Genomic DNA, 144179 nt, shown 5'->3' with positions numbered 1-144179 from the left:
TGATTGTAAAATTTGCCAGCCATTCACGTCATAAAATTTTTTTTACTATGCTATTAACATGGCAGTTAAACAGTAGGTCCGTCAAAATTCTGTTACATTTGGTCGAGAACAATTGGCCTGTAATTTATTTCCAGACTTAGAATATGCTGCTTGTTGTAAAATAGCATGGTTGCTGCGCATAGGCAAGTCTTCAGAACTACAGCTAAAAATGTAATCATTGTCTTTAACATGCAAGTTTCAGTGTAGATTTATGTAGACAAAAATGTACTTATGAGTATGCTTATGAATCAGTAGTTGGTAAGTACAGAAATATCAATTTACCGAGTTACACGCAGTGGAAAACTCTTACTGAATATGTAGATGTATCCATTAGCCTCAGACACAGTCAAGTCCCCAGTCGAAGGCCACATCAGTCACTAGACAATCTCTTTGTATTCCACACTCATTTGCCAGATGTTGTTTTGAACTATAACACAACATGACAAGATACAGTACAGTGGTTAGTACAGTATTTACATATTGATAACATCCAGATTAGCTCCTGATTAGGCCATAGAGAATTTGAGGGGGGTCAGACAATAAACTCACTCAAGACAAACTCTCTAATGTAGTCCATACGGCTTGGTTATACAGTTCATTCCATTCACATTTAGATATGTTGTCATTACTAGCTCTTTTTCAGTGGACACACACAGCAAAACATACATGTATAGTACGCACAGTCCTCTATGTATCACTTCCATGCTCCTCACAGTACAGGTTTCAACAGCTGCAAGTTTCGGCATTACTTCCATACTCCTTTCAGTGCAGGGTTGAACAACTGGCATTTTCGGACATTCCATGCTCCTCTCAGTGCAGGATTGAACAACTGGCATTTTCGGACTCGTCTATACTCCTCTCAGTGCAGGGTTGAACAACTGGCATTTTGGGACACTTCCATACCCCTCTCAGTGCAGGGTTGAACAACTGGCATTTTCCGACACTTCCATGCTCCTCTCAGTGCAGGGTTGAACAACTGGCATTTTGGGACACTTCCATTCTCCTCTCAGTGTAGGGTTGAGCAACTGCCATTTTGGGACACTTCCGTGCTCCTCTCAGTGCAGGGTTGAACAACTGGCATTTTCGGACACTTCCATACCCCTCTCAGTGCAGGGTTGAACAACTGGCATTTTCCGACACATCCATGTTCCTCTCAGTGTAGGGTTGAACAACTGGCATTTTCGGACACTTTCATGCCCCTCTCAGTGTAGGGTTGAACAACTCGCATTTTGGAACACTTCCATACTGCTCTCAGTGCAGTGTTGAACATCTGGCATTTTCGGACCACTTCCATGCTCCTCTCAGTGTAGAGTTGAACAACTGGCATTTTCGGACATTCCATGCTCCTCTCAGTGCAGGGTTGAACAACTGGCATTTTCGGACATTCCATGCCCCTCTCAGTACAGTGTTGAACAACCGGCATTGTCGGACACTTCCATGCCCCTCTCAGTGCAGGGCTGAACAACCGGCCTTATTGTACACACTTTCAATTGTTATTGTAATTATTATTAGTCCAATGTCCGACAGTGTTCACAGAAACATTAACTGGTACATCTGTACTCAATGCCATGCAGTCTCTGCAACTGTATTGCTGAAATATCGCCAATACGGTGTTGTCCGTAATGGAATCCATCGCACTTTTAATATTGAGCTTTGACTTTCATTTACAAATGGCCGTTCTCTGAATTTCAAATGAAGTACACTTCAAAATCTGTATCTCTTTTCATTGTATTGTCGGCTGAGATCAGTTGGCTTTCTCACATTGTTTGGTACAGACTCTAGGGTTAAAGCTACATGTAAATGTACACCTATGCTCCATGTCTGCAATATGTGTCTTTACAACAACAAAGAAAGTCTCAGTGATATAAAAATTTTCCTGCATATGCATGTATATCTTATTGCTCTTAACAATTATGAATATATAGTAAATAGGTATTTAAGCTGGACACATGTAAATCAAATGAAGACTGGTGACGCCAAAAATTCTTTAAGATAATCACTTTCAAACACTTAAAATCAATTCTAGGCTTGATCTACATGTATATGATTGCTGAAACAAATTTTTTGTAGTCACCATTAAACATTTACGTATCTTGAATCATATCAAAAAAAAAATCATTTTTTGTGTACAAGGATGAAGGCGACCGAAGGATTTAATCTCCACTCTTGGCATTGCTCATTTTGATCCTACGGTTTGAGAACACATACACAACAAACGGCCCTCAAAATACTTGTGTAGTTACATATCCATGTATTGCATGATGTCATTATTATGATGTCACACATAAGCTGTTTTGAAAAACTTCAGCCTATGTTAAAACCTTTTTGACCTCTAATGCACTTTTTCCAGTGGAATTTATAATACAGTTCTTATGAAAATGACACAAAAATGATTGTTTGTGTCACTAAAGCACTTTCTTTGACAAGCCCACTAGTGACAAGCTACTGTTGTCAGCTTCGTTTACCCCTATGTTGGATGCGCTGAATGTGGGACTTGTATGAAGCTACAAGTTTTTGTGGATTGTTAATACCTTTCAAAGTGGCTAAACTTGAATATAGATGCTTCCAGTAGTATGGCTGACCTCTGCATATGAAAAAGTAGAAAGAATATATGCCTATATATAAATTACACATACGCGTATATATGCTGGTGCGTTTGAGAGGAGTTTGGAGTGCCGTTCACTTGCAATTTTATGATCTAGCTTTGATAGGATCTGTTTGCATTTTGAATTTACATTACTTGCATGACTGTGCTCTTGTGTAAATTGTGTAGTTTGTGAAGAAGCGTGTTTGTAGTTATATTCTACGTCCATGATTTTGAACGGCCCGGATAGCACAGTTGATAGAGCGTCCGCTTCGGGACCGGTAGATCCAGGATCAATCCTTGATCGAGTCACACCTAAGACTTTGAACGCTTGACGTTCAGCATGAAGGGGATAGTGCAACGACTGGTTGATCCGTATCAGTATAATGGCTCGGGCGGGGCGGCTTACTTGCCTTCGTCGTCATATGACTGAAAAATTGTTGGGTACGACGTTAAACCCCAAGCACTCACTCACTCCATGATTTTGTCAGGAATTTTGTCAGAGGTATTAGCACTAGAGCTTTCGTGGTGTTCATCTGGCATAGATACTGTATGTCCAGCACGTCTGAGATCTGGTGTGCTTTACGGTATTGAACTCTATGAGCTTCCTTTCTTTCCATTGAAAGTTATGCCAAACCATCCCTGGTCACCCCATGTGTTATCAGTGATTATCTGTTTTGAATTAGCTTAGTCAAGGTGACGTTCAGCACATTTTGTCAACTTTACGAATTGATGCCTGTCTTGGATAACTTTTCTGTTTTTTGTTCATTGGTTGAATAGTCTAGACTTTCACTGTGTAAGAACTGTTCAATCATTTTCATTAAAAAGACTGACACCTTACAATTTAGTTGTGAATTGAATATCGATTCATCGATGTCCCAAAACTTTCGATCAGTGACACTATCTGTTAGGATTAAAGGATTGTGTCTTTCATGCACTGGAGTGTATTTTTTAAGTATGAAAGGAACCCGAGTTTAGCATCTTCTGAGACTATATTGCTAGGAATGTGGTTATTGACAAAATCTGTGTATTTTTGGATAAGTGACTGTCGAATACATGGAGGCCAGGCTCGCATTATAGTTTTGAAGCCGGTTCTGATGAACAGTTTTAATGTGGATGTTTCCTTTATGTGACGCCTTTTAAGTATGGAAATTGCATAAACTGGTGTTTTTATTGAGGGATCTTTGTCATGTTGTATGTTTGGTTTAATGGGTTGGGGTCAGTCAGACTGCATGGTCGATATTAAAAAAAAAACCAAGACCGTCATTAAATTGATGTAGGCCTACTTCTTGTCTGTGTTCCCAGGATTTATTGTGACATGGAATATTTAAGAAAACGATAGGCAGAGTAGAGGCATGAACTTGCGATTCGTCAGAGTTACTCATTCTGATTACAATGGCCTTACCCCTATTATTTTGGTCACAAATAGTCAAAAGACCGACAGGAAAACTGCAGTCCACGCTGAAAAAGTAGTACTGAGTCTGAAATTTGTTCCAGAGTTTTCTCTGCGTTTCGCCAGTTTGAACCATATAATGGGTGTTCGTCCATTTTTTTAATGCAACCTTGTAATGCATGTCAACAAGATTTACACGTGTTTGATTTTGTTCAGCTGTTGTACACTCACACAGATGTTTCGCTTTTGGTGTATCTTCACTATGAATTGAACTTATTCTGTTAAAAGACATTTTTTATTTGGTTTGCAGATGCGTTTCGTTTTGTTCACTTTCTGTCAATTTCATTTCTGTCGGATAAGTTAAGTCTTTTGCGCTGTTGTGTAGCATCTTCTTGGTGATATTTGTCATGAGTTTTCTGTGGATGAATTTCCCAGGTATTGAGATCAGTAGAAAATATCTCACATTTGATTTTCCATTTACAGTCTAAATGGGCATGGTATGTGCGTCCTGAATTTGTAGTTATTGGTCGTGCTTTGTTATATTTCTTAAAGTACCTGTAACAAGGAGTACACGTAGGATTATCACCATTATTACTGTACCATTGTTGGCTTTTGCTAGTATGGTAATTTTAACAGACATTTTCATTTATTAAATTATGGCCACAACCAGACCAATCTAATAACTCTTCATTCTCGTCAAGAGAGGTGAGAAGTAAGTCCCAATCTGCTCTACATTGTTGTGGCTTACCAGAACACTGGACATGTAAACTTACCACAGGTATGTTTTCGTTTGGCTGATTGGGTTTATACATGTAATTTTCATCCAGTAACATTCTGTGGTAGAGGTACGTGTACCTTTGTGTAAGAGGTGTTTTCAGTTTTATCCCTATTGTTTGCAATATTATATGCATTCAGCTTTTCAAGACTGTACTCAGTTTCATCACGTTGGAAGTAATTACAACTGGAATCTTCTGGTCTGAAGTTGTTACATTTAAACTTTTTAATTATGGTCTTATTGATATCCCTTAGGCAAGAGACTTAAGCAGATTTTATTTTACCCTAGGACTTGAAGTCAATCTTGGTTTAGTATTTAAATACATATCAAGGGACTTGTCGTAGGATAGGTTGTACTGCTTATAATTTCGAGCTTTTGTTGTTGGACTACACCTAGTATTAGATGTCCATGTGTTTTTAACTTTGTGACACTCTGTAACTGTGCTGGGATTTTGTTGTCTTTTAATGTTTTTTACCATGAACGTGTCACTATTGATTGTTTACAAATTCAAGTTATCTACCATCTGCACATTTGAGATGTGGTTTGAAGTTTATCTTTTGATAAAGCATATGTACTGCTGATTAATGTTGACTGATATAGTAGCGTAATGTCAATTTCTGATAACATGAAACTTGTTCCAACGGACACAGCCTGGACAGCAGGGGATTGTTGGACAGCGTATAAATATCTTCGGTCGAAAGGGCATGCCAGATCTGAATTTGTCAGCTGTGGAATAAATACATGTATATCGATCGTTAGTCCAGCAGTTCCTGTGTTGTTCAGTTTCAGAAAGGTCTCAAGGATATTAAATCTTACTTGATATTATAGAGAAGATATCCCCTTTTGTATAAATGGTTGAGACATAAGGCTTTATCCCAAACCTCTCAGCGACCAGCATATGACAATCAGAAGACCATCCCCACGTTGCTATCCACTTCGAAGCCAAGGACATCCCCCAACAGAAGACACCATGCCATTTCATTTAAAACGGGATATGTTTAATGGACATGCTGACGGACAGTATTGGTTCCAAAAATATGTTCGGTGCTGCACGCTAAATAAATGGACAGACGAAATAGCACAGGCTGCATTTCCCATGTTTATCGACGGTGCCGAAGAAACATGGTACAAGAGTATTCCTGCGTCACAGATCGACATACTGGGCAAACTAAAAACCGAATTTCTTAAACGGTTCAGACGAGAGCAAGTATTTGACTTAACGATGTTGTCACGAAAACAAGGATGTGGCGAACCAGTTACTTCATACATACAGAAAATGAGAGAAATGGCCTTACACGCCAATCTGCCAGAACACTTATTAGTGCCAATCATTACAAACGGCTTAAGAGACAGTTTAAAGCGCACTGTAATGCCACAAAACCCCCAAAGCATGGATGAACTTTCACAAGTTGCAAGGAGTGCTGAGCGTACAGAGACAGCATTAGGTACCCCCCGAAGCCGAAGTAAACTCAACTTCGGCAACCTAGATGCAAGACATCACAGCTCGCCTAGATCAGCTCACTGCTTTAGTCATGGCAACTGCAACGAAGAGCGACCATCAGCGTGACCAGTGCAGACCACCACAGCATCGAAACTACGGCCAGCAACGACCATACAACAGTCCCAAACCACATGGACCATCGCATAATAATAGGAGCAACAGGGATCAATCACAGCAAAAGTGCTACAAATGTGGTGAGTCTTGGAAACCAAATCATTCATCTTTTTGTCGTGCTAAAAACTTGCTAAAACGTGCTAAAAACTTACTTGCAACAAATGTGACAAAATAGGTCACTTTGCCAGGTTATGTTTTTCTGGTAAAGACAATTCCAGATAGTGGTGTTCGCTCGTCCAAAGAAATAACACCTCCATGGGCGGGCATACTGTAGTTAACGGAAATGACAGGGGAAAACGAAAATCAGGTATAAATGAAACTGCTGTTAATGTAATAACAACAATGGGCCGAAATACAATTTCAATACAAGTAAATAATCACAAGTTCCAAAGCTTGGTGGATACCGGCGCCTCAGTATCCGTAGTCTCAGAGAAAATGCTGTTCAAACTTTTCCTCCAAAATGTGGAATAGTTTTATATGCTTTAAGTATTTTATCTTTAGCAAATTTATTTCTTCTGGGAGGTTTCTGCCTACTAGATGTAGGAACAAATTAGGCCACAGGGCACAGATTGTGAATCCTTTTATTCCTGCTACTCCACACACATTACCGCAGAGGATAATATGGGGCACATTTTCCAGACATGCATTTGTGATTGCAGTGTGTTTTCGAACATGTTGGATCATGACACATAGCTATCTCTAGTGTATTCAGTTGTATTCCACTTCTAGCAAGCCCCTTCTTAAATAGATTCAACAAAATTGCATGAATTCCTTGCCTAAAGAATCTGCATATACTACTTTATTTTGTTGTGGAAAGTAGGTGAAAAATACAAAATGATCACCGGTTTGATCGTGTGTTGTTTTGCCACACGAATCATATTTTACCAAAAAGCTATAAATTAATCTCGCATTTGGGGAGGAAGATTTTGACTTCAGCTCAACTAATGATTGACTGACTTCAGTTGGGAAAGTGTCAGTCGCCAAATGAACATAGGAACATACTGCATCGTTACATTGTGTATTTATTCCGCCTGTTCTGTGGCTAATTAAGAAATTTGACATCCAAGATTCACCCGTGGGTGTAGCCAGATCCTCAACATAGACTGACCGAGTGTGCATGCTAATAAATTTTTCTCTGGTGAATTTTAAAAGAATGTTTGCAAATTCATTTAACTTTGCTTCCGACAGAGGTGCTTGTGTATTAATTTTCCGAAAAGAACTGCATGTTATCCAAGCCTTGTCAGTTTTCTATAGATTGCCTTGTACATTATTTTTAATTTTATACAGATACCTGATATCAGAAGTACCAGCAACACTAAGTAATTAATATAAAAATTATTATATATTTAGGTCCTTGTGTGAACTTGAAATTAATATTTATAAACTGTTAATGAAAAGCTTTTTATTTGATTACATATGGATACAGTACAAGTTGGTTTTACTTGATAAAGGCGCACTTAGTACTAGATAGAATTTATTAAGTTACATGTGCTCACAAAGCAGAAAGAGGGAGGTTAGTTTGAATTCAACTCGTGTTATGATATTATTGGCTGCTTTCAGGGTGACATTATGATTTCTAAATAAAATTGCATTATCGGTAAAAATAACATTGTCTTGTCTTTATGTCTGATTTATTCATTCTGATGCATGCTTCAGGAGTTTGTTGTATAAAGCAACCAAATGACGCATACACTTGCTTGTGAGTGTGGAAATATAGTTAATGTCCAGCGGACGTTCGCCGGCTGTTGGAAGTAAATTTTATTTCTGATTCTGATGGTGAATTTTGCTCACTCACTGAGCAAAATATGTCCTTTGTAAATATTTGTTGATAAGTTTCGATGGGGAAAATGGACACATTAAAACCATATGTAGCGGGTAATGATATAGTTGCGATATCTAGTGGCAGGGGGAGATAACCCCGCATGAGCAGCCCGTTTCAATGTAATCACGTGATTAAGGCCCTGTTTTTCGAGGTGGAGTGCAAGTTTCGCTTGATTGCTTCAGACTGACTGAAAGGTTGTTTATACGACGTCAAACCCCAGTCATACATACATATTTACACACCTGGGTTCGGTGAAGGTCTACGTAAAGTTGTGTTCAAGGAACGTAACTCTGAAAGACATTTATTAATGTAGATTAGAGCGAGGCAACTTTAGAATGCTTGACCGGAAGTCACTGGGCTAAAACATCGGCTGCTTTTCGTTGTGTTGACAGTTTGATGATGGCCACCTTACACAACAGAATACTTGGATTGAGATGAAAGGCATATTATGTTAGCAAGAACTATTTATTTCAGGTATTTTAAATTTTGCTCCGCTTGAATGCAGTTTTAACACAATTTTTTTACCTAGTTTACTGACTTTTGGCTGTCCATCGAAAAAACCTGACACGACTTACTCCTCATACTACCTTTACATTTGAGCTCGTGGTTATCCGATAGGTTTATGGGGCTATGTATATACAGAAACATAAACATAGCCCCAGAGAGCCACATTTCCAAATATTTTCTACCATTGACAGAAAATATGCATAAAATAGAGGAGTTATTAAGAAATATGTAATTTGCCTTAAAAATGAACAAATTCTGCTCACTCTTGTTGACATATTTTGCTTCATTCTTTTTTAAACCATACTCTTTGCTTTGTAATACCTTTTCATTTATCTTTTGTAAGGCATTGCTTAACTTTTACAGGTACAAGGTGCAGGGATCTGTTATGCGCTCAGTCTTAAATTTGAATTAGTACAATTTAGTCATCATATTATGAATTATTTATATTTAATTGCCTAGGTACTGAGTGCTGCAGTATTGCCCCGAGGGCAACTTTATGTAAGCAATATGAATATAAACAATTCATAACAGTTTTATAAATTGACAGATTGACCCCAAAAATTTGACTGACTGACTGTATGATGGAATGACATACTTACGGAAGTGCTGGATAGCAGCTAAAAGTGCCGTGATCTATATGATATGATAGTTTAATGGTTTAACAAAAAGTGCTTTCTATATTTGCAGACATTTGAATATGGTGATCGGTGTTGGTGGGTATACCTGCTCTATGCGCACACTGACATCTGGACAAACAGCTACAGCTTTACGACCATTCCTGTTTGCTGTTCACCCAGACCTCTTTGGACAGCATCCAAGAAAACGGGTATTACAAAATAAGTATTTAGAGATTTTCAGGTACAGTTAAACTTTGTACCTGTGAATCAAGAATATCTTAACAGCAAATCCCATTCTGCTTAAAGATAGACCTCATCTGTATCATTTTATTTCACACACATGTTATTTACATATTTATTATTTGTTCCAATAATGGGAAATTTTCTCCAACTGACTGATTTCAGACTTTTGGGTTTAAAACTGTAAAAACCAAAGGCAACAGATTTCATCAGAACAGATGATTATTAATGTAATCTGGAGGTAGGGTAAGGCTTTTTCAGAATTTCTGGAGAAATTTCGGACTTTTTGCTGACCATCAATTCCCATAGCTGAATACTATTCTTTGGATGTTGAACTGGTACATGTAGATAATTGATGTAGCTATATTGGCCTGAAGTGGTGAGATGTAGGTTTAAAAAAAAACTTTGATGTATAGTATTCTTTTAAGCGTTTTTTCAGATTTTGTGCTCAAATACAGGAGCTTGTCCTGCAAATGTTTTTTTCATACCTGTGTGAACGGTTGGAAATTGTAACACATCAGTTCTGAAATCTTTCCATCATCAATGAGTTCCAAGATTCAGTGAGTGTAACACTGCAAGTTGAGTCACGCTATGTATATGTATTGTGTTCTGTTCTTACAATGTACCGCATCACTACCCAATCCTTTATTATTTTACGCTTTCTCTTGGACATGACAGGCAGTGAATGAAGATTCCTTGAAGAAGCTGAATGAGTATGTGACAGCCCTTCAGGCAGGAAGACCGGTTAAGCCAGTGGAGGTTACGTTCCATGTCAGAGCCTCTTCCGAGGAGGATGAAACAGACCAAAGTCTCAGCAGTTCTGGTAAGAAATACAAGAGAAAAGAGCAAGAATGACATATAATTGTCATGAAGGTGTATATATTTTCACATGTTGGGAAGCTATTTAACAACTGTGAGAAAAAAGTACACAAATAGAAATTTAAACTCATACTGTACAGTTCCTCTATGGACACTAATTTTAGCCACATACAATATACATTGTATTAAGTTTTTTTTTTTTGATATAGCACTATAGAATTGGGAATAAAGCATAAAGTACATAAACCACACGCATTCTACATGGTAAATTGAATAATAACATAATTAGCACAACTTTGAAGAGATTTTCTATATGTCATGCAAACAGTATTGTTCTTCAGATACTTGACATATTTACAATGGTTATTTCTCATTTTAGCTTTGCGTGAAATTCGTCTGTCTTTGAAGTCCCATGACTTGACTTTGGTTGTTAAGGATATCCTAAAGAGCTGTAACCTTCCACTGGATTATGTAAATGAGGTTCAATCTGACCTATCGGACTCAAGCTTTTCTCGACCAATTAAATGGCATCACACATATTACACGTATACTGGAAAGGTGAACCCAGAACAAGCGATTCGCAAAGCTCCAGGTCAGACTTTAAGGTAGGCTAACAATTAAAGGTCAGTCAGGTGTTTATGATACTTGAATTGGTTCTTTTCATGATTGTGTGGAATATTTGCATGTTACCTGTGTTTTGTGGAATTGTGGAAGTGTGGAATTTTTGTGTCGTATCTAGTGAAGGGCAATTGTTTACTCGAATGACTGTCATATAATTAATATAAATGAATGGTGTTAAACACCAGTCAAATAAACAAGTGGGCTTCGCCAGTAGTGTGGAGAGTGGGTAGTGCGGAAGTATGTGGGTAGTGCGGAAGTAAACTGCCGGCAGGACCTTGACACCATTTTATTGATAATCATAAGGACGTCACACATAGAAACTAATACAGTGTAACATGATTGTAGATGTGGCGCAGCAATAATTTTTGGATGTAACAATAGATTGAGGTCCTGCTTTACACTAGTGCAGTGTAATATGTGGGATTCTGTTCAACCTTCAGAACATGGCTACGGGTGAATGCTGAGAGAGCTCGGGATGGTCAGAGGGCCACTAAGCCTGTAAAGGAAGAGGTAGACAGAGTATGCAGTGAACTTAAAGAGAAGATTGGCTTGGCTGAAATTCGCTGGGCCAGCCCATGGGGTTTTAGGTTTTTTAGAGGCTGCCTCCGAAGTTTTGAGCAGATTTACAAAGAACACCCTGAAAGGATTAATTCCATGCTCAGAGGTTAATTTGAACATTTAATGTTTTTGTGTTTCTCCTCTTATACTTTTCATTTTCTCCCAATGTGTGACAAAAAAAAAATGAAAAAAGAAAAGAGATGGTATAAATTAAATTGAATTTTCTTGTTTGATGTGTGGAACTTGATATCTTAAAACAAAGCAGATCATTTATTTCTCTAATAAAATGGCTCGCATTTATTAAAACCCATTGAGTAAGCTGGTAAACTTTATGCGTAAGAATTTTGTCCTTCTGCCCATATATTTTCAGGAAGTACTTGTACATGTATTTGAATTGAAGCTTATATTTCTACAGGTAGAACGTTGGTGTTTAGTAATTCAACAGGTTATTGTCTCCATGGTGATGTCTTCCTTAGCAGTGAAGATGTACCCACAGACTGGATGAAGGTTAGCCTACTTACCAGTTTCAAAAGATGATTTCAACATTGCTCTTATTCATGCAGCTCATGTCCACATGGATGAACCTTTCAAACTTCTTTTATGGCTTGCCCTCTCCAAACTGTGACACTGTCTCATAATGTGTGTATGTTACATATTATGTACACTCTACCCCAGTGAATTTTTAAATGACTATGATAATGTACATTGTAGTTGAAATGTTCATTTTATGTGGATAATTTTCCTTAGAAATGTCCTTTATATTTTTTTAATTGAATCAAAGCCTTTTTTTAAATGGTTACGTTCGTCAGATCAAACAGTTTGGTTTTTTGTAGGGCCGTCTTTAAAATAATGCAGGAATTATTAATAAAACATGTAGTATATACACATTTTGCAGTTGCAAAAATATGAAGGAAATCAACAATACAAAGTATGTGTTAATATCAACTGTAATCACAATTTATTTTTCATTTTTTTTTTCATCTGGAACAAGTTATTGTTTTGACTGACGCTTCTATTTAACCCCTCAGTTGATTGCATCTGTTCCTGCCTATGACACAGTATTAAGCAGATTGCCTTATATGGAGGATCAGCTGTCAGAGCTACTGAGTAACATCCAGCTGATACGACGACGACATCAGCAGAGAACTGGTGACTGCTCCTCATTACGAGGTCATGCTCAACAGACTGATCAACTCACTGCGCAGAGCCCAGGATAATGTCACCGCCAAGTTCTTTGCTGAGGATTTATCTCATTTAGAGCTTATCATTGACAGGTAACATACCAGTACGAAAAAAGGTTGTAGATTTCGAGCTTATGGTTGACAGGTAGAAAAAAAAAGGTGGCAGATTTCAAGCTCATCGTTGACAGGTAGAAAAAAAGGTGGTAGATTTAGAACTTATCGTTGCCAGGTACAAAAAAGGTGTTAGATTTTGAGCGTAAGGTACAAAAAAAGGTGGTAGATTTAGAAACTTACCATTGCCAGGTACAAAAGAGTTGGTAAATTTTGAGCTTATTGTTCAAAGGGGAAAAAAAAAGGTGGTAGATTTAAAACTAATCGTTAACCGATACAAAAAAAATACTTGAATTTTGAATTTACATGTAGTTCAGGCACAAGTTAAGATTTGGCAAGGAGTTACGAATGGCATGGAAAAGTTTAGGATTCTCTGGATAACTAATATATTAAAAGAAAGTGAATGCCCAGGTTGATGATAATCTTTCGTTGTCGTTGAACTCATGCCCATACAAACAGGATTAGTTTCTATTTTCAGGCTAACCCTGGATACCCACAACTGTGTTACTATTGATTGGTTGTATGCATTAAGATATTCTTTTTGTCATCATGATGCAGAAGAGTAATTTTTAAGTTGATTGTTTTAGAGAAATATGTAAATTAGATTATACCACATTTTCACAACCTATTCGCAAGGGGTTCAGCTTGCTGCATGATCTCTTAACTCTACAACATTGCCCTGACCTATACGAGCATAAAAGCCCATAAAGCATTATATATTATAGCAGTTTGTGCTTTACTTTTGTTTTGTATAGTGAAGAAGGTCCCCTGACACTGACTCCCATGGGCCAGTTCATTGTGCCAGCCTCACAGCCTGCCAGCCTGGTAATAGACTTCATATCCAGCAACAAAACAGAAGCTGCTTATATACTGTCTGCATTACCAGCGTAAGTCAACAGGTTCATTTTACTGTGAATAAACTAAAATTTCCTTTTTCACTAAAGTACACGTTTTGCAAGATTTTGAGAGCTCTGTTGAGGTATTTTGAGGTTTTTTTTGGAACGTGAGATAATAAAAAATGTATGTTTCAGCACTGAAAGTAATAATTTGCTACATATAGAAGCCTCTAAAAATCCAATTTTGGGGGGCAAAATTTTAGATCATTTAGCTTTCACTGCCTTGTTTAGTTACTGTGGACAGGTTTAAGATGAAGGTATGAAAAGAACTTTGATTGATTTATTTATTTATTTATTTAATTGGTGTTTTATGCCATACTCAAGAATATTTCACTTATAAGACGGCGTTATGGTGGGTGAAAAGCGTCCAGAGCCTGGGGGAAACCCACTGCCATCCGCAGGTTGCTGACAGACCTTCCAACTTATGGCCGGAGAGGAAGCCAGCATCAGCTGGACTTGAACTCACAGCGACCGCATTGGTGAGAGACTTATGGATCATTACGCTTCGCTAGCGCGCTGACCAACTAAGCCACAGAGACCCCAAAAGAACTTTGACATAGAATTTATAGATTTGCCCGCTCTCATTGCTTATGAGACCTTAATATTGAGAAGCGGGTGAGCAGTTTGCTGCAAGAGGTCTGGTTTCCTCCACTTAAAATACTGATTCTTGAGTGTGGCGTTAACAAACAATCAAATGCATAAAAATCCTAGCACCAAATAGAATAATGAGGGATTTGAAGATAGACACATTACATTTCACAGTTACTGCAACTGCTTAAGTGGCCTAATTTTAAGGGAGCATCTGCCTCAAAGTCGGGAGACCCCTATATGAAACCCTGGTCGGGTCATACCAATGACTTTAAAAATGATACTTGCCACTGCCTCGCTTGGCACTCAGCTCTGAGAGGCTAGAGCAGTGATACATGACTTGTCGGCCCGGTGTCAGTATAACTTGACTGGGTGGGGTGTCATGTCTGACACAGCATGATACTTCAATGGCAGCAGCACTTAGGCGGCATGAACACATTTTCTCCTTGTTGTCAAACCCCAAGCATACATACATACATGCATACAAAAGTTACCATATCCCATATAATGGTTGGCATAACGTACTAATAAAAATTAGTTAATGAATTAATGACAATATTGTCTACTTATAAACCAAATTATTCAATGTTCATTGAGTTTAGTATCCCTCTCTGTTTGTAGGAGTCTTGAAAAGGAATCATCAGCAGTGAATGAATGTTTGGCTGAGTTGGAGCTGCAGTCTTTACTGAAGGATGAAAATATCACAGCCTTACAGATGGTGGATTGTTGTGAACGGCTTCTTGAACATTATCTTGAATTTGGCCATGGGCTCAGGGATGCCTGTTTAAAGATTTCCCATTACTACTCTGTGTTACAAGATGGCCAAATACTGATTCCATGGGACTGGAAATTAGAATCAGACTTCAGTTGAAAGTGTTACATGTACATAGAAAGAGGCTGATTTGTCATGTGTTAAACGATGTAAAATTTCGTCCAAAGCAGATGAATTCTGTAAAGCAATACCTTTGGTAGTGGAAGTCACTTTTTTCCAATGGGATATAACCCTACCTTCCAGTCAGTAGAACTCTCAGAATGGGGCAAATTGTTTAAATAGGTTATTTACCATTTGTTGCTATGTGAGTGGTGCTTAATGCCATATGCAAAAGTACCCTGAATGACCTTAAATTTCATCCATGTCTAACTTGCCCATTCTTACTGATTCTGCGAGTTCTGTAGAGTTTTATTGAGAAAGGTGTTTTGATCTTTGCTTGGAACATGGGATGATATTGTACTGGAAATTTGTAAGTTTCAGCACCAAAAGCAATATTTTATGACATTTATTTGCCTATAAAAAAGCACTTTTGTGGCTGAAATATTAGGTCATTTATGGGATATGTTCCTTACATGACAGGGGTCAGGTTTATAGGGGAAAGAAATGAGGCAGACCTCTTAACTTAAAGCTGGACTGGCATTGTGTGTGCATGATTATTTATACACAGACATAATTGTGGCAATAAAATTTTATTGATTATTTGTAATTATTATTTGTAATAATTATTTATTATTATTATTTGAAACAGAATAGTGAAGGAATATGTATTTTTACTAGAATAAAATATGGTGACTGGCTTACAAGCTGTTACATATAGATACATATTCTCCTGTACAATTTAGAACGTTGTATAATGAAGTGTTGAAATAATTTTTGATATTTAATGAACACTTGGTCTGTAAGACTAGGCACAGAAATCAGCTATGCAAGCTCCTATGAACTCATATACATGTATATAGATCATGTATCAGCAAAAATGCTTTTGTTGATAGACCGCATCATACAGTATACACCCTGCCCCAACCCTGCAAAAATTAACTCTTCCTTTTATAAATTGGTAACACCTGAAAAATATCTGTGACCATGTATTCAGTTGACTTTGATATATTTATATCTATTTTTTCTTTTTTTTTTTGAGAAAATTTTTACAACACATTGATAAGCGTGAATTTACTATGTTCTGTCTTTACAAAGCTCAGTAGTGACAAATAAAATGAAAGATGATAGGTACATGTTCTGATAATTTTGTAAGTATTGGGCTGTTACAAACTTTCAGTGATCTGAGAGACACCTGGATCAGGGGCCTGTTTTACTAAGGTATCACAAGATGAGCCTGGCTGAGGATCTCAGTAATGAAGCTCACTTATTTGTAAACTATGAATATTAAATCACATGTTGATTCCATGTATTCTGTGTTCATCATTTTTGTTTCAAAACTTCAGACTTGGCTTGGCCTCATTTGGTGCCCAACATGCTGCTAATTGATGTAATGGCCAGCCCAGTGTCATTATAAGACTACTGATGGATGTTATGCCTGATATCTTCAACATGGTATTCCAGTGCAGCAAAAATGGTCAACATTGAGACAATATGTTACCAGGAAACAAATTGAAAGCATCATTAAGTACCAAGCAAAAGAATATAATTATTGAAGAAACACATCCCTTGAATAGCAAAGAAAGATAATGTAACATCTACAGTATTGAGAGCTGCCATCACGTTGAATGGGTGACTGTATCCCACTGGAGTGACCAAGGACTATATAGTCAATGGTCTTGCACTACTTGATCCTTTCCGTGAAAACAGTTTTTTAATGTATAAAACCAATCTCAAGCATTGTCTCAGCCAAAACTATAAATATTATTCTCAAGGCTTCATGGTGTGACCATTTGTGTTCTACAAATGTGTGCATATCTCCTGGAGGGTTGATCAGTGGTCTGCCACAGGTTGGTGGTTTACGCAGACAGGTTTTCTTTGTTTTCTCCACCTCTAAATACTGATTACCGCCATAATATAAGTAAAAAAAATTCTTGTATGGCATTAAATAAGTTATATGATAAATATAAGGCTTCGACCATGTCTTGGGGTTCAGAATTTGGAGAAAAGAAAAAGATTGACGGGAAGAGAAATGCTGAGCTGTTGTAATTTCGGGACTTCAAAGCTGTGATATATGTCAGAGTAATGCTGCAGGTACATCCGAATATTTCTGAAGGTGTAAGATTTAGATCTGTCAGCGGTGATCAAGATGTATAATGCAAGATCGAAGAATGAAAATTAAAATGTACATGTATGTATTGTACAATATGCAGCTTTTTCATGTGTGTGTGGTGGGGGGGAGGGGCGGGGGAGGGAATTTTGTACTGATTTGAATTGATTGTAAATCTAATTTCTTTAAATGTTTTACCGCTTCCTCATACAGTGTGAATTTTATACTACCCATGTATTGATCGCGCGTGGACAAATCATTTCTCACGTGACCTAAGCACATGACTTGTTTTCAATAGCAGACGGCCTGACTGAAAAAGAAAGGGACGTTTGCAAAAAGTCTGTTGTAGCAAAGATGATGTTCACTACTTTATTAGTGCTTGGCCTTCTGGCAACTTCCTCTTACGTTTTCGCGGCAAGCAAACCAAATTTTGTGATTATGCTTATGGATGATGTGAGTATATTTCTAAAGATGCGAATTTCGTTGTAACTTGTGGCGTAAGGCGCTCTCAATGCAACTACTGAGTCATATGCTTTTCCTATTGTCATGCAGTTTGGGATATATGGTCTCATTGTGCTATTTTAACGTTTTGGCATTCATCATTGTCACTCTGAATGTCTGAATTTCAAATAGCTCACCCGTTCCATTTAGAAGGACTGGCAACAACTCTTGTTTGCGGAACGAGATACGTTCATTTTATTAGTTGCTGGGTTAATGATAGCAATTACATCCCGCTAGGGCTATACCAGTGAATTTAATTTTTAAGCAGAAAGCAGAGATAATAAGGTACTATGTACTTACAGTACTGTACAAAGCTGCAGGGTACAGCCTGGCATGTCAGTGCATCATTAGATCTATTCAGCCACGTAGACCTTAGTCCGAATTTTAGAACTTGCAGTACAGAGGCACAGGAGATAATGTGATAAGCATAACTGCAGTAAGGCTTATCAGAATATCTGCTGCAAGTTCTGGTCAGAAAATTCAGTGCCACATACATGTCGGCTGTTTGGACTAAGTGAAGTGAAAAGAATCCACCTTGAATGCACTTATAATTCATTCCTCACTTTTTCCTTAATTCAGATACACATAAAAGAAAGTGCTGCTCATTGCTGCCCTGTAGCAGGTGGCCATTTTGGCGACCTGTAGCTAGACTGTGGTTGAAATCACATTTAATTAGTAGCTAGGCTTCTACACTACAGCCTGAAACCTGGAAACTGTGGTATTCTTCATGCCTTTTGTCCCTGTGTCCATCAACCTGCAGATGGTCTTGGGTTTCCCTCGGACTCTGCTCGGTTTCCTTCCACCATAATTCTGGCTGCGGAAGTATAGGCGAAAATATTCTTGAGTACGGTCTAAAACACCAATCAAAATAAATAAATAAATAAATCTTACCCCTGTGCATTGTTTCTGCAATAATAGCTGCACACTTTGGCATGATACCAGCCCTTGTCAAACAGTACTGACTTTCCAATGAACTTACAACAATTAATAAGATTACACATATCAGTCATTGCACACAAAATCTGTTCCATCACATAACATCTATTCAGATTCATGGATTTCCAGCATCTGAACCAAAATAACTTTAAAAAAAAAAAAAAATGACAAATAAGCTTGTGATTTTGTATTACCCGTTTCTCTGTCTGAGGCCAGCTTATCAGCTTCCCTTGTTTTCTCATTTAGCATCTGTTTTATAATCATTAAATAATTAATTGAACAATTCAGATGAGTTAAACCCAACAGTACTTTCAGCAATGTAATAAGATATAGCACTTATTGAATTGCACATTTCTAGTTTGTAGACTTGAGCATAACAATTAACTTATTGCATTTTTGTGATAATAATTGCCTGTTATAGTATCAAGAAAAAACATACAGAATTATGAACAAATGCTGAAAATACAGTGGTTGTTTGAAGACTAAAACATCATGACACTGAGTAAGCTGTATAACCTGGGTTATGTCAGCTTGCTCGAGTTATTTTTCCTTGTTTTTTAGTATTCAGATATAGTTGTATCAGGTACCTCTGAACTTTAAGTGACCTAAATTGTTCACAAACAGTACATTGTGATCACTCATGACATATGCTTTTGTGTTATCACTGACCTTTGATGTGGGGTCATATTGACTGTCAATCAATAAAAGTAAAGTACCTTTACAAGTGTTAATGAAAATTTAGAGGTAATTTTGTCACAGATGGAATCAAGCTGCTCATATTGATTTTACAATGTATGTGAGATATACTTACTTCTGTAAACATCAAGATTGCAATTTCACATCTGTATAATATCTGCATATAGTCACCCAACCTCTTCATTAACCAGTTATTAACAGTGTGTAATGCATTATATAAAAATAATTTTCAGTGTTCGTGTTTCTTACATATACATATCCATCAGTTTCGCTGATGTATTAGGATTACCACAGCAAATGAAGCTGTTTGCAATAACTACACTTGAATTTTTAGTAATTTTTGTTTTTATATGTTTTAATAATTTAGCTGCAGGTCTGCCGAAAATGTGATAAAACTTATTCCCTGTTCCAGTGGTATAATATGCCAAGGGGATTATAAATGTTGTCACACTGTCTTGTCTTTCTGTCCTTCTGTTCATGTGGAGATGCCTTAGTCAGAACAGAAACCAAACTCACATTAAACTAGGAACTTTAAATTTAGTATATGTATTTGATTGTGGATGGACTATTTAAACAGGGATGTTTCGTGTTGCTGTTTTTAAAAATTCTTTTCCTATATATTAGAATATAAATTAACCAGGTCACTTCACTCATCACATTCTACATCCATGGTGTCATACAACAACAGGTATAGTGATACCAAAGACTTCTCAGAATGTATTAAAGGCAGAGACAGCATGTGTGTGATGAATGATGTGTGCCTCTGGTCCTATTATGTTGTGAGGACTCACACTGAGATTACGAGTGTCACACTAACTTCTCATTTTTTTTTTTTGCAGATGGGATGGGGAGACCTCGGGGTGTTTGGGGAGCCCAGTAAGGAGACACCTAATCTGGATCAGATGGCAGCATTTGGAATGCTCTTTCCAGATTTTTATTCTGCAAATCCACTGTGTTCACCGTGTAAGTATATAGCTTATATATGTACATTTCTTATAAAAGATTCCAGACATCATAATCTCACATAAATCCCACTTTTGATATGGTTACAAGGTTTATGTTTTAGTTGTGGAGCGATTGAGGCTTTATGTCAGGAGGTCTATCAGGTACCTAGGGAAGGGCAGTCATCTACTCTGGTTCCCTGCCATTCCCCCATAAGTGTGACTGCTGTTACATTTGTATAAGGCAGATATTCAGTGTTAGTTGTCTTGCCCCAATTTACGTAAATTTTTGTGGTTGCCATAGTAACCATATTGTAAATATCTACAATACTATAAACAGAAATATATTTGTTAGGGTGTATATTGGGTTCAGCTGAAATCTTTGTTCACTGTTTTCTGTTGACAGCACGTGCAGCATTGCTGAGTGGCAGACTGCCAATAAGGAATGGTTTTTACTCAGATAATGCCCATGCCAGGAATGGTAAGTGCAAAAGAAATAAATATAAAGCTGGCTTCAAACCATTATAATGATAACAACTTGTTTCAGGGAAATCTGAAAATTTTAAGTTTAAAACCTCAAGCTGTGTTCGATTTACCAACAAGGGTTATAGAACACACCGCTTGGCATAGATACTGTTTTTTATTTGTTTTTTTTTTTGTTATTTATGGAGACTTCCTTATTTGACCATTATTGTATGGCATGTATAAATTTATCATAAAGACTTATTTTTTGAAAGTTGAACAATTTTGAGAGGGAGTGGGTTCTCCAGTGATTGGTACTTGCCTTTCAATCACCCTGTACAGGGTTAATTATTTATTATTATTATTATTATTAAGTTTTATTGCAGACTCAAGTCCATAGGATACAAATAATGAATAATATTTAGATCACATATAATAACAGTTTATAGCCAGACCGTATAGTAATACAGAGTGTGATTCCACTTATTACTGAATATTACTGAATGAACACGGACGTGTGGGGTCCACACAGAAGCTATCATTTGAAATTATAGATTCCCTGCTCCCATTACTTTTTGTTGCTTTGATGATAATAAATGATTGAAGACACTCCTGTGGTTGTTTATACAATCTGATGTTTTGTTTCCACAGATATGGCGTGAATATTGATTCATCACATGTGGGAAAGTTCATAAGTAACTTGCCAAAGGTCTGAGAGTTTATCCCAGGCATACTGGTTTCCTCATCCCCTAACACTGTTCACCATCCTATATGTGAAGAAAAATTTTTGAGTATGGCATTAACCAACAGTCAAATAAATGAAATCAATAAACAGTGGTGAGATTTCATGTAAGTAACCCTAATAAAGATGGCTTCACAATGTTTTGTGATGACTACAATACCTCGCAGGTCCAGTTATTCCTCTCCCAAGTGTTAACACATCTCCACACCTTATTGTCTTCCAGCCTACACTCCACAAGTGATAGTTGGGGGCATCAACGACACTGAAATTCTTTTCCCTGAGCTGCTTCAGAAGGCAGGCTACAGGAATAAAATCATTGGAAAATGGTTCGTATTTACATACATACATGTGTATGTAGCAGTTTGTAGCAGCTACAAGTAAAATGTTGACAGCATGGATTTGGAATCAAGCCATAATCATTCATGCAGTGATAGCGTGTTTCTCATTTTGCTCAAATTTCAAAAACCTAATCTCAAATCATTTAGATTTTGTACTATCTAGAACATTTGTGATTTTATCAGATTGTATAAGTTTGGTGAACATCAGACCCAAATACCTGCGTTTGAGGATTGTGTCGTGGCGCTATACATGCGCCTGATAAGTGCAGTGCTATTGATAGAAGAATATTAAAGAATATCAGAAGTATTGATAAGTTCACAGCAAACTGAAATTTAGTGAAACATTTCAAACAAATCTGATTCATGTTGTATGGAAAATGCAATAAAGCAGGTAATGAAAACTCTGTAACCAGCAAACTGGTTTACTCTCCTGTGGTTTGTGGGAAGGTGAGCCAGCAACCTGCGGATGCTCATGGGTTTACTCCCACCATAAAGTTGGATGCTGCTGTTTTAGTGAAACAATCTTGAGTATGGCTTAAAAAACTAATCAGACAATTAAATACATAAATAAAAAAAATCAATCTGTAACCAACACCTTAATAGTCCAGATTGAAAATAACCGTGTGCTACAGTCTTGGGAATTGTTACATGTACTTTGTTGTGCAGGCATTTGGGCCATCGCCCACAGTATCACCCACTGAAGCATGGCTTTGATGAATGGTTCGGGGCCCCTAACTGTCACTTTGGTCCATACAATGACAAGAACACACCCAACATCCCGGTGTACAGAGACGCTGAAATGGCTGGAAGGTGAGATAACCCTTTTATAATTCCTCCTGATAAGCTGATATTATCAAGTTTCTTTGCCAATCATTTTGAACAGTTCTGTAGGTATTTCCAGAGGGTTTTCATCTGTTTTGTATAGAACAAGCTAATTTTTTAAAGGTGTATTACAAGATTAAAGAACATTTGTAAAGAATTCTATGTCTTTAGCACTGTTCTTTCCTGAATTGTTTTCATATGCCTTTCTGAAGAGTTCTGTATGTTTTACCTGATATGTTGCTTCTAATTTTTAGGACGGATATTAGTGGTGCTATAAGTGAAGATTGAATTACATTTTTCTCTTAGATTTGAGAAAAAATAAAGATATGAGTATGTTGTTCTTTCGATAGATTAACCATGTGAGAAAAGAGAGGCTAAATATCCCTGCTACAATTACATGTATAGAAAAGACCAGAACAGGTGTCCCAAAAATTAGGAGAATTAGGGTAATTACTGACAAGTCATTGTAGAGAGCAGCTGCTTGATGTGGCTTAGTGATATTACTGAGATAGTGATATTACTGAGATAGTGATATTACTGAGATAGTGATATTACTGAGATAGTGATGTAACTTCAACATGCGCGTAGTACAGACAGTACATTGTTGGTTAATTTTGAAGTTTCTCTCATCCCAGAAATTGTTAATAATAGTCTGCATGTATTTATTTATAAACATGCCTCAGTTATTGCTGGCCACAAACACTGGCTGTGATGCCACCTTATACTCCCAATCTGCTTATCAGATTGTATATGTATGATGAAACCTGAAGCTCTTGTTTCTCCCATGTTACAGATATTATGAAGAGTTTCAGATAGATCAAAAGACTGGGGAATCTAATCTAACGCAGATGTACATTGAGGTAAGATTGGGGAGATGTTTAAATATATCCAGAAGCTTGATTTTCTGTACGTGAAAATAAGATTTGTGATCTAAGTAAGTTTCAGCATGAAAAGTAATATTTTATGACATTCATTTGCCTGTAAAAATGCACTGTGAAATGTTAAGTCTCTTAATGTATATTGTTAGATCACAGTTACTTAAATAGTTTGTCTCTTGAAAATATTTGTGTTTTCCTCTTTCTGTTGAGGAAATGATAATTTTACACATGAAATGTTGTACCAATTGCCTTACAGGAAGCTTTGACCTTCATCGAGAAGAATGCGCTGAGCGATACCCCTTTTTTGCTTTACTGGGCTGTTGATGCCACTCATGATCCACTGTATGCCTCGAAAAAATTCCTTGGCACCAGTAATAGGGGTTTGTAAGTATGCTTTCATTACGTGCAAAGATCTTCTTCAGTCCATCCATGTGAAGATTTTGGTATGATAACATGATATCAGTAGAGTTATGCCCCTTTGTGTCACACTAAAATTCATCACACCATCTTGAAATAATTTAACATTGGTCTTTGTAAGTGATTATAGAACTTGGTAACAGAAGCTAGACTTTTTAGTCCTGTAAACTTTTTTTGTATTTCTTTAGTGGTGATTGAAAAGCAATACACACCAGTCGCCTACATTAAGAAATCTACTTTAATTACAGAATCAGACTGGTAAAATTAAGAGAATTTGCGTGCCACATAATTTCAGAATTATTGAAAATCATTTAATATTAGAGCTCAGAATGACAGACAAAATTAAAATCTTTCAGACAAATAAACAAAACTACATTTCGCTCCAGTTCTTATCTGTTGTTGTTATACAAGGTATGGGGATGCTGTACGAGAACTGGATTATGGGGTTGGACAAATCTTACAGAAACTGGCAGAGTTAGGAATTGACAGTAATACCCTGGCTTTTTTCTCGTCTGACAATGGAGCTGCCACATATGCTAAGACTGGGGGTGAGTACATGTGTTTGATACTCTAGTAGTAATACTACTGCCATCAGGGCAGCCTACATAGGGATATATGCAAGTGATAATTAATGATTATGCATTGTATTTGCACATTTTCAGGCTACTGTACATTTATGACATTTTATTTTTGTGGAAACTTCATGGTGGAGTCATCTACCTGGTACTAAATTGGCCTTGACAGAAGTTCATAAAAAGAGACAATTAGTTTTCAAATTATGATCATTTTCACGAGAGACAAAATGTACTGAACTTCTCCCTAAATACTAATGTATGGTGAGCTGCATATGATGTCTTTGGTAAATAGGGAAAAGTCTTAGTTCAAAGCTTTGTAAAAAGATGTTCATGAAGTATTCATATTTATAAAATCAAACCTACCTGTAAAAATAAAAGCCCCAAATGATTGTGTGTATGGAAATTCCTCAAACATGAGAGATGCTAATTCAATCCCAGTCTTGGACAGGCAATTTTGAGGATTTCTGTGTGAAACTTTGGTGAGATGGATCGATTGACAGTTATTGTATGACTGATACGGAACTAACAAAAAAAATGAATGGTTGCTTTTATGTGTCTATGGTAGGAGGAAGTAATGGACCATTCTTGTGTGGAAAGGAGACAACATTTGAGGGAGGAATGCGTGAGCCGGCCATTGCTATGTGGCCAGGGAAGATCAGACCTGGAACGGTGGGTGTGAACAGTGGCTAATACTTAGACGAGACAAGTACTGTGACTGATATTGTAGCAAGGCAGATGTACTGTGGTAGATACATGTCTGTACCAAGGAGTACTGTTGGCTAATACCATAACAAGACAAAAGTAATGTGGATTACACTGTTACAAGGCAGTAGTACTGTTGATACTGTAGCAAGGCAGTAGTACTGTTGATACTGCAACAAGGAAGTACTATTGTGGTTTATACTGTGACTAGGTAGTACTGTGGTTGTAACAAGGAAGTAGTGTCTTCCATGATGTAATAAGGCACAAGTACTGTGGTTGTTTTAGTCTCCACAAGTCAAATGGAAATGTAGAAAATCTAAACTGGATTTAAATCAAGGATGAATGATTTCCTGGTAGGGGAATACTCAAACGCTGAAACAATTCCCCTCAACTTTTATCTCCAACACCAACCAGTGTTTGCTATTTAACTTTTTCATAGACATATTTTAAATTCCTAACTGTTGTTATTAATCGGTTGTGTTGCTTTGACTACCCCAGGTTTCCCGTCAGTTAGGAAACCTGATGGACCTGTTCACTACATTGTTAGAACTGGCCGGGATCCCTAAACCTGATGACAGAATAATTGACGGCATCAGCCTCACTGGAGCCTTCTTCAACAATAGTAACACAGACAGGTATAAAGGAATTTGATCAGACGGTATGACCCTGATTGGCCATGGCCGAAAAGTGCCTGTGACAAATTAAAGTTAAAATGTAGATATATATATATTTACATACACACATGTATCTTATGACATTTTGTGACTGTTTAATCCTAAATATGACAAAATGCAAATTGGGCGTCTTGAAGTATGAATGGGAAGCTCAAGGATGAGCTACACAGACAGACCAAATGACTGTAGAATACATCATTTTCTTATGTGACGTTACGGTGAGTGTGTAGTACATATATGTTTTATGAGTACACATACACCGATAATTGTGACGTACTGAAGGAAAGAATAAATAAGTTCACAGTTTTGGACTGTCTTGATACAGGCGGGAAGGAGTTTCACGAGTTACCCATTCTGTATTGGCTTTGGACAATGAATATCTGCAATTCCAGATTCACTAAGTGAGCAACAGCTCAGTTATCAGTATAAACTTGCTGGCAGGGTATGATTTACTTAGCTACTGTAAAACTGATTGCTATTGTATAAGTGAAAAAGTCTTGAAGCTAAAGAGTTCAACGAAGATTATTGAAATAATTAAATAAGTCTACTTGAGCATTTTACATGTCGCATGTCATTTTACATTGCCAGTTATTTTAGGATTTACATACATTTCAGGCCAATCTTTTTTTACCGTGGGAATACCCTGATGGCAGTACGTGTTGGGAATTACAAAGCTCACTTGTGGACTTGGACCAACTCGCTTACAGAGTTTAACAGTGTAAGTCTCATTAGCCCTTGTTTGATGGCTGCATAGGGATGACCGAGTAGTAGAGCCACATGGTTGAATTTAACCTAAGGCTTAGAAATCAACAATCTCGGTTCTTCCCTGGCTTTCCACTAATCTTAATTAGACCCTCACTTGATGGCTGCATATAAATGAGGGAGTGATAGTGCTCCACGGTTCAATCCTGAACAGCGTCAGTCCCAGTGTTACTGGGTGGGTGTCATGTCTACTATCTTCTGCATGGCATTGAAGAACTGCTCTGTAAGTCCATGTTTATTGACGCTGGAACCAAACTGCTAAAAGGGACACCATGAAGTGACCGAAAATAATGTTGAAAGTGATGTGAAATGCCAAGTTGACTAATAAATGAAATTCATCTCTTGAGAACAAAATTTGAATCAGTATACAAACTGATCAATTCTTATTGAACAAAGGCGCTATTAACCATACGTACTGACCTTGGATATAAATACTGCTCAGAGAGGGCGTTAGTTCATCTGATTGCTCATTTGATTCATCTGAATTAAGGATTAAAATGATTTTCTCTCTCATTCGGGATTATTTTCCATGGTGTTTAAGGAAGAAAAGTACTTGTCACGATATTGATAAGCCTCTTCAGAGAATGTCAGGGGCCTCATTTGGTTAACACACTAGCACAGCTTAATGACCCAGAAGTCTCTCACCAATGTACTTGCTGTGAGTTCAAGTCCAGCTCATGCTGGCTTCCTCTCCGGCCACACGTGGGAAGGTCTGTGAGCAACCTGCTGATGGCCGTGCGTTTCCCCCGGGCTCTACCCGGTTTCCACCCACCATAATGCTGGCCACCGTGGTATAAGTGAAATATTCTTGAGTACGGCATAAAACACCAATCAAATAAATAAATAAATAAAGGAATGTGTGCACAATTCACATGAGTGCAAGATCTTTGAAGTGGTGCATGAAATTAATGAACTATCAGCAGAATAAGGTTTAGAATTAGAATCCAACTACCATTTTTTGGGGCTTTGGTGGGAGTCTCCAATTTTCTTCACCCATAAACCTGATCACTCCCATATAAGTGAAAAGTGTTCGAGCACAGTTGATCCAATGCGGCTGCTGTGAGTTCAAGTCCAGCTCGTGTTGGCTTCCTCTCCAGCCGTGGGAAGGTCTGTCAGCAACCTGCGGATGGTTGTGGGTTTCCCTCGGGCCCTGCCCGGTTTCCACCCACCATAATGCTGGCCGCCGTCTTATAAACACATTCTTGAATACGGCGTAAAACACCAGTCAAATAAATAAATAAATTAATGTTGATCAAATAAGATAATTAAAGGGTTAAAGATACATTAAATAAAGAGTTATTAAAGGATTTCATTTTGGGGGTAAAAATGGCTTCAGAGTACAGTTCTCTTAAGGTGCCAGTAGTCAGTCCAGAAATTAAGTAGCTTGTAGTGGTGATGTCAACGATGATCCCTGTTTAAAAAAAAAACCTCTGTTGGGGACAGACGAAACAGGTCTGCCCGAATGCGGGTAGGGGTGTGGGGAACAGACCAAATGGTGTCTGGTGTAGGTGCATGGATGGGGCGCTAAGCTGGCCCCATGTCACCTTGCCCACACTGTAGCGATACGGTTCAAAGCACTTGGGGCGCTTCGGGGTGTTCATGGAGTTCCGAGTAAGGTCAACAATGACGTAATTCTGAAAAAATCGGACTTTTGACGGAAAATATGCATAATATAGAGGTGTAATTAACAAGTATAAAAATGCCCCCAAAATAAATTTTTTAACAAAAATTCAAGGGCATATGTTTTTCCATTTGGCATAGAAACATAATCTTTGTTTTATAGTTCCTTTTCATGTATCCTTTAAGTTTTTGTGTATGTTTCTTTTTTCAGGGTGTGAACTTCTGCCCAGGCCAGGAGATAGAGAATGTCACAACACATGACCAAGTGGACAACACTGCACAGCCTCTTCTGTTCCATGTGGCCAGAGACCCTGGGGAGAAATACCTGATTAGGTGTGTATATTCATAAATACTGAAATGGGTTGGGATGTTTAGGTAAATACACGCTCAGATGGGCATGCATTGTTCATTACAGGATGGGTACGTGTTGTTCAATACTGGATGGGTTGGTGTTGTTCAGCTCTGGATATGTGTTGTTCAATACTGGATGTGTATGTGTTGTTCAGCGCTGGATGGGTATGTGTTGTTCAGTTCTTCATGGGTATGTGTTATTCAGTACTGAATGGGTATGTGTTGTGTAGTACTGGATGGGTATGTGTTGTTCAGTTATTGATGGGTATGTGTTGGTGAGTACTGGATGGGTATGTGTTGTTTAGTACTGACTGAAGGATACGTGTTGTTGAGTGTTGGAGCAGAAGGATAAATGTTGTTGAGTGTTGGAGCAGAAGGATACATGTTGTTGAGTGTTGGAGCAGAAGGATACATGTTGTTGAGTGTTGGAGCAGAAGGATAAATGTTGTTGAGTGTTGGAGCAGAAGGATACATGTTGTTGAGTGTTGGAGCAGAAGGATACATGTTGTTGAGTGTTGGAGCAGAAGGATACATGTTTTTGAGTGTTGGAGCAAAAAAATTGATGTTTTTGAGTTCTGGAGCATAACGATACATGTTGTTGAGCATTGGAGCGGAAAGATACATGTTGAGTACTGTAGCAGGATACATTATTGAGTCTTGGAGCATATATGTTGTTTACTGCTGGAGAAGGAGGATACATGTTGTTGAGTGCTGGAGTACAAGGATACATGTTGTTTAGTGCTGGAGCACAAGGATACATGTTGTTTAGTGCTGGAGCAGGAGGATACACGTTGTTTAGTGCTGGAGCAGAAGGATACGTTGTTTAGTGCTGGAGCAGAAGCATACATGTTGTTTAGTGCTGGAGCAGAAGGATACATGTTGTTTAGTACTCGAGCAGAGGGATACATGTTGTTTAGTGCTGGAGCAGAGGGATAAATGTTGTTGAGTGTTGGAGCAGAAGGCTGCAAGTTGCTTAGTGCTGGAGCATTTGGGTACATATTGTTCAGCACTGAGGCAGATGGGTACATGTATTATATATTGTTCTATTTATGATGTACAAGTTCTGCCAAATTTGCATATACATTCATTGTATCTCGTCATATTTTCCCCCAGGCCTTCTAGTGAGGAGTATAAGCAGGTGATGCCAGGTATCCAGCAGATAGTGAACTCACACATGGAGTACCTGGTACCTGGGCAACCATCACTGAACTACTGTGACCCAGCTGTACAGGTAATTTTGAATAAATAATACAGATAATTTGTTCATCTATTTATTTATTTAATTGGTGTTTTAAACCGTGCTCAAAAATATTTCACTTATATGGCCAGGATTCGGATGTGAGGTAACTGGGCAAAGTCCAGGGTAAGCCCATGACCGATAATTTATTTCAGCCTAATTTTTCCGCTACATATTAACCTGACCACGGTCATGTAAATGAAAAATTATGCAGTATGGTGTTAAAACCCCTTCAAATAAATACATATACATGTACATACATACATCACTCACCTCTTCCAATCCAATAGACAGATTTGTCTCCCTCCAAGGGCATTGTAATGAAGGAGAGGTGTATCTGACAACATTTTCTTGCTTGAAAAAAACCTGATACCTTTCCCAGCCCAGTTTCCCCAATCAGTAAACCTGAGCACCACATACATGTATGAGTTGATATATTCTTGGGAAGGCATAAAACACCAGTCACACTGATAAATTGGGCCTTAGCTGTATGCTGAAGTTCGTGCTTAGATCAAAGTACTGACAGAACATCATTATTTTTGCAATATTGGGAACCGAAACCCATCGAAGTACATATTCAGAAGATCAGCCAAATCCTTGTCTGAAAACTGGTTTTCTGTATTCTATATACCATTGGCGGCCTCTGTGGTTAGTGTGTCAGCATGGCACAATCATACAGGAGCATCTCACCAATGCAGTCACTGTGAGTTCAAGTCCATAGCATGCTGGCTTCCTCTGCAGTCATACATGAGAGGGCCTGCAGCAACCTGCAGATGGTCGTGGGGTTTCAACCACCATAACGCTGGCCTTGGACGAATTTATAAATGAAATATTCTTGAGTACGGTGTAAAACACCAATAAAATAAACAAAGACGTATACATCATCTCATGTTATAGATAAGTCCTGCTGTGTCACAAAACAATGACATCACTTCACAAGGGACATCACTCTGTTATCATAATGGAGTATCTCGAATGTGTGTATTAGAACATTGCATTGCCAGTATTGTGATCCTATATGGTAAATATTGTGATGTTTCTGTTTGTCAGAACTGGGCACCTCCAGGTTGTTTGAAGCTGAACAAATGTCTGCCTGCTCCTCCATCAAAAATGACGAAGTGTGTGTGGGAGCATTGATGAGACGACTGCCAATCAGAACAAGCTTTCACTGTCACTGCTGACAGTGTGTCTTAATGACGCACACACATGTACCAGAAAGGTCCAAAAGTGAAATCAGATTATACCGACTGAAAACCTTCAAAGGCAGATTTATTGGGATTTAAATTATATAAACATATAAAGTGATCAAATTTTGTCTAGTTTTAAAATGGCTTAAGCTGACACACTCCACACTATCCCATACTCTGAAATTTCGCCCATGAAAAAAAAAAAACAAACAAAAAAAAACAAAAAAAACCTACATTTATAAAGCAAACACGAATATTCCCAAGTATTTATTTTCTATTCATTCAAAACTTTCATTGGGATAAATCTTCAGCAGCGTTGTTGTATTGATAGTGTATGCAGTTAATTATGTGTTTATATAAATATGTATATGTGCATGCATGTATATCATAAATGTATTCTTGGAAAAGTCAGTAATGTGTTTGTGATACTCTCTGAAGTTTTCCAACCAATGCTGTTGTATACCCCTAGCTTGTGATGTATTCCAGGGATGTTTTTGGCAAGAAATAAATCATATGTACAGTGTTGCCTAGATACCATGACAACTTAATGTCGACGACATTTGGCAAATACAAGATTGTGCCTGTGCCTTACTGAAATTTGTCTGTTTGATGCTAGTATTAGTCGAGCTTATTGAGAAGAACAAAATAGAACATTATTAAACAGTACCTATGATCTTTCCATTTACATTATCAGTGTTGATGTCATTTGTATTTATATGCGAGTATATTGTGTGAATTATGTCAAACTTCACGTGCTGTACATAACATCTTTGTCTGTGATAAAAATGTAATTCTGCCTTAGAATATTGCTGGGAAATTTTTGGTCAAAGTGGTGGAAAGAAAATGAAATGTTCATTACAGACACTGTTATGTACCAAACTGATGCTTGTTTAGCCTTTCCTTTTACATGAAGGCTTTACAACTGGATGTATTCTGATGTCATTCATCATTGAAGATGCTAACTTGCTGGTAAATTGATTTTGAACCACTTAATTGTGTAAAAGTAAACTAAGAACATGTTTCCAATTAAGGCTCAAATATATTCACTAGGTAGCTCACCCTGGATGACTATTTACTTTTTTATATTTCGAAAAGCGAAGAGTCATCCAGGGCTACAAGGTAACCAAACCAGGATGCCTACTGTAATAAATTTCCATCATTCTAACCCGCAAAATTACCCACTTCAAGAAAAACAAGAGAAAATATATGAGCATTTTCATTTTAATCTACATAAAATTTTTATTGAAAATTTTTGAAACAATTTGTATGGCTGGGTATGTTTGTTTATTGTTGCTGTAAAGTTCTTAATTATACACCGAGTGAAGAAAATTTAGAAGTAAATGTACCTGTATGTTACACCTTGCATCAAGATATATTTTTTTGTAAATTGTTAAAAAAAAAAGTATAATGTACATTTCATTTTAAGCTCACAGCTATATATTGGGTTCAGATGTGACACAATTTTATTGTGCTGTCACATATTTTGGGAGGAAAGGGAAAGAATTTAAGATAAAATATAGTGGGGGTTCTTCTTTCATAATTTCTTTGTATTATTTGAAAATAAAGGAAATTAACACAAAATTTGTTTTAATTGTTTGAAATTTGAATTTTTAATTGTCAATTGAAATTGACTTGAAGAATGATGTACATTGTACATGTATTTTCAGAGTCGGAGTATAATTAAGCTGACAGAACAGATCCACAAGATACCAAATGGTTTGTAACTTTTCTGCTAAAGCTAATAGCTCTATTTGGCATTTTTACTCTGACAAGGCCATCATTTAATACAGCTTTTGTTGCTATGGATAATATGCTATGTCAATGAGACTAATACTATAACAAGGTAGATACTCTGAAAAAATGAGTAAATTTTGAAAACACACACAATCAACTTCAGAATAACCATAAAAAGGCATGGATTCATTTGACAGATGACAGCAACCAGACAAAACTTGACAAAAAACTTGTACAAAATTTTATGAAAGTTGATACAGGGCAAAAGAGAAAGGTCTTATACATTAAAGTTTGGGCAGTGTGATGTGTTAGAGTTTTTAAGAAAACTTGTATGATAAACAGGACATACATAAATGCTAACATAAATAAAATTTCACCCACACAAGTGCATTTTCGGGGGTAAATAAATGTAACAAAATATTTTTGGTGCTAGGACTTACAGTAGAATATCATCCCATGATCCAAGTGAATCCCAAATCACCTTTCTAAAATCAATATAACTCTCACAATCACGAAAAATGGGCAAGTTAATCATAGGCGAATTTTATGGTCATTTAGGGCATGTGAGAAACCCAGGTATGTATAACTACACAGTCCACCCCATCCTAGTGATGCTCACATTCTCTGCAAAGTATAAATGAATGCACATTAATCAACCTGAAGCCTTATACAATCTAACATGTAAAATTCACAACAAGGCTTTTCACACAGTTGATTAGCAAAGATGTTTCACTGATACTTGGGTCTTTTTCTGAAATGTTTCATGGGTATCATGATTGGACCTTTGTGTTGTTTCTCTTTCACCTGTGTTTTTGCAAAAGGAAATTTAGTTTCTTTTGAAACATGACCTTCAACAAAACTAGTATTAAGTTCCTGAATTATGCTGGTGAACATTTCTCTCAGGCTTTCCTGATATGTCGCTGTTGGAAATGAATCCAGGTAAGATACACGACTGTCATGCACAGTGCAATACCCAGCCTGTGTTAACATGTTTATGACATGGACTGGGTCAATGTCGCCAGTATGGCTTGACAAGGACTGGACAGAAGCCAACATCTCTGCTGCTGACATGGGCTTAGACCTACAAGTATTCACAGCCTGCGTGCTACCAGACATAGAGGTGGTGTTAACTTCAGCTGATTCTTTAGATATGTTTCCATGATCTGCTGATACTCTGTCATCCTCCATTGGTGCTTCCGTAGTATTTTTCTCTTCTGTGGTAGGCCCACGTAAGCCCACGTGGCCCTTGGGAAGTATTGTATTGGCTTCAAGCCATTTAGTTACTCTCTCCCAACTGACCACCTCTGGGCCATTCTGTGAACTCAAGAATATTACTCTCCTGTTCAGACGCTGTGCTTTTTTCCTAACATCTTCCAGAAGTTCTTGTAACACGTAACAGCCAGGTTTGTGTTGACTAGACACTTCCTTTGTTTCACACACTCCTGATGCCCTGGGCATGAAATTCTTATGGTGTCTTAAAGTGTTGACCTTCTTCTCATATAGTACTGAACCAATGACATGAATCACATGATTTAGGGGCACTGGTCTGACACAATTCTCTTCATTTCTACGTTTGAAGACAACTTTTTCAACATCAGAATCACTTCTGTAGCTGTAGGTCCTCAAGCTACGCTTTCTAGGATTTCTTACAGACACTGCTTGTGACCTGTCAATCAAAGACTCCAGTAATGATTTAGGAGAGGCTACGTACATCAAAGATAACATAGGGGCCAGAGCATTCCTCAAGCCCTTCTCCGTCTTGGGCTGGTGATTTTTCATTTTCTGCAGATGAGCAATGACACGAACAGTTAATTCATCAAGGTTGTCATCAGTCTCCATTTCCCTGTCACTTCTCTCTAACAAATGTTGATTAGGGTTGCAGACATCTATCTTTTTACTCCATGAAGAACTGTATTGTAATTCAAATTTAGATACAGCTGCTTCTAAGGCATCATTATCTGGGAATACATACTTCACTTTGCCTTCATAATCAATATCTACAACACTTGATTTCTTGAGTAAACTGATAATAGAGTCTGCATTTGCTAAGTCTACTTTAAATATGCAAGCATTTACTAAAGCTGATATTAAGTCTCCATATGATTGTGTCTGAGATTTGTACAGCTTCTTCCATTTCTTCATCTGGTTGTGTATACTTTTGAAAGGCTCAGTGTATGATTGAGCCATTAAAACCTCTCTCCTCTGTTTTCTTGCCATGGCCACAACAGATTTAGATACTTTTTCCAGCAATTCATTAACAGTGACGGACGCCAGGGACATTTCTGACATCACTGTCTGCCTCATAAGAATATTCCCTTTCCACTTTTCGTACACATTCCTCAGAGTCTTGGCGATATCACTGAAGAAAATCACCTTGCATAGTGGAGACACATTATTCTTTAGCCCTTCAATTGTTTTTGGCCTGGAGTCCTTGGCACAGGCTTTCCGTTGTCTCTCCAAAAGCTCAATTGCTTTCCACAGAATCACAGCATGGCTCTTTGCTGTATTAGATACAACTGTTGACCCATGACTTGATTCCATTTTTATATTTTACTTGCAAAGTCGTGGCAAATGTCGCTAATATGAAGAGCTCTTCCACACTTGCTGACTTTTCAAGGCCTACAGGAAGACGACGGAACACCCATGAACGAAGGATTCACTTAATTAGGCCCTATTACACGTACTCAAATAAATATCTGTGCAAATCAGGACATGAGCAGGATTCCACACCAGCTTGCAGTTTTGTGGCTGTAACAAACGTCCTCTTTCCGTTTAACTGCCAATGCGTTGTTGTCCTTGCAGTGGACTGTTTAAACTGGTTCTCTTTATACTCGTTTGGCAAAGACGTGCAACAAACGTTTTCAACGTGTGAAAGGCGTCAACAAACGTCAGTTCTTGTTATTGTGGCAACACTGGTGGCGCTGATGGCTGACTTCCGGGTAAAATGCTAGACCAATCACAACAAGCTTTACGGACACATTGCGTGAGACGTCTGTTCGGATTGGCCTATTACAGGCCATGGTACGAATTTCAAAGCTACCACAGTCTCAGAGGAGTTTTACCTGTAAACCTGTAAGTAAAGGACCGTAAGTAAAGGTCGTCTTTTTTGTTTGAAAAATGATCTCAGTTAAGAAAAAAAAAACTTTGGATGGCATTGTTTTGGAAGCCACGTGTAAATTATGCCATCGATGTGGTTCACTTGACCAAGTGAAAACTCGATACACACTCGTTTGAAGTTGCAACAACAACGGTCCTGTAGCAACATTTGTACCTTGTGTGGCTCGTAGTTGGAACACCTCGGGGCTATAACAGTGCTGTGCTCGAATCTAGTTTAAATAAGTGTGGTTTCACGAGAGCGTAGTTGAGCTTATAACCATAACATTCAGGAACAGACGACCACTTAGCCCTGGATGCATTAAAAAAGCGAACATAATCATCCAGGGCTATCACTTAGTCTACCGGCGCCTGCCCTTGTTGTGTGACATCTTCCCCTGTTATGTGACGTCTTCCCCCTGTTATGTGACGTCTTCCCTGTTGTAGCAGTACTATACCGTCCAAAGTTTTTAACAACAACGAGGTACATATTAGAGCTAGGATACATGCTACAAGGGTGGGCGCCTGTGCTTAGTCATTACTCGCATATACTGATAGATGTCCACACAGTGGCTTCTGTCACAGACCATCCTTTCGATCGTAAGGACAAGACTGTAAACAAAGCATTAACGATTTTAGAAGTAAAGCATTTGAGGCCTTCATTGACCTCACCATAAATTAGCTGCACAAATGAACTAAAAAAAGTTCTTTTTTATGCCTTTCTGGGTTGAATTAAGGAGATTAAAGCTGTGCTTTCAAAAATACAGACGGCAATGGGAATATAATAGTTTTCCGGAGAATTTCAATGCTAAAACTCGGCAATATTTCAAACCTAAAGTAGGTTAGGTCACATGACATTTCAGACTGACTGTCGATGGCATTGCATTCAGTACCTCCAAAGTTCTAGCAGTCAATATGACCACAAGGTAGCGAGTTAATTAATTTCATCTGTGAAGATAGTATATTAAGAGGATAGCATTTGAGATTTCAGTGGAAAATGACATAGACATGAATGGAGGAAGTGAGTAAGATTAATATGAATTCAAAGGAGATGGGAGTTTGAAATCTATGCCATGTTTTTGAGAGGCGGCAAAGGGCTCAGTGTTTCAATGAACATCAGAATTTTAAACTAACACACCGTGTCTGTGTGCACTGTGTAGCTGACCGCTCTCAAATCTGGTCTTTATATCCGCCCTGTCTGTCAGCCTAGTCTTTAGACTCACCCCTACTAGTAGTGTAATTGTAATCATAGATATTTAGATTCTGACAACACATTGGGTTTAATTTAAACATGAATGTTGTACAGGTGTTTTATGTTTTGTTTCAGTGCCGAATAGGGTGAAGTTGTGATAATGGAAGCCAAGAGAGTTTTGAAAACATTGAACCAGCCAAATCACCAACCAGTGAGCCATACGGCCAGTCATTCTGCAATCAGAAAACCGATGAATGCTGAAAATGCTGATGATGATGGAGACAGGCCTAAAGCCAAACTAGTTGTGTATGTAATTATATAGAAGTGTTAAGAGGCAAGACTCCGTCAAGTCTTTGTTGATATATACACAAATGTCAAAAAGGAGGAAATGAATTATTGAACTGACTGACAACATCCTTAGTGCGAGATTGCTCTGACGTTACACTTTGCAAAAATTTGTTCAATCAAGGATGGCCCCAAACCAGCATCCGAGCATGTACCGTTTACAGTGAACATAAAGTCTGCCACTGTATATACACAGAAAAAATGATACAGGTCACAGTTATCACAGAAAATATTTTTAAAAATTCTGTAAAGTTTTGAAAGCTGAGAAGATTAAGTTCAGTATTGGGGATATGGCACTGACAGACAGTTCACTCCGAGGAGCTATGTTTTAGAAGCCCTTATGAACTCACTAGCGCTGAAAGTGTCACATGATAATTGTCTGTCACATCAAAAAACCTATTAGCTCTCGATTGTCATTGTTTGTTTCTTATAGTGGATAGACAGTTATTGATGTAATAAATTGGATTTAGTGGTTAGTTTACGTGTTAAGAATCACAAATTTGGACCACACACTTATGAACAGGGAACTGAGAACGGCTGCCCGTTTCACAGTGCATACATGTTAGGCAGGATACTGTTGTAACTTGTCAGGGTGAGCTGGCGAGACTATTGCCTCGAGAGAGTAATTGCTTGAAGGAAAATATCGTGACTTTGCATTATTTTTCCTAAGCAAGGTCAAATTTATTATGAAAATATCTTCCGAAATTTCTAGATGAAAGAGTCTGTTATCAATCAGAAGGTCTTGTTATGTTTGGTAATTCCCTGAAGTCTATACAGCAAGCTAGGCCAAATGCTTACACCCATGCAGGACGAGGACGAGCATGGCCCCTAAAACATGACGCTTGTGCCCAAGAACATCGCCCTCGCCATGCGCCAAACTAAAAGAAACATCAGCTCTTTTAACACGGAACAGAGCTGACACTCTGTGTTTGGATATCAGGCATTTTTGTTTGTATTTTCTCATTGTCACATTGTTTAATACCGATGGTATGGAAGAGCTCCTAGGTTTTGTGACGTCACTCTAGATAGCTATATAAACATGGCAAAATGGGGTCACCAAAGGAGTGGACAGGTACTTATGATTGTTTGCTATATTTTTTTGTTGATAAGCGGTGTAGAATTTTAAATATTTTTAGAACATTTCTGGAATACTATTTTATTAACTAATTTTGCTTTAATGGCTGACTTTATGTTCACTTTAAAAACCTGAGGCAGTTGCTGTGGCAGTTACAGTGTTTGAGACAAAAATTACCCATCATATTCATCTGCAATTTTACGTACTAGGGTCTTCTGTGGCCAAGTGGTTAGCATGCCAGTACTGCTCATTGACTCAAGTGCCTCTCACCAATGCAGTCGCTGTGAGTTCAAGTCCAGCTCATGCTGACTTCCTCCCTGTCCACATGTGGGAAGGCCAGCAACCTGCGACCAGCAACCTGTGGATGGTCGTGGGTTTCTCCGGGCTCTGCCCGATTTTCACCCACCATAATGCTGGCCGCCATCATATAAGTGAAATATTCTTGAGTACGGTGTAAAACACCTATGAAATACTGGTACATATATAATTAAATAAATTTTCTTCTGTCTATTCCAAGAGGCACCTCCGTGGCTCAGTTGGTTAGTGCGCTAGTGCAGCATAATGACCCAGGAGTCTCTCACCAATGCGGTCGTTGTGAGTTCAAGTCCAGCTCATGCTGGCTTCCTCTCCGGCCGTAAGTGGGAAGGTCTATCAGCAACCTGTGGATGGTAGTGGGTTTTCCCCGGGCTATGCTCAGTTTCCACCCACCATAATGCTGGCCACCGTCGTATAAGTGAAATATTCTTGAGTACAGCATAAAACACCAATCAAATAAATAAATGAATAAATAAATTCTGTCTATTCCATGTGGGTTATTTACCCATCTCTACCTTCTAATCCCCTGTCAACATACATATATCAATATGTCCATCCTAACCCCCCTGACCCATCCACATGAAGTCTTCAATGTTCAGACACCTCACTGAACCTCTTCCCTCCTCCGCTTCTCCACCCTGCAACTCTGACCATAAGCCACAGCACCTATGAATGCAAGCTTTGAACAGTACGCTTACACTTTGCCACTAAGAACATTCCTTGTCAACAAATGTATTGCCTAGACCACTCATCCACCCTTAAAGCTCATAGCTGTATGAGCGCCATTGTGTTAATAAAAAGCACCTGCATGTGTTCATGAACCATTTATTTCTGTATACCAATGAATCAATACCTGCTCATGTAACGTTTTTTTTTAGGTTTTTTTTTTTTTGGAAGGTTTTTTGGTTTTTGTTAGTCTTAAACTAAAACATTATCTCTTGAAGCGAGCACAGTCCTGACTATTAAAGCAGGGAATAAAGAACTAAAGTATTTGTGCTATTGTGACATTCTGTCCTTATATATATGCATTGTACAGTATCATCAATTTAACTGCCTTTGCCTCATCAGATAGAATTCTGGCTCCTGAAAATTATGATTACATTACATTGTCAAAATATTTCAACCTTGAGATCATAGAAAGTTTCAATTCCACATGTACATTGTATACATTGTAACTATGGAATATACATTGTTCTGATCTCTGTTTACAGGAAGCATTGGTCCCTTCAAGACTTTGATATAGGGAAACCTCTTGGAAAAGGCAAATTTGGAAATGTCTACCTGGCTCGAGAGAAAACCACAAAATATATTGTTGCTCTTAAGGTATATTTACTACCTGTATTGTAGCTTAATTATGAAAAAGTTTTGGGATCACAGTTCCCTTACCATAATGATATCTTAAAATAGCCTGTGATATTTTCAGAGAGTTTAACATAACCAGTGAATAAATGCCATGCAACTGTTGTTGGATAATTGTCAAGTGGTCACATATATGTTGACAAATCATTGAAAAACATACATGGGAAGGTCTTGCAGCAACCTGTGGATGGTCATGGGGTTTTCCGGGCTCTGTCCGATTTTCTCTCACCATAATGCTGATCACCTTTGTATCAGTGAAATATTCTTGAGTACGGTGTAAAACACCAATCAAATGAATAAAATAAATAAATCGTAAAAAATGTTTGTTGGGGGTAACTCGACCGACTCTCAAAGAAAAGTTCACTACTCTAAAGTTTTTATTGGGCTTTTGATGGAATTAAATTTTTCTTTTTTTCTGTCTGTGTTAATTTTTTTAACTTTCACCAATGCTATCGCTGTGTGTTCAAATCCAGCTCATTCTGGTTTCCTTTCCAGCTGTATGTGGGAAGGTCAGTCAGCAGCGTACGGATGGTCATAGGTTTCCACAGGGTTCTTGCCTCCCACCATGCTGGTCGCTGTGGTTTAAGTGAAATATTCTTGAGTACGGTGTGAAACACCAATCAAATAAATAGATAATTTCTTTAAAAACCCTAACTTTTCTCATTAGCCAGAATGAAAAAAGAAAAGTTCCAAAAAAGAATTTCTTAAGGATGGCCAAACTTTTGAAATATGACCTACAGAAAAAAAAACTACACCCCTGACTGCTGTAAGTATATATATTTATGTTTCTGTGTTTATTTATGACAGGTGTTATTTAAGTCCCAGTTACAGAAAGCAGGTGTGGAACATCAACTCCGCAGAGAAATAGAAATACAGTCCCATCTTAGGTAAATTTATAAATAATAATATTTAAAACAAGATGTTTGTTTCTTGAAAAATTTTACTCTAACTTAAATGAAAGAAACAAATAAACATAATGGTTTTGATTAGAGTTTGCTTTGTACTATACATCTGTTCTATTGCATAGATTGCAGGTTTATAAATTACGTGTACATAAGATTCTTTAACAAGTTTACAAACTTGAGCTGTAAATCTTGTTGTCTGTGAACAGTGTTTTTACTGTTCCAGTTTTTCAATTTAATAAATTATGAACACATTTAATGCAATGATTTAACATTGCTGTGTTTGCAGACATGATCACATATTAAAACTGCACGGCTACTTTCACGACACAAAGAGAGTGTTCCTGATCCTAGAGTTTGCAGGTAGAGGGGAACTGTACAAAGAATTACAGAAAAGTGGTAGATTTGATGACCGCAGGACGGCCACAGTAAGTCTCTACGTTTTGTACCAAGTTGACATTTTAATCTTCCGCTCGAATTTAATGCTTAATTCCTCAACCCTGTAACATGTTATCATGTCGTTCATTTAGGCATAGTCAGGACTGCATTACTCTGCCTAGATTGACAGAATTTACTCTTTGTGAAGGCCGGAAGTTGACCAGCTGCCCATTATGGTTTTATGTCTTGATTGCAAGTACACCTCTCCCTTATTTTAAGATGTCGGTAGTAGCTGACAAATCTACCTACCTTGTTATAAGTGAAACATGTTATAAAGTTTGGTAGCTACAAATAGCCAGGAATGCATGTAATATCTATTTATTATTGTACGCAAGACACAAAACTGAGGGATTTTCAATACAAAATATTACATAGGATAATACCAACAAGATCATATCTCTATGAAATAGGCGGTAAAGATGACAATGTTTTGTGAAATATGTAAAATCACCAAAGAAACATTTACACATATTTTTCTGGAATGCCCGACTGAAGAATGGATAAATAGTTCCAAACTAAACCTTATCTTAACAGGGGAAAAATTATCTTAGGATGGGGAAAGTGCTAATCTCCCCTTAATATATTAACAATACTGGCAAAGAAATTTATTTTTAATTGTAAAAAAAAAAAACCCAGGCCCTTCATATCACCAGCTTTCTTAATAATTGCAAGAATACTATAAAGTTGAAAAATATATTACAAAAATCTCAGGGAAGAGAGACAGTTTAAGGACAAAAAGAAAAAATTTTATTATTATTATCAACACACTTTGATTAAAACCATTATGAATGCATGAGATGAATAAGGTTGGAGTTGTTAAAAAATAGAAGCATAATTGTATTAGATATATTATTAAGATATCACAGATATCGTCTTCCGATTGGTGAGAAAAGAAAAAAAAGCTTCTGAATATAAAGAAAATCTGAAGGTTTTCTTCACTGAAAAGTTTGAAAGTACATGTATGTACAGAACTTTGGTCAGTAGGGGGAACGGGGAAAGATAAAGATTTTAAAGAAAAATAAAGCAAAAACCTCTTTCAAAATCCCAGTAAAAACAAGGCTGTTTTTTTTACATTAATTATTATTTTTATTTTAATGATGGCTTGATTGAACATATTTGTATATATTTCTTTTTAGTACATAGCAGAACTGGCACAGGCTTTAATATATTGTCACGCCAAGAAAGTCATACACAGGGATATCAAGCCAGAAAATCTGCTTCTGGGACTGGCAGGTGAACTAAAGATAGCTGATTTTGGTTGGTCAGTCCATGCACCTTCTGCAAGGTATGTTTCATTGTCACAACTTGCAGGTTTATGTAGTTTGATCTGTAAAGGAATAGATGTGTTGTGTATGAATAACAACAGTGTTTGTTTTCTGGTTACGTTTCAGTGTTTATTCTAACATCTTTGTGAAACAAGAACAACAAAACTGAGCAAAGTTTGTATTTCAGTTAATGATATTAATCATATGTCACTGATAGTTTACATAAGAGTTGAGTTGAAAAGTTGAAAACTGACAACCATTGTATAACTGAAGTGAAGTTTTTGAGTATTGCATTACAAGGCAATCCAATAATTAAAGAAGTATTTTTTGTACAGTACATGTATGCCTAACTATGTAAGGTGACAGTGTACAGCAAGATTAGTGGATGTCATGTAGAAAGTGGTTAAATATCAGAATTGTCATTTGTGCTGTACCCAGAAATAGCAAATACCAAATGACAATAATACTCTTGATGTATAAAGAGGTCATAAAACAGGATGTCCAGTTTTGTATTCTAGTATTAACTATATATGTCTGACAGCAACCTGCTGATGGTCGTGGGTTTCCCTGTGCTCTACCCAGTTTCGTCCCACCATAATGCTGGCCGCAGTGGTGAAATATTCTTGAGTATGGCATAAAACATCAATCAAATAAATAAATAAATTAAATATATATGCTGTTCATTAGAGTGAATATGCGTGGATACATTAGGGAATTGAATTTATTTATAGCTGAAAGACACATTAACTGATGCTGAGTAAACCTGCATGTATATGCTATATTCACATAGCAAATAAGGAAATCCTATGAATATGACTCAGTTGTGCACTTGTAGCTTGACATTCTACCCAGAAAAGGGTAATATCATTTGGCCTATAGATTAGGAGTTAACAACCTAAAATTTGGCCCCAAAGGTGCAAAAACATTTTTAGAAGCAAACAAGTAATTCATATTGTTACTTTTTGTGCTGAATTTCACATTTTCCAGAAGGATATCATTCTACCTTTCAAACAAACATCAGAACATCTTTTCAAGATCAGTACATCTCTCGGAATCAAATAACATGTACTGCTTAGTCTTGGATGTACTTTTGGGACATGTACTATGCTTGACAAGGTGTGGCTCTTGTAGGGATAATAGAGAATCTCCATTATACAGGAATACTGAATTTCATATTACTTTCATCTTTTTTTTTTACAGGAGAGCAACGATGTGTGGGACACTAGATTATCTTCCCCCAGAGATGATAGAGGGGCGCCATCATGACGAGAAGGTAGATTTGTGGACAGTGGGCATCCTTTGCTACGAGTTTCTGGTAGGGAAACCACCGTTTGAAGCAGAGGGAAACACAGAGACATACAGACGAATCACCAAAGTTGATCTGCATTTTCCCTCTCATGTATCCAACGGTGCCAGGGATTTGATTTCAAAGGTAGGTTTAATATTCATGAAAAAAAGCTGTGAAATGAAGAAAATGGTGCAAACAAATTTTGTAAAAATTTTCAACATATGTTGGGCATATTTAGTGTCCTTAAATTACCTCTGTATTTTAGGCATATTTTCAGAATTTACGTCAACAGCCTTTACCAGCTATGTGAGACCAGTTTAGCATCTTTTGGTGTTCTATCTTGAAGGCATGGGACATTGCTTATTGAAGTATAAATGTGTGTGTCTCTTAGCCACTAGTCACACAAGGTGTGAGTTCAGTTTCTAGATTGTTCAAGGGGCTTTGGTGAAAGTAAGTGATCGAAGGCTTTTCTGAGACCATTTGATCAGGCTTACATTAGTTAGAGGTATGGAGTAAAACAGCAGTCAAATAAAAAATAAATAAACAAGCAAAAAGCTAAGTCACCTGTGTTCTGACAATACAGTGGGCAAGTCTGTACATCACACAAACAGTCAGCGCAAAAGTGAAAATTCTTGAGCATGGCATTAAGCAAGAATCATGTCAATAAAATGCTTTCTTTCCCTCACAGCTTCTGCGTCATGACCCCATGAAGAGACTGCCATTAACTCATGTTCTGACTCACCCCTGGATTCTGGAGAATGCTAAGGAGACGTCACTTCCCAAATCAGCCACATCCCGCACTAACTCTGCCAATTAGACAAACAAAATATATGATAATGCTGCTGGATATCTCATTTGTGCTACAAAATGAAAAATGCCACTTTCTCTCTTTTCTCCTGATCAAAATTGGGCTGTATTCCTATGTGAGATAACATAATCTTGCAGGAAACTGCATTTCCATCTGACAGTCTGATATGTATTGCTGATGATGTAAGATTTGTCTTCCCCGTAGGTCGCTAGGGGTGATTAGTTATACCAGGATGTTTAACTAACGACGATCAGAAGGTTTTGTTGGCATAGGCCCTACTGTCCATACGCGTACATTATAGTGTATAACTTCTAGACAGTTCTCTGTAGTTGAATTTGATAAACATGCGTCATACCTGTATACATAACAAACGATCATCTGAAGAATTCTCTCTAGACTGAATACCAGTAGCCAGTTATGATTAATCCCATTATAGAGCTACTCTTAAATCAACACTTAACAAGGTTATCAGGCAACATGGACCGCATGGGAATGGATCCACAAAGCCATTTCTAAATTAAATTGGAATTTAAAATTCGATTTTATGCCTTATTTTTGGTCCATAGAAATTGGGACCACCTCGTACATGTTGTCTAAACACTGATGTGCCCACATTTCCGACTGCAGTTTCAAAATTAAAATACCGTGACGAGGTTTTAAATTTTGACGCATGTAATTCAGAAATAGCTAAATAGAACCTGTCCATGCACTGAAGCTTAATTTATACAAAATTAACGGATTTCTCTTCATTCATGTTCACTATATGCTGACCTATTATACCTATCTTTCTCCATTAACCTGATTGGCCATTATTCTCTTGCAATACACCAGTACTATATTTATATACTATTATATCACTTTGTCCAGAAATCCTCATTGCGCAAAAGCGGTAATGAGCAATATATATACTACATAGCTTTGACCCGAGTTACTTTAGCTGAGAGACGTTCCCCATTGATATAAATGGTCATTCGCATTCTACTGCATTTTTAGTCAAGAAGTGTTTTTAGTTGTTTTCTTTCATACTCAGAAATGCATTGTATTCCCGAAGATAACCCTTTAGATAACCCTTTCATGAAAGCGAAGACTTTTCCCTGGGTGCATCGCCCGATATCAAATAACTTTTTATCACTTTTATTAGTATACTTTCCTGAAATTTTCGTGGCTTCTTCGAAAATATGAAAATCGTATCTATTAGATAGTGTATGTTTTTTAACATGTAAGGTATATATATACATTATTGTGCCTTAGTCAAATCACTGACGATATATACATATACACATATATTGTCGTTTTATTTACTATATATCGTTTCAAATATTCCCTCTGGACAGATATGTATGGTATTCTTATGGATTTTTAAGGAGAATGACACAATCTCAGAAATAACTTGTGAAAATGACCTTTGTGAAAGCAATCTAAGTTTATATTCTTGTGTACATCGTAAATAGGGAGAAATACAGCGACTGTCCTATGATGCCTCTTGAATGGCATTCTTTCAGATGTCGGAAATTGCGCACTCAAATTAATTTTGCTCTATGCACATGAGTGTGCAAACGTTCAAGAACACCACTCCAAATTTCAAGTAATAAACCGGTTTCAAAATGTATGAAATTGATTTGATTGTTTTTTTTTTGGTACGTGAACAGAAATGGAGTGCCCAGTGAAAAGCCAGATCTTTGGCAGATTGCTGACGAACTTTTCGTCGTGTGATGACATGCACATTAGCACATATTGGTGGAAGGCAAGCGCTTCGTCAAACGCCATTCATATTGCAGAAACGTCCACAGGCGATCGTCTTCAACCGCTTATTGCCGCCAATGCCTAGTGTTTTTGAAAACTTTAGTTTACATTTTAACAGTTCTATTCAACGCATACACGTTTAGCTGGGCAACAAAGTCCCTTTTCGGCTTTTTTAACTTTCGGTTACACGCACTTACACGCATAGGCTTCCTGATCCCGTATTAACCTCCATATCAATTTAGAAGCTTAGTATGTCGTGTCCTACCGTGACGTGTTTTCGAATTTTAAAAGATGCAGGTTGAACAAATCTGGTATGTCGTATATCTACATATTAAGACAATTCCTGATATTGCCTTGTCGATTCGTGATCTTGGCTGTGTCGTGTTAAATCATGGTTATTGATAGCATGATTTATTGTCACGACCAATCAAGAAATGTAAAGGATTTTCTATACGACTTCAGTGACGAGCAAGAATGACCAAGATTTCTCAAGAATATGACCACCACATTGGCAAGAGACTAATATAATATAGCTAGACACGAGGAGAGAACAATGGTGCTAAGAAGTATTGTCAAGAAATACGGTGAAGACAATTTTTTGCCGGACTCTTACGAATTGACGTCGTAATGCAGTCGTGTTTGCATTCGTGTTTACATTCGTGTTCTTTCGTATTGATTCGTGAGCGTTCGTAATGAATTCGTGTTCTATTTTTCTTTTCGGCGGCAATTTAATAAACTTCAGAAATTTCGTAACTGGAAGTATGTTTGCAATGATTCGTAAATATTCGTAAAGGCTTTGCAAATATTCTGTAGGTTTCAATCCTAAAGGTAACTTAATCATTCTGGAAGCATCGCCATGTTGTAACGGTTCTCAAAATCAGCCGATCTAGGCAGAATAGATGCGATACAGTTTTCAATGAGCGTGTGACTGCTCAAAGGGCCACACGAATGTCCTTGGCCTCTTATTGTCGACATACAGTCAAGACGACTCTGTAAGAGTGCGTAAGAGCAAGGAATCTTTACAGTTGCTTGGGCAACATATGGCTATGTGTTTCGTTCGTTGAACAGCCAAACCAGTTTGGTCAGTCAAATCTCCAACCAATCTCCACAAACAGTGAGAGGGAGTGAATTTTGATGAAAACACCATTGGCTGAACAACGTGCCTGGTAGATCTTTTCCATCTCTAAATGTACCCAAATTTTAGTGGAAGTTCCATTACGTAATTGAGAACGTTCCAGCCATTGCTTTCTTGTTTTTCGTGGTTATGGGGAAGGGCATGACCTCTTCATGGTATTCTGCACTCACATGGCATTGCACGTTTCTATAACAATACGATTGATGATATTATGTGCAATGTCGGAAACCATAATGCGTTCCCTTGTCAGGTCTCGCTATAGCCAGGTAGGTCGCAGCTGTGTGTCTATCGTATGAGGCTATATGCTATGCTTCTTGCAGAATGTACCATGTGTGTATGAGCACGTTCAAGCAGAAGACAGGCCATCTCACAACAACCTGCGACACCTGTGGATCGGCACACAGGAAATTGGTGTGAGATGGCCTGTCTTCTTCCTATTACAACTCGGCCAACAGTAGCTGATACTGATCATATAGTATTTATTTATTAATTTCATTGGTGTTTTACGCCGTACTCAAGAATATTTCACTTCTACGATGGCGGCCAGCATTATGGTGATTGGAAAAACCGGGCAGAGCCCGGGGGAAACCCACAACCATCCGCAGGTTGCTGACAGACCTTCCCACTTACGGCCGGAGAGGAAGCCAGCATGAGCTGGACTTGAACTCACCGCGACCGCATTGGTGAGAGGCTCCTGGGTCATTACGCTGCGATAGCGCGCTAATCTCGAACATCGTGTCATCTACCTCCATTTATTTTACTTATACACATCTTGCTGTATGGTATATGAATTCTTGATAAATCATTGTACGTCGTACTAATGCATTTATTGATACATCATATTATTATCTGATGGTCACTTCGTAGAACAACGTAGCAACAATATATTGTCTATATTCTTGTCTATAATCTTGGTACATGGTGACATATTGTCTTGGTCACCCATATAGCATATTTCGTGGTTACTTCGTACCACATTGTTGTAGTGCTCGTCACCTTCTTGTCCATGACAGCCAATGTCATTGATGTTTTTTTTTTTTTTTTTTTTTTTTTTTTTTTTTGATTGATGTTCTGTGCCGTATAGACCGGCTCTGGTAGCTCAGCTGGCGAGCGTCCGCTTCGGGGCGGTAGACCGGGTCACGTAAAAGACCTTAAAAGAGGAAGGAGGCACATTACATGCACTATAAGGACTCCTTCGTCGTCATATAACTGAAAAACTGATGTTAAGTACGGCGTTAAACCTCAAGCACTCACTCACTCCATTCAAGAATATTTCATTCACATGACGGCGGCCGGCACTGTGGTGAGAGGAAATTGGACAGAGCCGGGGGGAAACCAACGACCAACAGTATATTACTGGCAGGCCTTCACAGTTATACGCCTTAAGAGAAAGCCAGCATAAACTCATAACGACCGATGTTGACCCTTGCGTCGTGATGGGCACCTATAATATAGCCATTACTCTTGAAGGTGGGAGAGGGGCTTGAAATGCATTACAATACCTACGATTGCAGATCGGATACAGGAAAGTTACAGAAAGAGACATGTCAACAACTAGAATATTATTCACTAATTTTGTCGATATTTATAGAAAAGAGTGACACATATAATCGCAGCCTTAGAATTATAGTTGTATAAAATATTTTCCAAGAAAATGTGTTCATATGTCCAATTATATCTATAATATACCTCGACTTCTACGCGTTTTCTACCGAAAAAGGTGTTACAGGAAATGAAATCTATATAGATTGATTCCAACAATCCCCAAAGTTCCATTGTTCCATTTCGGAGCTTTTGTGCATGGTCATAAAATGTTCCAGTATATGGACTCATACGTGCGCTTTTCTCGATGAACACGGGATTGTTTTCATCTATATATAAGGCTTACATTCTTATAAAACATAGATATTTGGTATAGGATGCCAAATCCATACATACAGCTGTAGAAAAAAAGCAAGAAAATGCTATGAATATTTTTTTTGGTGAAAATAAATTAAAAAAGGGGAAACGCGCCTGTACCATGAACATGAACATGGAAAAACGCGCATATTATAGTTCATTATATATATATATATATATATATATATATATATATATATATATATATATATATATCCTGAAAGCAGTAATTACGATTTGGCATCCTATACCAAATATCTATGTTTTATAAGAATGTAAGCCTTATATATATATATATATATATATATATATATATATATATATATATATATATATATATATATATATCCTGAAAGCAGTAATTAACACACGCGATCAAACATGGCATCGAAGTAGACTACAATAATTGTGACCGGCCCGGATAGCACAGTTGGTAGAGCGTCCGCTTCGGGACTGGTAGATCCAGGATCAATCCTTGATCGAGTCACACCTAAGACTTTAAAAGAGGAAGTTGTAACTTCCTCGCTTGGCGTTCAGCAACGGCTGGTTGACCCGTATCAGTATAATGGCTCGGGCGGGCGGCTTACTTGCCTTCGGTAAGTCGTCTCAGTGAAGCAGCACTAAATAAAAGAGCGGTGGAAATCCGTCCTGCAACAAGGAGGCACATTACACGTACATGCACCGTAATGATTCCTTCGTCGTCATATGACTGAAAAATTGTTGAGTACGACGTTAAACCCCAAGCACTCACTCAAGCACGTACAATAATTGTGCAGTCCTCTTAATATATAGCCAAAGACGTACAGCATAAGATAGTAAAAACAGACCAGCGACGACAGTGTGATAGCTGTCAAATGGTCACACGTATCCGATCAGTTTATCCCATCAGTTACGGTTTTATTTTAATTGTTCATGGATATAAATGCTTAAAAGGTAGTAAATTACACGCCCCCTAGCACCATCACTTAAGCAGGATTAGGTAAAAAAGAAATATGCAGTGATGTTGATTGTAATATATTAAATATCACTGATCTATACAATTACTCATGGAAGTACCATACAATCACTTTACAAGAAAACACACAAGAACACAAAATACAAGAAAAGAGCAATTACAAATCTACATATCCACAAAGAAAACCAAATATTCGATGAATGTACAGATTTACAAATTTTGTACTATTACATACTGAACACAGGTCTATATGTTGTGATATAGGCCACAATTGCATGTGCTGACTGTTTTCTCAGCAGATTTATGTATCAAATGTTTTAGATATGGTATTTAAACTACCCAGTAGTAATGTAAACTAACAATACAATGAACATTGGTGCCCAACCAAACACCCATTAATTAGGTCAATGAAAATATAATTATACATGTATACTATTTAATATTAAAACACATGCATGGCATATAGTCTTGCCATTTTAAAAATTAAATTTCATATATTTCTGCTTTATCTAATAAATGTAGCGGTTTGTCTTTGCTTCAACTGAAATGAGTTAAGTTAACCTAAAAGTTGCTGAGATGTCCGAAAAAAGATAGGGACAGGACTCCACCTCCATGTGACCCAAAGGAACACAAAACAAAACTTGTATAGACGGGCGTACATAAGAAAAAGCGTATACAGAAACTTCTTGCGCCTACTACACGTTTCTAGAGAGGGCGTATAACTTTGTAAAACGTTGGTATTTGTCGGCTTTACTATACAGACAAGCTGATGGGTTCGGCTGACTCAGACTGTTATAGTAAACTTCTGGAGAGCCCGTTCAGCATTGCAAACTGGGTCGGTTTGTCGTGGGAAGGAGCATTGCCTCAGGTCAAATTTATTTTTAATCTACTGGTATATGTACATGGGCCGACAATATTTATGATGTCCTTATTCTCATCTCTATAGCTATTACGCATGCTCTTCTGTCATGTGCATAGATTTTCAGTTTATTCAAAAACCCTTTTGTAGGCCAATATTCGAAGTTTTTTTCAGAAATATATAATAGTGTCAAGTATTAGAGCATGCCGTTATACATGCAAATGCATTAAGTTGGTTACATGCATGCATACATACATCAAATACCAATCAAATGAGTATAGTCGTGGACGCATTAGTTCAAAGACAAAGTTGATCGTATAAGTGCCCAAAATTGTGCCACTTTTACTAACTTGAGTTGACCAGTATTTATATACATCTATTTGCACCATTCAAATCAAAGACTTAACCTGTATACGACGGCACAGTCGACATGTCCATGACATACGACAATTGAATAGCAGCATATGTGTTACATATACCTTGGACATTACAATTTCTGGTATATATCAGATTCTAATGCTAAAAATTAGCCAAGACCGGGTTTCGAACCAATAACCTCATAAATGCATATAGTCACCAATATATTGGCCTACATATACATATTAACCTTCTGGTCCATTCCACCAACGTACCCTCACAAAAACAGGGGATGGGCTTATATATACAGCGAATAACACAGCCTAATTGGCCACTTGTAAATCCCAAACAACTAAAGGTGATGCTGTTACCAGAAGTTCATTACCTAATGGGTTTCTGCTGTTACTTATAGTTACACCACTACTAATTTAATGATATCTGCCTATGACTAATATAACCGACGTAACCGATTAAAATGGAGTTTATTGAAAACAAACTTCGACGGTACACGACTTTTAGCAAGCGTAAAACGGGCATAATGAAAAAGGTAAACAAACTTTAAAGAGTCACGCGTTTTGAAACGCAAAGTGATGTAGAATTGTAGGTGTGGTATGCATTTTATGAGTATTTAGTAATCACTGTAAATGATAGTAATGGTAAAATCAGGTCAGACTTGTCGTTTGAGTCCTCAAGATAACCTAAGAAAAAAGTTGCGTTCTAGATTTTTCTGTGGCTGTAAAAGTCCATCAACTTTATATCAACTTTATATATATAGGCCTATATATAACAATATGAACTTGTGTACAGGAGACTCTTATTTCATGTAGTTCATAATATGATATACATACATACATAGGCCTAGTCTGTAGTCTAGGCCATAATATTAGGCCTATAGGCCTATATATGCTTAGACCAATGTACTTGTAGGCCTAACTATAGCCCTGATCGCGTGGACAGTAGATCCATCAAACACAGTTGCAAATTGCACGCTATGTACTAATAGGCCTAACAAGTCTGTAATACTTTATTACTTTAGCCAGCATGTCGTGCACTTAAATTACGCGTTAATCATAATTACTGGCGACTCTGTTAAGATTGGACACACCTATGCTAAATAGGCCTACATGTATTCACAGTTAGGAGTCACAACTGCTTGTCCTTATCCCAGGTCTTAGTGAATTAGTGAATTCAACAAAGAATGACACAGGCCTACATGTATTTCAAACGCCATGCAATCGTGGGCAAACACATGTGTTTAAAGCGAAGGATTCACCAATGCAGGGGCAATGGCGTGTAATACAGGGCCTGTGCAAAGTAACAGTATTCTCGGGTCGATCAACACATGTATGCATGTTTCATTACTACTGCGATATGTATATCTAATTAGGAAGTGTTTAACTTTAACTATTAATTGAGATTATCGCCATGCTGTAGTCTATTTATATTTTCAGTTTCAAATGTGAATATAAATTCAGTGTCGGTGAAATAATGTCTTTATTAGTTTCGTGACAAATTACGAGTGAGGTGACACAAAAACAAGATTGTGTTGACTCCAAGCACTTCATTCGCCAGCATCCATTCATGAAAGGAGCTTGGCGGTGCCTGGCCATGAATCGCTGGGTTGTTTAGCCGGCGGCGGCGGGCTTTATGCACCATACATGGACGTACGGCCCATATATAGGAAGTAGCATTACCAAAGATGGCTTCGCCGTCCATATGTGCACCAGATGTATATCACTCCGCCCAAAGCGCGGACAGATGTTATAAACGCTTTTAATAAACAATGTTGATCTGATTCGAGTCATTTTGACTTACCAATAAATTAATCAGGCCACTGTTCGTTTTGAACGTGGGAAGCGAATAGTGACGAAACAAGGCTGCCGTACTATTTGATATAGCGCGCGTACACAGCCGATTAACTGCTGACATAGCCTTTTTCGGAGCAGCCACATGAGCAAGCGGAGTATTTGGTAAATTATTCCAATTTGGAGCAGGAAGATGCAGAATTTGCGGAACAGTGGTGGCCTAGTAACGATCAATAAGGCAAACATTGGACAGGACAGCTTGAATGGGGCGAATGTCAACCGTCCCGTGCTTCAAACTACTCCGACAAACGAAGGCTTGAAAGGGAATGTTACTATGATCATGGAAAACCCTGGTTTGGACGACGATTCCGACTCCGACTCGGAAGGAGGGGGAGGGGCCGGGCGGCTGTCCAAGGGACCTGTCATCGGGGGACAGCACGCACAGCTCTCCCAGGGCCAGGATGGGGCACCAACCGGACTCAAACCGGGCAAGAAAACAAAAGGCAGAGTCAAGATTAAAATGGAGTTTATTGAAAACAAACTTCGACGGTACACGACTTTTAGCAAGCGTAAAACGGGCATAATGAAAAAGGTAAACAAACTTTAAAGAGTCACGCGTTTTGAAACGCAAAGTGATGTAGAATTGTAGGTGTGGTATGCATTTTATGTGCGTGACTTAGAGTATTTAGTAATCACTGTAGATGATAGTAATGGTAAAATCAGGTCAGACTTGTCGTTTGAGTCCTCAAGATAACCTAAGAAAAAAGTTGCGTTCTAGATTTTTCTGTGGCTATAAAAGTCGATCAACTTTGTTTTTGTACGATTATAGATATAATATAAACAAGTAGTGTTCCATTTACTACGTTGTTTGGATGTTGCTTAGAACTAGCTGTTCTGATTGCTTCCACTGCAACATGGAGAGAGTAATTTGGGAATGTCTAACTATATGTTGTAAAGTTTAAGTAACATTTTGATTTAGAATGTACTTATAGTATTGCATATTTCTTATGTAAAATATTTTCTCTAAGTTAGTGTCAGTTACACCTGTAGCATGTAGTATCCTTTACTTCTGCAAAATGCTTATCATTAAAGCTGATTGTTTATTTGGGAGCACAAACTTTACTCAAATTTATGTTGAGTAAATTACATTGTACTTTTTTTTCTTATTTCTAATTTTAGAATGATGTTATTGGTACTCTTAAAGTTGTTTTTTATGATGCAAGTTCAACTTATGTTATTTTGGTATGTATGTATGTGTGTAGGAATAATAGTTTTGAAAAAGTAACTGTGTTCAAATATTTTACCTTGAAAGTTAACATTTTAATCAACATGTTTTGTTGTACGTCATTACATATCACAGTGTTTCTCTAGATTATTCTTATATCTGCTGAATAACGAATAATGGGATGTAGAAGTCAGTTTGATTTTTAATAGAAATTGACCGCCTGTTCTGTTTAACCAGGCATATGAATTGTCGACATTGACCGGAACCCAGGTGATGTTACTCGTGGCCAGTGAGACTGGACATGTTTACACTTTCGCCACCCGCAAACTCCAGCCCATGATCACCAGTGAAAGTGGGAAAGCCTTGATACAGACCTGCCTTAACTCTCCTGAACAGCCCAATGTGCCCGGCACCCAGCAAGCCATAGACCAGCGCATGAACCCCACCGGCTTTGAAGAAACAGAACTTTCCTATGCTGTCAATGAAGAAGAAACAAAGGTAAAAGGAGTAACCTAATTTGGGACCCGTCCTCAAATTATTGTTTGGTATTTGACCAAGAAATTCATGCCCACAAGTGCGAAGTACTTTGTTAGAGGCAAATAAAGGTCATTAAGTGTGACTTTCTGTGCAGTTTTCAAATAGGATTTATTCATGGAATAAATGTAAATATTTTTTACATTTTTGGCATCAAATTTCAGACTTTATTCTCTCTAACTGTGTTAATCAAGGGTCAGAGTGGGAAAAACTTGAAAACTGTGTGAACAGAAAGAAAAGCAGATTATTTATATTGTCCTAATTTCTCAGTTTTACCAACAGAACACATAGTCTGTAAAAAGAATCTTTTGGAAATAGGTGTGGAAAAATTGTTGAGAATTAATAAGAAATCTAATGTGCTTCCATTAACACTCCTCTTAAATGATGTGTATTAGCTGTCTTCTTGCTGCTATGCCTGGTACACATATTTTCGGCCATTACTCAATGAATTTCTGGATGTAAGAAAGGGTGTGTGCTTGCATGCCGAGAGTACCTGTTGACTGTGGAGAACTCATGAATCCTTGTCATTAAGCCCATTTTTATAACTTAAAAAGAACACGCCACATAAACTAATTTAGTGAATAAGGATTACAAGAAACATTTTGTGATTTGACAAATCTTAATCATCAAAATGTGACAGAGCAGGGGTGACTAAGAATATGACGTGGCAGCACTAGGGCACTTGACAATCATAATTTCAGGAAGTATGGCATGTACATGCATCTTGAAACATTCAAAAGTAAATAATCATAAGTTTGAGAATGACTTTGTGTCAGATTTGGGAATATTGTTCACTTTTGTTCATAATTTCTTGGGATATCTGAATGACTTAACCATTTTATTTTTTTTTTTTTGTTACTGTCAGGAATAGGCTTCAGATGTTGTTGATCATGGACTCACTTTATTTGTAGTACCCCATTTGTATTAAATAGTATGATGTAATATTACTTGGTGGATAAGAACATGTCATAGAAACAGGGATCTTTAAAAGCCATGTATAATGAATATTGATTCTGTGTATATACTTGTATGTAAATCTTCAACCTTTTCAGTCAGATAAGCACTATTTTTTTCAGTGGAATTTATGCACACAATTATGAGAATGATGCTGAAGACTGTTGGTTTGTGTCATTAAGAAGGCAAGCGTCATAAAACTGTGCAAATTATTTCTCTACACTCCATAGTTCTCCCAGAATGTTTTCAAACTATTGGTTGCAGAGGTGGAAGATGGTTTGAAGAATTAGGGTAGTTAGACAGAAGACGTAGTGTGTAATTTTGGTTTGACAACGAGATGAATAATCAGTATTATTTTATCAGAGTGTAGTCAGAAGTTAAAATTATCTGTCAGGTATGATTTGAAATGACTTACTGACACCGCTGTAACAAATTAAGAACTGTTCGAAATAAAAATGCACAAGAATATGACTGGGGGGATCTCTAATACTGATCAGGAAAGAAACAAATATGTTGGTGAGACATAGGACATCACTGGTGCATCAACTACTTCAGGTCAGTGCTGGGAGTTAAATAGGACGAAATAATGATGTAGAGATTGATGTAGGGGAATGCAATTGGGTGTCAGATCTATGCATGTAATTTCCCAAAGCTGTATGTAAGCCACTCTCTTTGTCTGCCAGTTGTTTGGTTAGACAAATTTTGAACATCATATCTTTTAACATGGTCCATTCACTGTAAAGTGGGCCTGAGTGCACAGCAACTGGAATTTTGTGGTTATCTTTAAATTCTTCTTACCTAGCAGATTACCCACGGAGCATGTACCAAAGGTTTTGTGTATGTACATGTTTGTAAGTATGTATGTATGTATAGTCAGGTTTTTAAGGGATACATCAAACAGTCCTTTTTCGTTACTTAATATGCCGTTTAAGATGTTTTATAAAAGTGACTTGAAAGTACTTATTTTTTTTTTTTTAAAGGCCCCATTGGTCAGCCTGGAAATTACATGTGAATAGCCAATCCCTGTCGTCAACAAGTTTATTTGTGTGTGGGTGGGTAGGTTTTGGGGCAGATTGGGGAGCACCAAGCTCACCCAGCATTCATTTCGTTGATGAAGGTCTTTATGGAAAGTCTCAACCATCGATGCAAAATATGTATAAAATAGAGCTATTTAGATGAATAGAAATCAGATGCAGAGATTTTCATCAAAAGGTCATTTGCTTGATGGAGTCGTCCTAGCAAGGCCATTACTGACAACATTTTGTGAAAGACAGGCAAATCAGTTGTGATAAATGATCCATATACATCTTAGAAAGGCATTTTGAGGTTTGTTTGGATGGTACGATGATGTGCTACTGGAAATATGTGCGATTTTCAAAAATTTACATGCATTTGCATCTAAAATTGTAACTCCCCCCCCCCCCCCCCCGCAAAAAAAGACCCAGATGTAATAATATGAGTTTTTATTTTTTTGTAAGAAGTAAAACAGCAACGCTTAAATTTAATTACTGTTTATTTCATATACAGAACCATCAAGCAGAATGTTATCCTGATAAAAGCATGTACCAAATGTTGGAAGTTGTCCTGCTGACTTGAAAGCTACAAGAATTCTTGCATTCACCAATTGATGCATTCTGGCATGTAAATATCCAGTGATTTGATTAGCTAATGTCTGAATCCGTATATAATCTACTAATTACATACTTCTTAAAAACATGGAAAATTACCTTTTGTTTTGAAGTGACATTTTGGAACAATTTGTTGACAAAAGATACAATTTCATTCTTGGTCTTCAGTCAACTACAGTCTTTTACTACAATGTGTAGGTTTGTTTTATTGGTACCATTTGACATTTTAATGTTTACTATCACAGCTGAGATAGTTGACATTTTCTACAAACAGCTGTGTCAATCAGTGAAAGCTGATACATTGTTGTGATGGAGAATGCATGATATATGGCTTAATGTGGCTTGCATAGAGTGGGCTCATCTCATTCACCTGCCTCTCTAGCAGGGAGGCCACAAAGAGGAAAAGTAGTTCCTCAAGGTTTTTGACCATATATAGAAGTGATCCAGGTGTGGCAGTATGGAGAATCGATCGCATTATCACTTAATGGCCGTTAAAGTGTGGCCAACATTTGCAGCACCAAATGTCATTATCTGTTGAGAGCTGAAGCATTAGTGCCATAGGTGTTAATTAGCCAGTAAAATAAAACCATATGTCATTAATACTCCAAGATATTGTTGATAATTGTTCAACCTGTTGTGTAGATTCTCTATCCAAATGTCCTGTTATATCATCCTAGACTGGAGGCCATTCATAGTTCGGCCACATGAGCCCACTCATCTCTCAGTGTCAAAACTTTGCAGACCTTCATGTATCTGTGTCTGGCGAAGCTGTTTTTCTGTGACTTTCACCACTCCCACACGATCCTTGAAGAAATGTTTACGCTGCTGTAAATGAAGTATACATCTATTTCAGACAAAGTAAACAAGGGGTGTGAAAGATTTTGGTTCCAAACTGTTTCAGTTACGTGTACACTATTTCTTGTTTTCTGTAAAAACCTGCTGTTGTTTTTCTGCTCTTTCTTTTAGAGGTGGGTGGATGGGTGGGGTGATTTTTGTTTGTGTCTGCCATTTAAATTTTATACAGACTATGTGTTAATGGGTCATCATTTAGAGACTTTGAATTTACCTCAGATTTTACAGAGTTCAGCTGTTGCTTTATATGTTTTAGCTGTCTTCAGGTGTGAAACAGGTGTGTTAAATTTAATATTAAAATATTCTTAAATTTTTGAAAATTACCTGTATCTTCAGGTGCCTTGTAAAATGGCATTGTATAGAATAAATGTGTTGATAGGAGGTTTGATAATAAAATTGAAATTCTCTCCTTGAAAATAATACTTGCAGCAGCTGCATATCGTTGCTAACATTTTGAAGTCATTTTTCGGAATCAAACAGTCTTGTTGATATAAGTAAGTGTTATACTGGATTATTCTCATCTAATCACATATGTAACAGCTGATATGTACTTTACTATATATGTAGGATTATATGTTGTATTTTCTCGCAGTTCAGAGTTCACAGTGAGGATCCATCCTTCTGTCTGTCTGTCTGTTGGTCACACTTTGGCTTCCATACAGTGATAATACCATAAGTATTGTCCAGTTTTGATAAATTGTTGTGTACTAGCTCACATGAAAGTATAAGAATTGACACGTTCCATGCACAAGTTTTGCCTGTTTGATGAATTCTAAGATTCTTATTGGTTTTTGGTTTGTGTGACATAACTGCTTGAAATATTGTCCGATTTTTGCTAAATGTTGTGTGGATGTTTCTTTTGTGGCCTTTCAGACCAAGTTCAGAACCATGCTGGCCCCATGCATAAAGGTTACATATTAAGGGTGGGATCATATAGTAGTACATGTGCACTTTCTGAATTCCATTGTTAATATTTGAGGGGCAGCATTCATGCCTCTAAATTCTACTTGAATAGGATAAATCTAAATGTGCGGGATTACTCTTCTTGCTGCAGTTGATCATACTCTGGCCAGTGACTTCGAGCTTGAATCTGGTTGTGGCTGCCTTAGCTGAGCACAAAGCTTATACCTGGTGAAAGGCTTTCCTCAGCCCATTCCTCTACCCAGCTTAAAAGGGAAATACATTGTAGTCTTGGGTTTGGAATTAAACACCAAGCAAATAAATTAAAAGAATTATGTTAATTTAGGTTAACATAAGATAACCTAAGCATGCAGATATGGATGGAAACTACTTTCTCTTCCCGAAAAAGAAAATAACTTAAATGTCTGTTCGTTTGTAGCAATTTACCGAGGAGTAACCTCCCGTCAGGCATCAATTAATCTGAACATGTATCTCATATAAAATATATGTACATATTGGATAGGAAGCAATTCAGTATTTTTTTGAAGACTTTGATGGTTTCTCCCAAAATGTGAATATTTCTTAATGAAGTTAGTATGGAAAAACATGTGGGCAGTGTGATCAACCAAGGGCACCTTTCATATTAGCAGGTTTTTCTGAAGACGGCATTAAAAAGCCACCCCCTGCCCCCACACCTCTTTCCCCACACCCTCTCCAGCTCTCAAATACACACAAGAGTCCCTTGTGCATGTTGGTGCTGAAGATGATGCAGATGTAGTAGGTTTCAGGGAAGGTTACAGAGGCTGGCTGATCAAGCAGAGCCACCATCTGGGTTCTCCAGGACCAGTGTACATATGGAGGTGTGGGCCTTATAAGGGGTGGGGGTGGGGATGAGGATAGGGGTGCAGGCCAGCAGGGATGATGCAGAAGTAATCAGATCACTGTTTATCACCAGCTTGCCTCTCTGTGGCAGTTCTCCATATGTAGATAGTATATAATACTCAACTGATGGTACCCAGTCATCATGTCTTGAGCTCATTACCCTGCAGGGTTTCACTACCTCTCCCTCTCTCCCATCTATAGCTCCTAACCACATATGTGTTCTTCCCTTCTTTCTCTCTCCATCAGAATGTACATGGCAGCTGGCAGTGGTCTGTTTATGTTGCAAAAACCAATAGGGAACTCAACCATATTTCAAATAACTGTCACTTCGTAGAGATTAAAATATCCCGGTTAGCCCTTTTGACCTGTTGGCCTACCCAGACTTTATTATATTTTTTGCTTACTGTTCTGTGTATGGAATTCATCCCAGGTCAACATTCTGTTATTAATATGTGGTATTTATACCTTCATACATCCTTTGGATATTGGCAGCCAATATTTTATTTCCCGAAGCCATATACTCTGGAATACCAACAGTTCTACAATCTTTCATTCAAACTCCATTCCCCTGTTTTTTTTTTTTCTCTTGAGCCTTCTTTTTATTACCTTTTCATTCAGTGTAAATGGAGGTTATTTGCTCTGATTTGTGGTGATGTAGGTGGTTTAAACTTAACCAAAAATAAGATTTGGTGCTGATTGGATCAACTCCCCAAAAACGTCATTAGTTGAGGCTGAGCATTCAGTTTAACTGTAGTCGGGAAAAAAAGCAGTAGTTTTCCTGTATGTATAGCACATTGCAAGTACCTTGTAACTACTTCATCAGCATGCACTTAACCATATGCCTACACGATAGAACTGAAATGTGGTGGAACTTTGGGCAAAGATTTCTTTAATTACGGAGGATGTGACAGACATTTTCTTGTTCTGTACATGACAAGAAAGACTTATACATGTTGGTCAAGGAAATCAGTGTTTACCTGATAGATATTTCATGATTTTTAATTTTCTAATTATGTTATAAACATTTTATTGAAAAAATTACTTTGACTCATATTGCTAATTGAATCGCTTATGGTAAATGCCACCTTGTGGCAACATCCGTTAGAAAAAAAAAAACCCCAAAAAACCCCCAAAAAACAAAAACATGTTAAAGAAAAAGTGCATGAGTTAGTATCACTCAGTTTTTAGTCAAGAGCACAAGCAACGGTATAATCATGTAAGAGACCGGGGAAAAAATGTAATTACCAGTTGCTCTGACTTGGGTAATAGATTCTGCTTCTGTTATTTTGCATTTTGTATCAGTGTGGTCTACAGAAACGTTGCTTGTCAAAAGATGCAAAGAATTAAGCTAAACTTGCATCTATGATATTTGTCTGTGACAGAAAATTGTACTTTTCGACCCAGTTTAAGCAAGAGCTCTCTTAGCAGGTAAACTTTTCGCTCCTCACAAGTTATATATAGATACACACCTACATGTTTACTATGGGGAGTTGACTTGTAGATGGGATCTGCTAAGGATGAAACATTGGCCAGGAAAAGATGCACAACCCAAATGTGAAAACAAGCTTCCCTGGGCCAGCCCATTTTTCTACTTCCCATGTAGATATACCTAGAACCTTTCACTGCTCTTATACTCACAGGGGAATATTGGGGTAGCATACCAGAAGTTGAAACAGCTGTTACTGCGGTTAAATCAGGGACTAGATAAGTGATTCTGGCTGCAGAGGACCTGGGAGAAGAGGGTAGGGGGTAAGACCTTTAAGGTCTGGCCTCTCTCCCTGGCCTTGTCTAGTCAGTGGACTTGTTCAGGAGGCCCTCCTCCAGGACCTAGATCCTCTTTTGGCTCCTTGCCCTTTTCTGACGCCCCCTACTTGGGACAGAAGTAGAACAGCTAAGGCCAAATTCCTGGAGGGCCTGCTGATGGAAGACTGTAGCTTCTTCTCTTATCTCCAGGGGTAATGCATACTACTGGTACTCATTACTTATGCTCTACCTAGTTACAGGGCTTCTTTAGAGTTGGTAGGTTGGAGGGAAAGGGAGGTGAGGAAGGAAGTGGGGGGGGGGGGGGGGGGGTATGGGGGTGAACACATGAAAGGGTACAGTTCTAGGACTATGAAACACCCTAAATATTTCCATTAATGCAACCACAAAAGGCATTGGTCCAGATAAGGCCGAATTATTAGATGCTGCACAAGATTTCAAGTGAAGACTACTCAGAATGTTTTTCATTTTCTTATTAGGCAGTACATGATTACAACAGCTTAGTATTAGTCCTCTGCTGGTATGAAGGGGGATTGGGGAGACAGGTGATGTTCGTCCAGCATAAGACTGCTTTCTGGACCGTTTTTCATAATGGTTCACCATATTGAACTGAAACTTCACCAGGATGAATTGCTTATCAAGTCTGAATTTCTGTCTGCATATGTCCAGTGCAGATAAAATTGTTGTGTGTTTTTGTCCTCTTGGACAGTTTTCCAGACTTTCTTTCAGAAAAGTGTGATATATTGAATTGAAAAGTAGTATGTGGCTTCAAAATGACAAGTTAAAGATCAAATTTCAGTTGGACGGTGATTTATTTATTTTCAGTGAAATTGTATCAGTTTTTATCGGTAAAGGTCTTCATGACAAACAAGTAGCTATACTTACACGACAGTAACAGAATGAAGGGAAACAAATAAAAGAACGTAAAGTGAAAGCAATACTTGCAGAATGGTTGTTTACTGCTGGGTTGGGCCTGGTGGGTGTCCCCCACCCACTTGGGTCACCTAGCTATAGGCCTAGGTGATGTCATTCTTCATGCTGAAAGCCTGTTTATACAGTATTGCTGGAGGTATATATTACAGATTACATTACATGTAAACTTTGTCTGTCTAGAGTGATAAAATTTTGTTAGCCCTGTAATGACACCAATAAGTTGGCTGATGATATCCCCATAATCAAATTACATACGAGTTACATAAATATAAAATTTATTTGCAAGTTGCCCTTCTTATAAGCAAAGTTTTCATTTTTTATAATCTTCAATGTGTTGTTTTAAGAATATCTTGTGAGGCCAAAGATTACATTTTCTGTAAAACTGTTATGTTGTAAGGATTATGGTGGATATATTACATTAAAGTTTACCCTTAAACATGCACAAAAGTTGAAGAAATATTGATAAGAATATTTATATGGGATAAATTTGTGATCTTAAATTTATGATTTATGATATTTGGGACCCATAATTTGTTTATCATGACAGTTCAGCAGATAAGTAAACCTTTCACAGCTGAAATACTTGTAGTCCCAAACCAACTTTTTAGTTGACTATGAAGAAATCCATGTAAAGTCTGTAGGTCTCTCATCATAAGTGGTATTAGTGAAATGTTCTTGAGTAGGAGGGAGTAAAACACCAATTAAATAAATAAATAAATAAATCTACTGCAATGTGTATTCTATAGGTGAACAGGGCTATCTGTTTGTCACATATATACCTTGTGGGGCCTCCGTGGCTCAGTTGGTTAGCGCACTAGGGCAGCGTAATGACCCAGGATTCTCTCACCAATGTGGTCGCTGTCGTAGAAGTGAAATATTCTTGAGTACGGCGTAAAACACCAGTCAAAAAAAATCAAATAAATATATACCTGATAATAAGCTCATAAATCTGGTATAAGCAACCCAATTCTTATGAGACCTGATTGTGTGATGCATAAAAGAACACATGGGAAATGAACAAGGTTGAAAAATAGAAGAATTCCGTGAATTCAGTTCATGGAGTGCCTGACCCGAATGGGCTATCCGACTGTTTATGTGATATCACAGTGTATATTTTTAGGCTTTCCTGCATTTGATATGTTGTTATCTGCTCAGATGTCATCAACAACTCACTGTCCATAGTGAGAAATGTTCAAACAACAGTCCGGATACTCCTGTTTATTGAAAGCTTAGAACAATTCACTGTTGAAGGATGTATAAAGTGAAACTGTCAGTGCCTTTTCAATTTTGCTGTTACTGGTGACCTAAAAAGATTTTACTTCCCAGTTTTCATGGTAGTTGATTGTGGCGGAGTGCTGAATTGTTAGCTCATAAAGGGTCGGGATTCAATCCTAGCCATTGGCAGGGGCATACTGTCTCTTACTGTTTGTTAGCTGTTGGTGACAATAAAAGCTTAGCAAGGCTTGTGTGACCATTTCAGCAGTCAGTTCCACCTATATATGGTGTGCGTATCTGTAAATCACAACTCTCCTGTAGCTAAGGTTGCCAAAGGCTGATGATTTACCCTGGTCACTTCAGTTGCCTCACCCCATAAAATATAATTGAAAATTTATTAAAGTGTGGCATTATACAGCGATGAAATAAGTCAAAGCATTACATGTACTTTTCATAAGAAGATCACATAATTGTCTCCCTTGTTTGAGGCTTATGAATTATATGGCATTGAACATGGGATCCCTAGCCATGAAATTGATCATTTTTTATTTGAAAATTTCTTGACTTGAAAAACAAGTCAAATATAAAATAAATGCTTTTCATAAAATAATCAGAGTTTTCTCCCTTGTTTCAGGCTGGTGAATTGCAGGGCATTAAACATGGGATCTACACAGCCATTCCGGGTCAGATGATCAGCACTGGGGGTGGGGAGCATCAGCTGATGCAGGCCCAGACCATCACGCCTACAGCCACCCAGCTGCAGACTGCTCAGCCTGTATCAGTACAGATCACTGGGGGTCAGTCTTACACCTCCACTCAACCTTACATGTCCTCTGCTAGCTCCTACACCCTGTCAAATGCGTCCACTGTCAGCACCAGCACTGCGTCCTCCAAATCTGGGAATATGTCGATGCAGCTTCCAACAGGGGGCATTACAGCTATCATACAACAAGGTACTACAATATATAAAGTAAAACGCTGCTTGCCTTATATGCTAATATGCTATGTACATTACAAGTGATTAAGTTTGTTTGTAATTTGCCAGTGGTGGGTGATTTACTTCTGGCACTTGAGTTTCCTCGAACCAAGAAACTGACAGCCATTGTAAAGATGAAAAATTCTTGAGTATGACATTAAACAGCAATCAGATGAATTCAGTTATGGATATCCTTCTCATTTGTCTCTACCTTGGCTTATCTAGTACTAATGGACCATTGAATGCACTGCAATTTACAGTACATGTTAATGTAACTTTTAGATAGTCAACATAATACTCAATTTCTTACCTTACTGGTGCACCAGTCACAATCCCTGTACAATAGAATACTCAGTTTACTTTGATACCTATCTGGTGAACCCATTACAATCTCTGTACAACAGAATAGTCAGTTCGCTTCTGTTGCCTTGCAGGTGCACCCATTACAATCCCTGTTCAATAGAATACTCAGAATAATGGCGCACCAGTTACAATCCCGGTACAACAGAATACTCAGTTCGCTTCTGTTGCTTTGCAGGTGCACCCATTACAATCCCTGTTCAATAGAATACTCAGAATAATGGTGCACCAGTTACAATCCCGGTACAACAGAATACTCAGTTCGCTTCTGTTGCTTTGCAGGTGCACCCATTACAATCCCTGTTCAATAGAATACTCAGAATAATGGTGCACCAGTCACAATCCCTGTACAACAGAATACTCAGTTTACTTTGATACCTATCTGGTGAACCCATTACAATCCCTGTACAACAGAATAGTCAGTTCGCTTCTGTTGCCTTGCAGGTGCACCCATTACAATCCCTGTTCAATAGAATACTCAGAATAATGGTGTACCAGTCACAATCCCGGTACAACAGAATACTCAGTTCGCTTCTGTTGCTTTGCAGGTGCACCCATGACAATCCCTGTTCAATAGAATACTCAGAATAATGGTGCACCAGTCACAATCCCTGTACAACAGAATACTCATTTCGCTTTTGTTGCCTTGTAGGTGCACCCATCACATTCCCTGTACAATAGAATACTCAGTTTATTTTGTTATCTTACTGGTGCAGCCATCACAATCCCAGTACAACAGAATACTCATTTCGCTTTTGTTGCCTTGTAGGTGCACCCATCACGATCCCTGTACAATAGATTACTCAGTTTATTTTGTTATCTTACTGGTGCACCAGTCACAATCCCTGTACAATAGAATACTCAGTTTACTTTGATACCTATCTGGTGAACCCATTACAATCCCTGTTCAGTAGAATACTCAATTTATTTTGTTATCTTACTGGTGCAGCCATCACAATCCCGGTACAACAGAATACTCAGTTCGCTTCTGTTGCCTCGCCGGTGCATCCATCACAATCCCTGTACAACAGAATACTCAGTTCGCTTTTGTTGCCTTGTAGGTGCACCCATTACAATCCCTGTACAACAGAATACTCAGTTCGCTTCTGTTGCCTCGCCGGTGCACCCATCACAATCCCTGTACAACAGAATACTCAGTTCGCTTTTGTTGCCTTGTAGGTGCACCCATCACAATCCCTGTACAACAGAATACCCAGTTCGCTTCTGTTGCCTCGCTGGTGCATCCATCACAATCCCTGTACAACAGAATACTCAGTTCGCTTCTGTTGCCTCGCCGGTGCACCCATCACAATCCCTGTACAACAGAATACTCAGTTCGCTTCTGTTGCCTGGCCGGTGCATCCATCACAATCCCTGTACAACAGAATACTCAGTTCGCTTCTGTTGCTTTGTAGGTGCACCCATCACAATCCCTGTACAACAGAATACTCAGTTCACTTTTGTTGCCTTGTAGGTGCACCCATCACAATCCCTGTACAACAGAATACTTCGCAGATCTCCCAACCTCAGCAGCAGACGCTGTATCGAATCCCTACACCTAACCAAGTTGTCTCTCTACAAGGTAAGTTCAACACGGAAGGTTTCTTATGGCTAGCTGGAAGGTAACTGGCGCTTTGAACAAATTGTTTCTAGTAAAAAAGTGCAATAAACTTTATAATATGTGATAAGTATGTTAGCTATTATAAAGAGGTTGTGCTACTGCAAAGAAAAAAAATTAGACTAAAGAAAAAAACTTGATATGAATTTGTAAACCATCAGACTTTGTTATTTTATATAAAGGTGAAATGTCAGGATTTCCTTCACTGATAGAAGTGATATCACTTTTGTTTCTACATTTTGTCAAAACATTTTGTTCCAATCCAAGCTCAGCGAAGGCACGTTATAATACAAGTTTAATCAGTTTTATCAGTTTCACCTCTCACTCAGAAAATATACATGATATTCAACCTTCACTGTGTAATACCCTCGATATATTAGTTATACATTTATAGAGGTGTATTTATATATGTATTTAATTCTTCAGAAGGGTCAAATAAATAAGTAGCCTGTGTAAATAATAATACTTTTTGTAAGTTTAGTCATACCATGCTTTCAAAACCATGGTGTCTTCCAGCAACCTGCGGATGGTTGTGGGTTTTCCCAGGGCTGTGCCTGGTTTTCTCCCACCGTAGTGCTGGCCGCCGTCATATAAGGGAAATATTCTTGAGTAAACCACCAGTCAAAGAAATAAAATAAATAAAATCCTATTTGTATATGCTGACAGACCAATGTCTTCTGAAAATCAAGAATATTGATGTGCTTAAGTATTTCCCCTTGATAGTAATCAAGATTCACACTTCTGTACAGGCGGCGCTTTACAGCAAAACACTGTAACCACGGATACAGGGCAGTCGCTGTCAAACCTGGGGACTTCCATCTCATCAAATGTTAACATTCTTCAAGGTAAGTTTGTATGATTGGGTACCAAACTTATAACAAAAACACAAAATTCAGCGAAACAGATTATGAGACAGGAAGTAAGATGCTTTATATGAATGGCTTGGGACATTATCGTACCAGTAAATAAGAAGAGTTACCTCCCTTGGTCTATAACTTCAGTGTAAAGGTTAATTCAATACTTTGTTTACTGTAGTCAAATTACTTTGTAGTTCACTTTCAAGGTATTTTAAACATTGTTCTCACTGAAGCTGATTTGTAGATTATGAGAAATTAAGCATGAAATTCATATAAGGCGAAATCATGCTTTAGGGGGAGATTTACGTTAGTGTTCATGAGTCACTTCTGTCATTTTGAAGAAAGCCCACATTGAGAAGTGGGATTTGTGCTGCCGGAACTGTATCTCACGGAACAGTTCAGATATGTTAGGCTGTGGCTTTAACTCGGGAAGTTTATCAGATAAATACGAAAGTGCTGGTGGTTTTCACAGGAAAAGAATGGATTCCTCCACCCATAAAACTGACTGTTCTTGATTAATGGAAATATTCTTGAGTACAGCATTTAAAACAAATCAGATTAATAAGTGCTACATGGTTAAACATATGCCTGGTTCATTACAAACTCATGCAAATGGGCATTAATTACTTGTAGGTATTTCATGTTTTATTTGATTGGCCTGCGGATGGTCTTGGGCTCAGCCTGGTTTCCACCCACCACAATGCTGGCCACCATCATATAAGTGAAATATTCTTGAGCTCGGTGTAAAATGCCAATTGATCAGATAAATAAATAAATACATGTAGATATTAGTGGTAAAACTAGTTACTGTCTTCGTGTTGTGTTCAAGGGGGTACTGGTGTACCCACAACTAACAGTAATCCAGCCATGACCCCAGGAATTGTCATGTACCAGACCCCTCAGGGGGTCGTGTATGCTACGCCCACTACAGCCACTCTGCCTGATGGATCTATATTTAATTTTCAACAGCCTGCCACAGCATTATCATTAGCCCAACCAGAACAACAAGCTGGTAAGAAATCTAAGCATAGTATTATATTAAAAGCATTTACTTTTGGTTTGAAAGGGATTTTAGAGAGCTTTTCAGGCTGCAGAAGCCCACTAGTGCTAATAGTTATGTTGTTTGGCCATCATTATAATCATAACTTACAAATGTTAAAAGTATAGCATATGGGATAAGGGTAGTTTACGGCTCATTTTTGTCCATTTTCCCTACTGTATGCTAATGTGATTTATTCATGTCTGTTCAATCTGTCCCGGCCTGTAGACATAAGTCAGATGTGTAAGTCAGCTTTCAAGCCCTGAATTGAAATAAACCATAAACCGATCCTATATCATCGGAAAAATCATGTTTTACTTCAGAGGAAAACTTTATCCTGCAAAGGAAATGTGTCTGTATCTAAACAGGTGTAAAAAAATTAAGCTTAAATGCCATGTTTTAACCTACAATTATAATATGACATTATATATAATATAATATTGTTTATGAAACATGTGCGGCACTTGTGTTATTGCCCAGGTTCTCAGCAGTACATCACCATTCCCGTGCCTGTGTCGCTGGCTGGGTCACCACAGGTAACTCAACAGTTTTTGCTTTCTTATCACTAGGCCTACTTGTACATACATCATTAGGTTGTGTCAAATTTGAACTAGCAGAGACAGCTATTATTTTCTTGGTTGAAACCATTAGGGTTAATACAGTACTTCCAGAATGCTTGTTTTATTGGTTTCAATAAGTCTTCAGGGGCCCGTGGAAAATGCTGAGTCTGTTGCAAGGGCATTTACTAATCCGTGGTGACACACCTGTTCACTGTATGTTGTCACAAGAGTTTCGCCAGGTAGAAATTGCACAAGCCACAGAAGACTTGTGTCACAGCTAGCATATTCTAGTTTGAATTTTTTCCGGTTTTATGAGGAAAATGTTTGTAAAATATGGTACACAAAGCAATCATTTAATCATTGAAGTTGTGTGTCTTAATAGTAATGCGTGTAATACTAAGGTCACATTTTTTAATTCTTCCAGGTATTACAGATATCACAGACTGGAGATGCAACGACAACGATTGGTGAACTCTCACAACCATCAGTGGCTAAGAAGTCGAGAAAATGAAATGTTGAGAGGAACACTTCATCGATACTATTTCTACACTCTTTTCTTGCTGGTCAAACCTGATTCTGCTGGACTGAATTTTGTCTCGGTTGTCACAACGTGTGGTAAAATACACATTGGGTCGTTTCAAAAATAGTGCTGTCGAGGGAAAGACAACTCTTACAGCTGGACTGAAAGAGTAATTTCCCTTGGATAGATATGTAAAATACATTATGCATGTATGATGGCGCTTTCATAAGGCACAAGCTTACTCCACATACTGCCCCATCTCTAGCCCATATCTTTAATTGTTCAGTTGTGTTTTCAGAGATAGTAAGTTTTACATTGCCTATCAGGGAGTTGTTAAGGGTGCTGTTAACAGAGGATATATTGTATTTTTTTATGTAACAATGCAGTAACATGTGAAAAGGTCTTGCATTTAACATATCATGAACTTCCACAAGTCATCTGGCTGTCATGCATGGATGTTACTGCCTGGTGACTAATAACATTAACTCAGCTTGTACACGGCGAAATATTTGTAAGAGGAATCAAGTATAGCTCATATATCTACTTGTCTTGACTATCATTTGTCCTGTCTTTTTGGATGTTTTTTCTTAAATTTTAACAAAAATATAAAATCTTCTACTTTTCTGGTGATTTATTCAAAACTGCTAATTAAGATGCTCCCTTTTTAACCCCAGTCTTTGATGGAATTTTATGTTTTTTCCCTGAGACATGTCTTCAAATATAATTAAATGTACATTGTTTCAGTTCTTGTACTGCATTAGAGTCACAGTCTTTGATTTAAGCCTAGGCCTTGATGGGATTTTATGATGTTTTCTTCAGAGCTGTCTTCAGATATAAATAAATACATATTGTTTCTGCACTTGTACTGCATTAGAGAATGAGACGCAAAAATCTTCCTTCACCTCTATTCTCACATTGTTTGTTTTGTTTATTTACTGAAATAATCAGTATTTTATATAGGCAAATAGCATAATATTGGAAAGAAAAAATGTATTTAACAAAGTATCTTGATGATTTGGTTTGTATTTAAGACCTACAAAACTGGAATTCAGAATTAATTTGACCTATATCATGATTTTGTATTAGCAAATTAGCACATGCTGCAATATTAACTCTATTGTTGAATGTTAATAAGGCTTCGCATGACAATATTGTTAAAATCTAGGGAGCTGTACTTCATCCACAAACATGCATGCATATGATAAATTGTGTAACTAGATAACAAACATTGTCATAATGATACATTATTATGACATCTGGAATTCAAGGATTTGTATTGATTGTACTTATTTTTATCAGAGAAAATGGTAGTATTTTGATTGGCTGTCATGGGACTCCTGATTCATAAGTTGAATCGCTGTAACTGTACATTACATCCCAGTGTGTCCTATGTACTAGAGTGTTAGCAGAAGTCCATTACCTAGAAGTATGCCATTTCCCTATAACTAGTCTCCATGGCACAGTACACTTGTTAAGCTTGCTCCACCTGGTAGAGAATTATGCCAAACTCTGGGGTAGAAGCTGTGAACTGAATTATGGGAAATCTAATTGTAACCGGCTGCTACAGGGACTGGCCACACCTTGAACTCCGCATTTAAAAACTACAATTTGATAATCATTGTTGGTATGCAGTTATAAACCCACTGACTGTTTTCTATTTTTCCAAGCAACTCTAAAACCATTACTATCAAAGACATTGTTGTAATTTTTTAAAGTCTATTTCAACACAACTGCGTTTGGATCCCACCATGCATCAGCTGTTACTCAAATGTTAGCTGCGCAATAGAGAAATAAAATAAATACATGCATGCCCAGATATGTCACATAATCTGTTAGAGATGGAATTAAAGTGTAAAATGACGTGGAGACTAGGTATAGGGAAGTTGGATACTTCTTGGTAATTGACTTCTGGTGTTACTACATATGCAGCTTGAACATTGGATCATCTGTCGCTTCTGTCAGTCAATCAGAATCAAGGATTTTTCCTTTATTGAGATATTAGTACTATACAGCAACAGTCTATCATTATGGCAGGAATATATAAAAATTATATTCTGATGTTTTTTGTTTTGTACAACTATGCTTACAGTAAAAATAGAAAATGAACAGCAACTCCATGACAACAAAAGCAGGGAAAGGTTCTCTAATCAGGCTCTTTCAGCCATATAATGTTGACGTTTGCTCTCTTTGCCTCTCTTTGTTGTTATAACAAAACTTGTTTTAGCTTGTTTTACAGATAATTTTAAAGAAAATAAAAATATGGTACTATCCACTGAAATGTTTGAGGCCTGGTGCCAAGATGGACAGCTTTAAATAAAGTAACCAGTTAATGGAGCTTTTGAAATCTGTAAGTTAAACACTCTGATGGCTGTAGAAAGGTCTTGTTTTCACCTTCTTCAGATGCTAGCCAGTAGCAAATGGTAGTGAACGATCTCCTGTGTACAGTGTAGCTGCTATGGCAAGTTTCAGTTTTCAGCACAGACCCAGCACTTGTATTTTACATGTATATATTGTACAGTTTATTTATTTATTTTAGTGTAGCTTGTTTTATACAGTGTTGTGCATACATGATGTACTGACTCATGTCAGTATGGATCAAGACTGAAACATTTACTGATATGTGACACATATCACATACAGTGGTGTTCTGTATTGATGCAACAAAGCATTGAGCACACAATGTACTGACTCATGTCTGTATGGGTCAAGACTGAAACATTTACTGATATGTGACACATATCACATACATGTGGTGTTCTGTATTGATGCATTAACAAGAAATGCTTGCAAGAGATCAAGCTGTATTTCTACATCCTCTGGCTTGTACTGACCTAAGAGACTGAGTTGATATTCTTGTGCAGTTTCGATTCAGAAACCCGATCACTCCCTTGTTCCTGCAAGAAAAAAACAATGAAAGCCCTGTAAACATGCACTTGTACTGCCTTTTGAAGGCAGATTCAGTTTTGAATCATCTGCTTTGTAAAAAAACCTTTGTACAAGTATCATTACAGTGGAACGGGGTCAGACATGATAGCTGCTTTGCACAGGTTTACAAAAATTACAATTTAATTACATCGTTGCAAATTAACCACAGACCTATAGACGGCAGATTCGGTGAATGTAAACGCATTCTAAGTTGATATTGTATCAAGTTGATGATGTAAATTGATGATGATGACAATTGACAAGATCGTGATGTAAAAATACATACATATTAAATGGCTGGTCTGGAAACCTGGTGTATACCATCTCTGTTTTCACAGCTGTTAATATACATTTTATGTACAGATAATTGAAATGCTGTGGATCAGTTATTGCTTCTCTAAGGCACTGTTTCATAATTGAATTGGGAAACCATATCTTGTAAATTTTGATGTCTTTTTATGTTTCTTGTACTTAATTATGTGGATTATGTGTAATTACAACGAAAGTCTTGGCAGTAATGCTTTAAGATTCTCCAGTCTCCCAGATTTTAGGTGTTCAAGCCTATTCAACAAGTGAGAGCATTTTCATTGGTTTACTGAGGTAACTTAATAGTCTTCAGTGTGTGTGTATTTACAGGTATATATATATGTACAATTTTGTGTCAAAATTTAATTATTCTAGCACAAATTTACATGCTTTTAGTCTTGTAACCTATACAGTTGTATTTAAATACCATAGTAAGGAGTTATTTGACACACGTGAAATTGTAAGTGAAATTTTGGAAGAAATCTTTGATGAGTGATCAAAGTAAGCATGTGGACCGACCATTGAGATTTTTGAATTAAGATGGATAAGACTGTAAAATTTCTTAGTGGATCCTTTTTTCACATTTTTGATATCGTGAAATTTTTGAAGTTGTCAGTGATCATTTGAACATGTGTCTTGGTGTGCTGTTATTTGTGTTCGCTCTTTGCCAACCTACAGTAAAATACCAGTGTTGCCATATTATGTCAGAGATGTGGAAATTAAATTTATATTCCTCATTGGAGTTGTTAATTGAGCATAACTATAAAGCCATACTGATCGTTCATGTGACAACAATTGAACGTGAAAATGTTTGTATGCGTTCGCTGCATATATGTCACGTCCATATCCGTTAGATATGTTTCAAGTTTGCGCCCATCATGTTATATCTTTTCATCCAGAATCATGTGATCTGTTTGTTACCATCGTTTTGTACAGTCGTGTATGAATAAAGCTGAAGTATTTTGCCTACAGAATGTGTGTTTCTCGTGGATTCTTCTGTACTTAAACTGGATATTGGCGACCGATGATACGCCATCGAATGAGCACCGCAGGTTTGCTGCCTTGAAATTTCATGAACACTGACAGAAGAAATGACGTGGCCCCTATATGATGCCGCAATTAGGACAGGCTTAGACTCCACGCTACGCCTTTGAATGTAATGTGCCTCCTTGTTACACGACGGATTTCCACAGCTCTTTGATCTAGAGCTACTTTACTGAGATGCCTTACCGAAGGCAAGTAAGCTGATCCATCCGAGCCATTATACTGATTCGGGTCAACCAGTCGTTGCACTATCCCCTTAATGCTGAACGCCAAGCAAGTAAGCTACAACTTCTTTTTTAGGATCTTACGTATGACCCGGCTCAGGATTGACCCTGGGTCTACCACTCCCGAAGCGGACGCTCTATCATCTGTGAAGAAATTCACCACCCTAGCTATAACGGCTTTATTCTAGCTACATGTTCATATAAGTGCTAAAAAAACATGGCAACATATATGCGCCCCCTAGGACCACGACTTAAGAAGTATTAGGTTTCAAAATGCTGTTTTATTTGAACTTTATTGGGCCCCGCTGCTCTAGAATTGCTAAAAATGCTGCATGTGTCGTCATATAATACAGAAAACATTGCAAAAGAACCAGGCCTGGGTGAAGGTCAGTTGGGGGACATTTTACAGAGTTGTGAACATATATCTCCAGTAGGTTTCAACCATAATTTCAAAAGCACAGATGTTTTCAGATACATGTTGAATGCATGTTGAATTTGCTTCTGAATGGCTTAATTCATTCCAGAGTTCTTAGTGTGTATATATAAGAGTCTCTGGTTTGGGAGATATTTGTCGTTTGTGAAGCTATCTTCACCAAAATTGCTTATGAATTATTCAAAATTTTGCTGACACCTGTTATTAGGATATAGGGCCTTTGATGCGAATGTGGAATTTCCATTCCAGTGCGCATATGCATATGTTAATTATGATCCTTAGATAGCGCGGGAGGCTGGGAGGCTTGGAGGCTTAGAGATATTCTAGATATTATGAAACATCACGCATCACCGTCATCCTAAATGAATAGATTCTATATGTCGGCATAAATATACTTTAAGACGCTCTGTTTGGTATACAAAACATCCCAGACGAGTAGAAATAACGTTCTCCACACCCATTTCCCAGAATTACTGGGTCGGAGGGATACGACATCTATAATTATACTGATGTCTCTTGCGTGACTTCGGGTGTGATTTGGATGTGATTTGCATGGATTCGTGCCTGCGTGGATTTTCGAAATTTTTTTTTACTGGACATCCAGAAGAAAACTCATCCATGGACCGTTATCTTTGTCAAGTAACCACCATTATTTCAGTCTGTGTGCTTTGTTGGGGTGGTTTATGAGTGTATGAATTTTGCCAAAAGATGTATGTCGGGATATCAATTCTGAAGTCCTTAATGACAATTTTTTTTACTTAATTCTGCTTAAGGAATGGTGCAAGAGGGCGTGTAATTTTCTACCATTTAAGCGTTTAACAGTTAGAATAAAATCATAGCTGAGGAAAATTGACATGAGGCCGTAAATGTGACCATTTGCCAGTTATCAAACTGTCGTCACCGCTCCAGATTACTTCCTATGCTGTAATTAAGCCTTTTAGTATCTTTTCGGTTGACCAGTGGCAGTAACAGAATGTTAGATTTGAAACGTTTAGGCTGAACTCCGGCCTGAACGTCACGTGAACCTGTGAGTTCAAAGTGGCACTGGTCCGCTTAGGGGTGTGGGGGATATTTTTAATATATTCATAAATATTATCATTAAATTTATCAGACATGCATCATATCCTAAGTCTTCAGTAGTGACGTCAAGAATGATCGCTGTCAAAACATGCAGGTTGATCGATGACATTATTCCCGAAAATTCACGGAAAATAAAGTAGAGGGGTTTCACAACCGAGCAGATCTCACCGTTGCAAAGGCCAATTAATATTAAATTTTATCACCAATAGAGCAAATTATTTGCTACAAATGGCATGGAATGAAATCGTTGAGACCTCCATTGACACACACATGTTCTTTGAATGGATTCCTTATTGTACGTCGTAATTTGTGACAAACATGCACGTGTGAAAGATAACGAAAAGAGAGCAACATTCTTTTTTATTGTGTACAAAACTATGTTGTTGTGGTATTCGCATTGTGGTATTTGCATTTCAAATATTATAAGTATTATAAGTATCAGTATTATATTATATAATACTGATCATTTCAGATCAGCAGTAAAATGGTGAGTAGAAATGGCGAACATTTGTATCGAAAGTGGGTAAGGTTCAGTCAGACTAGTTTGTTTACCCCGCGACGCGGAGCACAATGGCGGACCACAGCAGAATGTTACCGTGTCCAGAAAAACGAAGCAGGATTCACGCTCTTAACTTTCCTCATAAATGACTTTGCCTGTTGGTACTATTCTGTAGACAACGTCTTTTACGAAAAAAGGGAAATACGGAGTTATGAAAAGTGGTCTCAGACACGTACACATTATACATGTATGCCAAGTCGATCATTGCTTATGCCGTCGTGACGTACTGACAACATTCCGTAGTTGACGTCATTTGTGCGCTGCGCGTCAATGACATTGTGATGTCACTTCTGATGTAATGGCACTTGTGACGTCGTTATCCGTGGTAACTAGTAAACAATCTTGTCAACTGTGGTAATTGAAGTCGGGAAATCTTGTTAAGAGTTGGCTTTGGAGGGTATAAAGACATTTTTGCTGGAGGTGTGGGGTGGCGTCAAAGAAACAATATAGAGGCTGGAGGAAACCTCGATCTCGAAATGTTACGGATTTGACAAATACTGATTATTGGTAAGTTATACTTATGGGTCAACAGATGTATTTTTTACAATCAAACCACTAGGAGGATTTCAACGAAAATTATGACAAATTAAGAAATGTATTCTGACAATGCATGCAAAAATTCTGGGTGGAGACTGAATACCGGTAACTAATCTTGGGTGTAGGCCTACGGATGCAGAATTAACTTTAAAGGAGAGAGACAAATGTTGGCTTTAGCTACATTGTAGCTTCAGATACACAAGGGTCCACAGACAAAATTGTGTGACATAACATGTATTCTGCTCAAAATAAAGATAAGAATGTTAGTACCGTATTTGCCAAATATTTCATATCTCCATAGGCTTTGATCTCTTTTAAAATATCAGATGTGAAGGATTAGTCTTTTCAGAGACACACTTAGATGCTACATATATGTTTTGGTTTCCGAAATGAGGTTGGTTTTTCCATTTGAAATGTGAAAATACACTTGAAGCTACACTTGAAAGATAAGAAACCCTTTGTCAGGTCGTAGCAAAACTTGATAACTGAAACCCCTGAGGAATAAGCTAATACTCGCATAGCACGCAAACAGTTATAATATAATATAGAGTACAGGGAAACTAGGGCCCTGCCACAGCTAGGAAGTAATGCTACCAACACGTCCGACTCTTTTGTCATAATAGATGCTCACTGCTCAAGGCCTTTGGCATAATGGAATGTCGCCTAATGCCTTTATAGACAGAATCATTTTCGAGCAATAATTTTCCGTCCCCACAGCTTTAGGTCATCTCTTTGAAAACTATAAAGGCCATAGACTGGTCAGCATGAACAGACAATATATGTGTACATCTTGCGAAACTGTACTGGCAATACATGGAGTAAAATACGCTGTAAAATACTTGAAATATACAGTCAAGTGTCAAACGGAACACACTATGATAAAAAAAATGCTTAAAACCTTCACTATTCACCTGACCACAGAGAAGAGTTCTATACAGGTTAGTCGCTTTTACTCCAAGCTTGGTTGTAGACAAAACAGGAATGTAGACTAAACAGGCCTTATTCTTTTCTATTGATTAGGTGAATATAAATACGGTGGGTGTATGCAGATCACTGCACAGCACACATGGCTTTCATTAGTAGCAAATAATCTTGAACCATTCTGAACATAAATTTATATTTCACACAGTATATTTTTAAGCCTTATAGATCGATCTGCCACATGTTTTGAAGTCCACATGCCAAATGAAAATGACTTGTAGTGAAAACTAACTGCAACTGGCTTGAGAGTAATCATTTTGATTTTTGTAAAATTCATGAGATGAATGCGCTAAATTCGCTGTTACTCGTTTGATTGTGATTTGCCTCCGTCCTTAAACTGATTATAGAAGATCTCAGCTTTGAATATGGCGTAAAGAAAAACCAACAGTATAACATCAACTTATTTACTCATCTCGAATTGAAAAGAACTTTCATGGCCTTGTTCTTTGGGGAGGAAAGAAGGTAGTATTTCCTCATATGTACATTTTAATTTTAAATAAAGGTATTCAAACTAATTTGACACTTTAATTACCGATAAATATACAACGTCTGCATACATGTTCTGATACACCAGAAAAGGTAATACGACGTGAAGTTAAAATGTGGTCATGGGCCAAAACATGCATATTTCTCATACCTTCTACACAAATGACGTTGCCTGTTAGTAATGCGACAATAAGATTATTCGTTTCTGAGGAAAGCACAAAAAAGTTATTAGTGAAAGTGGCCCCAGAAGCACGTTTCACAAAGCGAACGTAGCGCTACGTCCACGTAACTACCATGACGACGTAATACTTACAGCACTGGTGGCCATGGAAGTGAAGTGCACGTAACGTTACGTGCGCTTTGTGAAACGACCCCTGGGATTGCAACGCGTAGTCTATGATATATGTATTATATTCGTTAGCTGTGTTAAAAAAAATAACTATGGACATTTGTGTACATTAAAACAATAATGGTCACCATAGTCAAGGCGTGAGAGTGATATATACTCCCTCTCTCTCTATATATAGGTATACAATCATTATGTTTTACATGTAGGCATCATGTGGAGACCTCTACTGCGATGAACACAAGTGGAACTCATGAACATTTCACATGTTGTCCGACAGAGGAGCCACGATGTTGTAGAGGCGACAAATGTGACTATTTTCAACCAGACAGACCATGTTCAGAGCCTAAAATTTAAGCCGACGCATTTCCTCGTTTCCTGAATGTCGCATGGATTAAGGCGACCACCGCACATATCTTCTCTCTCTTCTGGATCTACGCCCAATGCCGTTACCCACGGCGCCCAAGGATCGACTATCGAAGTATCTTCTAGACACCTCGCAAGATCCTGCAGTGGTGATCTGAATCAATCCTTAGGTGGCGACTTTGACCCGGGGCATTTGATCAACCGAAATTATAGAGCGAATCTTGTTGGTTCAACTTCGAACGAAAATCCAGAGAAACTGGAAGAATGGCAACTTGTACCTGACGAGGTTTTGTTGTATTTCACAGGGGGGAGCGCGGGCGACAAAGAAAGAGACAATGCAAACTTTTTTCGGAATGTTGCAAAGGAGCTGAGGATCTGCTACTTAAAGTTAGCAGAAATCAAAACATCAAAACATCGTGGAAACCTGAAGCAATCGTCGGCAGGATTAGTTTCTGTGCCAAGCTCTTCGGGTTCTCTTTCTTTTTCTTCGGACATTCAGGAGCTATCAGTAGGAGCCAAGTGCTACGATGCAAGTGGTCGGTTCGAAGACTCACGGGTCGGAAGATGCTCCGATGAGGATGACTTGAAAACCAGCAACGCCACCAACAGTTTCTCCACGATAACCTCAACAGAAGAATCTCTATCAAGTGTTGAGCTAATTTTCCCTCAGTCTTTGCCGGATAACAAGGACAACCGTCTCTCCGAGGTGAATGAGCTTCCCCACGAACTGCTGTGCGCCCAAGACCTATTGCTCCCATACGAAAACGGTACTAAGGAAGATATGCTTTTCTCCGTGGTGCAAGACTTTCCTTTTCAGTATTCGGACCCAAGCAAGGTGGAAGAGTCCGATACTTTCAAAACATGTAACGACAATGGGAAAGTGATAGACCAACAACCTAAGAGTTTAACCTTTTGGTCAGATCTTTGCGACATCCGGAATAACAGTTTGTCTGAAAAAGGTACTGATTCAAGTGTTACAGTGTCTGATTCCTCTCCACCAATTTCCGCGGAAAACTTTGAATGTATCAAAAATGCAGAGATAACAAAGCCTGGCTCTGTCGACTTTAAAGTATCTTCTTATCAGGACTCTGTTCCCGAAGACTATGAATGTCCAGTATCCAATGTGGGAAAGGTGAATGACACACAGCGCACCTCTTCGCAAGACAACACAGCTGTTGAAGATGTTGCTTGTAGTCGTGCAGAGGTCACAGAGTTTCAGAAACCTCTGTCACAACAGCCGGATGATGCGCACATACGTCAGATTAGACCTAAGGAGAAAAAATTTTGGTCAGCGGAAGAAGACAAGAAGGACATAAGCGTAATAAAAGTGGCATCGGTGCCTGCGAGTGATTTGGTGTTCCATGTAAACCAGCAGGGTGCTGTGAAGGTTGGAGAAGGCTCATTCGGAAGCGTGTACCTGGCGGACTTATTCACAAAAAGAGCCGTGTATCAGGTCGTCGTGAAAGATTTCTCTCCGAAAGGTGTGACAAAACCAATAGAAATTCTGGAAGAGGCGAGAATACTTATGCATTTGCTGAACACTGGATTCATCCCCTACTTCTATGGCGTCTTGCACGTGGCTTCCCCTCAACGCTTCGCGCTCGTGCAGGAATTTTTCGGTCAAGGAATGAGCCTTCACAATCTGCTGGAAGACAAACCCTTGCGACTGTCCCAGACGTGTTGGCTGAACCTCTGCGTTCAGATGGTTATCGGAATCGACATGTTTCACCGGAAAGGTATCCTCATGAACGATATTAAAAAGGACAACATACTGGTCGACTGTCGGGACGAAGAGGAATGCCAGCTGAAGTTTATTGACATGGGTTTGGCGTCTTACAAAACGGGCCGTGTGTTCTACGGCTCATCCGACTACATGCAGCAGTTTACTCATTTGGCGCCGGAAGTGAGACGCCTAAAGCATACCTCCCCAGCTTCGGACGTCTACAGTCTTGGAAAGATATTGTATAGTATTGCAAAAATCGTGCCCCTTGACCCTATAAAAAACATTGCTTTACCATGTCTTCATCAGTATCCGGAATACAGGCCAACTGTTCAGGAGTTAGTCCATCAGCTGATAGACGTCACAGACAATCTCGAGAGACATTCTCCTTTCGAGTTTTCACCGCTTCACTCACAAACAGAGAAACGATGGTTTTGCTAACAAGATTCAGAATTTATTTTGTGAAATGTATTACTAAATATAATTATATTTTTCAGGGAGATATGTGCAAGGGGCATGTACTCGTTTAGAAAACGATATTTTTTATACCCCTGGGCCTATTTTGCTAAAGTGTAATGATCATGTGAAGATTGCTAACTGCTTTCTAGGCAGTGTGTTACAAGATACTGTAGTTTGATAATAGCTTGGAGAAATTCGCTTCATATTACCATTTAATCACGAATCCAGGTGATTTATTATGATCGGATGCGAGTAAAAAAATTCTTTGAATCAATATACAAGTTTTATATGCAATGTACAGCTGTCGTATTAAAGAGTTCAAGCTTCACTGCTCACCGCAATCCTGACATTAATCATGAGGTTTCCTTCGCTTGAAATTGACAAATTTACTACTCATTATTTTGTAATGGCATGTGTTAATAATTAAATCATAAAACCTATGCGCTTGTTATGTGGTTTTCTTTCATGAGCACGCCGTCATTAGGATTGGTCGTGTATTTCATCACTTATACTATGCTAAAGGTGAGTACGGCAGACACCAGCACAGGGTATATGGTGGTACACGCACTGATCTGTATACAGTCTATGTAGGATCTGCATACAATCTGGTATTAAGGCGGGCAAGTATGGAGGCCTGTGAAGGCCATCATCGCAGCATCGTACCGTCGTAGCATCATCGCACCAGGGTACGAAGACATTAATGTTGTATCGTTTCCATGTCGTTTCGCCCCATTGCGCCATCGCTTCGTTTTAATTTGCAATCGTCATCGTGCCATCGTGTCACCCCTTCGTGGCACAATCGTGCCATCGCTTCGTATTGTCATGTCATCGCTCAGCACGATCGACGGCCGATGATGGCCTTAACCAGCTAGCATAGACAACTTATATACAATGTTCTCCATATAGTTGGCAAATCTTAGACACACTCCAAGGTTCTTTATTTTGTCCAACATGTCAGTGTGTAGGGTTTCTGGTATTTGCACGGTGAAAAGTACTCTGCAGGTAAAGGTATATAAAGATGTCAAACTCAAGTCTTATTCACACTGCCCGTCTAAGTAATAATGGAAAAATCTTTTTTACAGACAGCCATCAACAGCAGTAATACCAAAGGTCTTAGTCACATGCTCTCAAAAGCATACCGAAGATAGGATCTCATGCAGTTTGAACTGTCTGATACATTTGCGTTTATAATTCTGTTTTTGTTATATGTATACTCAGTTGTGGCTTGCATGACTTATCATCACGTTCACATGAATTCACTATTAAATCTGGCCTGTCACACGAAAGAAAGCATGTAAGATTAAATTTAGCGCTATAATGCAGCTTTTGCATTTGGTTCAGAAATCAACGGTTTAGATCTAATCGGTCACCATCTTCACTGAATCATTCATATTGTTTTCGATTGATATACTGTATGCTGTAAGCAGAACATGAGCTACGCTGTAAAGAAGTGCAGCTGCATTAATGAAGATGCCGATACTTGATTACAGTCTCGTTTCATGGAAGAGGCCAGTCCCATCTCGCCAACGATGCACGGACTTCCAGGCGGATGTTCGCTGGCTTGAACACTGTGATCCAAATTCCACCCAACTCTGCTATCTGCCGTTTCCATGTGTCTGCGTATTTCCTTTCGTTTGACAGATTTCAAATATCGACACCTTTAACAGTGCTCGGTATATACGGTTTGATAGCTACGTTTTATGGGATCGCACATTATGTTTCACATAATATGAGTGGAGGATGGCGTATAATTTGGTACTACATGTATTTAAACATTCACATGAACAATGAGTATTAAACCCAAAATGAGGTAAATTGACAAGAGGTCATATTTCACCGGATACGTGTAGTCAGTTCATAGCTGCCACACTGTAGTCTCTGCTTTCGTTTTACTCTCTTTACTGTATGTCTTTAAGTATATCTCACTTGCCGGAGGATTTACTGTTGCAAGAAAATTGCCTTGGAAGCTAATATCAAGATTATTGACCTGATGGCGTCCGTATACATCATACGGCTAACGTTTGCTCCCAGCAAATATTTCGGTCCTGTCACTACACTGTCTTGCTAAAGACTCAGTATAGACAGAATTTCAGTTTTGCCTCAGTGGATGACAGTTGCAAAAGTATGACTCGAATCAGGATTGAACCCGCGTCTCCAGCTTTATAGATGCTGCATTTTTTTATATCCAAAAACTTTAAATAAAGACAAATAATATATATATTTTGCATTAAATGCGGTTCTCTTGTAAATAAATATGGATGGGTTGTCCAGGATCTCTGGCTTTTGGTGCTGTATTCATAACTGAGGCATTCAACATTTCTAAAGTCACCCAAAACCCAGCAATGCCGTTTTATATCTGTCTGAGCCAATTCCCCCACATTGAAGTTGTTTGGTACATTACTTTATTACCAAAATGCAAGTTTCTTTTTACATATCATTCAGTATACAGTCGTTTTGTAAATCATCCAAATTCCATTGTCCAATGAATGCTATACGTCCTTCGGGTTAGTATTTGCGACAGAATAAACTTATAGGTTGTTGAATGAATACAGGCTAATGTGGACTCGTTTTGTTTTTACGTGGAGCCGAAACAAAAAAATCAACAAAAACAGGATATTCTGTTGAATATGACATAGTAGTATTATTAATGAATGATTATGACTTAACGCCACATCGCCAATATTTCAGCCATATCGTGGCGAGTAGTAGTATTATTATATAATTACAATTACATTGTTAACATTAACAGATTATTTTTGGAGCGTAGATTGAGGAGAAAAAAATATCCGAGTTATTCGTTTATAAGCAGACAATGGACAGATTGAAACCATAGTTTAATTCAACCAATCAATCATCTCCTGATGAAGTCCAGGATTTAAAAAAAAAATTCTGGGCATTTAAAAAGCAGTGCCTATATCCATCCGTATATTTTATCCTTGTCACCAATTATATACACGTACAATATCAGCTTAGGAAGTCTGAAGCCAGCTCAGAACGGCATTTTGGTTGTAACTAGAGAAAAGCGTCTTAAACCAGATTGCAAAGTAAGCTTGTTTTAAGATAAGTCTTTATCTGTGTTGACGGAAGACGTGCTGGCTGTATAGGAAGGACTTAAGGATAATTCAGTGGATCGTTCATCAACACCCGGTACGCACCTGACTGTAATCCGTATAAAGTAAGAGCTGTCTGGTATTAGTGATTAGTTTGTTTCTTTTTTTGCATTTTTTAATTATTTGCTGCACATTTCTGAGGTTATTTGGGCTTATCACAACATAGGGACAATATGAATAGCTAGGAATTTGCAAGACAAGGTGAACGAGAAAATAAAAAAGAAAAGCACACCATGCAACAACAAGCACCGGCCCTCAGCGCCCGAGACTACACTATATAAAACACATTCAAAGAATGGCATTTTAGCGGTGTTATCAAGAACTGAGTTCTTTACAAGCATAAATCTGCATTAGTGTGTACGGATTTATCCGTGGTTATTTAACCGTGCACTGTCTACGTGCTGGTATTTGTTATTTTTCTAACTTCCACAACAAATGTGACAGTAAATATCTCAGATAAATCGTGGAAACCCAACCATGGGAGAATGAATAATAATGTCACACGCTGAAATAAAGCCATACAATTTATCAAAATACTAGGTCTTGACATTAAAATAATTTATTCTGGCCCTGCTTACTGTATGAGGTAGCACCACATTCCAGAAGTCGGGAAACCTGGGATCAAATCCAAGTCGGTCATACCAAAGAATTTAAAAATCGTATTTTTTGCTGCCTCACTTGGCCCTCAGTATTGAGAGGTTAGAGCAAGGAAACACCCCGTTGTCAGTACAATTTGACTATTTGAGAGATGTCATGTTTGGTCTCTTCGTCACGATGCTCCAGTATCGGCAGGACTTTGGGTGCATGGACTCACCCTGCCACAAGAAGAAACAGTATATATACACAAACACGCCCCGTCGTCACATATATGACTGAAAAATTGTTAAGTATCCCAAGAAGTAAACCAGCAAGCTTACATACATACCATCACATCAATATTCCCAGCCACGAGGGATATAGAATATAAAATTAACAGCTCTTATACATAGGCTTCTCGTGGAATGTCATCAATTGCCTCGCTTAATTCATCTTTATATATATATTTACCTATAATGGCGAGGTTTCATTACACGAATGGCTCTAAACCGAAAGCAACAGGAGATACGGCGTGATGCATTTTGGTAAACATGCATAGTTATACACATATAAGCAGTGAAGAGTTAATAATTAGTGTCTGTGTGACGATATTATGTTAGTCTGGCATCATTGCCGACCTCCCACAGGCCCGTGTCTATCATCGTGACACCATAGATCATGGTCTAGACGGCCCAGTTGGTCTACCGCTGATTAAATCACGATACCTCTTATTGCGTGGTGGAGGCGGAACTCGGCCTTCGATTGTGTACGCACATTCGTCTCCAGCTATGAACTTTGTTAATTCCTATTTTCTTCTTGAAAATAGATTCTACGCTGTCTACTACCCCCAACGAGTGCAAACTACTGACTATACAATAAAAATACGTTACTTGCAGCTAGTTCAGTGATCTACGTTTTCGCTCTTCTCCCAGCGGGTTCTATGTCCGGCATTTTCGCTTCTTTTCCAGCGGGTTCTATGTCTGGCATTTTCGCTTCTTTTCCAGCGGGTTCTATGTCCGGCATTTTCGCTTCTTTTCCAGCTGGTTCTATGTCCGAAATTTTCGCACCTCTCTCCCAGCTGGTTCTGTGTACGACAATTTTGCTCCTCTCCCAGAGGGTTCACTGGTTATTTTGTGGGTTTTCTACTTGTTAGTTCTCTCCCAGCCGGTTCTGTAGCTTACACTTTCGCTCCTCTCCTAGCGAATGCTTTTTCGCTCCTCTCACAGAGGGTTCTATGTCCAATTTTTCGCTTCCTCTGTACCAAGCTGTGTTTAATACAAACGACATTCATTTCTTCAGTACGTAGGGTGTACATAACTGTAAATTTTTGTCGTTCAATTCGATCAGCTTGAACAAAGTTTTTCAGTGTGGAATGTGGGGGAAAACCTCATCAAGATGGCAACCAAAAACATTACAAGCCCTACCGATAGGTACCACCAAAGGCTAAGCAATCCGGTCAAACTGGTTATACATGTATAACCTGCTTGTATAAACTACTTACACAATCTCAGTATATCATTTCTGTTTGTTATCAACAAGTCGGTCAAAAAGGAAAAGATGAAATGTTGATAAACATATCGATAAGGAAGCATTTCTCTTAATGAGGCATATTTGGATAAACAGACACCTTGTGCAAACGGACAATTCGGGTTAACTTACACCTTATGTAAACAGACACGAGGGAAATTGCCACTGTCGCGTTAAGCCATTTATTCTGGATGGGTAGCCAATACTGCGGGCTGGAGGAAGTGTGACACACTGGGATCGTCGACGTGCATCGTCCAGCGTGGGAAAACCCTGACAAAGAATATAAAGCATGCCTGTTTGATGATTTACAAAGCACATGCAGTTAAAACGGCGTTAAGCACTGACATTTATGGAGCGAGGAAGTTGTATAAAACTCGCATTGAAGACAAATATTTGGATCCGCTTCAATTTCTTATCGGCGAAGGATGTATAGGTTCCGTAACAACCATATGTCAATAATGAGATGAAAGAGTGAGTGAGTGAATGTTTGGGGTTTAACGTCGTACTTTACAATTTTTCTGTCACATGACGACAGAGTCCTTAGTTTGCATGTAATGTGCCTCCTTGTTGCAGAACCGATTTCCACCGCTCTTTTATCTAGTGCTGCTTCACTCATGCGCCTTACCGAAGGCAAGTAAGCAGCCCCGCCCGAACCATTATACTAACGCAGGTCAATCAGTCGTAGCACTATCCCTTTCATGTTGAACGCCAAGCGAGGAAGTTACAACTTCCTCTTTTTAAAGTCTTAGGTGTGACTCGACCCAGGATGGACCCTGGATCTACCGTTCCGGAAACGCGATGAAAGAGGATGAAAAATGATAAAATGTTCACACATTCACACAGCATAACTCTTACGTCCGCACAACAGATAGCTGATCATACGTTCGCACAATATAGAAGCTAATAAACGTTCGCTTCCAGAAGATGTTCTTATGTCCACGCTTACACCACATACGTTCGAACAAAAGAAGCCGCTCACTCAACAAATACTGCATATACTTAGGTTCCTACACCAGAATCTGTTTAAACGTTTAACCACCAGGCCCCGGGATAACGAGGCGACCTTAAACTTAAGTCAAAATTTCGGTCGTTAAACTTAATGTGTTCATTTCCGTTATTTTAGCTAAAAATCGTTTTACGACAGTTTACCCAGAATTCACGTTGTCAAACAATGTTTTGACTTTGTTACGTAAGAAATAACAATTTTAAAGTGATCTGAAAGCTTGACTTAAGTCTAAGATAGCTTCGTGATCTCGGGGCCAGAAGCTGTAGTTTTTCCTTCGTTCACGTAACAGAAAGTGTTCAGAAAGTAACAGTAACAAAGTTTCACGCGACAGTATACCTTTACATACCTCCGCGCAAAAGACGCTGTTTAGCTCAAGTGACAGGACTCTTTCGCTGAGAGAGTCCTGTCCTTTCGCATCAAAGAGTCAAACTAAATGTCACTAGTTAATTACCATAGTTGATTTAGATAAACTGGAACTTGAGATGTGCTTGGAACTTCAGACTTTGATGAGACATTCCGGTACGGAACAACGCCGTTTTCTCGGGATTTATAGCAGACTTAATGCGACTAAACAAGAGGTGGTTTTCGGCTCATGTTGATGAATAATGTGCGCACACTGGGCGACGAGCAATATACAACCGTGCTAGATATACCGTACCAACTATACATAGCTCTAGCCAAGGGTTCTAAGAACTGAATTAAAGACACCATTATATCAATCTTGATATCGTCTGTATGGAAGTAAAGATAGCAATCAATTGAAATTCTCACTTTTCCTCCATGAGGCCTGTCATCAGATGTATTTTTGTCTCAAATTATTACCACCATATCATCAATCCTTCTATGGATATCATTTAACAATTTCTTAAAATTTTACATATATCATGTGACACATTTTAAAAAAGCCATACATGTATAGACATATAAATAGAACTCTGGCCTCCAGACTGCAAAGACCGTTTCAGTTACCGAATGGTTCGAACGAGCAGACACCCGGAATCAAAAGCGGGTCGTGTCATACTAAACACTTGAAAATGGTGCTTGTTGATGCCTCGCTTGACGCTCAGCACCGAGAAGTTAGAGCTAGGAAACATGACTGGTTGGTGTCAGGATAATGTCAATATAATGTCACTGGGTTGGGTGCCATGCATGTCTGGTATCTTTGGCATGATACTTCAGTGGCTGCAGCACTTTGGCAGCAAGGACTCGCCATGTCACAAGGAGACACAGTATATGTGCAAACACCTACTGAGTCCTCGTCGTGATATGCCTGAAAATATGTTAAGTACGACGCCAATCATTCATTCCAGACTGCGAGTAGCAGTGGTATTGTCAGTTCTTGCACCTAGCTCAGATGCTGAATGCCAGTACAGTATATGTAAAGGCTCTCAAGCGTTCTAACGCACATAGATATCTATGGCCTCATTCTTTGGTGACTGTTCGTTCTGAAAATAACAATTCAGTTCCAATGACCTCAACTGTCAATGGGGGTTAGCACGCCATCACGGCGCAATTACTCAGGAACCTCCCCCCACTTTCGGTGGTTCAAGTCCAGCTAATGCTGGCTTCCTCTTCGGCCGTACGTGGATAGGGCTGCCAGTAACCTGCAGATGGTTGTGGGTTTCCCGCGGGCTCTGCCCGATTTCCTCCCACCATAATGCTGTCGCATAAGTGAAATATTCTCGAGTACGGCATAAAACATCAATCAAATAAATAAATCAACTGTCGATGTTATCTCAGCAATTATTTACCGAATGGTCCGATAGGTTTCTCGTTTCACACCAAGACAGCAAAAGGTCATTTTTTTTTTTGGTGAACATGTACAACGGCGTATGTATGTGTGGGCGTGTGTCTTCCTCGATCGGTGTTAACGCAAGTGTGGCACAGTCAACGAGCGAGCAAAATTTGCATCACACTACATCATTTTCTTCCAGTCAGGTGTTAACGGGGGATATGTGTGCAACGGGAAGGAATGGCGTGGGGTGCCGGGTTTGGGTTGTGGGAGCGACACCTGCGTATAGGCCATATGTTAATTGTTTGTGACGACGTTCTAGCTGTATCTGACAATCCAAGAGAGCGATAGCTGACGAAAGGGATTCTTTATACATACATATCGGCGGTTAAGCTGAAGAACGCATGAGCTGCCTTATTTCCCACAGGGCTTCGCACATTCTTTACTGTGACCTTAAGGAAAAACTCTGAATAATTGATAGGGTTGAATTGTGAACAAGTAACAGACTTGTCGTGATAAAGCCCATCGGGGCTTCGTATAGTTCTCTCAAAGCAAAGATCCGCGACAAATTTACCGCCTGTGATTCCATCGCAAAACGAAACTCAAAGGAAGGGGAACAAATGGCAAAAGATATACAGCGCTGATCAAAGTTTGTAAAAAGAGGCGTTTGATGTTTAGTGAACTCGCGGCTGTGTAAAAAGAAACGTGAACGGATTTCTCCAGAAATTGCCAATCAGCGCAAAGCTGTTTTTCTTCAAAATACCCCTTGCTCCCTTTCTTTCTCTCCTTACAACACTGGCATCATTGTCAGCTTTAGTGTTCAGAATTTGGTGTACACCTTTCCATGCCGTCTATATCACCCGTTCATTTATTTATCTATTTTATTTCTTTTATTCCGACATCCAAATGAAACCTGATTCTGTCTTGATTACATGATTCTGTTCTCAATTCTTACCTTATGTACTTAGTTCGTAATATATGGTGCTTTGTCTTGAACATGGGTTTTGGCATTGGTCCATTATATGGTTGATAATAGCAATCTAATTAATGTCTGTCATGGCACCTAGATTTAACGCCGTAAGTCAGGGTTTTATAGGTAGGTTGAGGGAACCCCACAGCCGGTAGAAAACAAGAACCCACAGCCATGCACATCCCTGTATACCTGATAAACCTCCTGACTTAAAGCCACAAGCTACCAACTGCCAGAAGTCGACCTGAGCATATACTGTCCCGATCACTCAACAAACGTGTACGTAACTTTTTGCAGCACCAATTATACATTTTATCATGCGACATGCTGTTGATGACGTACATAATAAGAGTACAACAATAATAGCTTATACGTCGAAACAGACATCCGTATACTAGCCGTCAACCAATAAAGAGTCAGTGAGTGAGTGCTTGGGGTTTAACGTGGTACTTAACAATTTTTCAGTCATATGACGAAAAAAAACCGATAAGGACATTCTAGGTCAATAACATCTGAGGATACATGTCACGACGGATTAAGGCTAGTTTTGTTTAGGGTATAAATCTCATACCAGAGAAAAAGAGGTACATCTGTGCATCTGAGGAACATCAAAACTCGTCGCAATTTTACCTTGGCATACAAGAAAGCAAAGGTATGGTAGGGACTCCAGTTCTTCAAATGGACCATCAATACAATGACTTTTGACAATAAAGCTGTACAACATGGACTCGCGGTTTGAGTGGAAACTTTTCTCACGAACTGACTCCCCCAAACTTCTATATACTATACCACATCATACTAAGTTCTTTTGTTAGCATTCGACAAAAGTTTGAAATTATTGCTTTTTCGTTTATCCTGAAGGAGAATGAACCCACTCGAGGAAGAATACCTTGCTTGTTGCTTTAAACCACTAAGGCCAAAGCCTTGATACGCACTGACCTTTCTTTATAGGCTTCGTATCTTTCGCTCTCATCTGATCAAACAGTTACAAGTTTATATTCCAGATACAAGTCTAATTTATACGAAACATATATATCCTCAAATGAGTTCAAGTTTCAAATGTTCGCGAAAGCATCATAATCACTAAAAAGCACGAAATGGATGTTTACAAAGCTCCTATCATCAACAACAGTCACTTGAATTGCCAACTGACAGCAAATATCAACTGGCATTCCAAAAGTACCATATACTTAGAGATGAAATACACTTTTTTCAATGCAAGTAAATATTTCACATTTAATTTTTCCCCAATCCATAACAGTTCTTTTTTTTTCATTTATATGCTCATTGGACAAAAGCAATGTACAGTGAACTTCATATATACAGATTAAAGCTTCTTCAAATAAACAGTGTTGACTTGCTACATTACCTATATATATATATTTATACTATACATAATGATTTTTTTTTAAAGTGCAATATTTGATGTAAATTACAAAAATATTGTCTGGAACTCTACAAAAATATACGTATATGCCTTAAGTTGTCACCGAAGTATTTACATACAAATATATGCTTTACCCTGACAAAATGGCGTTTAAACTGCTGTCTTCTTAGGTACCAGGATTCATAAATTAATTTGTAAGTACAGATGTCAGAAAGTGCAATGCCCAGTTGTGTAGGTAATAAAACACCAAAGATCTGAATATTGAATCACCACGCATGTGAATCCAGTTTGCATCAATGATCTTTACTTCACACATTTTTTTCATAAAACCCTCGTAAAATACTAGACGAAGTAATGATACCCCATATACAACACCAACTTAGCATCTGACACTACCACTGTCTCTTCTGCGCCAATATATTTCAACCAATGTGGAAGGTCTTCCGCAGATTTCATCTTGTATTTAACACCTAATCTGCCTTACCAAGTGCCTCCATGTCAGCGATTCAAATTTTACACCAAGAAACCTTTGGCGTAAAACCAAGAAACCTTTGATGTAAAATCAAGAAACCTTTTGCGTAAAAACAATACATTTGTCATCATTTTGTCCCCAATGCATGCCAGTGTTCTCTTAACAATGTATGTACCACACATCACGGTTTACAAGCAAGCAAACAGACCTACAAATCCTACAGCCATCAATGCTAAGTTCTGTGAAGTGCTCGCAATTCCTTGGCCACGCAACAACCATAACAACCAGTGCTATAGGAATTGCTTTGCCAAGATAGTCATGAGTACCTAAGGCTATGTGAGCTTTACAAACAAAGAACCCTGATGCTGATACAAGTTTCAGAATTCTAGAATTCTAATCTGACAGAGAAAATACAATCTTACAACTTTTCTTTGTAACTTAATGATACTTGAAAATGACATTTTTTTTCATATTCGGTATTCTACGTTTCATGCGCTCAGCAGGGTCGGTGGAGTCAGTGGCGTGTACTGTAGCGTCTTAACTCACGCAACTTGACACAATTTCCGGGACTTCCGGAACGCTGGGACGTCACACTGTGTCCTCTCGTGGCCACTAAATCTAACACCAGTGGCAGTCAGATCGACGAATGGAACGCACCTACTCTAATTAGGAAAAACATAACTTAACATAGTTTTAAAACTCTGCTTTATAAATTACTGATATGCTAATCAAAATTAAGGCAGCCATTATACTTTAAATTCTTAAACAATACATGACATAATAGCCAACACTTCAATCTCTGGTTAAGTGCATACAGTCCGACTGTTTACAATACATAATCAACATTTGAAATACCTCAGCCCAGTTCTGTAAATCTATCAACACAAAGCTGATTACAACAACCATAATGACATACATGTCCGTTCTCATAATCCATTCATCTATACAGGCTTGTGAAATCAAGCCCAAAATAATGTACAAGTAGAGTATAAAGTACAATATATATTGTATATATTGACCGTGTACTTGGTCAAATTATAATTTTTTTTTTTTTGCTCAGGGCAGTCAAAACATGCATTTCCAGAAATTCTTTGATGTCCATGTTCACTTGTAAATATGCACTTCATCCTATGCAATGGCACTTTTAATATAATATAGAGGCATTAATACTTATCATATCTGTAATTACAGTGTACATCTACTTCTAGCTTCACCAAGGGAAAACCCATATCTTCTCCAGAAGACACAGCAAAGAGGTGAAATATTTTTCAGATCATCACCAAATTCTATTCAAGTTCAACCTTTGCCTGTCACTTTCTTCAGTAAGACATGTAAGGTGACGTGACACATATGAGTGTGTCACAGAGCACATTAGGATACGACGAACTATTTGACAAAAGAGTGACAAAGTTCACTTGGATATGTTAAACTATGTGACGGACACGTGACTGGTGTCACAACACTCAATGCGACATGTTAACCTATCTGACAAACTTGTGACATCAGGTAAGATATTATAAATTATCTGGCGAAAATGTGACACAGCGTTCACTGGGATATCATCTGACAAAAGACCAAAAAAAAAAAAGATCCCCTCTCCACCCCCCACCCCCCACAACCCCCAAAAAGCAAACAAACATATGTTCATCTTTACCTTTGATAAATAATTTCCTTATCTAATGTGGAGAATATTATGCTATTATGGACCCAAACCCATATGTACATCATCAATTCATATGTATGGACAAACCTCAACCAGCTGCAGTACATTTATCACATTCGTTTATACCTACTGGCAACGCCATTAGTAAATATTTTATCAACAGCATATATTTCATAGCCTCCAAACCAGCTTAAATGCAGTAAATATTAAGCTATTTGAAAGGCATGTGTATGTTCACCTAAAATCTTGTTCACTGCTAAAAACCTTTCCCTACACCAATTTACATCTGTTGGGCGTCTTTTTGTTGTGTATCTGACTTTTTCTTCATTGTATCCTAGAAAACAAAGTGTGTCTGTGAGCTGTAATATCACATGAGTTAAATATTTAGCACTTGTTGAGCTGATGTGGGAATGAATTCTTCCAGGCTTAAATGTACAGACTTCTTTCAATGGCATTTAGAAGTTGAGTTGGATAACATAAAAATATTTGGATCACACCTTCAATTTATTTAGTGAGCAACGTTTCAATATAGGTACTAACACTCTTGTCAAGCATCATATTGCCTGGTAAAACAACGTTGTCAAGCATTATGTTTGATACTGGTATTAGTACCTATACAGAAACGTATTTAGAAACTAAATAACTAGAAGTTGTGATCCATACATTTGTTATGTTAAATGTACAGGCACCGTATAGAGGTACAGCATGCATGTGCCAAGGTTATTGCCTGGTCAACGTATCTATACTGATTGCTCTTTACACAAGAAGCAAAGCTCAAGAGCTACTCAAACCGTTCTATCAGAGCAATTTTTACATGTATTAATTTTCAATTCAAATGTATTAGACATTTGGGCTAAATTCAGTTTATGCAGTTAAATGTAACTAACACAAGACACATACCTTTGTAACATCCTGGAGTTAAGGCATTGATACTGAATTTTATTACATATTAATGGAATGTTCAGCCTCCATTAATAGCTAATTCAATTAGCGATTTCCTTAAAATTTTTGGTAGTTGTCTAACACTTTACTTTGGTATAAAAAAAAAAATGCATCCTCTCGCAGAGCAATAAATCAACTCACAAACAAGATAGTTCACATGGAGTGACGACAAGCGAGTAATATCCAAGTTTGGTGCTTTTTTTTTGGAATATTTGTTTTCATGGAATGTGAATACAATAGTAAAATGTTCCCAAATTCTTATCATCAAATGATAGAATTACATGAATAATATTTAAAAATCAAAATTAACATCTAGCCTTTGACAGATTTAAAATTAGATATTCAAGGGTCTCCGAGATTTATCCAGCTGTCCATTGATTCAACCATATGAGTTTTCATCTACACATGATAGGCAGTTTGAGGTAGCTGGAGACAAACACTCGGAAAATGTGCAGGAAGTAGAAAATCTTTTTGTCGTTGAGGTGTGAAGCATTGTCCGTTTTTTGGTGCCACTCATCAGGGAAAGGGTACGAGATAAGATGTAAAATTGGAACACCTGAAGAAAAACAAAAACGAAACATCTTAACATTTAAATCTTTCACCACAGGACCAAACTGTGAACATGTGTGACAGATGATAATTAAGTGCTATGCTAGTTTAGACTAAAAGCCTATCACAGCGATAGATATTTTACCACGAATGAAGCTCATCATGTTACTCAGTTTGAATTCCGACATCCACTAACAGCATAACATGGATTTATTTATTTGATTGGTGTTTTACGCCGTACTCAAGAATATTTCACTTATACGACGGCGGCCAGCATCATGGTGGGTGGAAACCAGGCAGAGCCCGGGGGGAAACCCACGAACATCCACAGGTTGCTGACACCCCTTCCCACGTACAGCCGGAGAGGAAGCCAGCATGTGCTGGACTTGAACTCACCACGACTGCATTGGTGAGAGGCTCCTGGGTCATTACGCTGCGCTAGTGCGCTAACCAACTGAGCCACTGAGGCCCCCAACATGGACAATGTGACTATACTTTTATATAAGCTTGGGTAAGTTGTGAAGATTCAAATCCTAGATCTTTTCGTGTTTTTGACTTCAAGGGAAAAATTACATGAAAGATGCACTGCATTAATTATTCTGACAAAGACGAGTGATTTGACAGGCAAACACAACAACATGTCTCATATAAGGCGCTCATATGTTATAATCAACCCTTACTTCAATCCCTTACATCCAAAATGCAAAGATAATGATTCCATTAAGTAATTGGTCTATACCCCCAAAATGAATATGTCTTCCAGCATTTTAAAGGATGATCAGTTGAAGAACAAATTTCCATGTGAAGATCAATGGATACAATTTCAGTGGCTCATTTCTCTTTCCATTTTGAACGTAATGCAATGTGACATGTCACATTGAAAAAACAAGTGCTTTCAAGGACATCTCAAAATTTTCATTTTTCTGAGACTTTAAAGGGTCTTGAAGACCTTTGAACAAAATTTAAGTGCGTTTACTTCAAAGTTTGAGACATTATGAAATATACAGATATCGAGGTATGATGTCACAACATGGCACGCTAGGGTCAATGTGCCCCTTTTACAATGAGGTATCATGCTACAGAATATACAAGACTAATTAAACAGGATTAGATTATTCTTGTGAATTATCTTTCTGGGTAGCTTTGGGTGTCAAATACTGCCAAAATAATAAAATTCTGCCACTATTTTATCTTACCAAGAAAACTGTCATGTTAAAACATAGCCAAGTAGCTATCCCGCGTCATTCTGCACTGGGGGCCTCCATGGTTGAGGGGGTTACCATGCCAGTGTGGCCCAAAGATCCAATGGGGTCGCTTTGAGTTCAAGTCCTGCTCATGCTGGCTCCCTTTCTGGTCGTACGTGGGAAGGTCTAACAACAACCTGCAGATAGTCGCAGGTTTCCCCAGGGCTCCGCTCAGTTTCCTATCACCCTAATGCTGGCCGCCGTTGTATAAGTGAAATGTTCTTGAGTACAGTGTAAAACACCAATCAAACAAATAAACAAATAAATCATTATGCACTGGGATATCACTGTGTCACCCGAAAACTGTGTATTGGTCCGTACTGCATTAAGAAGCTTGTCAGCAGGTGGTGTGTGCCTACTTACCCTCAGCCATGAATGGGACATGGTCGTCTTGTATGGAGCTTAAGGGTCTCTGGTTAGAGAACATGATGGGAATGCTGGCATCCACAAGGCTCTCATCTCTCATTAGCTTCTCTGTGAATGATGAAAAGCAACGGTAATAGTCACAGCAAAACCAGTAAGCCTTTAGTTCTATAACTGTGCTTACGGTAAGAAACAAAGATAGCCATTTTCCTACTGAAGGACATGCATGTATAATGCTGCTGACACCAAATGCTGAATATGCTAACAAAATCAAATAACCTAAAATTTGTTGCTTATTTTGCCAGGTGTTGAAAGTTCTTTGACCTTTGAAAAGCTGCTTTAAGGTTTTGAAGGAAGTATGAAAACCCCACTGGAAACGTATAAATTTCTACACCAAAAGAAACATTTTAAGATATTACTGAATATTACTGATATGAAATTTTAGACCTGTTGTACTTTACACAATGAAATGTACAAATATCTGTTGTATACAGAAATAGTCAACAAGACAAATAAAGACGAAATTTAACTCACCTATCTTTTTAAACTTTTGAAATAATTTGGATGTGCTATCAGGAAAGAAGTCCCAAAACTTCATTTTATCAGCTCCAATAAGGTCTAGCAAAATGAGAGCTTCCTGCAATTAGAATACCAAGTATAAATGTTAAATACATGTAAAATATCTTTGGGTATTTTGGAAACTTTCATATGTGGGCTTGAGGGTTCTTGTTGGCTTGCTTCTCTTGACCAATACGATTATTTATCCTGATTGAGCTAAAGCTGGATGCAATTGTAAGTCTAGTGGTTTATTAGGCACAAAAAGCCGATTTCACAAAGCCAGCTCTGACTTGAATTCAAATCTGAAAAACGATCTTAAAGTTTATTTTTTAATTTTTGCTTTGATTAAAACATCAGCTAAATCAATGACTGATAATACAGATTTTGAAGTTTATACCACTTAATTATAAGAGAAAACATGGGAGGACTTGGGTACTAAATGTAATCAGTTTCTGTACGTTGATTATTGTGTTATAACATATTGTGTTTTATCAGGACACAGATCTCTATATGACACAGAAAAGCATTACAGAGCTGTTAAGGCTAAAATCGTCACCATCATATACACACATATCTTGTACATCTCTACCTGATGCCAGGCACATAACCCACATAAGGTCATTTCACCCACTCACAGAAGCAACATAACAAAAAATAACAGCTTGCTCATTATTCAGCATATGGCTATGTGTAAGCTATACATTGATTGGCAAAAGAGAGTTGAGCAGAAGAGTTAAGAAAAACGTGACTTTTGTCAGCTTTTCCCTTGAGAGGCTTTCAGGGTGTTTGCACATTATCTTCAAACTAAATGACAGCAGGCCATAAAGGAAGTAGACGAACAAAGCTGAAATGGCTAGTTGTAAAACTCACAATACTATCTAGTCGGCTACTGCCATTGGCATCTCTAGTCTTCCACTGCTGGGCTAAATGTCTCGAGCCATACAGAGAGTCGGTGGCAGTCCAGTCTCTAAATGCTTCCTCACCATCAAAAAACACCAACTGAAGGCTGACGTCTGCATTCTTTTTCTGGGAGCAATGAATATAAAAAACAAAAACATTGAGTTGAAATGTACAACAAGAAAACAAAAGATAAGAGGAAGAAAATTCAGGAAAATACAATATTTTACTTGGTGCCAAACACATTTTGGAGTATTAATAGCGAATGACATAAGTCAGTACACTGCACTTTAAGTGTCTCAACCAGCCCTGAGTGAGGCAACATGTTATCAGAACCTTTCTGCCTTGGCGCCATCAGGGGATTTTATTTTTGTTTCAGGAGGACGTTACAATCTGATGTGGCCATCCTTAAAGTATTCCTTGTTGTTGTAACTCAATCCTATCAGAAATTTAGGTTTGGTCGTTAGGGGCATCTGTTTCCTTTTTTTGTATTCTGGCTTATATAAATAGGGATCTACAGAAATTAACTTTACTATTGAAGAAATAAAAAACCCAATAAAAACTTTAGAGTAGGGTCCTTTATGGGAGTGTTGGTCAGACTACCCCCAGCAAATCTATTTTTAATAATGGCCTTGGTTGGGTTCACTGGTCAGACAAAGAACTGAAGCCCCACCACAATACAGATAAGCCTAGCATTCTGGTCATACACCTACATGGATTCAAATCCAGAAAAACAAGGTTATTGATCTCACTTTGGGAAATTTAGGGCAATGTATGCCACAAATAAGCCACTAATCAATGTAGAAATTTGTCCCAAAACAACCTAAATCTTCATTTGATTCAAAATTCACAAACTGTTATTTTCATAGCATGTTCATGTGCATGAGGGCCTGAGTTGTATCCAGTTCGGAGCAAGGTGGCTTTTAGTTTCATATTCAGACGATCAGACTCATACATTCAGATGATCGCCAAATCTGACACTAAAACCAGAACAGGTTGTCAATTATCACATGAATACATATTTGAACTACTGTGTGTTTGCATATTAAATGGCCAGCGTATGAATAAATTCACATGGCATGCACAGATTTTGTAAGCAGCCAAATATAAATGAGATCATAGAATTCAGGTACATGTTCATGTAAATGTGTGTTCATTTGCATGCTTATTCGACTGAAACACATGCACAATCAACCACTCACTTATTTCTCTTTGCTTAATGCTGGGCTAGTTAATATTTCATTATGCTCCGAAGACAGTGTGCCGAGTTTGTACTACAAAGATAGGATTACCTACATATAATCATCCCATAATTACCAGTAATCTGAATCTTTACCCTTAAATGAAGTTCCAAAAGCAAATGGATGTGTAGAAAAGTTGCATATAAGCAGATTTTCTGTGACTTCTGATTGTCTGCTGATCTCTGTAACACAGATCCTTCATACGAGGGCTCACATTTGAGGCAGTTGTTACGAATGTGTACCATTGCACATCACTTGAACAATGATCTGTACATGCTTTGTGGGCGCTCAGTTGTTTGCCCAGGCTATCCCAATTACAAGCCATCTGTCAACTGCCAACAAACCAACCTAATCCCCGAGGAAATGTCACAACTTACCTTCTGCAAAAGCCCATCTAGTCTCACAGCAATGTCAAGCAGCATGGCACAAGGGACAGCAGAATCTGTGGCACCAATAAACTCCATGTTTCGGAAGAATTTGGAGTCAAAGTGGCAAGCCAGAACTAAGACTTTTGGGGATTGGGGGTTCTGGGAAGCAACAATGTTGGTGAATTCTTTAGGCCCTTCAGGGGTTTGGTCTGTGAATGTGTCCTTCTCAATCACCCATCTTGTCTGAAGGTCAGGGTTAGATAGCACGCTTGTGATGTGCTGCAAAGAAAAACAAGGCTGTGCATAAAAAACAAGAAAGGGCATATTGTATCTGCTTTAAAAATTGAAAAAAAAAAACACAAAAAAAACAAAACAAACAAACAGCATTTTGGGAGTCCATTAAAAAGTAATAAAATATTTCTTTTTTGTGGAAACTTGCATTTTCCAGAAAAAAACATCATCCAACATGTACTTTCCAGGTAAACCTTCAACCATCTTTCTAAAGATGAATAGTAGACAACTCTTACAGAGCTACTTTGGTGTCAAAACTTCTGTGTCTTAAAAGCAAGGTGAATTGGTAAAGACTGGGATAGTCTGAATTGCCTTCCTAAATTGTGAAAATTCTGCAACAAATTAAAACTGATATTGTACGTTTCGGCAGAGCATAAGGAAACAAAATATTTCTGTCCCTTTAACGCTGCCTGGTGTGACATCACCCACAACACATGACGTTGTCAATCGCTGATGTATATCCACAAATGACGCTGCCCTTTCAAATGCTCTTGACGTCATCCCAGCATAAATGCCTTACACAACATCAGATCTATCTAATTCAATGTCATACAGGAAATATTATCACGTCACATCAGGAAAATTTTATGGACACAGCCAAAGATTTTGTTTTTCAAGGAATCTTCAGTTATATGGGTTAAATAGTGTTATTCATCAAAATCCTGTGTTAGGCTTACTCCAAATGATTTCTTTCATATCACTGTAATATTTCTACGCAATTTGTATTTCTAAGCAATTTGTATTCTGACCAGAGCAGCACTTTAAGAGTTACAGTAAAATGAGCACCTTAATCATTTCAAAAATTTTAGGACATATACCTTGTTGCTTCATAAAAGAACGTATTTCTCAGTGACTGGAGTAAAAAATGATGAAGAGAATAAGCACCGAAAACAGATTTTTGAAAACTGCACAAAATGGTGTTGGCTAGTGTATCAATACTTCAAGTGCATACATATAGCATATAGTTGCCTGAATGTGAAAGAAACCAAATACCTCACGTTATTTTAGGGGATTTTACGCAGGAACTGATCTTTGGCATGTAACTGACAAACTTTCCAACATATGATGATTATGTACATATGATGGTGGAAGACAAGAGGTCATTAATGGATGCTGGGCTGCGCAAAGGACTACAAAAATAGTGTAACTGTGCTGACTGTTAAGGGCTTGTTGTCACCAAAGCCCCACAAACAACTGAGTGGTGTAATCTCCACATTTCCTGCAAATATGCAAATTATGTATGCAACGACAACTGGGTGAAAAATTTGGGGGACACATTGTTTGTAAGAGTGTTGTTCACACTCACATGTTGTTATCATGCATCTTATTATAAAAAGAGAGTGGCTTCCTCCGACCATAATGATGGCCGCTGTTGTATAAGAGAAATATTCTTGAGTATAGCATAAAAAGAAGTGTATCATCTTGACACTCAACCATTTATACTGATAGAGAATTCAACATGAGTCTAATTCTCATTGGCTGATTGTTAACCTAATCCAACTAAAGGACAAAGTAGGAGTAATTATATCTCCCTGACGACGAGGGCTGTCACACCTGTGCTGTTGGGTTTGTGTGAGAGATACCAGTCTTACTCTGTCAGCTGTGACATAAACAGGGGCTGTGAATCGCTTTGATGTGGTGTTCAAACTGTGCAGTAAGATATGTGAGCAAAAATAGTGCCAGATCAATACCAAATGAAGACTACGTTTCTCAATTGTAACACAATAGCGAGTTGGTGAAAAACATGTGTTTCTGACGTCACCTTTTACTAGCACACCTCTATGCACCACAAACGAATCCTGACCACAAATGTTATCAATTTTGTCCAATCAAATTTTAGTTTTTTTACACTCCAATGCCACAGACTAATTCACTAAGGTTGTAATCTAACCACTCCTTCCAGCCGTGATGAATGAGATCATACCGGCTCCAGTAAACATCGAACTTTTACAGCTATCACTAATCAATAGTTCGGCTCATTCAAAATGATGCCAATACTGTTTCATCAGTTCTGGGGTCAATGCATCACATTCACCTTATCATATTTTCCTCCCTCATCTTTCACCCCCCACGCATCCGAGACAGTTGTTGTTTTATATTTTTCGAGACTAAATTTAGATTCTGTAATGATCTTTGTATGCTTCGTTTGCATGGTATTTCAGCTGACCCTAAATGTGTACCTGTATTAGAACAGGTTCCTATGATCCACTTCACTTCCTCCTCACCCTGTTTGGATTAGCTACTAAGTATGACAAATTGAATTCCCATATTCCACCAGCTGGCTGGCGACACTAGGAGGCCATCACGTATGAACCCTTATAAACTCACCTGCAGTTTATAGATTTATCTGGCTAGACAATCCAAAAATACATGCCAAATACATCAACACTTTAACAGCCTAATTCACAGGTGACAGCTCTACATGAATCAGGATGCTGTAATGCTTGTACAAAGTCAGTCAAGACATATACTTGCTCAACTTTAGCATGAAGAAATACACGGTTTAATGGCAAAATCTATTCTCAAGTTAATAATGATGGAAAATAACAAAGTCAAAAAACATTTTTACTATAGCATGTACATGTCTCTTGTTAGCTACATAACTTTATTAGAGAGTCTTGTAAGGATATACATGTATTGCCATTCTGAACAGTCCATAAAGACAGGCATAAATTTTTAAAGATTCATGAAACATAGCTATCAAAGGAATAATATAAATCTTTAATACTGAAGAATTTCCAAAAGTGGTGCCTGGTGTGAATGAGAGTGACAACTAGTTTGGTGTAAATACCGACTTAACGCCCATTAATCCACTCTGCCCTCCACTGCTCTTTCCCCAACACCTATTCTGACATCATTAACAATCTATGTATATATATATATATATATATATATATATATATATATATATATATATATATATATCTGGTCACTGACCACAGGCTGGTCCAACATTTCGGCTGATACAACCTCATCTTCACCCTCAATTTTACCAAAAAGACTAAACATTAAGTTCCTTAAACTTAAATTCTTTCACACAAACGATCATGTTTCTTTTAATACATGTCTTACTATATTATCAACATCTGCACAACTACTCTGTATACTCTCGCGCGTGTATATATATATATATATATATATATATATATATATATATATATATATATAGAGAGAGAGAGAGAGAGAGAGAGAGAGAGAGAGATATATATATATATATATATATATATAGAGAGAGAGAGAGAGAGAGAGAGAGAAAGATAGAACTGCCCAGAGCATTCGAGGTCAGATTGGATAAAGATCTGATTAGATCCACATGGGTGCTGTAGACAAATTAACATTCTGAGTTGGACAGCTGACAGCTGACCTCTACCGGTTATCTCTGTCTCACCATGAATAGAGCCAAATGACTGTATAATGTTACAAAACTTTAAGTGTTCCGGAGTTGTTTCACGATTGGACTACCAGATGAATTAGGGCCACCCCTATAAAGACGATCATTCATGGTCACAACTTAGGTCATGGTTACCTGATTATCACAGGCTCTATTTGATTTATTTTATTTATCTGATCGGTGTTTTACGCCGTACTCAAGAATATTTCACTTATACTACGGCGGCCAGCATTATGGTGGGAGGAAACCGGCCAGAGCCCCGGGGAAACCCATGACAATTCACAGGTTGCTGGAAAACCTTCCCACGTAGAGGATGCCAGCATGAGCTGGTCACATGTTTTAAGAAGTGGAAGGATTAAAAAAAATATATATATGCAATTTTTCTAGATTTGCGAAAGATGATGTCATCTTACAAGACCCCTTGTTAACTACATGGCTAATGTCAAAAAGTTGACATATTTGCTTTAGCAAACACTTCTCTGTTTAATACAAATATTTAGTAGCAAATGCCAATAAATCCACAATTAATATCGGTAAGAATGTGAAAAAAACAAAACAAAAAGAGTTTTACTGCTGGAAGAAATTTTACTGTATACACTAGAAAGATTACTTGAAACTGTGTTAGAAGTAAAATGCTTGAAAAAGACCACATTTTTCTTTCTCCATAATTGTAACAAGAGAGAATCACTGGTCATCAAAGGAGGAAAACTGAAGAAAAGATGCACCATTTTAAAATACATCCCCCATCTGATTCCTAGTCCTGGCATTTAGGATAACTGTTAATATCTGTACACAAAGAAACATTCACAAGTGACAGGTAATGAACTATGCTTATCTTGTACAATGAAAATGGAGCAGTTCCTAATGAGTGACAATTGATCTTGTTATGTTCAAAGAGAATGGCACTTGTGTGTACTGAAGAGAAGAGTTCATCCTCCATTGCTAACAGACAGGAACATGGAATCGAATCGAATACAAACAAAAGAAAGGTAGTGGGCGGGTTGTGACAGCTAGTGGGTGTGAATTAAACTGGAAGAACCCTCTGTCCCGCCCACCAACCAGCCAGCGAAAAGATTACCAAAGAGCTGATATCCAACAGAATGCAAGCCACACAGTTAGAGTCCTGATAAAACTTGTTCCACACAATAAGATACTTAGTAATACTGGGAAAGTTAACTTGACCTGGTTCTAGTAATCAAAAGTATTCAGAGTTTAATAATTCACTAGTGTTATAAGCACTATTCTGTGGGTTCTGACACTGAAGACTAATCCCACTAAGCCTTTCAAATTATTCTCTATTGCTGGAAACAACTAGGGAATTTAAGGAAGTCAAACCATGAGACTATATATATATTTACAAGTAGATAGATGTAAAAAAAAAAATTTTCAGACTTGGAGGCTGTGCGCTAAATGTATGTAAAAGAATAAAATTTTGACATTTTAAGATTTATAAAAGATTTTAATTTATGGAGATTTTCAACTTGTTAAACTGAGGATATCTGTATTTCAGGATGGACAACCCTGTATATGCTTTACCAATTTTGACACCTAAATGTCAACGTTGTTTCTCATTTCCCATTCTGTTCCAGCAATAGCATGTTTAAATACCATGTATCCCCATCGGCGGATGTGACTTTTGACAGGCCACTTCGTGAAAAGTTCTCATTATTGTCCATTCCTTCTCCAAACTGTCAAACACAGACTGATCACTTTACAGCACTAGACAAAGCCATTAGAACGTTAAGTAGAGTCTAGTTGGACGTGAAAAGAGCAAATACTTAAGTGTGACATCTGTCAGGTTCGGAAGAATGAGGGAGAATCCTCAGCGCTTGAGTGTCACACAACTCCATGGCCATTACGGTCCTCAGCACATAAGCAATGTAAGTGCAAGAGAAATCATTGAAGAGGCAAAAGCAGCTATAAATCTCGTCTTTCATGAGATACAGGTAAAACACTACAGCACCTCTTATGATGTGGAAGAAATATGAGAGAGTGAGAGGAGAGAAAAACTTGATGACTTAAAAAACACTCCTCAAATTGGATAACATTTCCATTTATAATGAGGAGGCTTTGTCCAATTTTCAATGCACATAGGAATCAAGATTCAGATTTCATCCTACAGGCAAAGGTCTATGGAATTCCATGTGATACCTCAGGTTGATTAGTCCACAGAGCAGAACCATCAATACTGTACATTCATGGAGTCATAAAAATAGATCTTCGGAACTCAAGTACTGCCAGTACTGTAATAACACAGTGGTATACATGTAATTTTCCCAATTCCTGGTGGAAAATTAAAACTGAATATAACTGACTAAAATTGGCTTTCATTTCCTTTACTTCTTTTCCTTTACATGTTGAAATACAACTTCCTGTAAAACAACATGTGGTAATGATGATGATGAGGTTATTTTCATGAAGAGAACAAAGAAACAATGCAGATTAGTAAAAAATCCCTGTCAAATGTTAAGATGGTCTCTTTACTTGGTGATTCTAAATCCATTCTGTTCACGTTTTAAATAATACTGAGTTTTACACTGGCAGTGTTGAGGAGGGCTTTAGGGTCAGGACATTACTCATATTCTGTATCGGTTTCTCACCATAAAATGTTTACCTGGCAGAGACAGAAATGGACTAATGCTGACGCCGTCGTGACAAAGAGTAAGAACCACATACTGATCTCATTGCTGGACATCAAATACTCCCTACTGTCTCTCACCTTATCACTAATGCATGGCCATTAGGCCGTGTACATTAACATCCAAACCCACCATGGTAATAGCTTTCATGTTTGCGAAACAATTCGCATGCACATTAAGATGTAACCTGTGGGGAGGGTTGGTTCTAATGACTTCCGGTATCAAAACCTGGTGAATTCAAGACAAGAGTTGATGTAGGTGGATCAGGTTGACTGTTGGATAGGTCACTGCTGGTGTTGCACTGTACATTGCATGGGTCCGTTATAAGGCTTTGGTTGGTTGGTTGGTCAGCCACAATAGATCCATAAGGAGAGAGGTGTAATGGGTCAGATCATATGGTTGCCAAACTATCATTAGACAGTGTCCGTTATACAGGACACATTCCATCATTTCCCAATGTCTACCATCAGTCTCTTCTAGAGACAGACCAACTGTTCATTAGTCAGTGCAATGCCAGGACACTTAATGGTATATCTGCTCTCAATAACCAAACCTATCATTCATCATTCATAACAACACAACTATGGGGATATTTGTGGGTGTTCGTCTCAGCATTTCATTGTTGGCTTTGTGTTTTTCTCTCTCAACGTTGACGGCATCTTGCCGAGAGTAAATCCACTTGGTGACAATAGGTCTGCCTCAGTACACAATAAGACAAATTGTACATAAAGAACCTGTGATCAATACTACATTATCAACATGTACGTAAATGTTTTACAGCTTTTAACTTTCATGTAATATGTCATGATTTAGTTTAAATCTGTTTTCGGCACGACTGGGCTGGAGCTCTCCATATAATCATCACAGTTCTGTAAAGCCAAGGACAGTTCTAGTGAGGAACACACTGGCAAAAGGCGTAACACATCATAGTTCCAATGAACAGAAAACATTTAGTTCTGAATGGTTAATATTAGGCAATAACATACATGTACAGCTTGATTTTATAAGACATTCATGGCACATTATCTCACAACATACATAAAATACGGATTTTCTCAGAACAGTAATTCCCTATAATTCACATAAATGAAATGTCAGAATTTCAATCCGAATGATTGAACAAATAACTACTTTTATTTTCTTCTTTTTCCATTAAATTTTGAAAAAAAAAGTTTTCATGTTTTGACATTAAACTAATGAAAGTCTTGTAAATGTGTAAATTTAAAAGAAAAGACTGCAAATATTAATTATGACTGTTGAAAGATGTGAAACTGATGAAATACTTCAAAAATTAAAAAAAAAATCATATTTCTTCTCATTTTACTAAAAATGTAAAAACAAATACTGTTACTACACGCATGTTGGCTGCCCAGTTTCCTCCCACCATAATGCTGACCGTTGTTGTATAAGTGAAACATTCCTCAGTATGGCATGAAACACCAATCAATAAAGATAAATAAATAAATACACGTAGTTCTGTTTGTGATGGTAACAGCATTCAGCTCCAATGTCATGTCCGATGCCCAGTTGCTTGACCATAGGAGGCGGCCTTACTGTCACCTCATTATGCATGTAACACCACTTATCATATACCTATGCCCCTTACCCAAGTGATACAGAGGCATCCCATTTTTTTCCGTGTAGGGTGGTTAGTATTTGCATCCTCTAAAAACAGGGACTACTTTCAATGTTTACATTTAAAGCACCCTCTACCGGGACAAGCCCTGAACTAACATTGCAATTTGGTGTGACGTAATTATAGTGTGATAATGCTAAGAGCTATCCACACCTGTTTATTACCAAAACCCTTGGACTACCTGCTGGAGTATAAAACTTCACCCACCTGTGAACTACTTTTCAGCCATATTGGAAATCTAAATAAAAAACTTCTCCAGAACTGCTGATTGCATGAAAACTGATATGCATGTACATGAGAACTGGGTATCAGAATCAAAAATTTTATGCAAATCGGATGAGAAATGTGGAATGCTCACTATCGGTCGTTTCGGTCATGTGATGATCTGTGGCTGAATTTTGGAAAAACAAGACAGCCGTAACATGATTTAGCAGCCATTTTGAATTTCATTGTTAAGCTTAAAACATCTTTTTTCGTAAAATGGCTCATGATCTTTGGGTGAAATTTCACTTGCAAGTTTTAGGTGGATCATTGCACCTAAAAGACTCGTTTGGTATGCAAGTTGTGCTGTAACTGACCAATGAAATTAGATAAAAAGTAGGTTAAATCTAAAAACTGCTTAAAGTGTTAAAATAAATATACAGTCTAGTACTCCTTCAGGATTACAAATGTGTTAGAATGGTTTTTGTACCCCACAGCATACATACAAACAAAAATTGACAAAACCTCCCATTCTAATAACACAGGAGCTTTGTGCTAGACTGCATGAAACCCGTTCACAGTAAAGTGCTGGCTACAGGGCGTGTATTCTAATTCTGTCTGGCCACAAGCGCATTCGATCAAATGACCAATCTCTCTATACATGTGGCCCAGCACTGCTATTTGGGAGTCTTTCACCATAGTCCCAATGAACATCGTCCCACAGTCACAGGTTCAAATCCAGTTTATTCCTGCCAATCTTTGTTCTCCTGTTTTTCTTCAGCTACCATAAAATTATTAGGCACCGGACTACCATTGCTAGAAGTGTGGGTTCAAATCCAATCTACTCCACATTCTTACCAAATTCACTTAGGACTTAAGTATGGACACTATGGTTCATTTGTGCGAGATCGTGATTCTGGATATTGCTGAAATAATTTTGTTTTCTTTGACAATATGAGATCTTGTTTCAACAAGGTACATGCAATTCACTCGTTCAGAGAGCACAGAACTGATAGATCTGAACGGTCTGTTGTGGAGAAAGTGGAAAGTTTTAGAAGGTGGACGCTAAAAGCTGTTTGTACAGAACAGAGCCTTAACTGCCTGTATGGAACCCATATAACTGCATGCAGTTCCAGTCATTATTTGCTGTCTTATCCTCTAAATGACAACCATGGTGAACTTGCTAACCATACATTGTTTTTTCTTTACAGAAATAAACAATCAATCATTTTTATTCAGAAGAGAAGAAAAATACTGGTAGGTTATTCACTGCAAAAATCAGATGTTGACTAGACAGGTATCCTTCTGGTCCCAGGGATCATGAAGATCTTAGACTTAATTCAAAATTTCAATCATCAAACAGAGTATGTTCCTTTTTGCTATTTCAGCTGTAATTTGTTTTAAAACAACTTACCCAGAATTCACACTGTCAAGAAATACTTTGAACTTGTTAGGTGAGAAATAACACTTTTAAAGTGATTTAAAATTTTAACTTAAGTCTAAGATCGCTTCCTGACTGCGGGAGCTGGAACTTAGCTGGAAAGCAAGGCAGCTGTCTTATGACTAGCATGACTTTTCTGGACTGAAATTAGCACAGTATCAGTTATTGTTCAACTATAGCCTTCAATTTATCAAGCCGGGGACAATGCTGTGAGTAGATTGTTCTATATGGACATTTCAAACACATCGAGTGAAGCCTCAAGCTTTAAGGGCAGTGTGCGAGAGTGGTGAGCCGGTCACTACAAAGAACCACTTCAACACATGATGTATCACACTGGTAAATTTCCTGTACATGATAATGAAGAATGCCACCAAACAAAAGGGAGAATATCATACAGTAGTTAGACCAACAGAATGGCAATTATGGGAAAATGTCGTAATGAATCATAATTTGGTAAGAGCTGATAGAATTTCAGTGAACTCTCTGTAAGGTGGCCAATCTTTCATGCTGTGACCGTGAATCTGCATTTCCAGAACTTAGAGAAGCCATACTACATGCATCATAATACATAGAAAATGAATTACTCAGCCCAACATTTTCAAGATGTGAAGACACCATAATGATACAGTAAGCATTAAGTATATCAGGTATCTGAATTTTCATTCGTTTTATCACAATATTTCAAATATTTCTATTGTCAATGTACATGTAGTCAAATAGTATTACATGTACATCTGGACCAAACATTTATGCACAATATATAAAGTGTATTATTCCTCTAAAACATTGCTCAGATTAATATGCTGCTAAAAAAAGCACCTATCCAGATGGTGCGAGGACTTGAATGACAAGAGAGAAACCAACATCCCAGGGAGTTAAAGGTCTGGTCAGTTTCTCCCTCTCTTTCAATTCAGTATTCAGTGTCCATAGTGATTTGTGATAACAGAGGTGTCCACTACGTATGCCGGATTGAATTAGACCTTCTTCTACAATCTTCTACGAGGGACAACGCACCAGCTGATTCATTCACAGCGAACTCTGTCTGTAAATATGTGCCTCACCCACAGGATTGGAGCTACAAATTTCCTGACAAATCTTCACAAAATCTTCAAGATAAAGCCACAGAAAAAAGGCCGCCCTCTAATAGATAATGATAAATGAGCAAGCTACAGTGAATGTGTAGATGTAAAGTGATGATCTTGTGCCTGCATTACTTAGAACACTGTCTTTTCCAGAACAAGGTGCACAAGTCTTTGCCTTTTCAAAGGATTTTGGATGTTTTGTCATGGTATTCTGACAACATAACAGAAGAGCAATTCTTCAGTGTAAAAGCGGTCATCACAGCTGACTTGTAGTGGATTCACCTAACTACGGAAATACAAAATACACAGCACAATCACAGAAAACGCAGAACAATGACCACAACTAGCAGCAAATGAACATCGACCGATAATTTCTCCAACATTAACACCTGTCTCTTCCAGTCTGAGACCATTAAAAACTTGACATGTTCATGTGTCTTGCACAAAAACAACTGATGGCTATAACAAAGGCGAAGTCTGCGATCAAACAGCAATGGACTTGCGGGGCAAAATGAGAAAGGAGAAAAAAAAAAACATGGAACAATTAAAGCCTGATCATTAATACTGAAGATGATAAAGTTACTAGAGGCTGAACACACAAATGCCTGTTTCTGTGTTCATAGCAATCATGATGTGGATCAACATTACAATAGAAAGCCAAACCGCAGGCTTCATACCATGTATTGATTTTTTACTTCTGCATTTCTGTCTGTGATAGCCTGTAGTAGGTGCCTGTAGTGCTATGTGAGCTGCTAGTGGGTGGGTGTTGGTCCAGCTTTTACATGTGTCTCTGATATGATGACCACTTTATTACCACACGCTCAGGCCGTACAAGCCACTCCTTTGTGCAATTAACATGCAAGGGTCAAAGCAACTTAGCTGCCTGTATATTACATTACTATAATTGATAAGATTTAAGATAAGGATGTTCGCTATTGTATACTGACTCTAGTTAAAGCCTTGAAAGGCCCTCTGAGGTTCACTTATCAACTTTATTCAGAGGCGAATATTGAATAAAGTTTACTTTTCACAAGTGGTTTAAATTTTTATAAGGTACTTTTATAACAAGCAAAATTAGAGCTTAGAATTCAGTCAGTGTGTTGTGTTCCTAATTCTGTTTGCCAAACCTGATCACTATACCACAGTAGAATGGTGCATAAATGCAGGATAAAATGATACATGTGAATCAAACACAGACAAAATGATACACATACATAACTGTACATAAAATTTAAGACAAAGTGATGTAAGTACATAAACCCAGGACAAAATGCTTTATGTCCACAAATCTGGGACAAAATGCTAAGTGTACAAAAATCCGGAATAAAATGCTACATGTACATAAGCTAGCACCTGTGGAGAAGTCTATAGCTGGCATAAGTCATATGAATAAATTGGTGATATCCCAGCCAGCTTTTATACGTGCCTTAATCATCATATTATTAGGTGACCAATGGCAACTGTGTCATTCTCAGAGTTGTATTATAGTGGCATCTGAACCCTCGCAGACGGGATTATACCTCAGTGCCTAGTCCCGAACTGACAATCAACAGGCCATCGGGCCAGTTCTATATACCCTTGTCCTAATGTGCTCACTAAACATCCTCCTAGCACGGACATCACAGCAGTGACAGACCATTTTCTCCCGCCCAATGCAATAATTGCCTTGTTTTGAAGTAGAAATTGATCCTTAATTCCATGGATAGAGGCTCCTGGCAATAAACGGACATTGGCAATTCTGCACTTTTGACAGAAGGCCAAGATTGGGGGTATGGGCCCCTGCTTCATGTTCTATTATGTCTGCGTCGGAGACCAGACACAATAATGGTCTACGCTGATATAGTTGATTTACTTCACAGATTCCTAAGCTGATAAGCTGGCATCTGGTCACCGTTCTAGCTGTCCACCTACGTACAGTACAAATTATCTACATTAGAATATGTCTGTAATGTAGCTCCATTACTCCACTTCTTTAAAACATTAAAACTGCCATCCACATGCACACTAGGTATATGTCAGCATTCTTGATCAATGCTTTCATAAGCCTTCAACTGTTTTCAGTGATTGTAAACAATTCAATTACACCGTACTTTGAAACAAGCTTGGAAGATCTACTGAATGTCTCATATGGCTAAAAAAAAAAAAAATAAACTACTTTTTCTCCTAAGACCTCTATGAAATAATCTGGAACAATCCACAATAGAGTGCCTCTTAGTTAAACGATGAATGAGATCTTTATAAACTTCCTACGCTGTACTGAACAGAAGTTCAGGATAAAGATGATTAGTGATGGAAGAATGATGGTTTATTGTTGAACAAAAAATTTGCACCAGAATTCACTTTTTATACATTTGAGAGTTAGCAACACTCTGTACATATAGCTTATTTGATTCCTTCATGTGCTTACTATTTCAGTTAATCAGAATCCATAGAGTAGTATACTGCGTGGAGCCGAGAGGAATAGGAACTCGCTATCCGAAGCAGACCAAAATCTGTAAACCTCATTATGTAACTTTTGTAATGGGTTATTTGAGTAAGAATCTGTAACAGTCATGAAGACTTAGAAGTTTAGAAGTAATCAGAACCTGCTAATACCCATTCGCTCTTCTCTCTGCGAACTGGTTAAGAGGGTCTGGACTTGATAGGTCATCTAATGATGATGCCAGTCAAAAGCCTACAGTTCCAGGGCAAAAGCTGTTCCCCGTCACTCCAGGAATCAAGAGTTATAACTAATTGTGTTGTCAGCTTTCTGACCAAATATGACCAACGCAAATCAATAGGGAAAGTGGAGGAGGCTGGACGACTGTGGGTAATTAGTAAGGCTAGTCTTAACATTTCCACAGATTGCCATGTCCCCCAGGGTATCTAGTCATTACCTGGTTAGCAGTCACGTTAGACTGACCACCACAGGCAGCCATACCCAATCATCTAGCATAATTCTCAGACATGGAGATTTTCTTATCTTTCATCAGCACTCATACATACACTCCCATCCTGATTGTGCCCGTGATTTCTCTAATTTAATTGTTACTATTAAAAGCTTTCCGGTATTCTTGTAACAGGATTTGTGCCAAAAATAAACTGTTCCTGCATGAATGCCAAATGCAGAAGTCACAGCTACCAATAGGACTCCTTGGTGAAAAACATTTCGTCTAAAAATAGCTAAAGAAAGCACATGTACATATACAACTGTACATAGCACTTTTGGATCTTCTTATTCACTTAAACTTGGACAAAACATACTGAAGACAAAATGATGACCTCCTAATTTCTTTATCTGACTCTTGTTAAATGCCACAGACTCAGGAATTTTTCACTTAAATGATGGTGGACAGTTCTGTGGGTGGATGAAATCAGAGCTCTCAGCATAAACTACCAGCCTTTGGCAAGTTCTAGACAAACTTACCACATGTGACATGTGATATATGCAGATAATATTGGGGAAGACAACTGGTCTTCAACAAACACACCCGCCACATAAGCATCGCTGATGGCTTATTTTCACCAAGCAATGATCTCCTTTCCTCTGATCCCACAAACAATGCATTTGGTGCATAATTACAAGTAAACATGTACATATCTGACCATAAAAGTAACTATCTCACTGTTACAGTACAAACTGTGGGTTCAAAATTCTGTATTCGTGTAAATAAAATAAACAAGGTATTAAATGGAAAAAGGTACATCATGCAAATGTCACTGTGTGCCCAATCAATGATCAATATAAAACAATAATGAAGCTGAAAGTGGATGTGAAAGAACATGTTGAAACATGAAAGTGTTTCTAAATGAGTTCATAACGTGTACTTGTCACCAATTTTCATGTGCAATTCAACATGATTATAAAACAATTATCCTGCTGAACGAATCCTGAGGAAGCACTTAAGCATATGTGAATGGTGCAAGATTTTCTCTCTTATGCAGTAACATGAAGCGTGTGTATTCTTAGACCTATGAAACTAATTGAGTTTGCATGTAGATGTTAACACATAAACTGTGCCTAGCTCTCTCATTGGCCAATACAGACCTTTTCGCCAACATTCTGGGACTTCTTAGCAAGGTACATGTATTTGATTTGTTGAAAACTGTTTAGGATATCTTGGTCAAAAGGATGTGTGCCTGCAAGGAAATCCAAGAAGACAGTCATATTCCATTATAGTCATGAAAATCAATACCAAAACTCTTCTAAGTGACCTCAAGGCATGCTGCAAAAATGAATCTGTTGGATTTAAAATTGTTAGGAGAATAGACACAAGGAAAGCATTTTCATGTCCCCTCACAACTTTCATGGCAGTGGACAACAATAAACCAATCTTTAACACTGTCAGTCAGATGGTTATGTATACTTGTTTTCTATACATCTACATGTATGTTCAAAATTGCTTTTAATATCTCCTGTTTAACGAAGACAACTGTTTGTATCTGGTAAATGTATTTACAGATGTATTCAATACTTTATGGGAAATGTCTGAAAATCTTGGCTGTCCAGATACTAAAACTGGGAAAAAAAATCATGAAAAAAACAATGAAGATGAAAGTGGATATGAAAAAAACATGTTGAAACACGAAAGGTTTTTCTGTAAGCATGAACACTTCATGGTTGTCACTAATAAGCACCTGCAATTCAATATGACAATAGGTGAAGTATCCTGGTGGAGGATTTGTGATAAAGCACATAAAGCATCTGTGCATGCTGGAGTAATTTCTCTTGTAGACAAATAAAACGCTGAAGGACAAGGATTTTCTTCAGGGTGAATAAATGTTAAACGTAGTACTTGTTGCCAGTTAAGAACTAAGCTCAGGAAGAATGCCAAGAATGAGACGTCTTTATATTCCATCAAGAGGTGTCAAATCAATACTTTATAAATCTGTAAGCTGACAAAATCAGTTCTAAACGACAGTGTGCGCACAGATATCGGAGCTTAAAGCCTTAAGGAGGCGCAAATACCCTAAATTACTGACAAATTTCATCAGACCTTTGGACAGTAATCATAGATAATCTCTGACAAACATCATGTACTCATTTTCCATTTCAATAATGGTTGGCAGGTATCAGTCGATACATGTACACTAGTGAAACAGACAGCGTTCTTAAGGAAACAAATCAACATCCAGTTGTTTGGACAGCAGCTTCCTTCAGCAGGAAATAAAAGTCTGTAATTGCAAAGGAAAACCTTCAACAATTCCGGAAAAATCCTTCTCTAAGTTGCATGCAAAAGTGTTTTTCCCTAAATCTTTCGAGGATTGAAGAGATAAAGGCTGACACCCACGCAGATTGGAAAAAAAAACGCTTGGCAACAATAGCTCTGATGGGATGGGCCATTCAGGAGAAATCTAGCCATTGTAAAGAGAGCACTTGAAGAGTTTCATCTTGAGGTTTGTTTTATTGACAGCAGTCACGAAATTTCAGCAACAAGTCAAGGTCACTGTTTCAAAATCTGAACGAAACAATATGGCATTATGAAGCAAACTGAAGCAATGGCTATGTTAATATCACTAACTCAAACAAATTAGATAAACATCGTTATGTTGAGGTACTACATGCACATCTATAACTTCCAGTAATTTCTATTTTCCTGTCCTGCTACAAATATAGAGCAGGTTTCAGTGTCAAATGTGCATCCACAACCTCAACAAATCTGATCACAGAGTCTGAAAATGACATGTGCTCTCTCAGTTTTAATTTCGTATTCTTCTAATAGAGGTGTAAGAATAAAGAAGACAGTGAAATTAAAGGCCTTGGACTAAGGCCATTCAACTGTACATGCAGAACATTCAAAATAACAAGGTTGATTTCTTGAAAAATCGATAGAAGACAAAAATATACCTGACCTGGGGAAAGTTCTCATGATTTGCAAGAGAGTTCTAGCTTGTGGGATGCTAATCTGGCTTAATACTGTTCAGGTCAGTTGTATGTGCACTGTATTTATAAATTCAGCAATGCTGACTGACAATGTAATTGATTCATCTATTGACCATCTCGAGAAACAAACTCATAACTGGAGCTAAATGTCATAGTACAGTATTCTTGAGTCAAATAAATCAAAAATCAAACACATTAATTAAATATATAAATAAATGATATAGTAGATGTAAATAAACCTTATCATACCTTGAGTAATTGTACAGCTGATTCAGATACTGTGAAATACTTAATTTTTGCATGGAACTAATGCTCGTGGATTTGCCATTAATAATATACTGCCAAAAATAATTCCAGTGTAAAAAAATTCCAATACTGAATCATATATTACAAGCGGTAGAACGAATGAAGCAAATCTCAGAGATGGGATAAGAGCCAGCCCACTCCTCTTCAGGCCAGCTAAACAGCAGGAGGAAAAATTAGGCTTTAAATATATACAACCTAGGTGGGTATAAAACAAACCAGAAGCTCATTCATACTCAGTTTAGAGCAATCTTCAGTGAGAAAAAACTTGATACCAACACTTGACTGCTTCCAATGAATGTTTGATACACGCTATCCCATTGGCTGTGTCTCTCCTATCTATTAGGAGAGACCTTCTAACAAACTGTGACCTGTGTACAACTCAAAGGCCATTTGAAAACCCAAAACTAGTTGTGTTACTTGAATGCGTTAATCAAGAATGTATGACTGGTTCCAATAATGGTGAATTTATACGTTTGCATTGAACTGCTCAAAAGGTGAAAGGCCACTTTGCCAGTTGATTAAAAGTACTCATCAAAGGTGCGAAACCAAGGGACACTTCTCTGAATACTGCTCACTGTAGGTGCAAAAGTAATATTCTCACATAGTGAACATCCTACATTGTTTTAATCTAAATGCAGGAAACTAAAGATGATTAAAGCCACCCCTTGATAATACCTGCTTGACGTGCTTGAGTAATTTCGGCCATGTCATAACTAAGAAAATTAAAGTTTCAAGATTTTTATCCCATATCCCCTTGAGTAAACACATGAAAATTAATTCCCGCCAACGCATTTTTGAAGTAAATGTGTGAAAATAAATTCCAGCAAACAATAAGTACTTTATAGTATCTGACAAAGCCACTGATAAAAAGCAGCATCCAAAACAACAGCATTTGAGCCTTTATCACAACTAAAGTTGATCTGCTGAAGGGAAGACAAAGCCAGGGTCTGAATTCAAGAATAGACCACTCTTATCTCTAATCATAGGATCTAGAGGAACTAAAAAAACGGACACAGAAAACTAGTTTGACTCTGAACACTCAGAATATTCCCATTTACCCTGAGACACAGGTCAGAGATCCTGCATGAATCTCACCCTGTTAGAGTTGAGCCTCAAGTGGATGCTTACAACTGCTTCTTAATCCACTTGGCCACTAGATTTTTTTGAAAATAATTAATCCAATGCACAAAAAATTGAGAGTTCATGTATAGTCCAAACATTTTTAAATCCATCTATAATAGTTTTTGTATTTCCTAGTCAGTCACTTAAACTAACAAGAACCTTGTAAAAAATAAAAAAAGCCTTAATTTAAATGATGAACCAATTTCTGTGGTATTGAAATACAAATAAAAAAAATTTGATGTTAAACTCCTGCGTGCCGAATTTTGCAGTGGTACTTCAATGCTGTCCAAGTTTAATTATCCCAAACCAGAGTGCTGAAATTGTAGCAGACTATAAATGTCAGGCAATCATCAGTCTCCTGCAGGTTTATAGGCAATCCTTTTTTCTTACAGTTTGGACAGCTTGACAAATGCACACAAAACCAAGAAAGTGAAAGCTAACACATTACGACTGAGAACAACATCCTGGCAACAGTACTGGCAGTTTTTACTGTAATATGCTTGACCTAAAATTTCATCCATGATGAAGTTGCTTCTTTTGCCAGATTCTGGAGTTTCTTAGAAAGGTGTTATGAGGTTTGTTCCGAAGGTAGGATGATAGCCTACTGGAAGAATGTCAGTTATTTGCCTGTCTTTGTGGAATTTTTTTTTATTAAGTATAAAACATATAAATACACAAAAGAAGGAAGACTTACCTCTTGCACCCGTCTGTTCTCTGGACTCCCGGACACTCTCACTGTAAGCATGGGGGTGAGCAGGTGGAACCAGAAGTCTCGATCCTCTCTCAGAGTCTTAGTCAGATCTGTCAGCTTCCTCATTGAGCAAATACTGTAGTCCTTAAACCTTGGGCTCACCTGTAAAGGGAAATAAAAATAATCTTCAATTAAAACTTCATGCCGCTATTTCTCCATGAAAATGCAGGTCTTTGTAAGTTCTTGAAAATAAAATTCCCCATGAAATAAAGTTACTCTAATTACAGAATACTTTGGGAACAACGTTTGTTCACACTTTTGAATGGAAATGTATTTAACATTTATTTTACAGTTTTCTCAGCTCTCAAGACACAGATCACAATATCATATAGATGATTTCATAGTTCACAACAATTTTCAGATTTAAAGAATTTGTACAGTTTTAACTCTTCTTTTATTTTATCTCCCAATATCAAAAATTGGAAATCAGCCCGACTTTATTTTAGATAAGGAGATAGGCAGCCTGTGGAAATGTATGTGTGAATATGACCTAGAGTTTCTTGAGCAGCAGACTATCAGAAATGCTGCCTATAATATTTGCACTATGAAAATAAACACTCAGCTTTCTTTCAAACATGAAACTACATTTACTACCTAACATACAGTGTCTGATTCTGTAGATTGCAACTTTTAAAAAAGATGTGCCTATAAAATAAATTTAAATTTCTAAATTTTCAGAAAATAAATAAACATAAATAAGCCATTGAATTGGAGAGAAGACGTGAAGGTTCAAATTAGAAGAATAGGGTAACATAGACATCACCTTGGAAAAGAACAATGACTGAAAGAATGACAAAAACTGTTGCCTCAATAATCCCTCATATACCCATTAACCCAGCTGCTCATCTAACCCATGACACAGATTGGGCTGGTAAGTCGTACAATCATTAATTTCTCTGCAGAACGTAAGTGCTGGTCACACTACAATCTGCTCTAATTTAAGATGACATGCATGTAGTTCCAGATTCAGATGTGGTACACACTGATTGCACCTGCTTGGGGTTGATCAGGGATAGTGCAATCAAAGCATACAGGCATTTACCCAGATTGCCTGATCACACAATCTAGAATGGACAGAAATTATCTACCAGTATTAGAATGAGGTGCATGAAATATTAATTGAATATTCATGTATATTTCATTATCCAATCCACGAAATAAGGCACTCATCTCAAGATTAAGCACTATCTGGCCTATATACATAAAAATGCTTATAATATGGGACATTTTAAAGAAAATGATTTAGTACCAGAACAACATCAAGGGCTTGATTTGTAAAGTGCACATTTTGATATACAACCATTTTCCAGTGAGTGGGCTTGCAGAAGGGTTAATGACTTGCCACCTTATAATATCCAACCAGTGCAAAGTTAATGATGTATCACAGGTTAACGACGTATCACAGGTTAACTCCCTCCGTGAAAGCACCTGAACTGCATGCATTGCTCATTACCACATCAAGCCAACGAAAATGAGAATATCATGCAATGTTGAAAGAGAGCCATGACAATGCATTTTAATGTCTGTTTATGCTGATTGCAACCAGTTGGGTGCTTAGGTAAGCCAACTTTCTGCGTGACTTTCAACCCAAATCACCATTCACACACAAAAAAATTATTTCAATTGAAAAGTCACGAATGTTTAAAAGGTAAAGGTAAAGTCAAAAGGTGAAGGCAGTCAGGAATTACTGAGCATTTTCACTAGGGTTGGACCTTGGATGTAAGTAAACAAAAAGTTACTTACACATATGTACTTATTAATGTATCACTGACAATGTTCAAATCAAATAAAGTTCTGCACATGTTAATGAGAATATATTTTATATATCTGAGCCCAGATTTATATGACAATAGCTTCTAATTGCTCTAACGGAAATATGCTTACATTGTGAAACTTTATTTCTCTATTTTTCCACATGGAGAGACATCTATTTGCAATTATCTGTGTATTATTCTGAAGTCTATTGTCAGTGTGTTTAGGGGCAATCATCAGTACTTGGTGGGCATACGTCATCATGTTTCGGGGCAACGATCAGTCAGTTTTAGGCCACGGATCAGTGTGGTTTGGAGCAATAGCTAGTCTGGTCTTGGGGGGCAATGGTCAGTGTCTTGGGCACAATGGTCATTGTGCTTTGGAGCAATAACTAGTCTGTCTTGGGGGGAATGGTCAGTGTCTTGGGCACAATGGTCATTGTGTTTTGGGGTAATGGTGAGTGTGGTTTTGGGGGCATTTGTCAGTGTGTTTGGGGGGGGCAAAAGTAAATGTTTTGGGGCAATAGTAAGTGTTTTGGGGGCAATAGTAAGTGTTTTGGGGGCAACAGTAAGTGTTTTACGGGTGAGTGTTTGTCTATCTTGGGAGCAATGGTCAACGTGTCTTGGAGGCAATAGTTGAGTTAACTAAGGAGTCTGTTCTCTGTATTTTATCTAGCAAACCTGTTCAGCCTGCAGGATAAGTGGAATATAATGGAAAAATGGGGCAACCAATGTCTACTCCAAAACGCACTTATTCCTTCACAAAGATTAATTCATTTTCATAGTTGCGTGTTTCATGATTTGACCTTTATGTGTTGTTACAAGAACACAAGTTAATTTAATTTCCCTTTCCGGATGCCCACCCCCTGTGCCAGCTTCATCAAAGAGGTTAACAAAATAGGAAGAAATTTGACCGGCTCTTAGATATAACATTCTGTTTAAAACTGCGAGAGGCAAGGACATGGGTTTTGCTCTAGCTTAGTGACATTCCAGATTTAATCACAAGTTTCTGTTGCTATGTCAACAAGATGTGCGAAACTCTTGGCAGTAATCTAATGATGATGTAGTCATGCACTGTCTGAACCCCCTGTAACGCATGGAACAACAGCGTACTGTGCACAAAATACTGACCTCTCTACACTCTTTAAAAACATATTTAGGAAATGAAGTCTCGCAACACTTGACTAGAAGAGGTCAACATTGTTAACGTTTCAAAGAAAGATGGGTCTAAAGCCAGTGGTAGACAAGTGGTGTGACATATCTGTAGATAAGGTCAGTCTGAGAGTACAAAGTCCTAAAAGTAGCGCAGTACTAAATTTTATATCAATTCATGTTGATTTTAAGGTGAACGTAGATCTATATAAATCTGGTGACCACTGCCCCCCCCCCACCACCCACCCACCAACTCATCTTTGGCAAATTTTGTCAGAAGCTAATTTTTAATGTCTATTTGTCTGTCATCAAGATTATCAATATTCCAATATTCCAATATACTGGTAACAGACCAATTCAGAAAATAACCAAACCAATTCATACCTCCAATGGTAAATATACACAGTTTTCAAACTTGATCTGAGCACAGAAACCAAAGACCAATCCCAATCATTAAACAAACAAACAAACAAACACATGTACTGATCACCCAGCTGGTCTTCATCCTTGATCTGAGGTCAAACAGTATAAACATGCACACAAAATTTATCAAAATAGGACATTTTGACAAGTGGTATGGCTCAGGGGCCAATCTTTGTAGACTTAAAGGTGACCGATCATGTTGAATACCCACCAAATCCCATACTTGTGCATAAATAGCTCTACATTACATGAAGAATGGTTCAAACCTTTCTGTAGCAAATTTCACTTGGATTTGCTTCACAGTGTCCTTGTTCATTTACATCCTAGTGAAAGAAAGGCATTAGCTATAAAACAATTGTTAATAAAAAATGTATGAAACCACAGTAAAATGTGGCATCAGTATGGTTGAAAATAAATAATGTTGATGTTATATACAAAGCCGTGAGCTAAGAAATATTATATTCATATCTACACAATGTAAAGCATTTTTTTTCACATCACAACATTAACCTTAGATACCTCACACTGGCATGTCAATAGCAAATGACTATTTACTTGATTGATGTTTTACACTGTATTCAAGATATTTTCACCAGTTTAACAGGTTTAGGAGTTCAGGAAACCAGACAGATGTCCCATATCTTGACTGGTGGCTTACAAAATCTCCTGACTTGGAGCTGCAGCCAAACCCTGAGATGGGTTTGAACCTGCAACTTCACGTTCACTCTTCCCATTGATAGCCCTATAATGGAAAACTCTTAAGGTAAGGTGTATCTGAAGATTCGTACTGGAACCACACTGTCCCTTTCTCATTTTTTATTATAATTAACAACAGACAAGCCTTAAACAACTGCAAGACTTCATCAGCGTCAGGTGTACTTGTGCAATAATAAAAAGATGCATCATAAAATAAAAAGAGGTAACAATGGAGGTGGGGATAGCAAATCTGGTCAATTATCCCATGCATCAGGTTCACCCTTCCTATTATCCTCAGGCTCCAGCCCACTCCATGGGAATATACAGATCGGATTGTAATGATTCACTCTGAGGAATAATGACAACTCTCAGCAATGGAAACCTCATTTATTTCTGTCAAGTCTTTTACATGACACATTGCTCAAACTTGTCCAATATATATCTGACAAAATTGCTTAAGATTCCTCTTCTTGTCTTGTTTTCTTTTTGGGCCATCTCTGATGCTATTTTGAACGGCAGTATTCTGCAGAGTTTACAGCACTTACATCCAACAAATTAAGATTCTTATTACACATGTAATTGAAGATATAATTGTACTGAGAAAGATCTGAATTTTGAAGCAACATAGTGCAGATTAATTCTGATATAAAAAAAAAAAATGAACGGCCAAGAAAAGCTGATTAAGTAGCTTTAAATAAATCTGAATGCCCTTCAGTTCAAGTACAATTATCTTCCCATAGGTTCATATAGTTTCTTCTTCTTAAAGGGTACATACATGAACATGTACAAATAGGCTCATCTGCTTATCAGTATAAATTATTCAGTATTATATCATAAATTCTGTTATAAAAATTTACTGTGTTAAATGAAAAAGGAAAGAATTATATGGTGTGCTTAACACAAGTAGATTACCTTATGGATCACACAGCCTTGTGGGTTATTGCACAACTTAATTCCCTAATTATACGTGGTAAGGCATAAGTATTTAACCAGACAGGCCTCTGCACAACATTTACAAGTACAGTATTTAAAGCCAGATCAGTCTGTGGGCCAAATCTCCTTGCTCCTTGATCAAGCATCTCCTCACCTCTTACACAAAAAAGGTGAAATTAACAAGTGCATGACAGGATAAAAAAGTTTGAAAAATTTCAACTGAAAACAATATGGGGAAACTCAAAATTCCAGGTAAAACATACTTTTAAATAAAAATTTTATGTGAAATACTTGAGAGTGGTGATATGTTATATATAAATTACTCTTGTTTAAAAGAAAAGACAACAGATAATTATTTTGGAGAAGAGGTGGAAACAGGCCTAAACTGCACAGCCATTTTTTTCTGATGTGCTTCATAGCTCTATAAATCAAGTTTTAATCTGGAATTCTAATGAGGCCATGGGATGCACCTTGCCACCAGAAACATGGCGTCCATCATCCATACCCAACATACAAGGCAAAACAGTGTTCAGGTGACGTCAGCGGAAACAGCTGCCAACTTCGCTTATAGAGATAACATGCACCTCAGTAGAAAGAGTAAAACTGATAACATGGTGGCTTTTGATTCTACTTACTTTAAACTGCAATATCTTGGTTATGCAACATCACAATTTAAAAAAAAAACAGGTACATGTATAGGCCTACTTTTTTGCAAACTTTATGTCAGACACTTTATTTATGCACATTTGGTTTAGTTTTGTATATGTTCTTCCATGATAACTATAATACTGTGCCACTTTCAGTCTCTATAGTTTACCCCTTTCAGAATTCAGCATTCTGCTTTTATTTTGTGGATAGAGTGATACAGAAGAACTGTCCAGTGTTAGGCTAGGCTGTGCATGTAGGTCTTTAATAACATACCAACATGAATGCATGGGTAGATGATGTCACATGTCAGGCTTACTCTTAAAGGGGTTGCTTTAAACAGATAAGAATGCTAAAATGATATACATGTAGTTTAGTCTCATTTTCCATGAAACTGTCCATGAGGCTGCGATGCATATCATACCACTTCCAACTACCATGTGACATGTTTTAACATGAAATAAGCACTATAATGACATCAGATTCCTTGTTTCCTGTCGTGTCAAATATGAGGAGCTGCCTGGCAACTTAGTAACTAGACAGCCCACTCTTTTCCTCACCAGGCAATTAAAACTGTATTCTGAACAAAGTGTTGTAGAGATTTGATGTACCGGTACTACGTATAGTTTGTTTTACTCAATCAACCATTCTCAACTAAATATAATCCTTTGGCCGTATCTGTAGCTGCACAAACACACAAGAATTTATCTAAACTAGACAAAATAAGAAAAAAAAATAATGTTGAAAGTAACACACAATTAAAGTTTAAAATAACACACGAACAAAAAATATCACTTGATGGAATAAAACAGGAGAAATGGGAGCCAAGTGCAAGGCTTGCACTTCATTTAAATTTCCAAAAATTTCATTATGTAGCCTAAGTGTAATTTTAAATTCAGTTTCACCATGCTATAGAAAATCTAAGCCTTATACATATGTTGCATGTATGTACATGTAAGCCTAGCTGCAAGATTCCTTCATTTCTTTTGCACTCTCTTGAAACTAGCCCTTAATGAAGACAGAACCTCTTTAAACACACAATAAAAACTACATGGACGTAGCTAAGCTGCCACAGGAGTTATATGCGAACTTTTGGGTCAATGAGAACAAAATTTCATAGTTTGAGATTCATAAATGCATTTTGCTTATGAAATGGATACAACATTCTTGAGTTAACATCTTGTCAGACTGCCTTAATGCGAGTATCAAGGAAGGCAATTTAGTTTTGTCTTAATTTTTTTAAAATTTCACAAATACTGCAGATAGAGGAACAAGGTAAAAAAACGAAATATTTTGACAGGTAGTCTACCTTTTTGGTCTGTGATGGAGCAGTCCAGAGAGCCAGCACCAGCATCAGTTGAAGGAGTCCCCAGGTCACCATGGCTTCGGTTAGCCTTTGTTTCACCATGTCTGATAATCGGCAAACACAACTACTACTCTACACGCGTTCAGCGGCACGTCGATCCGATTCACACTCTGGTCATTTCCCTTGAACACCCACGGCTTTTCACTGCAGACACTCGCCACTTCCCCTCTTCTCTCGCGTGCCACGACAGAAGGAAATCGATTTCACTGCGCATGCCCTGTAACATCCTGCATTCTGATTGGAGGGCATAATGTAGAGGTCAAATATCATCGAATCAGGTACGCCTAGTGGACAATGTAAATAAAGCCATGTGCGCGGGGGAAGCTGTGCTCATTGGAAGTCAGTCGTCATAGTAATACCTTCGAGGTACGATTATCAACTCTAATAACAATTATCTGATGCTACAATCGAGATAGAGGCTCTTCTGGATGTATTTAACGTCACCACTGTCAGCCTTTGGAAAGCCCGGAATGCATCTGTCGATGGGTATTAAATTAGAATGCTTCTTGAGATTCACAACAGGAAACGACGACTGAGATCAATATAACTATCGATGTTTGAGGAAACTGGTTAGTATCTTTTTTTTTTAGGAGACCTTTTCATTTGTTTCGAATGACTAAAACTATAGGCCTTAGACAAGAGTTCTATCTTAATTTAAATGTTTATAATCATTAATAACCGCCCACGATGAATTCGGTATAGCATTTTACTTAAACGTATCTGACATGATAACTATAATGCTGTGTCAATTTTAGTTCCCACTTAGCGCAGGCCATTTTAGAATCAGCTGTAGAATTCCGCTTCGATTTGTTCCGAGGCTATTGAGGCCAATATGTCCCGCTGGCATTGAGGCTAAAATGGCAATGATTTTAAAATTGTGGTTTGCAAGAAAACTAAGTGAAATAAAGATAAACTGGGACAAAATTGCATCCAAATATCAGAATTTATTGGCATGGGAGGCGGAGAAGGAAATTCCGAGACGCCAATCTAATTCCAATCCGATTATGGGCTAATTCAACCACACATTTCCTAGGAAATTGATTAAGCTGTTTGATGAGCTTTTGCGTGGGTGGTCCCAGCTTCATGTCGGTCCGAATGAAGCAGTGATCGGTCGGATCGAGACGGACCGAGTCCTGTGCAGATCAAGCCAATGAAGTCTGGGTCAAAGAGATCAATCTCCGCGTGGAGAAGTGAAGGCGTATGGGTATATTTAGATACCGAATAATGCTTACATAGACCTTCAATATAACTGCTTGTGTATACATAGGCTCTGCCGGTGATCTTTGCTGTATTGGCAAAGATCCGGCTGAATTTGAGCAAACTCTGTCTATTGAACGTATGGTACATGGTTCTAAGGATAGATCGACTTAGACTGATCGCTGTGTAAACCCCTGGCCGGGTATTGTTGAATAAAGACTCCTTATAGTGAATTAGACTGAAATCAATAAACAGTTGAGAATGAATTAAGAACCGACAAACCTGTATGTTATAATTCAAGAACCCAGACTGAAGCTCAGCATTATAGTTTAATTGGCCCTTTGTATCGATGTTATTCTTAATTCTTAAATAATTTAATGGCAGAAAACCTCTTTGTTTGCTTGTTCAAAAAAGACAGAAAACCCGCAAACATGTCAGTGATAACAACAAATACATACATTTTTGATATACAAAGCACATTTTTCATGAACTCTTATACGAATAACTCTCCATTTGAAGAAACGCCTCACAGCTGATTTGTAGAATGTAGAAAGGCCGGTCTCCTGGACAATATTACTATCATAATCTATATTTTGAGATGTTCTATAGTTGCATGTGTATGTGCGATTGATGTACCTGTTCTGCTGCATGGGACAGGTGAAAGGGAGACCTCATGTTGGGAAGATTCGACCACGACCTAATAGGCGATGGTGTTCATTGGGAACTACCGTAGGCCTCTTCCACCTATAAAAGTGACCAAGAGTCAGTCATACTCGACAACACCTTCTCTCCGATAGTTGCATTATACGTATATAGTGACATCAAAATACCGGAGAGAAGGTGCCGAGAGAAGTACAGGACTAACCAACAACATATAAGAAGGGTAACAATGTTCTTGATTATATGTACCGACTAAAATCTCTGTCAAACACATGTGTTGGCCAATAGATAAGTGTATTTTTGCAGCACAGTGAGTCCAACCCGCAAAGATGTTGCCGCCACTGAAGTATATACCATGTCGAAGACACCAGACATGCCACCGAACCAGTCACATTATACTAACACTGGCGCCAACCCATCCTGTTTCCTTCATCTAACCTCTAAGTGCTGAGCGCCAAGCGAGGCAACAACAAGTGCCAGTTTTAAAGTCTTTGTTGTTACCTGAACCGGGTTTGATCCCCAGTCTCCCGAATACGAGGCGCACGCTCTAACCATTAGGGCACTATAGATAAATACAGCCAGAATACGTGAGTGAGTGAGTGAGTGCTTGGGGTTTAACGTCGTACTCAACATTTTTCAATCATATGACGACGAAGGAGTCCTTAGGGTGCATGTACGTGTAATGTACCTCCTTGTAGCAGGACGGATTTCCACCGCTCTTTTATCTAGTGCTGCTTCACTGAGTAATATATATATATATATATATATATATATATATATATATATATATATATATATATATATATATATATATATATATATATATGTGTGAGGGGTATTTTTAATTACGGCGAAAAAAAAACATCAAATAAATAAAAAAAATTTCATGAGTATGGAAAAAACAACAATCGAATAAATAAAATGAGCGTAAATGTTCCAATGTAAACTGGACAGACAAGCACATTAGCAGTAGACTGCATGTAATTACTTGTTTTTGAAAGAGGGGAGTAATTATACACGGAAGGCTTGGATCATGATTGTTTGGATGTAGGATTTATCGGAAATTGATATGTCGTTTGGCAGGACTCGATCTTCTTCGATCAGATAAGCAGGATAGAAGTATATTGGCATGTTTCGTTCGAATATTTCGATAACTTCCAATGTTGCATACATCGATATCCCTTTACATGTCTTGCAATAATTCGATATAATCGATCATGCATTTGTTTTTTTTTTGTTTTTTTTTTTAGAAATCAGATCCATTTGTGTAGTGTGTCCATGGACACATCTTTTCCACGAGTTGTTAATATAATAAATGGGAAATGCTTTGCAGGATCATTAATCACTATGGGTATGGTTTTAAGAAATGAATAGGACAGGACAAAGCTTGTGTACGCGCATGGTTTCTGAAAGATTGTTTTTTGGTTCATTCTGCAGGCATTTCTCTTTGGCAACAGGTGACACAAATTGACACGATTTCTTAGAGAGTGGTGTTTTTAGATTGATTTTGAATGTACCCAGTTAGGACATTGTCCATGAATTGCGGAATATATAGATGTTAGAGAATATGATTTCTTAAATAAAGGTATTTAGAGGCACAATTTCGTTGCATTGGGTTTATAAAAGGTGAAACTTCAAAGTGTACTCAATTCATTGTGTATATTTGCTTGCTTACTTTGAGTAAGCGGTCATCATCAAATGGCGATGGTTTACTTAGTTTTCTTACTTAATTTCCGGTTCTTCCACCCATGAAGCTACATCAACCATCATACGGAAGTGAAGCGAGGTTCCTTGAAGCGAGGGCCTTGGTGACAATAAGCAGTCGCGTGACCATTCGCGCAGTCGCGCGACCGTTCGCGCAGTCCAAGGGTCATTGAATACCGCTGGTCTTCCACCTTTGTCCTCCACTAATGACTACGATTCGAAATTAATTCATTCCACCTATGCCTACGCAAGGGATTAGGACACCCCGTAGACTTCTCAGCGGAATACTATAATCCGATTATCGCCTGACTGACCCTGAAATCTAGTCACTTGTCAGCATAATATAGTCGTAAAAATATACATAAACCTATACTACTTGGACCAAAAAAGAACGAAAAACAATGGCCGTGGAAAAAAACTTTTCAGTTAAACAGGCTTAGTATGATTTATAGCTTTTGAAAGTATCCGTTTGGTGCCCTGACGCTTATATGTTGATGACACGATGATTTGTATTTTATGCTACACATGATATATATGGTTTGTAGGAACTGTATGTTGTCCTTCCGTTGGTTTTGTGGTCATCAATCGCTGGGAAAAAGCATTCCCGTTAAGGGAGTATAAATCTCGATGGCAGGCTCATATGTTTATGTCTTATGGTTTTTACTCCATACACAACGAACTCTAAAGTCACTGAAGTACGATATATATGTCCTGTCCAGTATTATAATGGAACAGACATAATATAGTCTAGCACACATCTGAAACAGCTCTGTGGGCGCGTTTAATCCACTGGACAGGCCCCATTTATCCAAAACAAATAGACATTCATGTACTGAAATAATTCACAAAATATTCAATAATTTGCTTTAATTCACAGACTGAATTACTCGTCGGTCACACAGAGCATTAGGCTTCTCAGCTTGGCTCCATCGCTCTATGCTATACAAAGTCCAACTTGTGTGTACAGCTATAGGTTAGATAGTTGCAGCGATAAATGTATTCTGGAAATAAGGAGAGCTTAATGCATGCAGGTATAGCTGGTTTCTGGACCATGGAAAGTTCTTACTGATAAACGATCAATTTGAAAGTCTCCTGAGAAACAGGTTAATTGAATGTAGATCAAGTTCTTAATTCATTATAATCACGAACCGCATTGTTGGATGAATAGCGTATGGCCACAATGGTATAGTTCCTATAGACTCGTTATAAACCGACCATTATGCGTTTGTATAGAACACGGCACACGTAGGCCAGCATCAGGCTTGTTGAAAGTCAAGGTACGTTGTATGATTTGATTTCCAGTCATTCAAATGCGATTAAACAAAGCAGTATACGCTTTAATTTTTAAAAGTAAATAGTGTTCATGTAAACCTATATCATCATTGCACAACAAAGAAACCAAAAGCGGTGGGAACCGTTGACCACAACAAAACAGACAGAAATTTTATGGTGGTTCGTAACAGATGTGAACATTATCCGTGCAATTTGTTGGCCCGAGAAAAAATTTAAGGTTCATGCATTCTAGAAGGTAGGCGGTTTTGGGTGATAGTGATATAGTACAACCGTCGCCTAACAATCATTGGAATGTATGTAAACGAAGCTGTAGAACTTCTTGAGACTCCTTCATTATTTAAATTTTGAGAAGATTCAGCTGTTATAGAATCTGAAGGTATCGGGTTAAAGTGTGTCTGTCTAATGCTGTTAACGAAGTTCATCTATGGAACAATAGCAAAAGTCTTCTTACCGACTCAAGAGATCTACTGGACTGAACTACGTACGCTATAATAAGATATAGCGATATTGTGCATGGACTTGGGTTTTGCGTCGTACTTTGGATCCATGGCCTGAATAATAGATATTATATTGTGGATATAATAGGCCATCGCTTACATGTATTGACGAAAAGTCTGGTTGAGGACTGTAAGTCGATTTTTTAGTAGTAATACATGTGCCAGAAGGGAATAGAAGATCACAGTGTTCAATGCTAATCGGTCTCAGAGCTCATTTTGCCCTTGAGACATCCCAGCATTTGATATTTGATTGGTAGTCAGTGGTAGATTGACCCTATCCTACGTATTCAGGAAGTGGGGGCGGGGTGGAAGTATCATATTCAGGAGGACTACCAGTATATGGCTTTATATCTGCACCGTACAGACAATTCAGAAGGACTGAATGTAGGCCTAGCAGGCAGTCTAGACCACACTGGAACATTCAAACATCTTGTTGCAGCAATACTATAATAGTCTGTGCAAATAAATTATTGCTTTATTGCCATGTTTATTGCATGTATACCGATAGTCATTGCGATTGTGTTTGACTTATTTCATCTAACACATTGTTTCATCTTAACCATCTGGTGGTGGTGTATAATTTTGTTTAACCGCTAATGAAAAATCAATCTGACTGATTACAAGTTGGAAAAAAAAAATCAGAATAGCTTATGCTGCGTGAGCTCCTTTTTGAGAGCTATATAGATCATAACAGGGAAGGGAATTATACATGATTTTGTTATTTTTTCATTGTTACAAAAATTTAATCTAGGTCTCGATGTTTTGGGGGTTTCTGATATACTTTTTTCTAAATGGGTGTTAGAAGTTATACGTCTATATATATATAACACTATAGCTTTTAATCATGTAAAATAGAGAATGCCAACTAAGGATTGAAATTGTGTATAATGTATGGTGATGCATAAGACATCTCCGTCATGTTTTTTTTTTGGTTCTTCCATTTTTAAAGATTAACGTGGCCTTCAACGTTATATCTAACCCACAACGACTATATATATGTTTCTCCTTACAGAGGGGACAGCTGCAACGACGTATTTATAGTCCTACCTCACGGGAACGACACGAAGAAACCCGGTCGGGCATGGCAACCAAGCAGTCATCATATGTAGTCTATCAACCAGTGGTTACCATATACCAAGGACTCCATACAAGCTATAGATCTTAGCAGAATGAGGTAGATGATCAAACAATTAACATAACCAGACTTGGCCATAACACTGCATGTATACCAGGCAGACCAGTCTAGGGCTATAATATCTGTACGACAAATCGTACTTGTTGCCAGCAATATACAGTGTAGGGAAATAATATATGTACGGCAAATCGTACTTGGTGCAGCAATGTACAGTGTAGGGCAATAATATATGTACGACAAAATCGTACTTGGTGCAGCAATGTACAGTGTAAGGCTATAATATGTGTACGACAAATCGCACTTGGTGCAACAATGTACAGTGTAGGGCAATAATATATGTACGACAAATCGTACTTGTTGCAACAATGTACAGTGTAGGGCAATAAAATATGTACGACAAATCGTACTTGGTGCAGCAATGTACAGTGTAGGGCTATAATGTATGTACGACAAATCGTACTTGGTGCAGCAATGTACAGTGTAGGGCTATAATATATGTACAACAAATCGTACCGTTCCACTGTAAGTCGAATAGTTCTCTGGATAGTTTGCTTTTCTATGCTAAAAAATACACATCACTGAAAGACACGAAAATTGGCAATTATTGTACCAAGTTGCCTTCAGAGAATACACTCAGTCTGATCCGTGAAATACCGTCGCCTAATTGCAGGCAGGGTGACCGGCCTGGTGGTTCGATCAGTTGATAGAGCGTCCGCCTCTAAGACCATAAAAGAGGAAGTTGTAGCTTCCTTACTTGGCTTTCAGCGTTAAGAGGATAGCACAACAACCGGTTGACCTGTATCAGTATATTGGCTCGGATGAGGCCGCTTACTTGCCTTGGGTAAGGCGTCTCAGTGAAGCAACACTAGATAAATGAGCGGTGGAAATCCGTTCTGTAACATGGAGGCACACTGCATGCACTCTAAGGGCTCCCTCGTCGTCACATGACCTAAAAATTGTCAAGTACGACATTAAACCCTAAGCATTCACGCACTCACTCACACCTAATTGCAGGCGAACAAACCCGGTTTTAAGCGGTCAGTCTCTTGTGGATTATTTATTTCACACTGAAATTACGGTTCTACAAGCGAATGACCTCTATAATCCCTTAAATACACAGTTATTTGACCTTAACGCTTTTCCAGGATAAATGGCGATATTTAGCCCTGTGTGTGGAGAGGGAAGAATAAGAAAGACCTCAGTGGACAACATCGATTAGATCTCACGGAGAGACATCCGTTTGGTACACATCCACGGAAATTCCCGCTGTGTTCTCAATCTCAGGAACGAGCTCAGGCGCTGATCACGCGAAAAACCCGCTCACTAACGTTGCCACCGACTAGTACCGCTACCTCCGCTGATGAAAATAGTCTCAGTGGATTAAGTGTTAAAATAGTTCACCAATGCTCAACCATCAGAAGCTATGTTAACAACCGTTCTTGTAGAAACTGTGAAGTGACGCTAATGTTAATCTCATCTCTGCGAGCGAACAACATTCCTTTCTGCAGAAATACATTATGATTGCCAAGAGAAATTGTAATACATATGCCTTGACCAAAACCTCATTATCTAGTTTAACTCCACTTCACACAAACACACCAGATTTCTTTGTGCATGCCCCGCACTACACTAGACCATAAGTGTGAATTAATAATTAAGCATCTCTGCAATCATTCTTCAACTTATCCTCAACTTATAAATATAATAATCGAATATATCACCATGCAATCTCTAGAATATGGACTTCGCTATGGGGTGCCACGTGCAACCACACCTGCAGCATTTCGTGGAACCTTTTCTGCACGGCCAGTAAGCTTGGATTGGGTACCCAGGGTACAAAAAACAATCTTTTCACTAGTGGATACCTTGATTCAAGATGCGATCTATCGTGTCAGGAAAATCAGGCTCTGGGATTACGAAGCAATCTTAGACATAAGTCAAAATTTCAATATCTTTAAAATTGTTGTTTCTTACTTTGCAAGGTTAAAATTTTGCTTGAAACGTAAATTCTGGGGAAGTTATAGTACAACAAATTTCAGCTGAAATAAAGAAAAGGAACATACCAAATTTAATGGCTGAGGCCTGGTATATAGTGTAAGAGGCGTGCTAGTTTCCTCCTGAAGCCGGTGCACCATCGTCACATATATAAATAAAATTTCATTTCTCATGCTCCCGTTCGCAAAGTAAAATTGCCCCCTTTATGCCGAGCGCCAAGAGAGTGCAAATTAAGTTAAGATTACAGATGCTAAAGTCTTGAATATGATTCGACTCTGGATTGTATCACGATCTAACCTATCGTTGACGAGACAGACGCTCCAGCCACTACGCCACCACGGTCGGTATATTGTCTAATTTTACTTCCGTGCAGGGCACAACATAATGAGGCGTGAATAAAACGTTGCAGGTTAACTCTCCAAGTTCTCCGGTTATCTTATTGATGTTTGTGTATAATTCCTCTTATTTATAACTGAATCGGTTTATGTAGTTTAGCATTATGCACCATTTTGACATCAACATGAACAAATGTACCATGAATGATGCAAAATATTGATATAAGAATATAGGTATTCTGAAACTTATGTATCGTGCATATATAGCACATATATGCCTTATAAAAATACTTAAAACGCACTCCTCTTTTACTGGTAGCTTACAGTCATAACTCATTTGCTCTTCACGATTAATGGCAATTGTTTTGTAAAGGATATTGTTCTTGTCGACTTGGGCCTTTCGTTTTGAAGACGAAAAGGACCGCTGATAGATGACAATGTGCCCACGAAAATTGCCCTGACAAACTGCCAAACTCAATAAAACTTGGACCGTTTGAAAACGGTAGCGAGCTGAAAGTGGGAAATCTGGCGTTTTTTGTCGGTATCTTTGAAATTTTCTTACTTGCATCGCTGTCTCAAAACGGATGAATTTATTTATTTGTTTAGTATTTAATGCCGTATTCAAAGCTTATGGCATATATATGATGACAGGAAAGGCTTAGACCTCTGAATTGAGGAAATCAGGAAGCCCGTCACCAGATACATGACAAATTTCTTGCCTAATAGCCGCATTCGAACGAACGAGTGCTGGATTCGAGCCCGCGACCTTGTTGGTATACTAGGGGCCAGTCAACTGCGGTGTAACTACAGCGTTAAATACAAAGAAAAGACAAAGAATACAGCTTGCACAACTTGTATATATTCATTTCCTGTCTCAGATTTTCTAGACGAATGCCATCAGATGCAGAGCTTGATATAGAATATAATTTGGTATTCCCCACAAAAAACAAATCCGCCTGAAGTAACTTTTTATATCTCTCCGATATTATTGGATTTTTTCTACCTTTCTTTTTCTCTTTAAGGACGCCCACGAACAAATTTTCTTTAGTCCGCTATTTTCTGCGTTTGTGCCAAGGGGTCTATATGTTGTCTTCAAAATACAGTCTTTACTTTCACGGCCTTATGATTTCATTTATATCACTTCCTAGCATAAGCTTTGTGAAAAAAGCACAGATGTCGTAAAATGTCTCGATTTTCTGTGGGTTTTCATTAATCTTAGCTCTCCATATTACATTTTCATTACAACGCACAATACTGTAATATTTCAGTATAGGCACAGAGTCGGAAGATTATGCCGATAGTTTGTAGTACTGCCATAGAGAATTATCATCCAAAAGCCTATACAGAATTAAGAAACAAATAATGGTTTTTCCGCTACAGAAATCATAAAAATCTGATCTCAGGCAGAAACATTTATTGCAGGCATTTTAATAATTACCCAGAACAGTATCGCCGGCTAGTTCGTTGTATCGAGTATAGAGACAGTGCCGTTGTTGCTGGCAAACTCATTAGGTGTGTAGAGATTGAAAATACGAACATATATATATATATATATATATATATATATATATATATATATATATATATATATATATATATATATATATGTATCTCCGTGAGTTAAATTTAACCAAGCTCTTCAGCAAATTAATACCAAATTATTGTAGGAAAACATTGTACAAAGCATATTCCCATGTGCGACAAACGTCATACATGCCCACAAGAATTTGTTTTTAGACAACAAAGGAAGTTGAAAAATCACGTGATGGCCGCAACTGCATATGTAATAAGTGTATAAAAAACGATACACACAGTGTGCTGGGCTTGCACACTGACTAAACACCACCAAAGTAATGCCTCGATTGACTCAAGAACAATACAAGAGGGCCCTGGGTATGGTATCCATGGGAGCCACCCATGTCCACATTGCAAGGACCTTCGCCTGCTCTCATGTAACTGTGTCAAACTTGATGCAACGTTACAGACAGACAGGGCAGACATCGGACCGGCCAAGAACAGGCAGGCCTAGGGTAACTACGCCCAGAGAACACGGGTACTTGAGCACCTTACACCTGAGGAACCGCTTCCTGACAGTGACGTCATCGCCAATCAATGCCTTAGGTCACCGGGTCAGTCGGCAGACTGTGTCCAGGAGACACATGGCTCACGGAATTAGGGCCTATCGACCATTCAAAGGGCAGTTGTTGATAGCCGAGCATCGTCGCCAGACGTTGCGAAGGGCTCGAATTGTACGTCGTTGCCAGCGACGTGATTGGCAACGTGTTGTTTTCACGGATGAAAGCCGCTTCTGACTGTTCCGAGCCGATGGCAGACAGTGAGTTTACCGTCAAAGAGGCGAACGAACCCCTATAGAACACGTTTGGGATATCATGGGTTGTCGAGTAAGACAACGGTCAAACCTTGCTGCCAACCGACAAGAACTGGCGTTCGCTCTTCAAGATGAATGGCACCGAATCCCACGTCACCTAATCAGACGACTGACTTTTCTATGCAAGGGGTGGTTTGAATTGGTATTGACTGATTTTAAAAATAATCAACTTTTTGTACACTCTGTCCACTTTTAACCTAGATGGAATGGCTATTTTTCTACCCCTGCTCTTTTTGTTCACTTATAAAATGATTTGAGGGCTGCTTTGTCCGTTCTTACTCAAGACTTTCAATAACTAATTGCTCTTTCTCGTTGCTCTTTTCACTATATTAAACTTCAGTCATCCTGTTTTTTGCTTTGCCAAAATAAGTTGATTTGAACTGTTTGTGTGGCCGTCAGTTTATATGTATGTATATACACACACGCAAGGAAAATCGGATTCTATATTTGATGTACCTGCATTATTGCGATGACCAATTGGGCTCAAACCTGGCGGCTGTTGCAGGGTGGTTATGAGGTCCTTGCTTCTATAGCTAAGACACATATAGGTGATTCCCCTGCCCAAACTGTTCATGTCACTGAATTGTGACAATAAGCAGCCGCTGACGCTTGTGCATGTTGCGGTTTACGCAATACAGTGTTGCAGTATGGTGTGCATATCTGCATATCACACGTAGGGAAGTGAGTCCCTAGCTTGGCAAAGGTCGGTGGGTTACCCCGGGCACTCCGATTTCTTCCCTGGACTCATATGATAATAACCGGCATCACAAAAGTGAAAAATTGGGTTGCTTGCGTTGAACAACAATCAAATAAACAAATTAGAATTTAGGATTCACTCCATGTATTGCTGGGCGGTCAAGCGTACAAGTTGCAGCCATGTTATCTTCTCGTACACTTGCCACGATCTTTTACCAAGGATAAACCGCTCATCTTACGATATAGCACATGGATCTAAAAGTCCAGAGAAATCCATGACAAACAGCATGATTTCGTCTGTTCTGCAGAGTAGTTGGATACATATATGATACATATATGTATTCATATATGCCACATGTACGCCCAACCGTTTCAGTTCTACCGTTAACGTAACGACTGATGTGCCGTATTTATCGTAATCATATATGGTTTTATGACACATATCACCATGCAATCATCTCAACCGTTTCATTATAACATATATAGGCCTAGACTGAACAGTCATATTTCCTGTCGAGAGAGGCCTAATCAGGCATACACCTCTACATGGTAGTCATGTAGAAGCGCCATTTGTTATCCAACAGAATCCATGGATTTAGAACGAAAATGTCTTCTGTCACATGGAATGCCTACTTGGGATTCATGGCGCTTCTGTGCCTTCTGAAGTCGCCGTGCCATTATGTACAGGCACTAGCTTCTGAACGCTCCAAACAGCCGTTATACAGCTTTCAATGGCAGACTGTTTTCAAAATTGAGAACGATTTATTTATTTAGGCCTATTTATTTGATTAAATTGTTTAACGCCTTACTCAAGAATTTTCAGTTACATGATGGCGGCAATACAGTTTTATTGGCAGAAGACACCAAAATGTCCGGAGTAAACGACCAAGCTTTGGCAATTTATTGACGAACTTTGCCATGTGTTATATTGGTGGAAAGCAAATAGTCTTTAGGGAGACCACACAAGAGGGCATTGCACGTCGGACATTTATTTTCTGTGCGCCGAGAACATTGATAAAAGGGTTATGATGTTCAAAAGACTTAATACCAGATTTAACTTTTAGCCTAACACATAATTGTGTACCAGTATATTAAATATGGACTAAAACTGCTGCTGTTATACTTTTAAGTTGCTGAGTTTAGCTAAATTTTAAAATTTAAAATATGACTTACTACAAGTATAAGCTAATAAACCAAGCCCAGGGTATTAAATCTATCAGCAACTATTTGTCAGCCATCTTACTTTTAGATACCCATGCTTGAAACCAGAACTTTTATTAGTTTTTTAAGGTATTACGTTCAAACTCCAAAGAAAGCATACTGTGGAATAGAGCTTCATAATTTCTTACCATTTGTATTGGGCCCAATTCTTTCTTTCACTTGCTTGACAACGATGTTAGGGACGTAGAAAAAAACAAACAAACAAACAAACAAAAAAAACAACAGAAGTTGTTGTGAATGTAAAAACATTTGTAGTGAGTTTGGCTCAAATCTCGACGCCTTGTTTGTAAACACACAGTTGTCAGCCTGAAGTTAAATCAGACCTGCACAGAATACACAATTGTTCCAATATATACTGGGCTATTTTGGAAGAACATGTTTATATCTCTCCAGTACCTTACTGATATAGTTTATATAACCACCACGCCCATTTAGCGCCATCCAGGTGTTAACTGTCTTGGAATACTTGTTGTTCTTTTGATTATATGCAATTCCTTGCTGGAATAGTGTATACACTGCTGCAAATACTGTACGCTCGTTCGGCACGATCCAGGTGTTACTGTCTTGGACTAGTTGTTGTTCTTTACGATTACATATTGTCTACACAATACCTTGTTATCATAATATATACATGTAAATGGTACGCAACTCTCCACGTGGATAGCACGGATCAACAGCACTATACAGATGTCAGCCGTCTTGGAATACTGGTTGTTTTTTACGTTTAGATATTGATTTACTTATTTATTTGATTGGTGTTTTACGCCGAACTCACGAATATTTCTCTTATACGACGGTGGCCAGCATTACGGTGGGAGGAAAACGTGGAGGGCCCCAGGGGAAACCCACGACCATCCGCAGGCTGCTGACATATGGTGAACATGTATGGTATGTCCATTGCCAAATGGATATAGCATGGGTTAATAGCACCAATCAGATGTTAACCTTGGAATAATTGTTGTTCTTTACGATTATGAACAATAGTCATGCCATGCACACGATAAGCCCTTTAGAACAGCGAAAAACAACACTGATATCATGGTCCTCTTGCATAAAATGACTGTAGGGTAAGTTGATTATAACTACCATGGCGACACATGTTAAAAACATATATTGCCACGGTAGTTGGTGACAGATTTAATACCTGAGCTGCCTGACTGAAACACCAAGCCGCAGAAACCAAACACAATATCCTTGGCAGTCTTATAGAGCTGACATTTCTTGATTATACATATCCCGCATCTGACAAAACACTCCACTTTTCATTGGACAGCCACGGTCACGTGGGGGACGTGTATATTCCCGTATCCCGCAGACGACGTCAAATGCGTCTGCTGAGTTGTTCTGGTTATCTCTCTTCGGCTGTTAAAACAATGAATTCCACCCATATAACATTGAAAAACAAATACGCTGTGCGCCAGGTGCATGAGCCACGGCTAAGGTTAATTACCGAGTTTGAAGTAGGTAAATTTATATTATAAGTATCACCAGATACGAAATTGAAAACGGACGTCATGCTGCCTAAGTAAACGCTGCCATTTCTAATGGGTCAAACGTTTCACACAGCTCCACGTGAAACTAATTATCAATCCATCTCTCGCGCTTATTCGGCAGCGGCTTAAAGTCAGGGGGTTTGTCATGTGCCTGGTGAAGGTCGGTGGTTTATAGGTAAATGCACTGTTCGACCTGACCGACGTCTCATATCCATTAATGAAAAATTCTTGAGCCTCATGTGAGCGTGTAATTCATTTTTCTACTTGTTAAGCATTTACACGAACTGTTAGTGAAACCAGAGCAGAGACGACAGTGTGATAGTTAGCAAACAGTAAAACGTATTACGGGTGAAATCCGTCCTCTTATCAATTCACCTCGCGGTTTGCCACCTATCACACTGTTGTTACTGCCCTCGTTTTACTTTCCATGGTCATGTCTTTATGTGTTTTATATTTATTTTCATATTTCACTTATACGACGGCGCCCGCCATTGCGGTGGAAGGAAACCGGGCAGAGCTCTCAGTGGAAACCCATGACCACCCACATGTTTCTGTCAGATCTCCTCACTTATATTTTATACACCACTGAAGTAAATAAATGCTCCAACTATCTATGATTCAATAACTTTTTCTAGTACATCAATCAACATTTGAAACTTTGATATTTAGCTATCTGAGTAGCGTTTTACGTCATACTCAATAATATTTTACTGAGATGACGTTAAGGTTTAAGCCTATAACTCTCGATTCTGTTTTTGGCATCATGGGTGTAGGAGTTGTTTCCCTTTATCTACGGTTCTTGGCATTTACATGCCATGACAATTGTATCTTAACATCTTAAAACCTATAATTGCTGCTATCTGAATGTGGGAATTGAGCGTAATATATATATTCAAACGGTAGGCCCACTGCAACATATACAAACGACAATAATATATGGAAAAGAGGGAGAGAATTCCATTTCGCTTAACTTGCGTGCAACAGGAAACGAAATATATCAACGGTGTTTCGGCGCTCTTCTATTTTTTTGGATGTTAATGGTGTTATAAGATTGGTTCTGGATACTTTACCATCATAACTTGTTTATTTCACTTGGCTCATTTGTCGGTTGACGATGTATGCTGTACATATTGATTTATTGTGGGGCTGGTTTATTGAAATGCTGGGTATGATGGAATATGTATGTATACATGCTTGGGGTTTATCGTTGAACTTAATTTATCAGTCATATGACGACGAGGAGTCATTGGGCTTGTGTACATATACTAGTACTTTGTCTTATTGTGGCAGGGCGAGTCAATGCTGCCACTGAAGTATCACTGAAGACACCAGACATGACACCCATCCAGTAACATTACACTGACACCGGACCAACCAGTCCTGTTTCCTTGCTCTAATCTCTCAGTGCTGAGCGCCAAAAGAGGCAGGAACAAGTACTATTTTTGAAGTCTTTGGTATGACCCGACCCGGGTTTGATCTGGATATGATGGTCTAATTATGGACATCTTGCAGAGGCTGTTGTTACATGCTTATACTGAGAGATTGGTAGTGATATGGATATACTGAGATGCTGGTTGTGCTATGGATATATAGGGCAATCAAGGTTATCTGATTCGCTTGTTTTTGAATCGTTGCCTGGACACACAAGACGCTCGTCCAGTTTTAGACACACGAAAAGTTGGTCCAATCCTAGACACACAAAACTTTGGTCCCATCCTAGACACACAAAACGTTGGTCTAATCCTAGACACGCGAAACGATGGTCCAATCCTAGACACACGAGACGTTCGTCCAATCCATGGACATTAAATTCTTGTGATTCCTCTGCCAACAGTTACACTGAACTCGACTATTTACAGATTGTTTTTCTATGAAGCGCGTTGGACAATGTGGCAACCATATAAAAATAACATATCAGTTACAAATGGTTACTTAGTGATAGGAAACGCAAATATGTATAATCCTCATATTAAGCGAGGCGTCAGTAAGTGCAGGGGACATATGTAGGTCAACAGGTGTCAACCTCTTCAGCAATGTGACCGTTGTATTTACAAAACAGTAAAGGGAGATAACCTACTCACCAGACACATGTGAAGGCTTCTGCAGATTTGTTGTTCGATGAAAACGAAAATATTTTGCCTGAGGCGCGGTAATTATATACACCGGTAGCACTTATCTTATTTTCTATACTGGTAGCCTATAGTAAGAAAAGAGGCGAATTCAAATTAATTTATTTTTACACATACACATTTAGGCTTACATGCATATATCTATCTACTGCTGGTCTAATGCATACTCATACATGTATTAGAGCAGTTAAATATAATTGTTATCTAAAGTGTACTACAGGGATATATATACAGGGATATATATATATATATATATATATATATATATATATATATATATATATATATATATATATATACATGCAAACTACCGGTCGTGACTTTTCACACAGGATATACATATGATATCCGAAGACAGTATAATGCCATCGTTATTATAATAGTAAACTGAAAGTCAGACGAAAAAGCACTCCAGTTTTACATGTATATACATGGAATCTGCTGTAAACAATGGAAGTCTACCAAAATAGTTCTGTCTAAATTCAGGCTGCTTTAACATCACTGATAATCATATCGGTAGGTGCTATCCTTTAACGAACATGTACAGTTGGTTAATCTGTAGAGTAATATGTACATATGTATAACACGCAAACTAGGCCGGAGTGACCTTTTTCTCGGTGCCCTTTGTGTGACCTTTACCCGCCAACGCTTCGTAAAATTTCATCCCTGCCGTCATTTGAATGTTGGTCATTTGATTTTGAACTCTACATTTAGCTTCCTGAGTTCTGTTTATCTCTCAGATTGTTGTTAAACACGACAGCACTCAAATGGTATCGTTACTGTATTCATTATAGAGGACTAAAAATGAAAAAGGACAAAAAACCTGTGTCAAATTGAATCATGGGAAATGCAGCAGAGGATGTAGTTCTGTTGTGGCGCGTAGGTCATTTTTACGGAAAGAGACAGAAACTTGACAGTTGGCGATAGATGTACTGCTGTTAACTCCCATTTTCTTCGCACAGCCTACATCTTTACCTGATGCTCTGGGTTATTGTAAAGTAAGATAGTATGTTACTACAATATTAGCAAACTGTCATCAGGTTTTCTTGCTGAGATTCAGTTGAATTTCCACGACAAAGGATTATCGAAGCGTCGACCAATACCTGAAT

At 38.1% G+C, this 144179-nt stretch overlaps 5 protein-coding genes across 7 annotated transcripts; 4 read left to right on the top strand and 1 right to left on the bottom strand.

The window, feature by feature from the left end:
- The first annotated feature begins 8413 nt into the window (after nucleotides 1–8413).
- Nucleotides 8414–16542, top strand: LOC135466873 (T-cell activation inhibitor, mitochondrial-like). The gene is given in 10 exon segments (XM_064744627.1): nucleotides 8414–8702; nucleotides 9423–9561; nucleotides 10271–10415; nucleotides 10791–11016; nucleotides 11473–11696; nucleotides 12006–12097; nucleotides 12619–12729; nucleotides 12731–12864; nucleotides 13638–13769; nucleotides 14988–16542. Coding segments are annotated over 10 exon segments (1479 nt in total). The 5' UTR covers nucleotides 8414–8676; the 3' UTR covers nucleotides 15238–16542.
- Nucleotides 16543–17661: 1119 nt separating this feature from the next.
- Nucleotides 17662–31390, top strand: LOC135466270 (N-acetylgalactosamine-6-sulfatase-like). Its single transcript, XM_064743682.1, has 14 exons — nucleotides 17662–17797; nucleotides 20317–20440; nucleotides 20825–20899; nucleotides 21846–21948; nucleotides 22627–22770; nucleotides 23576–23642; nucleotides 23917–24044; nucleotides 24489–24625; nucleotides 25218–25321; nucleotides 25853–25989; nucleotides 26644–26746; nucleotides 28622–28743; nucleotides 29875–29992; nucleotides 31049–31390. Exons 1-14 carry the CDS (start codon nucleotides 17699–17701, stop codon nucleotides 31133–31135), a joined length of 1548 nt encoding a protein of 515 aa, XP_064599752.1. The 5' UTR covers nucleotides 17662–17698; the 3' UTR covers nucleotides 31136–31390.
- Nucleotides 31391–35925: 4535 nt separating this feature from the next.
- LOC135467740 (aurora kinase C-like) lies at nucleotides 35926–46591 on the top strand. 2 transcript variants are annotated; one of them, XM_064745571.1, is made up of 8 exons: nucleotides 35926–35991; nucleotides 37340–37510; nucleotides 40151–40262; nucleotides 41106–41185; nucleotides 41490–41628; nucleotides 42775–42923; nucleotides 44104–44335; nucleotides 44880–46591. In XM_064745571.1, the coding sequence occupies exons 2-8, from the start codon at nucleotides 37365–37367 to the stop codon at nucleotides 45006–45008; spliced, it is 987 nt and encodes a 328-aa protein (XP_064601641.1). In that variant the 5' UTR covers nucleotides 35926–35991; nucleotides 37340–37364; the 3' UTR covers nucleotides 45009–46591. The 2 variants fall into 2 exon arrangements, with proteins under 2 accessions (XP_064601641.1, XP_064601642.1); XM_064745572.1 differs by having other exon boundaries at nucleotides 35989–36005.
- Nucleotides 46592–53952: 7361 nt separating this feature from the next.
- On the top strand, nucleotides 53953–74761 carry LOC135466832 (serum response factor-like). 2 transcript variants are annotated; one of them, XM_064744550.1, is made up of 9 exons: nucleotides 53953–54344; nucleotides 54932–54994; nucleotides 55215–55475; nucleotides 65271–65589; nucleotides 67447–67554; nucleotides 68340–68435; nucleotides 69277–69459; nucleotides 69967–70022; nucleotides 70471–74761. In XM_064744550.1, exons 1-9 carry the CDS (start codon nucleotides 54087–54089, stop codon nucleotides 70555–70557), a joined length of 1431 nt encoding a protein of 476 aa, XP_064600620.1. In that variant the 5' UTR covers nucleotides 53953–54086; the 3' UTR covers nucleotides 70558–74761. The 2 variants fall into 2 exon arrangements, with proteins under 2 accessions (XP_064600620.1, XP_064600621.1); XM_064744551.1 differs by lacking the exon at nucleotides 54932–54994.
- Nucleotides 74762–92180: 17419 nt separating this feature from the next.
- Nucleotides 92181–126489, bottom strand: LOC135466710 (glutaminyl-peptide cyclotransferase-like). The gene is made up of 7 exons (XM_064744361.1): nucleotides 126270–126489; nucleotides 119304–119462; nucleotides 100647–100916; nucleotides 99002–99157; nucleotides 98108–98210; nucleotides 97574–97684; nucleotides 92181–95973 (listed from the first exon to the last, which is right to left on the bottom strand). The coding sequence occupies exons 1-7, from the start codon at nucleotides 126366–126368 to the stop codon at nucleotides 95813–95815; spliced, it is 1059 nt and encodes a 352-aa protein (XP_064600431.1). The 5' UTR covers nucleotides 126369–126489; the 3' UTR covers nucleotides 92181–95812.
- Between the last annotated feature and the right edge of the window lie 17690 nt (nucleotides 126490–144179).

This window comes from Liolophura sinensis, chromosome 6, assembly GCF_032854445.1.
Source record: "Liolophura sinensis isolate JHLJ2023 chromosome 6, CUHK_Ljap_v2, whole genome shotgun sequence".
Lineage (NCBI taxonomy): Eukaryota > Metazoa > Mollusca > Polyplacophora > Chitonida > Chitonidae > Liolophura > Liolophura sinensis.
The sequence above is the reverse complement of the archived record's forward strand: the minus strand, read 5'-3'. Positions and strand labels throughout refer to the sequence as shown.

Bases quoted from the DNA above. Each gene is read 5' to 3' on its own strand.
- LOC135466270 (XM_064743682.1), top strand. From the start codon at position 17,699: ATGATGTTCACTACTTTATTAGTGCTTGGCCTTCTGGCAACTTCCTCT. The intron at 21,949-22,626 runs GTTCGTATTTAC...TTTGTTGTGCAG, and splicing joins AATAAAATCATTGGAAAATG to GCATTTGGGCCATCGCCCAC. The intron at 23,643-23,916 runs GTAAGATTGGGG...ATTGCCTTACAG, and splicing joins TAACGCAGATGTACATTGAG to GAAGCTTTGACCTTCATCGA.
- LOC135467740 (XM_064745571.1), top strand. From the start codon at position 37,365: ATGGAAGCCAAGAGAGTTTTGAAAACATTGAACCAGCCAAATCACCAA. The intron at 40,263-41,105 runs GTATATTTACTA...TATTTATGACAG, and splicing joins AATATATTGTTGCTCTTAAG to GTGTTATTTAAGTCCCAGTT. The intron at 41,629-42,774 runs GTAAGTCTCTAC...ATTTCTTTTTAG, and splicing joins ATGACCGCAGGACGGCCACA to TACATAGCAGAACTGGCACA.
- LOC135466832 (XM_064744550.1), top strand. From the start codon at position 54,087: ATGATCATGGAAAACCCTGGTTTGGACGACGATTCCGACTCCGACTCG. The intron at 55,476-65,270 runs GTAAAAGGAGTA...CCCTTGTTTCAG, and splicing joins TCAATGAAGAAGAAACAAAG to GCTGGTGAATTGCAGGGCAT. The intron at 70,023-70,470 runs GTAACTCAACAG...TAATTCTTCCAG, and splicing joins CGCTGGCTGGGTCACCACAG to GTATTACAGATATCACAGAC.
- LOC135466710 (XM_064744361.1), bottom strand. From the start codon at position 126,368: ATGGTGAAACAAAGGCTAACCGAAGCCATGGTGACCTGGGGACTCCTT. The intron at 119,463-126,269 runs GTAGACTACCTG...TTCCCTTTACAG, and splicing joins CTCCATCACAGACCAAAAAG to GTGAGCCCAAGGTTTAAGGA. The intron at 99,158-100,646 runs GTAAGTTGTGAC...CATTGCTCCCAG, and splicing joins TAGATGGGCTTTTGCAGAAG to AAAAAGAATGCAGACGTCAG.